This window comes from Eubalaena glacialis, chromosome 1 (genome assembly GCF_028564815.1).
Source record: "Eubalaena glacialis isolate mEubGla1 chromosome 1, mEubGla1.1.hap2.+ XY, whole genome shotgun sequence".
Taxonomy (NCBI): Eukaryota; Metazoa; Chordata; class Mammalia; order Artiodactyla; family Balaenidae; genus Eubalaena; species Eubalaena glacialis.
Genome location: NC_083716.1, coordinates 85732423 through 85876601, shown reverse-complemented (window position 1 = coordinate 85876601; position 144179 = coordinate 85732423). Strand labels below are relative to the sequence as shown.

At 44.2% G+C, this 144179-nt stretch overlaps 1 protein-coding gene and 1 pseudogene across 2 annotated transcripts; one reads left to right on the top strand and one right to left on the bottom strand.

Annotated features, from left to right (window-relative positions):
* Nucleotides 1–31307: 31307 nt before the first annotated feature.
* On the bottom strand, nucleotides 31308–124686 carry NID1 (nidogen 1). 2 transcript variants are annotated; one of them, XM_061182142.1, is made up of 20 exons: nucleotides 124346–124686; nucleotides 100886–101185; nucleotides 98510–98736; nucleotides 95230–95603; nucleotides 92724–92876; nucleotides 88945–89196; nucleotides 86101–86301; nucleotides 83827–84072; nucleotides 82038–82181; nucleotides 75789–75914; nucleotides 69607–69756; nucleotides 68097–68219; nucleotides 50812–51030; nucleotides 48076–48248; nucleotides 42841–42967; nucleotides 39041–39212; nucleotides 37027–37184; nucleotides 34360–34483; nucleotides 33576–33688; nucleotides 31308–32571 (listed from the first exon to the last, which is right to left on the bottom strand). In XM_061182142.1, exons 1-20 carry the CDS (start codon nucleotides 124568–124570, stop codon nucleotides 32450–32452), a joined length of 3729 nt encoding a protein of 1242 aa, XP_061038125.1. In that variant the 5' UTR covers nucleotides 124571–124686; the 3' UTR covers nucleotides 31308–32449. The 2 variants fall into 2 exon arrangements, with proteins under 2 accessions (XP_061038125.1, XP_061038134.1); XM_061182151.1 differs by having other exon boundaries at nucleotides 92724–92873.
* On the top strand, nucleotides 115710–118110 carry LOC133085220 (charged multivesicular body protein 1B2-like; annotated as a pseudogene).
* Nucleotides 124687–144179: the final 19493 nt, after the last annotated feature.

Genomic DNA, 144179 nt, shown 5'->3' with positions numbered 1-144179 from the left:
CCGGGAGCTGTGCGAACAAAGAAGGGAAAGGGAAATCTCTCCCAGCAGCCTCAGGAGCAGCGGATTAAATCTCCACCATCAACTTGATGTACCCTGCCTCTCTGGAACACCTGAATACACAACGAATCATCCCAAAACTGAGGCGGTGGACTTTGAGAGCAACTGTAGATTTGGGGTTTACTTTCTGCATCTAATTTGTTTCTGGTTTTAGGTTTACCTTAGTTTACTATTTAGAGCTTATTATCACTAGTAGATTTGTTTACTGATTTGGTTGCTCTCTTCCTTTTTTTTAATATATAGATATATATTTTTTTCCTTTTTCCTTTTTTGTGAGTATGTATATGTATGCTTCTTTGTGTGATTTTGTCTATATAGTGTTGCTTTTACCATTTGTCCTAGGGTTCTGTCTGTCTGTTTGGTTTTTTTTTAATATAGTTTTTAGCTCTTGTTATCATTGGTGGATTTGTTTTTCGGTTTGGTTGCTCCCTTCTTTCCTTCTTTCTCTTTTATTACTTTTTAATATTTTTATTTTTAATAATTTAAAAAAATTTTTTTATAACTTAATTTCTTTTTATTATTTTTTCTATCTTCTTTCTTTCTTTCTTTTTTTCCCCCTTTTCTTCTCAGCCGTGTGGCTGGCAGGGTCTTGGTGCTCCAGCCGGGTGTCAGGCCTGTGCCTCTGAGGTGGGAGAGCCGAGTTCAGGACATTGGTCAACCAGAGACCTCCCAGCTCCACGTAATGTCAAATGGCAAAAGCTCTCCCAGAGATCTCCATCTCAACGCCAAGACCCAGCTCCACTCAATGACCAGCAAGCTACAGTGCTGGACACCCTATGCCAAACAACTAGCAAGATAGGAACACAACCCCACCCATTAGCAGAGAGGCTGCCTAAAATCATAATAAGGTCACAGACACCCCAAAACACACCACTGGATGCGGTCCTGCCCCCCAGAAAGACAAGATCCAGCCTCATCCACCAGAACACAGGCACCAGTCCCCTCCACCAGGAAGCCTACACAACCCACTGAACCAACCTTAGCCACTGGGGGCAGACACCAAAAACAACGGAAACTATGAAGATGCAGCCAGTGAAAAGGAGACCCCAAACACAGTAAGTTAAGCAAAACGAGAAGACAGAGGAACACACAGCAGATGAAGGAGCAAGGTAAAAACCCACCAGACCAAACAAATGAAGAGGAAATAGGCAGTCTACCTGAAAAATAATTCAGAATAATGATACTAAAGATGATCCAAAATCTTGGAAATAAAATGGAGAAAATACAAGAAACGTTTAACAAGGACCGAGAAGAACTAAAGAGCAAACAAACAATGATGAACAGCACAATAAATGAAACTAAAAATTTTCTAGAAGGAATCAATAGCGGAATAACTGAGGCAGAAGAATGGATAAGTGACCTGGAAGATAAAATAGTGGAAATAACTACTGCAGAGCAGAATAAAGAAAAAAGAATGAAAAGAATTGAGGACAGTCCCAAGCACCCCTGGGACAACATTAAATGCACCAACATTCGAATTATAGGGGTCCCAGAAGAAGAAGAGAAAAAGAAAGGGACTGAGAAAATATTTGAACAGATTAAAGTTGAAAACTTCCTTAATGTGGGAAAGGAAATAGTCAATCAAGTCCAGGAAGCACAGAGAGTCCCATACAGGATAAATCCAAGGAGAAACACGTCAAGACACATATTAATCAAACTATCAAAAATTAAATACAAAGAAAACATATTAAAAGCAGCAAGGGAAAAACAACAAATAACACACAAGGGAATCCCCATAAGGTTAACAGCTGATCTTTCAGCAGAAACTCTGCAAGCCAGAAGGGAGTGGCAAGACATATGTAAAGTGATGAAAGGGAAAACCCTACATCCAAGATTACTCTACCCAGCAAGGATCTCACTCAGATTCGACAGAGAACTTAAAACCTTTACAGACAAGCAAAAGCTAAGAGAATTCAGCACCACCAAACCAGCTTTACAATAAATGCTAAAGGAACTTCTCTAGGCAGGAAACACAATAGAAGGAAAACAACTACAATAACAAACCCAAAACAATTAAGAAAATGGTAATAGGAACATACATACTGATAATTACCTTAAATGTAAATGGATTAAATGCTCCCACCAAAAGACACAGACTGGCTGAATGGATACAAAAACAAGATCTGTATATATGCTGTCCACAAGAGACCCACTTCAGACCTAGGGACACATACAGACTGAAAGAGAGGGGATGGAAAAAGATATTCCATGCAAATGGAAATCAAAAGAAAGCTGGAGTAGCCATTCTCATATCAGACAAAATAGACTTTAAAATAAAGACTATTACAAGAGACAGAGAAGGACACTACATAATGATCAAGGGATCAATCCAAGAAGATATAACAATTGTAAATATTTATGCACCCAACATAGGAGCACCTCAATACATAAGGCAAATACTAACAGCCATAAAAGGGGAAATCGACAGTAACACAATGATAGACGGGGACTTTAACACCCCACTTTCACCAATGGACAGATCATCCAAAATGAAAATAAATAAGGAAACACAAGCTTTAAATGATACATTAAACAAGATGGACTTAATTGATATTTATAGGACATTCCATCCAAAAACAACAGAATACACTTTCTTCTCAAGTGCTCATGGAACATTCTCCAGGACAGATCATATCTTGGGTCACAAATCAAGCCTTGGTAAATTTAAGAAAATTGAAATCATATCAAGTATCTTTTCCGACCACAATGCTATGATACTAGATATCAACTAGAGGGGAAAATCTGTAAAAAATACAAACACATGGAAGCTAGACAATATACTACTAAATAACCAAGAGATCACTGAGGAAATAAAAAAATACACAGAAACAAATGACAATGAAAACAGGATGACCCAAAACCTATGGGATTCAGAAAAAGCAGTTCTAAGAGGGAAGTTTATAGCAAGACAATCCTACTTCAAGAAACAAGAAACATATCAAGTAAACAACCTAACCTTACACCTAAAGCAATTAGGGAAAGAAGAACAAAAAACCCCCAGAGTTAGCCGAAGGAGAGAAATCATAAAGATCAGATCAGAAATAAATGAAAAACAAATGAAGGAAACGATAGCAAAGATCAATAACACTAAAAGCTGGTTCTTTGAGAAGATAAACAAAATTAGCCGGACTCATCAAGAAAAAAAGGGAGAAGACTCAAACCAATAGAATTAGAAATGAAAAAGGAGAAGTAACAACTGACACTGCAGAAGTACAAAGGATCATGAGAGATTACTACAAGAAACTCTATGCCAATAAAATGGACAACCTGGAAGAAATGGACAAATTCTTAGAAATGCACAACCTTCCAAGACTGAACCAGGAAGAAATAGAAAATATAAACAGACCAATCACAAGTACTGAAATTGAGACTGTGATTAAAAATCTTCCAACAAACAAAAGCCTAGGACCAGATGGCTTCACAGAAGAATTCTATCAAACATTTAGAGAAGAGCTAACACCTATCCTTCTCAAACTCTTCCAAAATATAGCAGAGGGAGGAACACTCCCCAACTCATTCTACGAGGCCACCATCACCCTGATACCAAAACCAGACAAAGATGTCACTAAGAAAGAAAACTACAGGCCAATATCACTGATGAACGTAGATGCAAAAATCCTCAACAAAATACTAGCAAAGGGCTTCCCTGGCGGCGTAGTGGTTAAGAATCTGCCTGCCAATGCAGAGGACACGGGTTTGAGCCCCTGGTCCGGGAAGATTCCACATGCCGCAGAGCAACTAAGCCCGTGCGTCACAACTACTGAGCCTGCGCTCTAGAGCCTGTGAGCCACAGCTGCTGAGCCCGTGTGCCACAACTACTGAAGCCCACGTGCCTAGAGCCCACGCTCCACAACAAGAGAAGCCACCGCAGTGAGAAGCCCGCGCACCGCAACAAAGAGTAGCCCCTGCTCTCCGCAACTAGAGAAAGGCCGCGCACAGCAATGAAGACCGAATGTAGCCAAAAATAAATAAATAAAATAAATTAAAAAAAAAACAACTAGCAAACAGAATCCAACAGCACACTGAAAGGATCATACACCATGATCAAGTGGGGTTTATCCCAGGAATGCAAGGATTCTTCAGTATATGCAAATCAATCAATGTGATACACCATATTAACAAATTGAAGGAGAAAAACCATATGATCATCTCAATAGATGCAGAAAAAGCTTCTGACAAAATTCAACACCCATTTATGATAAAAACCCTCCAGAAAGTAGGCATAGAAGGAACTTACCTCAACATAATGAAGGCCATATATGACAAACTCACAGCCAACATCGTTCTCAGTGGTGAAAAATTGAAAGCATTTCCTCCAAGAACAGGAACAAGACAAGGTTGTCCACTCTCACCACTATTATTCAACATAGTTTTGGAATTTTTAGCCACAGCAATCAGAGAAGAAAAAGAAATAAATGGAATCCAAATCGGAAAAGAAGAAGTAAAGCTGTCACTGTTTGCAGATGACATGATACTATACATAGAGAATCCTAAAGATGCTACCAGAAAACTACTAGAGCTAATCAATGAATTTGGTAAAGTAGCAGGATACAAAATTAATGCACAGTAATCTCTTGCATTCCTATACACTAATGATGAAAAATCTGAAAGAGAAATTAAGGAAACACTCCCATTTACCACTGTGACAAAAAGAACAAAACACCTAGGAATAAACCTACCTAAGGAGACAAAAGACCTGTATGCAGAAAACTATAAGACACTGATGAAAGAAATTAAAGATGATACAAATAGATGGAGAGATATACCATGTTCTTGGATTGGAAGAATCAACACTGTGAAAATGACTATACTACCCAAAGCAATCTACAGATTCAATGCAATCCCTATCAAACTACCACTGGCATTTTTCACAGAACTAGAACAAAAAAGTTCACAATTTGTATGGAAACACAAAAGACCCCGAATAGCCAAAGCAGTCTTGAGAAAGAAAAATGGAGCTGGAGGAATCAGACTCCTCGACTTCAGACTATACTACAAAGCTACAGTAATCAAGACAGTATGGTACTGGCACAAAAACAGAAATATAGTTCAATGGAACAGGATAGAAAGCCCAGAGATAAACCCACACACATATGGTCACCTTATTTTTGATAAAGGAGGCAACAGTATACAATGGAGAAAAGACAGCCTCTTCAATAAGTGGTGCTGGGAAAACTGGACAGCTACATGTAAAAGAATGAAATTAGAACACCACTCCCTAACACTATACACAAAAATAAACTCAAAATGGATTAAAAACCTAAATGTAAGGCCAGACACTATAAAACTCTTAGAGGAAAACATAGGCAGAACACTCTATGACATAAATCACAGCAAGATCCTTTTCGACCCACCTCCTAGAGAAATGGAAATAAAAACAAAAATAAACAAATGGGACCTAAGGAAACTTAAAAGCTTTTGCACAGCAAAGGAAACCATAAACAAGACCAAAAGACAACCCTCAGAATGGGACAAAATATTTGCAAATGAAGCAACTGACAAAGGATTAATCTCCAAAATTTACAAGCAGCTCAATATCAAAAAAATGAACAACCCAATCCGAAAATGGGCAGAAGACATAAATAGACATTTCTCCAAAGAAGATATACAGATTGCCAACAAACACGTGAAAGGATGCTCAACATCACTAATCATTAGAGAAATGCAAATCAAAACTGCAATGAAGTATCACCTCACACCAGTCAGAATGGCTATCATCAAAAAATGTACAGGGGCTTCCCTGGTGGCGCAGTGGTTGAGAATCTGCCTGCCAATGCAGGGGACACGGGTTCGAGCCCTGGTCTGGGAAGATCCCACATTCCACAGACCAACTGGGCCCGTGAGTCACAACTGTTGAGCCTGCGCGTCTGGAGCCTGTGCTCCGCAACAAGAGAGGCCGCGACAGTGAGAGGCCCGTGCATCGTGATGAAGAGTGGCCCCCGCACTGCGATGGAGAGTGGCCCCCGCTTGGCACAACTGGAGAAAGCCCTTGCACAGAAACGAAGACCCAACACAGCCAAAAATAAATAAATAAATTTATTAAAAAAAAAAAATCTACAAACAATAAATGCTGGAGAGGGTGTGGAGAAAAGGGAACCCTCTTGCACTGTTGGTGGGAATGTAAATTGATACAGCCACTATGGAGAACAGTATGGAAGTGCCTTAAAAAACTAAACATAGAACTACCATACAACCCAGCAATCCCACTACTGGGCATACACCCTGAGAAAACCATAATTCAAAAAGAGACATGTACCACAATGTTCACTGCAGCACTATTTACAATAGCCAGGACATGGAAGCAACCTAAGTGTCCATCGACAGATGAATGGATAAAGAAGATGTGGCACATATATACAATGGAATATTACTCAGCCATAAAAAGAAACGAAATTGGGTTATTTGTAGTGAGGTGGATGGACCTAGCGTCTGTCATACAGAGTGAAGTAAGTCAGAAAGAGAAAAACAAATACCGTATGCTAACACATATATATGGAATCTTAAAAAAAAAAAAAAAAAAGGTCATGAAAAACCTAGGGGCAGGATGGGAATAAAGACTCAGACCTACTAGAGAATGGACTTGAGGACACAGGGAGGGGGAAGGGTAAGCTGGGACAAAGTGAGAGAGTGGCATGGACATATATACACTACCAAATGTAAAACCGATAGCTAGTGGGAAGCAGCCGCATAGCACAGGGAGATCAGCTCGGTGCTTTGTGTCCATCTAGAGGGGTGGGATAGGGAGGGTGGGAGGGAGACACAAGAGGGAGGGGATATGGGGATATATGTATACGTATAGCTGATTCACTTTGTTATACAGCAGAAACTAACACACCATTGTAAAGCAATTATATTCCAATAAAGATGTTAGAAAAAAACAAAAAACAAAAGAACAGAAAAACTGAGCTGAGGCTAAAGGAAAAGAATCACAAATTGGAAATTGGGCCTGAGACCTGATCATGCTTGAGGTCTGCTTACAAAAATGATCATTTGTGTTGAGTACAGAAAGGTCACTGATGAGACCAGAGATGGTCCCACGCCTGTGAACTTTGCTGACAGTCTGGACTCATACCCAGCCGTCGGGCTGCCTTGTGGGCAGGGCTAATCTGGCGGGATCTAGAGGTGCACCGAGAGGGGTTTTGTGGGCTGGACTTTCACCCTAAGTGACTCTAGGTTTGGTCTCACTTACCGTTTGTGGACGAAGCTTTTCATTCAGGGAAACATTCTGCATAATCTTACACCCGGGGTGTCTTGCACAAGATGTCCTTGCAACGTGGCCAGGCTGGGGACCCCACGCCTTCTAAGTCCAGGTTAAGACCAAGTCCTGCTACCCCCAACTCCTTCTCTTCCCCTGGGCTTGGTGCCTCCGTCTCGATGAATCATCTGGTGAACCCGGGTAATTCCAGGACCCGAGGCCCAGCCCTCAGCTGAATGGGCCTGGCTCGTCTGTTTCCCTGCAGCCACTGTAGTCTTCTTGGACGGTCTAGAACTTGGAATAGGTGGGCCACTGCTGCCTTCTAGGACCTGGAAACGGCTACAGAGAGCACCTCCCAGACAGACGGGCACTGCACACAAAGCCGAGCAGCTCCTTTGCAGCACTCACCTCGTGTGTGAGGTCGACGAGTGGACACACCACAGGCCATCATGCCACCATGGGCAGGTCCCTCAGGGCCTGTCAGGAGGAGACTGAGGCTCGGAAAGGTGGAGCGACACAGCCACCAAGAGGGAAAGCCAGGGCTCCAGCCTGTGTCCTGTGGCTCCAGATCTGTGTTCCTTTTACCCTGCCATAAAGCCCCGGTTATAAATGACGAGCATGGTTCCCGGACAAACTGCTTCACTGGAATTCAATCCTGGAGAAGACAAATGGCCCCTGCGATGGGTTTACTCGGTCCTGGAAGGTGCATGTCCTGTGTGATCCAGCCTGTGAGCAACTCTCCCGCTCGTGTTGTGTTCCTGGATTAGGGGTGATGGATGCCAGCTGAGGTTCCCACTGAGGCTCTTGCATAGCAGTAAAATCACAGGTGTTGGGTTCCTCCCGCTCAGCACAGCCAGGCAGATTCCTTCTTACATCCTTGTAAAGCAAACAACACATTTTATTGTGACAGTACCTTTACTGTGAAGGGGTGAAGGGGGTCAAAAGGTACAAGCTGCCAGTTATAAGATAAATAAGTCCTGGCACTGTAACATACAGCATAGTGACTATAGTTAATAATACTGTATTGTGTATTTGAAAGTTGCCAAGTAGACCTTAAAAGTCCTCATCACAAGAGAAAACAAAATTTGTAACAACGTGTGGCGACAGATGTTAACTAGACTTATTGTGGTGATCATTTTGCAATATATGCAAATACTGAATCATCATGTTGTACATCTGAAACCAATACAATGTTATATGTCAATTATATCTCAATAAAATTTTTAAAAGATAGCTGTGAAGTTTTGTCAGTAATAATATACAAGCACTGGGTGGGTCTTTGAGCAGTAAATGAAGAAAATAATACGGCAAAGGGCGTCTAATCACTAATAAAACCCCTGCTAAAATTCCTAAATCCCTTACATTTTTGAAGGACTTGTTATAATGAGCTGGTGATACATTGCCCCAGGGCAAGAGGTCAGTTTCATCTCTGCTGAAACTCGGGATGAGAAAGTAAATTCTTTAAAAACTAAATGAGTGACCAACAACCTCTAGCTTTTCAAAAGAGGAATTATTCCTCAGTTTAACACTGGAGTTTATCAGCAGCAGGCAGAGCTCAGGAAATCAAAATATTAAAGTACTAAGCTCAGAGCTGGGATGATCATAAAACCCAGGTGAAAACTGCTAAAATACAGACTTAAACAGGAGGGCCAGCTTCTGGCCTTTGAAGGGGGCAAGCCGATGATCTGACCTTCCCTGCAGAGCCATAGGGCTGCTGGTGAGAGAGGCCCAAGGTGGCCCCTTCCTCAGACACCCCAGAGTCCTCCCTGAGACAGTTTGCTTTGTTCAAGCCTATTTTGTTTCATTTTCCACTTTCCCTTTCAGGTCAGGGTCAAGGGAACCCAATATGAAAATTGTTACAAAGCCTTTCAGTGAATTCCAGAACGCAGAACTCACACCATACAAAATATCAATTTCCCTTAAGATAAGGGCAGCTGTCTCAAATTCTTTTTGGAATAAGGTGAGGTATAAAATATTCATATTCCCTAAATAGAATTATTTGTCCTAAAATAACGTAAGTCGATCGACTTAGCTCTGGGCAGAAAGCCTCATGTGCAGACAGGCACGCCCACCTGTTTACACTTAGGCCCACCGTGTCTGCCAAGAAAAATAACCCCCTCGGTGAACAAGCAGGAGTCACGCTGTTCCCTCACTAGGTCCCGTCACCAGAGGAAAGTTCTTAACTCCCAAGGGCCTCCCCAGGCTTGCTTTTAGGTCTCCTGTTGCACTGACTCTCTAGCTCTGTTGGGTGAAGATTGGATGTGGTCCAGGAGGCGGCCGGCACCACGGGGGATCAACCGCGCAAGTCGCATCCAGCCTAGACCTGTGGCCCGTGTGTTTTCCATCTAGTGACACCCATGCTACCAGCACAGCGGCCAATAGCGCTCACGGCAGCGGTCCAGCCTCCACGCTGCATCCGCAAAGCAGCCCTTGGCGGGACTGGGCAGGCCGTTCCCTCCGGGTTTGCACGGTCAGCACCCACTGCAGAGGCAGGGGCAGGGGTCTTCTCCGAGACCTGCTCCTGGCCTACAAGGGCAAAGTGGCCTCTCTTACGATGCCCTTGGGTGGCAGGTGTGGGTCCAGAGAGTGACCCTTGCACCTATTCCGCTCATCTAAACAATTAAATCCGTGCATTCATATGCTCCAACAAGTCCCACCCAGGTACAACTCAGTTAACTACTTCAAACAACTCACTTACAGTGGTCACACCGATTACTGGACTCCCCAGAGCTGCCACCGGGAGAAGCTTCAGAGAGCTGTCAGGGACACGGCCATGCCAGCCGATCGTTCGGCCACCCGTCATGGCCTCGGTGCCCAGAGCTGCCGTATTTTGTTACACTGGACCGTCCTGCTTCGTTCCCAACCCCAGCCATTCTGATCAGAGCAGGGGTGGGGGACAGCTGGCCCAAGGGAATAAGACAGAAATGATGGGGAAAGCAACCAAGTGGGAGCCACAGCAGCAGCTGTAAGAGAGGAGAAGGGAGAGCCAAGTGGCAGGAGACACAGCAAGCTCGGCAAAGAGCCAAGGGCTTTCTGAGCCCATCCGCTCTGGGCCCTGCTGACCTAGCTTCCCTGAAGCGCCTGCACTGGTAGCCATTTTCCCGAGGAGACTGAAGCATCTCTGCATCCTTTGCGTCTCCCAGGACACTGGGGACCTGGCAATTCATTACTGTAAGAATCTCCTCCGTAGCTCCTGGATGCTCTGGTGTTAAGGGCTGAATTGTGTCCCCCTAAAATCGTCTGTTGAAGTCCTAACCCTCAGTACCTCAGAATGGGACCTTATTTGAAGGTATGGTCTTTATAGAGGCCATCAAGTCAAAATGAGGTCATTAGGGTGGATCCTAATCCAGTTTGACTGGTGTCCTTATAAAAAGGGGGAATGTGGACACACACACAGAAAGAATGCCATGTGAACGTGAAGACGGCCGTCTACAAGCCAGAGAGGGAGGCCTGGAATGGACTCTTCCCCACAGCCCTCAGAAGGGACCAGCCCTGCCCACACCCCTCCATCTCAGACTTCTAGACTCCAGAACTGCGAGACAATAAATATCTGTGGTTTAAACCAACCATTCTGTGTGCTCCGCTCTGGCAGCCCCGGGACACTGACACAGCCGGTAGGGTCCTCTGCCTGGCCCAGGGGCCCTAAAACCAGCACAATCCCCCATCTGCAACCACTTCAATTCCAGCCCTTTAATCTCTGGTCCCAAAATGAAACCTTCGATTTCGTGTTTTATTTTATTTTGTTTTAAACATTTTGGGAGGACTGTATGTGCAGTTTTAAAAGTCAGCTCATAAAAACAGTTTTCTATTAAAAGGCAGCGGCTCCTGGCCTCTTGCCTTCCCAGATCTGCTCCACTGCCCAGAGTCAAAGGGCTCTAATTGTTCCAGTATTTAGCTGTCGGGGGCCGGCATGTCTGAGCAGAGTGCTGACTTGTTCTCTGTTCCAGGAGTTCCCTCACTGAGAGCATCCCTTGGAAGACGCCAGAGAAGGTGAAAGGAGATGTCTTCGTGCGGAAGCAGGACTGCTGTAAATAGCCTGCTGGCTTGCTAATGGGAGTCAGGTACTTCAGAATGGGATGCTCAGTCCCCAGAGTTCCTGTGGCTCCTGTCACAGAGCAAGGACAGGACCCAGAGCAGACCCTGAGCTGGCCAGACTGGAGATCGTGACCATCTGTCCTACCAGCACCTCTGTGCCCCTCCCCCAGCACAGTCCCTGGCTCAGAGAAGACCCTTGACTTGTAAATATCTGATGCTAATGGTTGTTGCAGGGAGAAGTTATCTGACGCTTCTATGTGTCTAATAATTAGTTGGCAGGGGCTGCTCTTGCTCTTTTTTTTAAAATAAATTTATTTATTTTATTTATTTTATTTTTGGCAGCGTTGGGTCTTCGTTGCTGCGCACGGGCTTTCTCTAGTTGTGGTGAGCGGGGGCTACTCTTCGTTGTGGTGCACGGGCTTCTCATTGCAGTGGCTTCTCTTGTTGCGGAGCACAGGCTCTAGGTGCGCGGGTTTCAGTAGTTGTGGCACGCGGGCTTCAGTCGTTGTGGCACGCGGGCTTCAGTCGTTGTGGCTCGCCAGCTCTAGAGTGCAGGCGCAGTAGTTGTGGCGCACGGGCTTAGTTACTCCGTGGCATGTGGGATCTTCCCGGACCAGGGCTCGAACCCATGTCCCCTGCATTGGCAGGCGGATTCTTAACCACTGTGCCACCAGGGAAGCTCTCTTGCTCTTTTTTTTAAACAGACTTTATTTTTTTAGCTATTTTGCATTTACAGGAAAAACTGAGCAGAAAGTGCATAATTCCCATATACCCTTCACACACACACACACACACACACAGTTTCCCCTGTTATTAACATCTTGCATTCATAAGTGTGGTACACTTGTTACAATGGATGAACCAATATTGACACACTGTTCTCAAATAAAGTCCATAATTTACGTTAATGTTCACTCTTGGTGCTGTACATTCTATGGGTTTTGTCCAGTGTATAAAGACATGTATTCACCAACACAATATCATACACAATAGTTTCATAGCTCTAAAACCCCTCTGCACTCTACCTATTTAGTCATCCTTCCCTCTCTCCCCACCCTGAAACCACTGATCTTTCTACTGCTCCATATTTTTTCCTTTTCCAGAATGTCATATAGTTGGAATCATATAGTATGTAGCCTGTCACATGGGCTTCTTTTACTTAGTAACATGCATTTAAGTTTCCTTCATGTCTTTTCCTGGCTCAATAGCTCATATCTTTTTAGCACTAATATTCCATTGTCTGGATATACCAAAGTTATTGATCCATTCACCCACTGAAGGACATCTTCGTTGTTCCCAAGTTTTGTCAGTTATAAATAAAGCTGCTATAAACATTCATGTGCAGGTTTTTGGGTGGACATAAGTTTTCAACTTCTTTGGATAAATACCAAGGAGCATGATTGCTGGATCGTATGGTAAGAGCACATTTAGTTGTGTAAGAAATGACCAAGCTGTCTTCCAAGGTCTCTGTTCCATTTTCGCATTCCCACAGCAACTAATAAGAGTTCCTCTTGCTCCACCTCTTTGCCACCATTTGGTGCTGTCCGTGTTCTGGGTTTTGGCCATTCTAACAGATATATAGTGGTGTCTCATCTTTTTTTAATTAATAATTCCCTAATTATATATAATGCTGAGCATCTTTTCACATGATGTTTGCCACCTGTATATCTTCTTTGGTGAGGTATCTGTTTAGATCATTCACTTCCTTACTGTTGAGTTTTAAGAGTTCTCTGTGTATTTCAGATACCGGTTCTTCATCAGATATGTGTTTTGCAAATATCTTCTCCCAGTCTGTGACTTGTCTTCTCATTCTTGTGAGTCTGTTCTCTTTTCAGACGCTCAGGAGGGCCAGTGAGGACAGACACCCAGTATCTCCAGGATGCGTTGTGTGTGCCCACACTCACTGGACAGCAGGCTGATGTATGGGGCCACATCTAGGCAGTGGGAGAGAGTTTGGGCTGGAGGAACGTGTGTTTTGGGTGGGAGTATGTCAGATTCCACTGCACTAGCTCCGTCCATCCATCCGCCATCCGCCTGATATGTAAGGTGTTGGGTGGGAGTATGTCAGATTCCACTGCACTAGCTCCGTCCACCCATCCGCCATCCGCCTGATATGTACGCTGTACGCTGTCATACCCTGCATGACTCTAGGCGTTAGGAAAGCAAAGATGAGTAAAACAGGGTCCTCGCCTTCAAAAACCACACAGGCTGGTCTGGAAAGTGGACAAAGAAATCGGTCACTTCAGTGCAGGATGAGAAGCGCCCCGTAGAGGGAAGGGTGGGTGCAGTGGAGGTGGAGAAGGCTGTTGGGGGGCGGCAATGACAGAGGGAGAAGGAGAATCAGGGTGAAGGTCTCGCCTACTCTGCTGTCTCCAGGGACCCCCAGAGCAGCACGGGGGAGCATCCCCTGCCAGCTGAGCCTTTTGCAGGCGTGTCCGGGAGCTTTCCATCCCCAAAGGGCAAAGAGCAGGCCTCTCCACCCTGCACTCTCACTGTCACCGCCGCAGCTTCCTCTTTGTCACTTTCACGTGGTCCCCAAATAGGAACTGCTGCAAAGCCCTGAGTAGCTGCGGGTGAAGCTGCCCTGGAGATGGGTAAGGGGCTTTCACACCCCAGCGGGGACAACCGACAGCTCAAGCTTTAGGGCAGCAGCTATGGCTACTCTCATGGTCAGTCGAGCAGAGGACCCTGGGGCGGGGAGGGACAGATGTGTTCCCTCAGGTGGGTGCATATTCCTCCCCCACCCCCTCCCCACAAGGTGATCCTCGGGAGGGTGAAATTACTGCACAGTCAGTACAGTTGTGAAGGGGAACCAAGGAACTTCCCATTTTCAAGGTTCTGCAATCAGCAATATGGGGGAAATCTTTCCCCATCTCTCTCTCAACTAGAAGTTCTTTTAGTTGTAAAGGCAATGCATGCTTCTGGTAAAACATTCAGTGACAGTAGAGCATAGTCTATGCTGAAAAGTTAAAACCATTCTCACTAACCCACCACATCACTCGCCCCAGAGAGGACCATGGTTATCAATTTCTTGTCTCCTTTCAGACCTTCCCTAAGTGCAAAACACACGTCTCTAGTTGTAGGGAAATAGGCAGTCGGATACAGAGTGTTCTGTGACCTCCTTATTCACTTATCTCTACATTTTGGACATTTTTCCATGTTACTACAGATAACCCGATTCACCTTTTGTTTTTATCAATCCCTTGTCTGTTTTTTAAGGCAACTGCTATGCCAATGAAAGGCCGTAAAGTAGAACTGGCTGGGGGCTGTCAGCCACCTTAGTAGCAAGAAGAGACCACAGAGTGAAGTGGAAAGAGCATTAGACAGATCCAGCCAGGAATTCCAGCAGGCTTGCTGTGTTGCCTTTGTAGATTTCTTTACCTCTCTGGGCTCCCATGCCACAGCAATAAAATGCAGATTATGCTTGATTTAGGCTAAAGGTCAGAGAGTAATAGTTGCTCAAGAATTGTAGCTCTTCTCAGGGCTTCCCTGGTGGCACAGTGGTTGAGAATCCACCTGCCAATGCAGGGGACATGGGCTCAAGCCCTGGTCCAGGAAGATCCCATATGCCGTGGAGCAACTAAGCCCGCGAGCCACAACTACTGAAGCCCATGTGCCCTAGGGCCCACGTGCACCCTAGAGCCCGTGCTCCGCAACAAGCCACCGCAACGAGAAACCCGTGCACCAAAACGAAGAGAACCCCCGCTCGCCGCAACTAGAGAAAGTCCACGCGCAGCATCGAAGACCCAACGCAGCCAAAAATTAATTAATTAATTAATTTAAAAAGAAAAGAATTGTAGCTGTTCTTAACTACATGGAGAGACATCCCATGTTGATAGACTGGAAGCCTCAACGCTATTAAGAATTAAGCAATTCTCGGGAATTCCCTGGTGGTCCAGTGGTTGGGACTCCATTTCAGTGCCAAGGGCCAGGGTTCAGTCCCTGGTCCGGGAACTAGTCTCCTGCAAGCTGCATGGAGGAACCAAAAAAAAAAAAAGAATTAAGCAATTCTCCCCAAATTGATCTACAGATGCAACTCCATCCCCATCAAAATCCCATTAGGGCTTTTTGTTTTTCCCCAGAAAATTTGCAATGGTTCTCACCCTGCAAACTGGAATCACTGAGTTCTGAAAGAGCTGAGGTATGTGGAGGCTCCTAGCTGGGGGCCCTGCGTATTTGCAGCTGGTGTTGGTGGCCTTTCTGGACCTCACGTGCCCTTTGGCTCCCAGGAACTCTCACACTGGTAGGAATCGAGGTGGACCATCTCACACATGTATTAGTTTCCTAGGGCTGCTGCAACAAAGTAAACGGGATTTATGGTCTCACAGTTCTGGAGGCCAGAAGTCCACGGTCAGGGTGTTGACAGGGTTGGTTCCTTCTGAGGTCAGAGGAGGAATCTGCTTCTAGCTTCTGGTGCCTTGGTGGACATCTTCGGTGTTTTCTTGAAGATGTATCACCTCAGTAGATACCTCACTCCAGTGTTGGCCTCCCTTTCACGTGGCGTTCTCCCTGTATGTGTGTCTATCTCTGTGTCCAAATTTCTCTTTTTAATAAAGACACCTGCTCATACTGGATTAAGGCCCACCCTAATGACCTTATCTGAACCTAATTACCTCTGTAAAGACCCTATCTCCAAATAAGATCACATTCTGAGGTCCTTGGGGCTAAGACTTCAACATTTCTTTTTGAGGGGACAGAATTCAACCCATAACAAGTGGTAAAGGAATTAAAATGGTGCTTTACATTTAAAAATGGATATCCTACTGAGTTTAATGCAAAACTTGTATGGATTTTTAAAGATCAGTCTTGAAGTGTCTCAAGGATATCTAGCTTTTGGTAAACACCCCCTTCCCCAGGCACCTTCCTACACCTCCTCACCAGTATCCCCTCCCCTGGGGGTGCAGCTCAGCCCTTTCGTCCTAAAGAGCATTTTGATTGGAAAGCTGGGTGCTCCTTTATGTCTGTTTCACAGGTGAGGATGCTGAGGCTGGAGAAGGGGCCAGATGGTGCCTACCCCATGGTGGGCCCTCAAAAGACATTTATTCTCCTTTATTTTGCTTGACCAAAGTCATGAACAGAACGTAACTTTAGGTTTCTAAGAGCCGATCTTGCTTAAAACCTCATTAAAATCCCTCCCCATTCCCTCCACACTCCATCAAGTATTAAGAAAACTTATTTATATTATATATATAATTATATAATATATATAATATATATTATATATATTATATAATTATATATTATGGTATTATATATTATATATATTATAATCTATTATATATTTATATATTATTATATATTTTATATATTATATATAATATATAATATTATATATATTATATACTATATAATATATACTATATTATATTAATCAGGTGACATCAAAGGCCTGTAACCCTTCTATCTTTTTGACCCTTGGCTCTTTGCCCTGTTTGGAAAAGCAAAGTTGTAGTTATCTGATGCTACCAAGTGTGTCTGGTGCTGCGTCCCCAAAGACTCCTGTGCAGTTGGGTCCTTTGTGTCCCTCAGTGACGGCTTTGTGGAGGGTCCAGTGGACACTGCTGCCCTGGTTAATCACACGGGGAAAAGCCCGATGATTTAGACGTAACTTCACTGCTAACAAACTGTTTCCCCCGCACAATTCTTGTTCACTGTCAAAAGTGAACACTGCAATCGTGTTCAACTGGGAAAAACTCACTGAGCTGGACCCTTCTGATCTGCACGTTTTTGGTACATATGTTATTTCTCGAGAGAACGTTTACTTAAAAAACAACTTTATAAAGACAGATAAACCATGATTACCACTGAAGACCAAAGGATGGTCATTATTTTAGAATACCGGGGTCAGTGGTAACTTTTTTCTTGTGTCTATTCTTCAAGTGTTCTGTAATATCATGAAATAACTTGTATTAAAAATTGGAATAACTTATCTTAGATGGAAATACCAATTTCCACCTCTGTCCACAGCTTGTCACAGATGTGGCATGTATTTGAAAATCAGGGGAAAGGTCTTACTTTAAGATATTATCTAATGATACACAGACACACCTCTTTTATTGCCCTTCATTTTATTGCACTTCAAAGATACTGTCTTGCTTTGTTTTTTTACAAATTGAAGGTGTGGGGCAACCCTGCATCAAGCAAGTCTATCAGTGCCATTTTTCCAAAACCATTTGTTCTTTGAGTCTCTGTGTCACATTTTGGTAGTTCTCACAGTATTTCAAGATTTTTCATTATTATTATATTTGTTATGATCTGTGATTAGTGATCTTTGATGTTGCTATAACTCACTGAAGGCTCAGATGATGGGTAGCATTTTTTAGCAGTAAAGGTTTTTTTTTTTTTTTTTAATTTATTTATTTTTGGCTGCATTGGGTCTTCGTTGCTGCGCGTGGGCTTTCTCTAGCTGTGGTGAGCGGGGGCTACTCTTCGTTGAGGAGCATGGGCATCTCATTGCGGTGGCTTCTCTTCCGGCAGCGCATGGGCTCTTGGACCGCAGGCTTCAGTAGTTGTGGCCCACGGGCTTAGTTGCTCCAAGGCACATGGGATCTTCCCGGACCAGGGATCGAACCCGTGTCCCCTGCATCGGCAGGCGGACTCTTAACAACTGTACCAGTTGGGTGCAGGGAAGCCCAGTATTTTTTAATTAAGGTATGTACATTGTTTTTTAGACATATATGATTGCACACTTGATAGACTACAGCATAGTGTAAACACGACTTTATATGCACTGGGAAACCAAAAAATTCATGTGACTGCTTTAGTGTGATATTCGCTTTATTGGGGTGGTCTGGAACCGAACCCACAGTATCTCTGAGGTATGCCTGTATAAATCTTTCTACTCCAATTGGCTGATATGATTTCATAGTCCAAGATTTACAATGACTTAAGAAAACGAATGTGTTTTATTTTACTTTCCACGAATCCTTGCTAGCATGCAGATTTCAGTTGATATCTATGGAAACAGGACTTAGAATTCTTTGTCTCTATTTTCAGTTTTCAAAAAGGCTCTGGCATCATTGATGGTAATGGGGGTGATGATACATTTCAGAACCTGCCTGTCACTTCAGTTTTACTTTTGTTTTTTTTTTCTCCTGGACCTTTGAGGCAGGAGCCAGACTACACACCTGGGCATGGGGACAAGGAAAGGAGGGTAGGAACTCAAGAAAGCCAAGAGAGGCTACTAGCTCCATGCTGAGAATGTCTCAGAGCTGTGCCCTCCAAGGGCAGGAGAGGGCAGGATGAGAGCCGTGAGTGGGTACCAGTCATTCTGGGAGGGAATCATGGGCCAGTCCTGCCCTTTAGCCTTCCTGCAGGGTAGGCAGGGGTACAATTCATAATTAATGCTCATTCAAGGCCTCAGGGATGGAGTTCTAGGAGTCCCACGCTTTCCTGTCCCCCTTAAAGAGTGGCCCATTGTTGACAACCCTGTCTGAGATTCCTGAGTCCCCTGACCTTTGCACATCCTCTTCTTGTTGTCTAGAATGCCCTCTCTTCCTTTATCTGCTTCGCAAACTCCTCTTTCCCTTCAAGACTCAGCTCAGGCCTGGCCCTCCCAATCCTCCTGTTTATCTCTGAATCCTGCTTCTATCCCCAACATCTGGCACAAAGTAGGTGCTCAAGGAATGCACAGGATGAATGAACTTTCAGGTAAGACGGTTGGAGTATGGAGACAGCATGGGTTCTGGCACTGGAGAGAGGTCCATTTGCATGTCATACCTGAAATGCACTAATGGTGAGACCTTAAACAAGAGACTTTACCTTCCTGTGCTGCAGTGCAATCACACAGGAAGCAGGACAGAAGTATTTACACTGCATTTCCCACAGCTTAGCAAAGGTGAAAGCATTACGTGAATTTTTAAAGTGCCTTGCCAAGGTCAGAAATAGCCAACACTTCCTGTGTTCTTGCTGCGCACCAGGCACTCTCACCTCCCATCCCAGGGAGCCCCACAGTGACGATGAGATGGATATTCATACCCTAATTTCAGACAGGTGCAGGGACTTGTCCCAACACGTGGCGGACCCAGGCTTCACCCAGACCCCGCCCACTCCTGGAACGCACGTCTGCTTGATGTACTGGGGGAAGGGGCACATCCACCAACAAGGACCCCAAAGAGCTCACCTCCAACTGGCTGTAGCCGAAGGGCCAGCAAACCATCCCTCACTTATGAATTATTCAAGCCCAAACCCGAAACCCCAGTGAACCTCTAAACACACCAAACGCTGCTGTTTATCTCAAACTTCACGATCAGTTCATTTTTTTCCTCTCCCAAAGGATCCCACTTGCATCTCAATGGCACAGAGGTGTTTCCCACTCAAATCAGGTTATTTCCCGGTAGGACCGAGTGAACCAGGACACAAAGCAGTTTCAAATCTGATCATCTGCTAAGATGTATTCCATGACCGGCAGAGACGAGGCAGCCGCTCTTCCTCTTCTTGTTTTTCCCTTTGAGTGGAAGGAACCAGTTGTTTCTCGAGAGAAGAGAGCCTGCCTGCTGCTTACAGGTTGTGCTGAAGAGCCACTCTGTGTGTCAGCCATGCACGGCAGGGTCAATCAAGGGTTCAATTTCTGCAGCTGTGATGTGCTCCCCAGAGAGCGGGATCCTGCTTGCTTTGTGACAATTCACATTTTCCAAATAACAAAACTGGGTAAGGGCCAGGGCAGTGCATGGTTTCAGGGCTTTCACTATCAGTCATCCCCAGCAAATGCCAGTTATCCATTGCTCTGTAACGACTTCTCCCCAACACTGGGCTGAAAACAACAATCATTTTATTATCATCTCTCGTGGTCATGGGTGTGGACTGGGGTCACCTGGGCTGTGCTCGTGGGATTGCTGTCAGCCAGTGGCTTGGGCTGCACTCGTCTGGGGGGTCTTCTTACCTGCATGTCTGGTAGCTGATGCCTGCTGTCGGCTGGGACCTCAGGATGGGTTGCCGGCCCAGACGCGTGGCCGCCCCGTGTGGCCTGGGCTTCCTCGCATCATGGAGGCTGGGTTCCTAGAGAGAGAATCCAAGAGGACCAGATGGAAGCTGTCCCACCTTGCAGGCCTGGCCTCAGAAATCACACCGTAGCCCCTCTGTAGTCACAGACACCCCCCCCCCCCCAATTCAGAGAGGGAACGTGGTCCTGCTTCTCAAAGGGAGGAATGTCAACATCACATCAACACAACGTCACATCAACACAACTCTTTAAGAACATGTGGGATGGGAGACGGTGCTAGGCCGTCTCGGAAAATATTATCTACAGGGTAGAACCTGGACACGCTTGGCCTCATGACTTCTAGGTCAGTGCTTTAACTCTAGTTCACTCTGCTTTGGGAGGTATGTGGGGTAGTAAAATTGACTACCTATAGATTAAACCCTTCTATATGGTAAAGAAACCACAAAAACAAAATCCGAAAATCCCTGGGATATATTATTTGCAATATCTATGACAAAAGGCTAATTAACTTTAAAATATATAGGGCCCTTATAAATCAGTAAGATTGTCCCAATTTTTTAAAAAACTAAGGACTTGAAGACTCAATTTACAAAAGAAATTAAAATAGCAGTATACATTTAAAAAGTTCAACTCAACTAAAAGAATTAGGTTTTAATAAACAACACCCCCGTGGGTATCTTCTAATTGTCAAAGATTAGAAAAAAAAAAGAAGAAGAAAAAAGAACTACCCAAAGGCAAAAATATAGGGAATGGGCCCTTCCAAACACTCCTGCTGGTGGGTGTAAGTTGGTACAAACTTTCTGAGGGGCAGCTGGGCAGTATTTATTAAAAGCCATAAAATTTCAAATAATAGTGAGTTGGAATTTATCCTAGAGAAATGAATAAGGACACTTTGGTACACCTGAAACTAATACAACATTGTAAATCAACTATACTTCAATAAAAAAAAGGTTAAAAAAAAAGTGCTGTTCACGTGCACATTTAAGTGGAAAACAAAAATACCTAGAAGTATATTTAGCAGGATCCCACTTTTCTTATGTAATTTTTACAAAATATATATAACAATTTTTAGAACATTTCTGGGATAAGATACCAATGTATGAATGAGATGATTGCTGAATAATGAGATTTCTGGTGATTTCTTTTTCTTGTACCTTACGTTTATTTTCCAGTTTTCTAAATGAGAATGCGTTAAATACAAAGAAATAATAAACTAAGATAAAGTAAAAATAAATTTCCACTTAAAATATTTTGTAAGGGAAAGGTGGGAAGGATGTGAAAGCATGGCCTTTAGAGCAAACCAGATCTGGAGTTGGACTCTGCTCTGATACAAAGTGCATGATCTTTGCCGCGTTTACTTCACTTTGGGCCTCAGTTTCCTGAGCTGACCAATGGGCACAGTAAATTCTACTTCACAAGGTTCTAATGAGGAGGGACCCCACTTCCCATTACATTCAGCAAAGGAAATCTTCTCACTCTGGGATCCCTGCTGAGCCCTCTCCTTTCTTTCATCTCTTAAAGGTCTGAATGTTGGAACTCATCACTCAGGACCACTTGGTACCCATGTTGACTAAGCAACGAGACACACTTGTGAGTGAGGACAACGTCTTGTTTGCAAGGGGCCTGCACTGTCTGGAATTAGCCTTGTATTCTGTGTCATTCTCCACTGAGGTACACCGGGAACCTGGTCCCTAAAGAGAAGGGTACACTCACGTGTACACAGAGGCACACTTAGGAATACTTCTGTGTGTTCCTCATGTCACTGTGTGTTCCTCATGTCATGTATAGATGTCTATAAATGCTTACTGAATAGAGATGACAGACTCACAGACACAGAGAACAGACTTGTGGTTGCCAAGGGGGGGTAGGGAGGGAGAGGGACGGACTGGACGTTGGGATTAGTAGATGCAAACTATTATCTATAGGATGGATAGATAACAAGGTCCTACTGTAGAGCTTGTACAAGGAACAATATCCAATCTCCTGGGATAAACCATAATGGAAAAGAATATAAAAAAAGGATGTCTGTATGTATATAACTGAGTCACTTTGCTGTACAGCAGAAATTAGCACAACATTGTAAATCAACTCTACTTCAATTGAAAAAAAAATAAAAAAGACTCTGGGAGGAAATGCTGGGCAGTTTGGGGGAAATCTGCAATAAAATGTAGAGGCTTGAACACATTTGGGACACTAACATTTAGACTTCCTTTGGTAGCAGGTTAGGCAACTGACTTTTAAGAAACTTCGTTAGCAGGACGATGGGAAAGCTTGAACCCCTCTTCTTTCGGGGAAGTTACGTGGGCGGCCAGGCCTGGGAGCCTCAACACCCTGCCCCCCATGCCCAGCAGGCATTGAGAGGTGTATCCTGCCCTCTAGTGGTCTCTTCTGGAATTGCCTCCAAAGAGAAACGACGCAATGGGGCTGGAGAGCTCTCACGCTGTTGTCTGGGCCAGTCTACCTTCGCCTGCGCTTCAAGCAACCAGGGCGTCAGTCTCAGAGCCTGTTTTTCAAGGCTTTTTGGCCCTTCCATCTCTTAATTGTGTCTTGTTTTAACAAGGGCCCCTTGTAAGGGTTCTTCTCGAAAGTAAGGGACTCTGCTTTAGGCATCCTGGCTCAAGAGGTGAGGGAGCAGGCAGTGCTGGACCTCAGAGCCATAGCTGGGCAGTGACCGTTCCCCCAGGGGGGCTGGGGCCCTGCCTCCACCTCCTTCCAGCCCTCCTCAACCTGCTTGCTCCAGGATCTGTGCAAAGAATTTTGCAAAACCATGTTTCCTCTACATTTTTATTCAGAACATTTTTCATCATAGGTTCACTCAGTTGTAAAGAGATGTAACTTCAGGTGTATTGTCCATGTTGGTATTAAAAAAAATAAAACTGTTACAATCACTCTACAAATGTATCCAGTGAACCCCAATACAAGAGCATTTCCGATCTACCATCAGCTGTCGAAAAGAGCTGTGAATAAGCCCTTTAGGACGTCCTTTCTCTCTTTGCACTTGTATTCCCATTCCCCATAAAATGTTATTGTAACGTGATGTGTTTTTGTCCTGCAAAGTCTTTTATTGACTACCTTGAACTGAACAACCCAGACTCGAGGGAAAGGAAAGGATGCCGGAGTGAGGCACCCCACGGGGAAGGGCAGGGCAGCCTGTCAGGTGGTGCGGACCCGCACAGCAGGGAGCAGACAGGGCTCCAGGGCCCAGGAGCAAGGCTGAGAGATGTGCAGGGCTGCATCCTCCTCGGACTATTTTCTATTGTCCTCAATTCCCTTGCTTGCTTCCGGAGGGTCTGTCACCCTCAGTGCGGTAGCTGGGGCGGTACTGTGGAAGGAGCTGAGGGGCATGGGGAGAGCGGGGTCTGCTCCGTGCACCGCCCTCTCCTCGGAGGCCTTTGAGGAGGAAGACTGCAGTAATGGGCCTGGGAGGCTGCAGGGGGCACATGGGCATCAGCGCCAAGTACACCAGAGGCCCCCATGGAGCAGAGAGGAACACAGACCCACAGGCTCAGCAGCCGGAGGGCAAAAGACATAAAACAGCTGGAAATGCCAGAGGCAGGAGGTATAGGTCCTGATTGCACCTCTTTCCCAGTACCACCCCTGGCCCCAGAGAGCTCAGTTCCTGAGGGAATGTGCCTGAAAGCCCCTCACCTACTTCTGTTACGAGACCATTCATTTCATGCCTTCTGTAGTGTCAGAAATTCTAAATGTTGGGACTTCCCTTGCTGGTCCAGTGGTTAGGACTCTGCACTTCCAGTGCAGGGGGCACGAGTTCGATCCCTGGTCGGGGAACTAAGGTTCCGTATGCCATAAGGTGCAGCCAGAAAAAGAAAAAAAAGAAAAAAGAAAGAAAGAAATTCTAAATGTTAACATTTATATTATCTGAGGCCCAACACCATATGTGCACCTAACAGATACTCAATGCGTGGTGGTAGTTTTTAAACTAAATCCGTGAGCGGATAAATGAAATAGTGGAAGCCCTCTTGGGCTTAGTAATCAGACCCCCATCATTTATTCCTCAGGTAAGAAAAGTTAGCTGCTGTAAGTATTAAAATGAAATGGCTTAATAGAGAAGGAGATTCAATTGGCTTTGAGGATTGCTGATCAAAGCAACTATATTTGCACAGTGTGCCTGTCTTTTAAGACCCAACAGCTTATTCCCTCTGAAAAGCCTTTCTGGATCAGTTTTACCCTTATTATTTCTTTTTTTTTTTTTTCTGGCCGCACCGTGCTGCATGTGGGATCTCAGTTCCCTGACCAGGGATTGAACCCGTGCCCCCCTGCAGTGAAAGCACAGTCTTAACCACTGGACCACCAGGGAAGTCCGATTTTTATTGGCCTCTTAAACTGTGTGTGTGTGTGTGTGTGTGTGTGTGTGTGTGTACGCATGCAGGTAAATCAATCATTGGAAGCATCAACCTATGGGGTGTCCTTTCTCTCTACACCCCGACCCTCTGGGACTACACCACTGGGACTACATTGGTCCCAGGAGGGCTGTTGTTGGAATGATGGTGAACAAGGTGTGAGACCGAAAAGACTGGCAAGGCCATGCCTGAGGGCAGAGGAGTCCCCACTCTCACCGCCCCCAGAAGAACTCAGAGCAGGGGGTGGGGGAAGGGAGGAGGTCAGGGCACTCCTGACCCGGTAGCCGAGCCTGCGGGAGTAGGGGAGTGGCCCCCGAGAAAGGGCAGTGAGGGAGGAGGGCAGCCCACCAACTGCCTTGTCTCCCTCGGGGAGGGGAGAACAGCGCAACTTACCCCGTCTGCAGAAGGGCCGGGGAGCCGCAGTGGTCCAGGCAGTCAGGATGAGGAGGCTGCAGAGTGACCCCCGAGGATCAGGGGACCAAAGACACCCACGGAGGGAGACCCTGGGGCAAGAGAGCCTCAGAGCACAGCAGCACCCCCGGAGGGCCACTCGGAGGGAAAGGCTGGAGGCCTCCTAAAGTAGCACATCCACAAGCTCCAGGTGTTACCAGACACAAGTTCGTGTGCCCCATGCATAGTGAGGCTAAATAAACCGAACCCTCGAAGTGAAACAGGAGGGAAGGGGGTCAGGGCACAACCTTTAAAAGGATGACATAGCCATTGAGGATACGACGATAACTGGTTAGAACCGATTCGGCCCAAGATGGTGGAAGATTCGACTTCCGGTAGACCTCGAGCCTCATTATGCACTCATTGTAATATATTAGCATATGATAATCCCCCACCCACCCACCCACACAGGCGCCATGACAGTTCCGAGGCTGACCATAAAAAGCCAAAAAATGGGCAGTGGCCCAATTCCCGGAAATCCCTGCCCCTTTGCCCAAAATAATTGGAATAATCCTCCCACTTGTCAGCCTATGAAATTACCCAGCCCATGAAAACAAACCACTCCGTATTTCGGAGCCGCTCTCTTCTTTTGAGATGGACCGCGTTCTGTCTATGGAATGTGTATCTCTCTAAATAAATCCACTTCTTACGTCTCACTTTGCCTCTTGCTGAATTCCTTCTGAGCTGAGACATAAAGAACCTGAGCTTCATTAAGTCCTGACACCAGGTGTGAGATCTCAATTAAAAGACAGTGGGGGGCTTCCCTGGTGGTGCAGTGGTTGAGAGTCCGCCTGCCAATGCAGGGGACACGGGTTCGAGCCCTGGTCCGGGAAGATCCCACATGCCACGGAGCAGCTAGGCCCATGCGCCATAGCTGCTGAGCCTGCGCTCTGGAGCCCGCGAGCCACAACTACTGAGCCCATGTGCCACAGCTACTGAAGCCCGCGCGCCTAGAGCCTGTGCTCCTCAACAAGAGAAGCCACTGCAATGAGAGGCCCTTGCACTGCAGCGAGGAGTGGCCCCTGCTCGCTGCAACTAGAGAAGGCCCGCGAGCAGCAGCGAAGACCCAGCGCAGCCAAAAATAAAATAAATAAAAAAAAAAAAAGACAGTGGGTTAGAATCCCATCTGAGTTGTGAGGTTTCAGGAGTTTGGAGCAGAGAAAGGTTTATTGTAGGGCCAAGGAAGGAGAACAAACGGCTTGTGCTCAAAAACCCCGAAACTCCCCGATGGTTTTGGGGGTGAAGTTTTTACAGGCAAAATTTGGGGTGAGGGCTGCAGGGTGTGTTGTTTCTTCTGATTGGTTGGTGGTGAGGTAACAGGGTAATGTTCCAGGAATCTTGTGCTCAGCCTGAAGTTACCATCCTCCACCTGGATGGGGGCCTTAATTCCCGCAGAAGAACTCAAAGATATTATGTATATTCCTTGAGGAGGAACCAGGATCCTGCTTTAATGGCTACACTATAGTTTCTTGACTGGTCCTCTTCTGATTCTGCATTCCTTCCCTTCCCTGATTAGTAATTGTTTGAATCTGCCCTGTGGTACTCAGGAAGGTCTAGGCGGCTGAAGTCTTTATCCTGTAAATAAGAAACTGGGGACACAAAGGTTTTTGTGCCCAAGAGGACCCCATGGGGTCCTGCTCAGTTTCACAGGGAGCTTAGATTTGGCTCTGGGGGAGAACCTGAGGAAGGACGGGGCAACGATGCTCCTTAATATAACTGAGTTTGACCCCAGAGTGGCTGAGCAATTACTGTATTGAACTAGAATTCCCCAGAGTGACGAAATTAAGTTTTCTGCCTGTTGCAGGCTCTGCGCCTGAAAATCAAAATGAGCTACAAAATAAATAGGACTTTTTGGTACGTTTTTCTGTACATCTGTATAATTCATACCTGCTAGTTACACTGTAACTAACATGTATCCTAATTGGACACAAGTACATGTGAGGTGTGGTTATAAAAAAGCTTTTTAAATTTTTTTTTTTTTAACTAAACTACAAACATTTAAAAACATACTCAAAAGGAGATCATAGATTTATAAACTTACGTGTCAGTTAGGGTTTGTGCTCGAAGAATGTCACCTGCCATATCAGTAAACAAAGGATGTTGCTGCCATCAGCCACTGCAGTCACCCTGGACCATGCACCCTGAGGGGATTCAGGATGGAGAAAACCAGAACACTGGCCCTAAATACTAAGGTGCATATCAAATGAACAATTTCAAGAAGCCCAGATTCTTGCATCTTCCCATATATAGAAAAGCGCTCAATTCATTAACTTGGGATGTCTGGTTTTCTTTAATTAACAGTAATCTTTTGATGTTCTGGCTCCCTGGGGTTTTTTTGTTTGTTTTTGGTTTTTGTTTTTGCAAAAACTCCTGTTTATCCGGCTCCTCCCTTGCCTCTTTGGAGCCGAGCCTCAGAGTGATCTGAGAGGCTGTGAAGTCCTCAGTAAGTCGGCTGAATAGGACATAAATCTCAGCTTTTAGGCTGTGCAATTTTTTTTCAGTCGCAGTCTCAACAAAAGCCAGATGTACCCATGTTAGGATAATATGAGGGAGGTTTAAAGTTACGGCTGGGGTGTGAGGAACCTCAGAGGGAACAGAGCAGTCCTAGGGGAAAGTGCCAGGGGGCTGTTACCTCCCTGAGGTCCAGAGACCAGGGAAGGGAGTGGTTCCTGGGACCCTAGCAGACAGCGTGGGAAGGGGGACACCTGGAGAGGGGCAGTGACCTTCGGTGGTCAAGGGGTAGAGATAGCCTTCAGCAACTCGGCAGGGAGAGGGGAATAAACACTTAGATTCACTCTCCTCTCTCCCTCCCTCCCTGCTAGGAAACCAGGGGGCAAGGGAGACAGATATTCTTAGATGGATTGGCCTCTCGGGGTCCAGCTAACCAATAATCTTAATTCCATCTGCAAAGCACCTAGATTAGAATCTTGGAATATTTAGAATTCAGCCAACTACAACAATGATCAGCATTTTGCCAATCTTAGGTAACTCGCCTTTCTTTAAATTACAGTGTATTTTTAGAAAGCAGGTTTATAGAGATTATAATTCATATGCCATACAATTCACCCATGTAAAGTGTACATTCAATTTTTTTTGGTATATTACATTAATAATTTCAAAAATTGTGCTAGAATATATATTACATAAAATTTGCCATTTTTAAGTGTACATGTGGCATTAAGTACATTCACAATATTGTGTAACCATCACCACTATTTATATCCAAAACTTTTTCATTACCCTAAGTAAAAACTCTGAAACCATAAAGCAATAACCCCCATTCCTCTTGCCCCTAGCACCTGGTAAACTCTAATCTACTTTGAGTCTCTATGAATTTGTCTATCCTAGGTACCTCACATAAGTAGAATATTTGTTCCTTTGTGACTGGCTTATTTCATTTAGTAGAGTGACTCCAAGGTTCATCCATGTTGTAGCATGTGTCAGAACTCCATTACTTTTTATGGCTGGATATTATTCCCTTGTATGTGTACACAGGATTTTGTTTATCCTTTCATCTATTGATGGAATCTTGGGTTATTTTCATGTTTTGGCTATTGTGAATAATGCTGCTATGAACATTGGTGTACAAGTATCTGTTCGAGCTCCTGCTTTCAATTTCTTTGGGTGTATACCTAGGAGTGGAATTGCTGGATCATATGGTAATTGTTTTCAACTGTTTGAGGAACCACAAAATGGACTTCCATGGTGGCTGCACCATTTTACATTCCCACTGGAAATGCACAAGGGTTCCAATTCTCCACATCCCCCTCAACACTGTTATTTTCTGTTTTTGTTTTTGATAGCCATCTGCCACCCTAATGGGTGTGAAGTGATATCTAATTGTGGTTTTGATTGGCTTTCCCCTAAAGATTAATGATGTTGACCATCTTTTCATGTGCTTATTGGCCATTTGTATATCTTCTTTGAAAAAATGTGTATTCAAATCCTTTGTCCATTTTTGATTGGGTTGTTTTTGCTGTTGTTATTGTTGAGTTATAGTTCTTTACATATTCTGGATATTAACCCTTATCAGATATAGAATTCATAAATACTTTCTACCCTTTCATGGGTTGGTTGTCATTTCACTTCTTTTTTAAAAAAATATTTATTTGTTTATTTATTTATTTGGCTGTGTCAGTTCTTAGTTGCGGCACGCGGGATCTTCGTTGCCGCGTGCAGTATCTTTTTAGTTGCAGCATGCGAACTCTTAGTTGTGGCATGTGGGATCTAGTTCCCTGACCAGTGATGGAACCTGGGCCCCCTGCATTGGGAGCGCAGAGTCCTAGCCACTGGACCACCAGGGAAGTCCCTCATTTCACTCCTTTGATGCACAAAAGTTTTGAATTTTGATGAAGACCAATTCGTCTTTTTCTTTTGTTGCTTGTGCATTTGGTGTCATATACAAGAAATCATTGCCAAATCCAACATCAGGAAGAGGTTTCCCTCTGTGCTGGCCTCCCAACAATTAAAAGCAGCAATCAGAACCCACACATCTGATTTTTGGAGAGCAGTGTTGTTCTTATCGCTCACCCTGGCCCTAACAAGCTGCACTAGGAACGTGGGCTGCTGTCCCCACAGCTGAGAGTCTTGGGGCTGAGGGGTGGGTGATGGTTGCCACTATTAAGAGGAAATTGACCAAAATTTATCAGCCTTTCATCAAGCTCTCTCCTGGGTGCTGCAAGCATTCTACTAGACACAGAGTTCCAAAGTACTTTATTCAGACATCTCCTGCCAGTTCAACTGCTGTTTTGACAGATGGATAGATTCCTAAACCTTCCTACTCCACCATCTTCCCTGACATCACCTTTACGATTTTATGACCAGAATAAAACACTGGAAGTTTTAGCCCTAACGAAAGTTGTCCCTGTCAATAAATCCACATTGGCAGGCTGTAACTGATTCCACTATGGTGCCATTTTACAAGCAGGCCCTGAAGTACCAGGTCCCTTCTCTACAACTTCAGCTCTGAGCACCTTGTTCCTGCTATTTCTGAGCCCCCTTCACTCTGTCCAAGTCAACGGTCCATTCTCATCCCCCCAGGGGTCAGCACGGGTGGCACTTCCCATTGGTGGCAGCTTAGAACAGAACGGGGGTCTCACTCAGTGGCCAAGGTCAGGAAGGTATCTTTGTTCCGGAGGGGAAAAAAGCACAGCTTATCTTCAGAACTGAATCAGGAAACCCTATTGCCTGTAGCTACAATTTTTCTAAAAAATGAAAACAATGTTTAAAAGGGTGATTTGAAGTCCACAACAGAATTAATTTTTAAGTCAAATATCAGCCCCTAAGTTCAGGGACTCACTTGGGAAACAAACCACCCCTTATAACACTGGGGACTAAATAGGTTTTGCAGATTATTAAATGGCTATCTTTCCATTGTGAATCCGCCTCCCGAGATTAAATATCTTCATTCATACAAGATAGAGGGAGATTTTTTAACAAAAAAAAAAAATTTATTTTCTGCACTAATATTTATACAGCTGTAAACTCAAAGAATCATCCAATACTTGTACAAATCTGGGGAACAGTTAATAAGCACCTTCAATGGTTTCCACAGTTAAAGAATTTATCATTTACAAAATTTTAGAATGAGTCTAGTAAAATGAATAAGATAGTTATAAACATTATACAAAGTCATGACAAAACATTTGATATAGAGGGCTCAATATGGAATGATAAATGTAAAATTAAACTAATTTATGGGGTTGGGCTATATAAAAGACCCATGTGTTCCCCAAACCGTGTGATTCTTGGGGATATATGTGCCTCTCAAAACAAACTCCAATTATTCAAGGAAAGGCTCTCTTGATTCAGGTCTCATGTACTGCAGAAAAGGGGGTGGGAGGGGCTGAGTGTCCTGAGGTTTGCAGATAAGAAGAGGGGTCTCTTCCTTAAGGAGAAAAACAGGCATATTCTTCCATGTCAAGTGTATAAGTGTTCTCTGGCAAGGAACATACCATTTTTTTCTTTGGCGTTATTTAAGAGTTTTTCTCATTGCTATTGTTAAATCCCCTCCTCCACCCTTTCTCTTGGGCTTTCCGTTCCTGCTCTTGGTCAATCTCTTTGAGATACTTCTGAGTCTTCTCTACTCCCTTACCCCGATCTTTACTGACTCAAATTCTTTATTCTCAGCTTTCAATCCAAAATTTCTATCATTTTAGGACTCTGGGAAGCAGTTGACAAAAAGAACAAGCAAACAAACAAAAAAACCCACTAGCTATATATAGTCAGGAGTTTTTTCTAAACAAACTGTAGAAACATACACATGAAATGTGGCAATGGTCCTTTTAATTACACCAATGAGCAATAAACGGTCTGGATCACTAGTATAAATATTCAGTTTGGCCCTCCTGGATTGTGATTTTGCATGAGAATACAGCCAGCAAGGGCCATGGATAGAGGGAGAAACAAAGGAGAAGAAAGCTTAGGGTTGATTGTAGATTGGATCTCATGGGTGGAGGCCAGAGGTGAGGGACTATAGGGGGTGTCATCACTGGTACCAGCCCCATCCTGTGTCTCACATGGGTCTCCATTAGGAGGCTGGACACAGGTGCCAGCAGTGGGGCTGTGCCGCCCCAGAGACCAGATGCTAGGATCCAAGTGCTCTGGTAATCTTTGGTATAATTTAAGGCACATCAATAGAATCCCCATCCTCAAACATCTGACTCTACACATTGAAATTCCTACTACTGGACACTCCTTTGATTTGAGCCTTTGACTACCAAAGACTACTGCTGAAATGCCAATAACTTTTCTGGGAGAGGCTGCTCAGTATCATCCACCAAATACCCACGTATCCTTCGGACAGGATGGGTTTTGACCAAAAAGCGGGGCTTGCTCTCTATAATGTGGGCCTTGGGCAGGATGCAGGTGGTACAGAACTCAGGGGTTAAAAGCCAGGAGTACAAAGAGGGAAATCAGAGCACCAAGACGAAAGTGTGGGAGGGCTAACTCCCTCCTTTGCTCACAGCCTTGCCTAGACAATCCTGGCTGGTGTGTTCAGCAGCTGACGGGATGATGGGTATCTCAGAGTGAGGCTGAGCTCGTAAGGCCACAGGGAAGGGGCGGCTCAGGCCTGGGGAGGTTCTGCTCACCACTGGGGTGTTAAGGTTGGGGAAAATTTCCAGCACCAGGATGGGGCATATAATCCTCACTCAGGGCTGTATAAGCTTGTCTGAGGGTTGGGGTCAGAGAGGTTTTCTGTCTTTGCGTAGGAGTAGAGGCTTTCCCATTCCAGAATTGCAGGGCATATGTTTTGGGGAACAGTGAGGGCAATGCTGTTGGGGCTCAGGCTGGGTTGGCCCTGGACCTGGTGGCCACTTAGCCACCAGGTCAGACAGTTTTCAGTCTGGACCCTTTCAAGTAGGGTGTTGCTGTGAAATATTTTAGAGAGGGAACGAGGCACTCTTGTCTTCATTTCCGCTCGATACAGTCAACGCCCAGGGTATTGTCAGGGCAACGGCAGGTCCTGCTTCCTGGGGTGGCCAAGCAGAGGTGGGTGCAGCCACCATTGTTCACTGAGCAGTAGTTGTGACCTGGAAAAGGCAGAAGTCAGCTCAACAGCTAGGAGAGTGGCCTCCATACTAGACCCCTTTTTGGTCTCTGGGAGGCCAAGCTTATGGGGGCTCCTGGGGAACAGGGAAGGCTGCACAGGGCACTCAGCTCAGCTTATCTATTGACTGTTTCCTCATCATTAAGGATTTGCCAGATGTGCAAAAACCTTGATTCCTGATCTGGGGGCTATGCAGATTTACCACTGAAGCTATTAAACAGATCTCAGGGAGGGTTTTCCAGCTCTGATCAGAACATGGAGTTGGAATTTTAAAGCACAATGTACTCTTTATCTAGCTTGGCTACTTGACTGCGGGACAGGAGGGAAGCCAGGAAGGAGGCTGGGTTAGGGGAGAGAATTTGGAGAGGCAGCCTAGCACAGACTCAAGCCAGGCTGCATAGCTCATCCCCAGTTCTGCCATCGTGAGCACCATAAGTGACCGTGTGACTCTGGGCAAGTGGCTTCAGTTTCCTTATTTATAAGGTGAGCATAATAATAGTACCTACCCTCGTAGGGTTGCTACAAGGATTAAGTGAATTAGTAGATACAAAGCACTTAGTATGCTAAGTGACTTAATATATGTGATGTACCTAGCTCACAGTAAGTATCACATCCATGTTTGCCTGGCAATTATTATTATCATGAATTATTGTTGTTGCTATCAGGCCAAATGGATGGATTTTAAAGCAGCAGAGATCCTAACACTGATGTTCCTCCTTGGAACCTGAAGACCGCATACTTTTAGACCCAGCCCAAGAGTCGATACTTTTCCTCACCCTTATCCTCTATCCACTTCATTCCTTAACATTTTCTATTGATTCATCTTGGCTCACCTACTCAATAATGAAGACCCTTGACGGAAGGGACTGTGTCTCACCTGCCATGTGATAAGGGCTACGAGAGGCCACATAGGTAGCAGCCAGAGTGTGGGCTCTGAGCCCCAGAGTGCCCCCAGCCCCCTGACCAGTTAGAGCACAGGTGAATTACCTTCGGGACACTGAGACAGGGCGGTGGTGATGCCATACAGCCGGGTCTGTTTGTGGGGATGGAAGGAATCCGTCTCTTTGGAAATAGCAAGATCCACAGCGACCACGGAATTCCTACAGAGCACCAAAGGATGGGAGGTTAAAATACATCTAATGTCTTGAACTTTTCTCTAGGGGGCAGCCTCTTTTGTTGTTTGGGGGATAATTTGGAGGCCATAAACAGATTCACTGGCCTTGCTTCCTAGCCATCCCTCCCTCTTCCTGGGAAGAGACAAGCGTGCAGTTCTCTGGCTTCTTAAAAAAAAAGAAATGGACAAAGGTCAGCTAGCTCTTCCCTCCAGCTCTAAATTCCAAGCTGGGAAATCGGCTTTCTATACAGATGCCCTTGCCACATCTGCTTGCTTGGTTTAACCCCACCTTCCTGCAGGAAGAGCTGGTCAAGAAGGGGCTTTGGGAATACTGCAGTTTAAGAATTAAAATAAAATAGGGGCATGGAGCCCACCAGCCAAGTGACCGAGGTCAGCTCCTAGGGAGAGAACAGACATGCTCAGGAAGTCCAAGTCTGCACTTGAAGCTGCATCCAGATGATACATGGCATCCCCTGCTCCCCTAGAGGCCCTGCCTCCCATTCCTCGCCCTCCTCTCTGACAACCAGAGGGCGAGGCAGAGGGGGCACCTCTGGAGGCGGGAAGGTCAAGCCAAGAGGCCACTTGGGAAGGGCGTGGCCTCCAGAGAGGGCGGCAGGGCAGGCCCCCCCGCCCCCCGCGCTCCAGCTGCTGACGTACGTCTTCCAGTCTGTGTAATACAGATTCTTCCCGAAGCTTGTAACGGCGAAAGGATACTGGAGCCCTTCAAGAACCTTACGTCTGCTGGGCTGATCGGGCTTCAGGCATTCGGCCTGATGGGTGCCTGTGTGGGGCAAACACAAGTCGTCCATTGTTCATACAAGAAATGGCCCCTTTGTGTCCAAAAACGAGAGTAATGAGGGCAAGGGTGAGAGTGAGCGTTACAGGCTCATATCCTAGAGAACACAAGACTTGCTCTTCTAAACAGCAAAGTTGTCTGTTCATCCTCCCTGGCCCCTCATTGGTCAACACCCCCTCCATCCAGTACCCATACCCGGTTCGGATGGGGAGACAGAAGCTGGAGCAGAAGAAGAGCACCCCGTCTCACCAGTTCCCGGGGACCTAGGAACGATGCCATCTTCCAGCTCCTGCTCAAGTCCCTTCTCCCTGAAGCCTCTCCAAACCTCCCCTCCCTGCATTCAGAGCCCTTAGAATTGCCAAGCTGCACAGCCTCGCGTCAATACCCGCATCATGACCAACTTAAGGCCTGGGCTTTCACTTAACTGTGCACGCTTTACTCCCTGCATCCCCCGTGGCTTTACTCCCTGCATCCCCCGTGGCACCTGACAGTGTCTAGAACAAAGCAGGAACACAAGGGAGACTTGATGGATGACTGACATTCCTCCCCAACCGAGCATCCTGCCCACATCCCTCGCCCGAGGGACACCCCAAATCTGCCCGGGCAGGAGCACACATCAGGGCTGCATTACTTTATCTTCCTTGGCCTCAAGTCCTGCCTAAGCCCTTGGGGACAAGCGGGAGCTACAAGAATGTTAAGTTGTGACTTGCTTAATAGGTATCAGGATGAGGACAGGCTCTGGGGGTCAGCAAACTTTTTCTTAAAGGGCCAGTTAGTAACTAGTTTAGGTTTTGTGAGCCAAGAGGCAAAATCCAGGACATTATATAAGCATTTATATAACGTTTTATTTATTTATTTATTTATTTTACAGTATCAATCTATTTTATTAATGTAAACAAATATTTTACTGAAAATGCCAAGGTTTAGTTTGTCCCCAGTATGAAAGGTGGAGTATTTATATCAAATTATTTGGTCTTTGGGAGAAGACTTGACTGTACTGAAAATGAATATGACTAGGCTGAATGTGTGATTTGTACTGACATTTCTGAGATGTTCAGATTCTTGCATGTGAAATATAAAATGAGCCTCAGCAGGAGTGTGAGACTAATACATTTGAGCCAACTAGTTTGTTTGCAAAAAAGTCTATGGATTAAAAAAAATTTTAGATAGCTCTAATGCCAACTGAATTAAGTTGTCATTGTCTTAAATCTGAAACTCTGAAGTATCCTATAATAAGAAATTTTGCATTACCACTTGAGCTTGCCCAAATAGTCTTATGAAAATGCAAATTAAAATACACAGTGTTTTGGAGGCCTCGGTGAAATCGTATTATGGTGTAGCACTCAGTTAGAAATGACTACATAGATTATACACTCAGTAAAAATGGGTAGAGTCCAGAGCACACGATGGCATTGGTAACTGCAGGCAGGCCCATCAAACTTTGCGTCCATCTTTTAAAGCATTGTACACAAGTACTATTGGATGTGGAGGAATGAGACACCTTCTTTATATCTTTGAAAGTTCTTTTCCCTTTATTTGGCCCTTCTCTTCCTATGTGAGGTGGGAACTCGCCATGCAGGCTTCCCTGTTTTCCAAGAGGCAAAGAGAATGCATGATCCTGGGCTGCTTCTTTAAGGCTCTTCACTGGGGCGTCTTAAAATGCTTGAGGGAAATGAGTAGGAGAGAGGGAGGGATCCATAGCGCATGGTTGATGGAAGATGCTGATAATTTTGTTGGTGGCAAATAGGAAGCTGAAGCTCCAGCTACATTTTTCTCTCTCCAAACTCCAGAACTCCCCACTCCAGAGGCCCTCCTTTCCACGTGCTGTATATAACCTTTTAAAATGTAACATTTAAAAATGCGAAAACCGGGGCTTCCCTGGTGGTGCCGTGGTTAAGAATCTGGCTGCCAATGCAGGGGGCACGGGTTCGAGCCCTGCAGGGTCCGGGAAGATCCCACATGCCACGGAGCAACTAGGCCTGTGTACCAAAACTACTGATCCTGCGCTCTAGAGCCCATGAGCCATAACTACTGAAGCCACAACTACCAAAGCCCACGCGCCTAGAGCCCATGCTCTGCAACAAGAGAAGCCACCGCAATGAGAAGCCCACGCACCGCAGCAAAGAGTAGCCCCTGCTCGCCGCAACTAGAGAAAACCTGTGCGCAGCAATGGAGACCCAACACAGCCAAAAATAAAAACAAATAAATAAATTAATTTTTTTAAAAATGTGAAAACCGTTTATAGCTCCTGGGTTATACCAAGGAGGTTGGATTTGGCCCAAGGCTGTAGTTTGCTGATCCCTGACCTGGAAGATTAAGACCTCTCCCTAGACTGTGTCAAGCCTAGAGAAACAATAAATTTCAGAGCAAAGATATGCAGCTATTGTTTGTGCAGGAAAAAAGCAGTTATCTTATGCTCTCTTCCCCATAACAGATAATCTTGATAGTACAGGGGGTAACAATAATTGTTTGGTAAAAAACAAAGCACTGTTCCAACCCCAGGAGCCAGGCCTGGGGCTTTCCATCACCTGCATCCACCCAGCAGAGTTGAGATGAGTAGGCATCAAAGGTCAGCCCGTTGGGCAAACCCAGGTCATCCTGCACAAGGATCCTCCGGTTTGTGCCATCCATGTAGGAAGTTTCGATTTTGGGGCTATCTCTGTTCCAGTCTGTCCAATAAAGATTCCTGGAGGAGGAAAAGGAGGAGAAAGAGGAAGAAAAATATGAAGATGCATGAGAAAAATTTCACTTAGAAAACACTTAAGACTCACAGACTTGGAGAATGAACTTATGGTTACCAGAGGGGAAGGGTTGGGGGGAGGGATAGTTAGGGAATTTGGGATTGACATGTACACACTACTGGTGGCGCAGTGGTTAAGAATCTGCCTGCCAATGCAGGGGACATGGGTTCGAGCCCTGGTCCTGGAGGATCCCACACGCCGCAGAGCAACTAAGCCCGTGCGCCACAACTACTGAGCCTGCACTCTAGAGCCCAGGAGCCACAACTACTGAGCCTGTGCTCTAGTGCCCGTGAGCCACAACTATTGAGCCTGTGCTCTAGAGCCCATGCGCCACAACTCCTGAGCCTGCATGCCACAACTACTGAAGCCCGGGTGCCTAGAGCCCATGCTCTGCAACAAGAGAAGCCACTGCAATGAGAAGCCCGCGCACCACAACAAAGAATAGCCCCCGCTTGACACAACTAGAGAAAGCCTGTGTGCAGCAATGAAAATGCAACACGGCCAAAAAATTAATTAATTAATTAATTAATTTAAAAACAATGGATAACCAACAAGACCTACTATATGGCACAGGGAACTCTGTTCAATATTATCTAACAACCTAAATGGGAAAAGAATTTGAAAAAGAATAGATACATGTATATGTATAACTGAATCACTTTGCTGTACACCTGAAACTGACACAACACTATAAATCAACTCGACTCTAACATAAAATAAAAAGTTAAAAAAATAACAACAACAACAAAAAAAACACTTTAAAAGAGGGGAATTCCTTGGCGGTCCAGGGGTTATGACTCCGCGCCTTCACTGCTGAGGGCCTGGGTTCCAACCCTGGTCGGGGAACTAAGATCCTGCAAGCTGCAAGGTGTGGCCAAAAAAAATTAAAATTTAAAAAATAAGTTCATTAAGAAAAAAAAACACTTAAAAAGAACCCATGGTGAAGACATTAGCAGACACTGAGACACAGAATGGCTAAAAAGGATCTGCAGGCGTCAAGACATACTTTCCTTTGCAAAGACCCTTGGATTTGGCTCTTCACTTGAATCTTTCTGTTACTCACAATTTCACTCCCTTTAAACATAAGTTACATATTATATCTCAGTAAAACTGTTTAAAAAAAAACCAGAACACCATAACTGACATAAACACATGGGAATAATTCCCATATGCTGTCACCAAACAGGAAGGCACAGCAGACCCAGGAGATGAGGCCCAGAAGCAAGGCTGGCAGAGGCAGTGGTCAAGGCACCTGCTGTCAGGGAGGTGGCTGAGTGGCCACAGAACAAGAGATGTGGTCTCAAAGGGAAGGAGTCAAAGCGTCAAGGAGACACGGGCCTGGGGTGTAAGATGTAGAGCTTGCAGTAAGGGAAAGGGAGAAAAAGCACTGATATGCTGACAAAACCCATAGGGAGGGACTCCAAGGTGTTCATGCTGGGTTGGCCCCCAGGAAGGAGCCCCAGGGGGACATTTATGCTACCTTGATACTCTTCTGGGGTCGATACAAGTCAGGTGTTGATTCACATTCAACCCAAGTGGAAATACCCAATTTCTGAGCTGTCAACTTACAAAGGCTCTTGGTAAAAGATTGGAAAGTGGAACATGGTATCAAGTCCATGATCACACGTAAACATACTGCCATTTCACCATGGATATCTGTAAGCCACCAACTGTAGACTCACTCATCCTAAACTCATTCACTTCAGGAGAGCAATGCTGGAGTTACAGCCTAACATTTGAGAAAATCCAAAAGGGCAGATACAAATAGAAGAGACGCACACACAGATTTACGCAAAGATACCCTCTCACGGAATCCGTTACGATGCCTCTGGGATTCACCAAATCAGTCTCAAACAGCACCCGGCGCTGGGTCCCATCCAGCTTTGCAACTTCTATCCGATCCAGGTGAGAATCCGTCCAGAAGATGTTGCGGCCAAGATGGTCAAGAGCAATGCCTTCTGGGCTTCCAAGATCTAGAAGCAAACACCAAACACTCCTGATTTTTTTTAAAGCAAGTAAGATGAGGTTTTTGTGATTACTCAGTGCTATTTCACCTGGCATCCAATCCTTGCACTTTGAAAAAACAAATGAGAGTGTTAAATGCTTGTTGTTTAAGATAAGTAACACTTAGTGACAAATTGAAAAATGCTACTCATTCCCTCGATGGACATCCACATTGGGAGCCAGGCCCATAAAGATGCTGAAGCTGTGGCCCTGCCTTCAAGAAGCCCACAGCCAATCACAGTTCAGACTGAGTTCCAGGTTCTGTGGGAACATGAAGGAGGGACACTGGACTCAACCTGGGGAGACCAGGGAAGGATTCCTGGGGGAGATAACACCTCCTAAAGCTGGCTCCTGCAGAAACAACAGGACTTTGTCAGGCAAAGATCCTGGATAAAGGTTTTCCAGGTAGTAGGACCAGCACATAAGTCTAAAGGAAGAAAGACATGGCCTGAAGTAAACCGTATGTGATTTTGCATGGCTGGAGACCCCGAGGGTGGAGGGTGGCCAGAGATGAAGTTAGGATGCCCGTGTTAATGAGCTTAGCGCTTATCCCTTATGCAAAGGGGAGGCACAGGAAGATCTGAAGATGGGAACAGGACAGATTTACCTTATTCATCAATGGGGGGAAAAGGTCATTTCAGAGAACTAATATATGCAAGAAATCACAGCTGTTATTACTTTTATACAAGTATTAGGATTACAAAGAAGGGGTGTCAGGAATTGTGAATAGCACCCAGAAGTCCTTACTAGGCTATAAGCAACTGATTTCCAAGCCAGGGGTTGCCACAGCATCAGCTGACTGCAATGGGAACCTTCAGCACCCACCTAACCTAATCAGGAGGTCAAGATTGCAATGGTTTCCTGACTAGAAATACAATCAAGCTAAAAGCTAAAACCCCACCAGCGTTTTACTGGTGTCATCTGGGATTCTTTCCCCTCTGCTGATTATAGAATCGAAGGTCATTAGTACAGCTGGAAGTGGAAACAGGAAGGGGGAGAGCCGAGGATGGAGCCACCCTGCCCCAGGGGCCTGGTACGAGGAAACCATCCCAGCACTGTTTTTTTTTTCTTCTTTCTTTCTTTCTTTCTTTATTTGGTTGCATCGGGTCTTATTTGTGGCAGGCGGGCTCCTTAGTTGCGGCTCGCTGGCTCCTTAGTTGTGGCAGGTGCAGCACTGTGTTCTTTCATCAATAGAGAAGCAATCCCAACCTTCAGCCCCCTCCATATCGGCTTTCACTAGACCCCTAATACGATCATGATTGTGAATGCCGGCAATATCTAAGCCCCCTCAAAGGACCCCCACCAGAGGAAGTTTATTAAGAATTAAAAACAGCAGTTTCTAATTTTAAACAAGTTCTTTATTGTTCTAACCAAAAGTAAAGATTTATAAAGTATTAAAATATTTTCCATGTCCCTAGAGGCAAAGGGATGGTGAGACTGGACTCCAAAGGCCCCTTTCAACTTTCAGACAATATCAGAAGAAATCATTCTGGGGTATATTTGGAATGAGTACATCCTGTCTGAGAGGCATGAGCTATTCAGACACACACAGAACAGCGGGACCAGCGAAGGCTGTTCAATGAGCGTCTCTTTACAAGTTCCAGGAAGGAACTCCATGTCATGTTGTCTCTTTATAAACAGCCCTGCTCTTGACGTCAAACCCAAGAGCAACCATACCTCCTTCCCCAACCAGGAAAATACTTCTTTATGGGATAAGGAGCCAAAGGACATGCCTGGAAAACCTCATCCTTTGCTGTGAGTCAGGGCAAGATGGGAAGATGTCAGGGCAATATATTCCACACTGATTATGTTGAAAGGAAACAGATGACGATACAAATATCAAAGATATTTGGCTAGGACTTTAACTCAAGGAAAGACAGAGAAACCCAGGATTCAGACGTTATGAAATTAGGAAGAAAAGAAAAAGAAAAGATACACACTGCCATTTTCACTCACTAGGAATGTACCAACACATACCATGATGAAGATGTAAGTGGAAGTTTCTTTCTCTCTTTTTGAAATTAAAAAAAAAATGTATCCCTAGGGATCTTTCTTCTACAAAGATCACATTCTGATTTAATTCTATGTTTTCACAGTGGGCTTTTGTCTGGAATGTTTCTTACTGTGCTTATAGCTTTCTTGGATGATTATCAGTTCCAAAAGCAACAGGAAATAGCAAAAGATGACCTACTCCCCTCTTCCACTGGGTTTTGAAGTCAAATCACAGACAATAGCAACAACATTTTTAACAGTGATAAGATACAAAAAGGCATTTTCAAACTTCTGTTCATTAAAGCAAGCCATGAAAACTAGCAGACATTATTTAAATAGCATACTGGATTCCAGAAAAGGATTTGAGGTCTATGTCCAAAGTCAGACATATTTAACTCAACCTCAGTTTAATTCCTGCTACATCATCTCTCGTGAAGGAGTCAAGGAAGGAAAAACATGCCCCAGGGGCTACTCCGCAGGCACAGGGACCCTTCCAGAGTACCAATTTCTAGGGAAATGTTAAATTGGAAATCAGAAAATCTACACTTGGCCCCAAGTAAAAAGAAATACCAAAGAGGCTCATATATTTTAAGGATGTATCTTTGATTTGAGTGTTTTGCAGAGGAAACAAGATGATTTTACACAGCAAATATCATTGGCATGACAATGCCTTTTGATTGAAAATATCTGCAAGTCAGCTGATGAGTCACAGACTTAGTAATGTGTAATATTAGACCTTTTCAGTACAGGAGAATTTTTACAGGCCCTTGGCTTTTTGTCATAATGGACCTGAATCTTGATAAAACATATCCACCTAAAATAGCCTTGACTTGTTGAAGGTAGGCATTAACATAATAGAGTCCTTGGCTTAAATCAGCATCCATGAGTTAAGGAATTGAGGTTAAATGTTGAGGGGTAAGCTGTGCCAAAGTGCCATGTGCTTTATCATCAGTGATGCAACAAAAACAGAAATGTCTGTAAGAGTTCAGCCTGATTTTCTGTACTCTTCTGGCAATCTGAGCAAGGTCCAGTGGGGGTGAGGTAGAAGAGAGGAGACCCACCCCACCATGAGGTTACAGGTTGAAGTGACAACCCTTCAACTGGAAAACTGTCTTGGGAATAGACTCACTTCTCAGGGACAATATTTGCCAATATGCTTGTGATCCTCCCATCTTTACGATTCATCTGCGTATTGCCTGATGGACCACCCACCCTGGGGCAGACAGTCTGAGAATCGGTTCTAGGCTCAGCAGCCAGAGGGTGAAATGTATATCCAAACTGGATGGTTGAGTTTGGCCTTTATTATTCTTTAAAACTGGCTACAGAAGCTTGCAGAGACAGGCATGGACACTTACCCTGTTTTAATTTTATTCTCCTCAGGCTAGCAACAAATCCCAGCTAAGATGTTCATGATTTAGTGATGAGTCCTCAGAGGACTCTTCAGAGAAGGCTGGAAAAGGCGATGTTTGAGGTTGAGAACCCAGCCCCTCTCAGATTACCATATCCTGTAAGCAACCATACACTGCACCTCTCCCCTCTCTCCCAAGAGCCACGTGGGCTGCTAGAAGCAAAACCGAAAAGGAAGAATGACATTTGCTTGCCCACCTTGTCGGATGATGGTGCTTGGCTCTCCACCATGCAGACTGGCTCTCCCAATGGAAGGCTGACTGATGTCGGTCCAGTAAACAATCTTGTCCACACAGTCGAAGGCCAGTCCAATGATGACTTTATCCTGGAAGTGCAGACCAGTGGTGAGAGTGGTCCACCTACTAGTGAATGATGATGGTGGGACTCTCTCCCATGCTTAGAGGCACTTAGATACCTTTTGAAATGAATTGTCTTCAAGTCTTGGTCTTTTTTTTTTTTTTGGCTGTGCCACGCAGCATACAAGGTCTTAGTTCCCCGACCAGGGATCGAACCCATGCCCCCTGCAGTGGAAGTGTGGAGTCCTAACCACTGGACCGCCAGGGAAGTCCCTCTTTTGTCCATTTTAAAAATTAAATTATTGAGTTGAAGGATTTCTTTATATATTTCAGATAAAAATCTGTTGTCGGGGCTTCCCTGGTGGCGCAGTGGTTGAGAGTCTGCCTGCCAATGCAGGGGACGGGTTCGAGCCCTGGTCTGGGACGATCCCACATGCCGCAGAGCGACTAGGCCCGTGAGCCACAATTACTGAACCTGTGCGTCTGGAGCCTGTGCTCCGCAACAGGAAAGGCCGCAATAGTGAGAGGCCCGCGCACCGTGATGAAGAGTGGCCCCCGCTTGCCACAACTGGAGAGAGCTCTCGCACAGAAACGAAGACCCAACACAGCCATAAATAAATAAATAAATAAATAAATAAATAAATAAATAAATATATTTTTAAAAAAAATCTGTTGTCATACACATATATATATGTATGTATGTATATGTATATTTTTTCTCAGTAAATAGCACTTTTTCATTTTCTTAATGATGTTTTTGGAGAGCAAAAGTTTTAAATTTGTATTAAGTACAATTTTATTTTTCTTTATGGCTAATGCTTTTTGTATATCGTCTAAGAAATCTTTGCCCAACTGAAAATCATAAAAATTAAATAAAACATAAATATTGGAAAGGAAGAGGTAAAATCACTCTATTTTAAGACTATGATTTTTTTTTTTTTTTTTTGGCTGTGTTAGGTCTTCGTTTCTGTGCGAGGGCTTTCTCTAGTTGGCGGCGAGCGGGGGCCACTCTTCATCGCGGTGCGCGGGCCTCTCACTATCGTGGCCTCTCTTGTTGCGGAGCACAGGCTCCAGACGCGCAGGCTCAGTAGTTGTGGCTCACGGGCCCAGTTGCTCCGCGGCATGTGGGATCTTCCCAGACCAAGGCTCGAACCCGTGTCCCCTGCATTGGCAGGCAGATTCTCAACCACTGCGCCACCAGGGAAGCCCCAAGACTATGATTATTTATGTAGAAATTCCTGGGGAATCTATAATAATATTTTAACTAAAAATTGAATCTAGCAAGGTTGCAGGATCCAAGGTCAATGTAAAATTGTATTTCTACATACCAGCAAAAAGTAGAATTTTAAAATAATAATGTTTATAATAGCAGCAAAATATTTAAGAATAAGTATTTTAAAATGTGCAAGATTCTATATTGAATACTATAAAACACTGTAGAGTGAAATTAAAGAAGACCCAAATAAATGAAGAGATGCTAGTTTAATGGATCATAAGATTTAATATTGCTAAGATATCCTAAATAAAGTTTAGGATATCCCTAAATAGAGTTAAAGATCCAGTGCTATCCATATCAAAATCCCAGCAGGCTTTTCTTTTCTTTTCTTTCCTTTCCTTTTCTTTTCTTTTTGGTAGAAACTAACAAGCTTATTCTAAAGTGTGTATGGAAATGCAAAGTGAGGCCCTGGGGACCATAGAAGTGTAAGACCAGGATGCTCTTTTACTGGGAGAATCAGGGTTATCAGCAGACACTTGCCCTCCAAAAGTCACGTCATAAAGGAACAGAGATCCTTACCATACACCATATACGAAAATTAGCTCAAAATGAAGCAAAAGTCTAAATGTAAGAGCTAAAAATACAAAACTCTTAGAAGAAAACATAGTTGAAAGCCTCATAACATTGGATTTGGCAATGATTTCTTGGATATGACATCAAAAGCAAAAATAAATTGGATCTTATCAAAATTAAAAACTTTTGTTCAGTAAAAGACACAATCAACAAAGTGAAAAGGCAACCAACCCATAGAAGGTGATAAAATATTTGCAAATCATGTAACTGATAAGGGGCTGATAGAATACATAAAGAACTCCTACAACTCAGTAACAATAAGAACAAAACAACCCAATTACAAAATGGGCAAAGGATATGAATAGACATTTTTCCAAAGATATATAAATTGTCCATAAGTATATGACAAGATGCTAACATCACTAATCATTAGAGAAATACAAATCAAAACCACGAGATACCACTTCACACATATTAGGATGGCTACAATTAAAAAACAGAAAATAATAAGTGTTGACAAGGTAGTAGGGAAATTGGAACCTTTGTGCTCTGGCGGTGGGAATGCAAAATGGTGCAGTGCTAAGGAAAACCGTAGAGTGGTTCCTCAAAAAATTAAAAATAGAATTACCATGTAATTCCAGGTCTTGCAAAAGAAGTGAAAGCAAGGACTTGAACAGATGTTTGTAAATCCATGTACATAGCAACACTATTCACAATAGCCAAAAGGTGGAAGCAGCCCAAGTTCTCCACTGATGGATGAATGGATAAACAAAATGTGATACATCCATATAATGGAATATAATTCAGCCTTAAAAAGGAAGGAAGTTCTGACACATGCTACAACATGGATGAAATCTGAAGACATTATACTAAATAAAGTAAACCAGTTACGAAAGGGCAAATACTATATGATTCCACTTATAGGAGGTCCCTAGAACAGGCAAATTCATAGAGATAGAAAGTAGAAGGGGATGCAAAGGGCTGGCAGGGGAGGAGGGAGTTATTATTGAATGGATCCAGAGTTTCAGTTTGGGATGATGAAAAAGGTTCCGGAGATAGATGGTGATGATTGTTGTACTTAATGCCACAGTGGCATTAGCTACAGTTAAAATAGCTAAATGGTAAAGATAGATAGATAGACAGACACATACATACATACATACATAGAAGGACAGACAGATAGATGATACATAGATAGGAAGGACACAGTGAATATTTATAATGTTGTTTCAGCACTCTCCCTCCACTGATCCCATCTCAATTTCCTGCTTTTCATAGCCTCATTTGGCATTTAAGCCTCTCCCCTTGGTCTTGGGGGAAAACGACTTTCACACGGAATTTAACGCACTCCCACTACCCGGGAGTGTGTGCTAGTGGATACGGAGGAAGAATGATGATTACCCCTTGAGGGATGTGTGCTTCAGTGAGGCAACAGGAAATCACAAAGATCACTTACACATTTGTTCAGCAAATACTTTTCAAGTGCCAAGCACTGTTTGGGATCTGCGAATACCACTGTGAAACACCTCCATGAAATAGATGGACAATTTCTGCTCTTGCTGTGCTTATATTCTTGGTGGGAAGAGATACACCAGACATAGAACATGTACCCTGATATACAATGTTTCGAGTAGTGCTGGGTGCCTGATGAAAGACAAAGCAGGGTAGGTGGAGGCTGCAGTCTGGATAGGACAGCCAGGACAGGTTTCTCTAAGAGCTGATGTGCCAGCAGAAATTCAAGTGACATGCAGCAGTGAACCGTGCAAGTGTCTGGAATGAGAGAACTCCAGGCAGGGGGGACAGCAAGTGCAAAGGCCCTGAGGTGGGAGTGTGCGTGGTGAGTTGAGGACCAGCTAGAAGGCCAGAAGGCTGCAGCCGGTGAGTGAGGGGGCAGTGGTAGGGAATGGGGTGGGAGAGGTAGCCGGAGGCCATGGAAAGAACTGGATATTTTTCTGGGTTAAGGGAACCCATCAGAGGGTTTTGTGTTGGGGAAGAACATGAATCCAATGAAGGCTGCTTTGCAAGAGGCTTCTGAAAAGCATTTTTACCATGGATGGACCTAGAGATTATCATCTCTAGTAAGTTAGTAAGTCAGAAAGAGAAAGACAAATACCATATGACATCATTTATATGTGGAATCTAAAATATGACACAAATGAGCTTAACTATGAAACAGACTCAGACAGAGAACAGACTTGTGGTTGCCAAGGGGGAGGTGGTGGGGGTGAAGGAATGAGAGTTTGGGATGAGCAGATGCAAACAATTACATGGATAAACAAAAGGGATAAACAACAATGGATAAACAAGGTCCTACTGTAGAGCACAGGGAACTATATTCAATATCCTATGATAAAACATAATGGAAAAGAACATGAAAAAGAATGTATATATATATATGTATAACTGAATCACTTTGCTGTAGAGCAGAAATTAACACAACATTGTAAATCAACTATACTTCAATAACATAAATTTTTTAAAAAAGAAGCATTTTTATTTTGCAGACTTTTTTTGATGATGTTTCCTCCCTGGTCAAAAAGAAGAGGGTGTATGGCGGTGTGTAGCGATCCATGCAGGAAGAGAAAATAGGGCAGGTGGGAAAGACAGGGGAGTAGGGAAAGGAAGATGAGAAGAAAGTAACATTTCTACCCGGAATCTTCAAGCAGGCTCTGCAACCAGCACTGAGGGGTAAAGAGGATTCCTGCTGGACTTTCATCTCTAAGAGCCGGTAGCCCACTCGCTGCTACTTCTTCACTCCTTAGAGGACCCTGACGGCCCCCACTGCCCTGGCAACCCTGAGTCCAGAGCCAGAAGCTTCCACCAGGTCTCAGGTTTGGTTTCCTGGCAGGAGGTCAGGATCCCAGACAGAAAAGCTCCTCAAAAGTGTCTGACCTCTAACTAACGGACAAAAATTCCCCGACTCACAAAATGCATCTTTGAAGCTTTGAAAAGCTCTGGTTACTTACTGCCTCTGGGCAGACAGGAGCATCTTGAGCTGAGCGGCTGCCGAAAGATGAGTCACGTTGCTAATTTAGCAGGGATGGCAACATCAAACCTGGCAGATGCTCGCAGACAAGAGAGCAAACTCACATGACGCGCCCACCTGAGGGGTCAGATACCAAAGGGGTCTCTCTGGAAGCCCTCCTGTTTGTGCTCCCACCCTCGAGCCTCACGGGGGTGCTTAGGAATACAGTGGCCCCATTTAGAGGTGGACACCCAGGGTCACACAGAATGAAGAGGTCCTGGGTCCAGGGGTCCAGCCCTGGTCCCTGGGCTGACTGCACCCCGCTCGTTGCTCCAGGCCATTGAAGCAGAAATTGTCACCAAGTGCCATCGGCCAGCACTCACCGGGGCGTGAAGCAGCGCCTTGGCTTCCGTCTTGGTCATGGTGCTTCCCTCCAGGGGGAGGTGCTCTATCTTCCCGGTCTGGGCGAAGAGTAGGTGGGTCCCAGGTGGCAGGGGGATCACGGCGGTAGGAACTGAGGGTCCGTGGTGAACCGGGGGAGCCACTGTACTCAGACCTGGGTAGTGGGAGACGGCAATGAGTAAGGCCCGCGTGCAATAGGAGTGCACAAACGTACGCGTGTGGGCGCGTGCACGGACTCACACACATGCACCCACACCCGGTCACGTCACCTTCATGGCACCACAAACTGCACCGTCACACGTGCACATTTAATATCCGAAAGCACAAGGAGCAGAAAGACCTCAGTCAATCAAAGGGCATTTGTGATGAAGATGATGCAGGGCCAGAGTTTAACATCAAAGGTCGATTGGAAAAAAACAATGGCTCAGTCTCCCCCTTAATGGAACTAACCTGGCTATCGGTGCCCTGCTCTGCACACGGGCTGCAGCAGTGAATGAAAACAATGCAACAGCAGCAACCCTGAAACCCTGGCCACAGGGAGCTCGCACCCCAGCAGGAAGCTGCTGAGTATCTTCATGCTCGAGGAGACCGTCTGAGTGGACTAGCCCCACTCACCCCATCCCACGGGGGTGGGAGGGTCTCAGACGCCACAAACGGGAACACAGGCCTTCCGGGCCTTCCAGAACGAAATGATGGGCAGGGCTAATCCTCCCTCAGACTCGGCCTTGCCTCCTACCTGCTGACCTGGTGGCCCAGCACAGCTCCTGGCTCACCTGACAAGAGAATGTCCCAGGAGGGGACAGGCAGCCTGTGTTGTGGGTAAGGAACATGCAGTGGCTGTCGGGAAACCTGGGTCCCCAGACCTGGCCCTGTCACTCGCTGTGTGGACACGTCATGGACCTTCCTGGGCTCGTTTCCTGCTCTCTGAAGTGAGAGAATGGGACCAGGTCATCACCGAGCTCATTTTCAGTTCTTTTCTCTTGTCCATCTTGCCTGTTATACCCAATCAATGATATAAACCAATCTCGTGGACCTTTTTAATATCTCTGGAATCTATCCCTCCAAACTCACTGCCAGCACCTCAGGTCAGACCCTCGCCGTTTCTCACCTGGATTAATTAGAAATACTGCAATTAATTAATTGCACCTGCCTCCCCACCACCAGGGCCTCACTCCTCCCTCTCAGCTCTTCTAAAACTGAAACCTGGTCACATCAGCGCCTGCTCGAAACCCTTCCTGGGCTCCCCTCTGCCCTCAGGACCAATCCAGACCCCTCAGCGGGGCATCTGATGTCCTTACCTCCATTCTGCTCCCCTCCCACAGGACACAAACCCCTGGGGGTCTTTTTCCTGCCTCTCCGCCCATTCCTGCTGCCTGGACCATGGGCCTCCTCAACCCCTACTCCCCAGCGCAGCTGACTCTGGCCCTGCTCAAAACCTTGGTTCTCACGGTACTGCTCTGCAAAGCCTTCCTGGGCTAGCCCGCAACCCCCAAGCCACTGTGCTTCCTGGCCCACCTACTCTCTCTTAAGGTTTCTTTCCCTACCCTGCACCTGTTTACCTGTCCTCTGAGGTTCTGGGGCTGGCACTGGGGCTTCCCTCTGTGGGCTGCCAGCACTGACCACACCAGTCTGACACTCAGTTAATGCTGGCTGGCTGGCGTAATGAAGTTTGTGAGTGATCACTTCTCACTTCTTTTTATTTGGCCGCCCTTCGCAGCATGTGGGATCTTAGTTCCCTGACCAGGGATTGAACCCACGCCCCCCTGCATTGGAAGCGCGGAGTCTTAACCACTGGACCGCCAGGGAAGTCCCTGTGAGTGATCACTGCTTACTCAGCAGCCTCTTAGCAGCTTTGGGAAACTATCTGGTAGGGGATCAGTTTATGATTATTAGCTAAATGGAGAATGGAGAGGCAAGGACTGATTGTATTAGATTTTGGTAATTTGTGACAATTACCATTTTCTACGCCTGTGACAGAATTTTAGAGCTGAGAAGCATCCTAGAGATTATTTTGCTCAAATCCGATGTTGAGGCCGAGGATGCTGAGACTCAGGCAAGTATCTGTCCAGTGTCACACAGCCTGGCCCACAGCTCGGCACCTTCCCACCGTCACGGACTGTCGCAGAACTGTCTTGCAGAAACTTTTGCGGCTCTTTGCTCCTGCCGTTCTAAATGGGCCGAGTACTTAAAGGTCCAGGCGCAACTGTGAAAGAGGCAAGTGTACCAGGAGGAGAACAGTTCCACGCCTGAGTAAGCCCCTCCATGCCTGGGGAGGGGCTCCGGTTGGTCTCTCCCATCCCTGCGCTGTGTGCCAGCGCAGAGCCGCTGGAATGCTGGGCCACCCACGGCAAGGTTTACCTCGGGGACCCCTGAGCACACACCCTCTCTGCTACCAATTGCAGCCTCAATGCAGCGGGTCCTGCCCATCATTTGCACAGAACAGGTTTGCACAAAAAAAGAAGAGGAAAGGGTAAGAGGGAGGAGAGGGAAAGTGGGGAGAGAGATGGTGGGGGTGGGCAAGTGATGGGGAGATGGAAAAGGGGGCTGCAGAGGGGAGAAAGGGAGGGAGGGACGGGCTCCGAGCCAGTGGAGCAGGTCAGGATTTAGGGCAGGCAGAAAGTGCCAACTGCACCTTTGGCAAGGGTCCCTGGCAAGGGTCCCCAGCGATGCTTGCAGGTGCTGAGACTTCCTGTCTCCAGCACTGTCCTCTGACTTACACGGTGGCCTCATCCCGGGCGTGGTCCTGGTGCCCTCCACCTCGCGGCCGTCGCGGTCCACACACCAGCAGTAGCCCGTGCTGCCGTGGCACTGGGTGGGCGCGTAGCGTCCGTGCTCATCACACTCGGGAACAAACAGTCCCGGAGGCCGGGGGTGCTGGGGGTCCACCGCCCCGAGGATGTGTTCTCGTTCATGCTGGCATCGGGTTTTCTCCACTTCTATTAGAGAGGCGAGCAAAAGGAGGGTCATCAGCTCAAGTCCCCACATCCAACTCAGAACCTCAGGAGCTGCCGGTTCACTACTGAGTTTTGTTTCATTAATTTAAAAATTTTTTAAATTTATTTTTATTGAAGTATAGTTGATTTACAATATTATATTAGTTTCAGGTGTACAACATAGCAATTCAAAATTTTTATACATTATACTCCATTTAAAGTTATTATAAAATATTGGCTATACTCCCTATGCTGTACAATATATCCTTATAGCTTATTTAAAAAATTTTTTAATTTAATTTTTATTTTATATTGGCGAATAGTTGATTTACAATGTTGTCAGTTTCAGGTATACAGCTAAGTGATTCAATTATACATATACATATATCCGTTCTTTTTCAGATTCTTTTCCTATACAGGTTATTACAGAATATTGAGTAGAGTTCCCTGTGCTATACAGGTCCTTGTTGATTGTCTATTTTATATATAGTAATGTGTATATGTTAATCCCAAATGTTTTATTAATTAAAAAAAATTTAAACATCATTATTATTTAGTGAATTTAACGGTCAAGAAGAGTATACCTACATTTTCTTTTCCTTCCTAGGCCATGTTTTTTTTCAGTTTTGAAAAACTGAGGCAAACTGACATAACATAAAATCAACCTTTTTTTTTTTTCTTTCTGGCAGCGCCATGTGGCTTCTGGAATCTTAGTTCCCAGACCAGGGATCGACCCCAGGCCCTCGGCAGAGAAAGCACCGGGTCCTAACCACTGGACCGCCAGGGAATTCCCCAAATCAACCATTTTTACAGTGAACAATCCAGTGACATTAGTACCGTCACAATGCTGAGTGACCACCTCCTCCCTCTAGTACCAACGCATGTCCTCACCTCAAAAGGAAACCCCAGACCTATTAAATGGTTGTCTCCACTTCCTCCTTCTTCCCAGCCCCTGGCAACCATCAGTCTGCATCTGTCTCTATGGATTTACCTATTCTGGTCATTTCACATAAATGGAATCGTACAATACGCGACCTTTTGTGTCCGGCTGCGTTCACCCAGCAGAATGTTTTCAAGGTTCATCCGTGTTGTAGCCATGTAATAGTACTTCATTATTTTATTTTTTTAAGATTTTTTATTTATTTATTTTTGGCTGCACCACGCGGCATGTGGGATCTTAGTTCCCCGACCAGAGATCGAAGCCGCGGCCCCTGCAGTGGAAGCTCAGAGTCTTAACCACTGGGACCGCCAGGGAAGTCCCAGTACTTTGTTCTTTTTTGTCGCTGAATAATATAGTATTGCATGGCTACACCACATTTTGTTTATCCATTCATCACTCGATGGACAGCACTGACATTTGTTTTAAGAAATTTTAAGTGTTTCTTAAATTTGTCCTCTTTATCATCACCAGCTTCTTGATTACCCACACTGAGTCCGGGTCAAAGATTTGGGGGACCAAAGACCACAGGGCACATTTACCAACATTTGTATGTTTCCTTTTAATTACATGCTAGTGTTTGGCATGAAACATGGCCTTTTGACTGTGTAAGTCAGATCCCAAGGCTGGGAAATACTGCTCTATCTTTGGGAAATTGCTGATGAGAAGCTATGAACTGGAATAAACTCCCATGTTTATAGAGTTGTAAGTGGCAGAGTTGCAGCTGCTTCCACGCTGGCTAGACTCCAGCCACCACAGCATCCAGCCAGGCCAGCGCTGCCATCACCTCTGCGGCGTCCACCACCCAAAGCGATGCCCAGACACTGCCGAGAGCCACACTTCAGCCAAACTGAACCATGTCTGCTGCCCCTCTCCTGCAGGCCTTTCCATGTGCCGTTCATTGTGTGACTCCCCGCCCCCCGCTCCTCCTGCCCGGTGAATCCTTCAAGAATCAGTTCAGGCATGTGCTTCTCGGGCCCTCCAAGAGCTCCCAGGATGCTCTGGGCTCGCCCGCCCTGTGACTCTCATCACACTGATGCTGAGACTCTAAGGCTGTTCCTGGTCTGTTTCCCTGAGCACATTCTAGGCTCTGAGAAGGTAATGAGGGACTGCATCCCCTTAACCTTGACTTAGGAAGCCCCTCCTGGGCTGGAGTGGGGATGGACATGGGAATAAACCCCAGGACCTGCCCTCAAGGAGCTCCCTGTCTGGAGGGAAGGGAACAAGCAAACACACAGTAACCATCCAATGAGTCAGTGTCTTGACAGAGGAGCCCAGGACACAGCACATACACACAAGAGGTCCTCTCTGTAGGGCTTAGAGAGCAAAGGCATGCTGGAGTGCGTTTTTTTGATCTTTACTGGAAGATTGTGGTTATATAATCGAGGGCAGGGCTCCACTGACTTTTCCTGCTAAGGAGCAGAGAATAATTATTTTTGGTTATGTGGGCCATATGGTCTCTGTCACAACTCAACTCTGTGGATGTGGCATGAAAGCATCCAAGCTTAATACATATTGTAAATGAATGAGTGTGCCAATAAACCTTTATTTACAAACAGTGGGCCACATTTGACCTGTGGGTCTGTAGCTGTCAACCCTTGCTCTAGGGCATTGCTAGTTATGTTAGGGAGAAATCTTATATAAATACTCTAATTAATATATTAATGTATATTAATATATTGCTGTGTTCATAATATATATATTGTAATAATAGAGTATATAATAATATATTACATATTTCACAGAATTTTGTGTCTGAAAAATGTTTTTGATGCTCAGTTCCACCACTTCTGGCCCTGTCAGCAATGCTGGTTGACCAGCGATGGCAGGAGTAACTAATCCCACGGTATTATTTGAGGCATGAGTAGAATGTGATGAGACAATGTAAACGGCTGGAATTTTAAGTCCTGCACTCCAGCGTTCATCTGTGACTGTATCTACACCAGATGACAGAAGGAAAACAAGTCTGTGGGCCACAGATAATTTCGGGGAGTGAGTTAAACTAACGCATGTGTGTCACTGTTGCCATAACACATTCAGTGAGCAGGGGGCATCCTAGGCACTGGGCATGTGGGTGCAGAGGGCCCGGGGCTGGGCTAGGAATCCAGAGACCCGAGTTCTAGCGTTCATCTGTGACTGTATCACACAAGAGATCCTCTCTGTAGGGCTTGGAGAGCAAAAGCGTGCTGGAGTGCTTTTTCTGATATTTACTGGAAGCTTGTGGTTATACAATCGAGGGCAGGGCTCCACTGACTTTTCCTGCTAAGGGGCAGAGAATAAATATTTTTGGTTATGTGGGCCATATGGTCTCTGTCACAACTCAACTCTGTGGATGTGGCATGAAAGCATCCAAGTTCAATACATATAGTAAATGAATGAGAGTGCATTCATCCGTGACTGTATCTACACCAGGCCTTCACAGTGCATTCGGTGATGTGCTGCTGATGAATGTTTAAAGTGCCTTTGTGCTGCCAGCTCTCACATCAGCCTGCTGGACATGGCTGCCCCCTCGATTAGAAACAGCGAGCCTGCCAGGAAAGTGTGTGTTGAACCTGGGAGGGGAAACTGGGTCTGCTTTCTCTTTTGTCCCAGAGGCTAATATAAAAAACAAAAAAACAAAAGGCCCTACTGTATAGCACAGGGAACTATATACAGTATCCCGTGATAAACCATAATGGAAAAGAATATAAAAAAGAATGTATATATGTGTGTAACTGAGCCACTTTGCTGCACAGCAGAAATTAACACATTGTAAATCAACTACACTTCAATTAAAAAAATAAAATTAAAAACAAAACAAAAACAACAACAACCACCACAAAACGTATTTGATGTAGGAAGAGCCAAACAAAGACACAAATAATACCATCTGGTTGATGATAAAAATGTTGGTTTTCTTCACTCTTGGATGTAGGGCTTGTTTACTTCCTCAGTATCTTACATTTGTACAGGGCTTTAGTTTCTGTACAAGCTGTCTCTGCTCACACATCGTTCACTTAATTCTCACTATAATCCTATGCAACAGGCAACTACGGTTTTTACATCAAATGAGAGAACGGAAGCTCAGATTGGCTTCCCCAGGCCACGGCACTAGCAAGTGGCTCAGCTCAACCTAGAACCCGGGTCTCTGGATTCCTAGCCCAGCCCCGGGCCCTCTGCACCCACATGCCCAGTGCCTAGGATGCCCCCCGCACACTGAATGTGTTATGTCAACGGTGACACACACAAGTTAGCTTAACTCACTCCCTGAAATTGTATGTGGCCCACAGACTTGTTTCCCTTCCATCAACATATGTATATATATAGTGCTGCCTTTCCAACTAGAAAACAGGCCTGGTATTCTGTGTACTGTCAACCAAATCAAACTTTTAAGGGAGGAAGGGGTACCTCCCTTGTACGTGGCTGACAGTTTTGGGTTAGCCAATACACAAAATCTCAAGTGATCTAGAATTTCCAGTGGAGCTGTATCTCAACTGTATCTTAAGTGCTGTTATCTTGAACTTATATTAAGGTCGGGGAGACCTCAGTTGTGACTCAGGAAACAGAATTTCAAGTGTGTGTTTTTTTTGTTTTTTGTTTTTTGGCCGCGCTGCGTGGCTTGTGGGATCTCAGTTCCCCGACCAGGGATTGAACCTGCGCCCTCGGCAGCGAAAGCGCCGAGTCCTAACCACTGGCCCGCCAGGGAATTCCCCAAGTGTGTTTATGGAAAGCTGTGATATCACTGTGTTCCCTGGGATGGCTTCTCAGCCTGGCCCACAGCAGCCCCTGTGGGCGCCTCCCCTGAGGGCTCCAGGCTCCCACAGGGAATGTCCCACTGTGGGTGGGGTGGGGAAGGGATAATAAGGACATGTCGGCCTTGCTTCTGGTTGATAAAATAACTGAGGCAAGATTCTCTTTACTCACCTAGTTTAATCTGCTCGGGGGAGGAAGCATTCGAGACCTGATACTTATCCAGGGAACAGCAGGGAGTCTGGGGTGACTTTTCTCAAATTGGGGACAAAGAGAATGAGAGGAAAAGGAAATAGATGGAGAAGAAAAAAAGCACATGTTTTTGTCTCTTGATTTGCATCCCATTCCCTTGCCTGATTAAACTTCTTCCTAGGTGTTAATTCAAATAAATAACTCTTGTAGCCTCTGATATACTCAGTGGGATGGAGGAACTTGTTGGGGGGTTCCGTTTATTCAACCTCTTCCTGCACGGTCCACACCCCTCCGTAAGGGGCCACCTGCTCCCAGTGGCACTGCCACACACACGCATCTTGGGATGAGCTAACATGGGCGTGGTGAAACCATGCCTGGTCTCTGCTGGGTTTGAGATTTTTGGCTCCTGGCCTCATCTCCTGAGCTGCCAAATGGACCCTTGTTAGCCCAAGATTGCCAAATTTCCAAGAATGGGAATTTACAAGTAAGAGAACAATACCCATCTGATGTGAGGTTTACTAAGGACACCACCACAATCTCCACCACCGATGATGATGATGGTGGTAAAAATCTCTCTACTTATGAACTCTCTTCAGGTCCCTTCCCAACATTTGCCCCCAATTCTTACAGGACTGGTGAGGAAGGAGAATGCCCAGAAAGGGGGAAATAAACTAGCAATTAGCAAAGGGCAAAAGGGGAGGGGAAAGCAGAAAGGTCATAAAGCATCAGGAAGAGAAAATGCACCTCTACCTGTGTGCCGTCTCATCGTGTGAAACTGCGTCTTTGGGTTTTACTCCCGTCTCCTCGGTCCACCCCCTGCATCCTTCCTCTCCTGACACCCTATTAGTGTGGGCCTTTTTTTGAGGGGGCGCCCTACTGTGCGACTTGCAGGATCTTAGTTCCCCGACCCGGGATCAAACCCGGATACCCTGCAGTGGAAGCACAGAGTCCTAAAAACTGGACTGCCAGGGAATTCCCTAGTGTGGGCTTTTTAAATTGGTGTACCTCTCAGATCAGGAATCCCATGGACCCTTGAATCATTTATGTATTTGTGATAAGCATTTACTGAAACCTCTGCGAGCCAGGTGCCCTGCAGGTTGTGGGCATTGTCGCTAGATACGAGGGCCCTGGGAGTTCACAGGACCCCACCAGGGTAACGCATTGTGAGAAGTGGCTGGTAGTGGTCCAACAGGCTGCTTGGGAGCCGAGAGGAGGACCACCTCGGTCAAGGGGTCACCTGACACCGAGGGCAATCAATCTGCAGTGTTCCTAATACACCCCTAATACTCCGTGTGGCTGAACCCAGTGGCCTGGGTGTAGGACTCCCCTCAGGCTGGAGGTTTTCAGGCCATGCATGGAGGAGGATAAAGAAGCCAAGAAATTCAGGATATTGGTGAGGGTGGTTGACATGATGCTCCTTGGGGTTACGGTGAGAGGACTTCGAGAAAAAGAAGGGATGGAGAAGCTGACTTGGAAATGAGGCTGTGTGAGGCTACAAGGCAGGGAGGTGGTGGCCAGAGGGGGCCACGGGCCTCAAGACCATAGGAGTTCTCCAGCCTCTGGGGGCCTCGTTTTCGGGATCCTCTATGCCCTGACCTCACCTGAGCTGCTTAACCGTATCTCGTCCCCACTATTCCTCCCCATCTCCTGTTCAAATCCTACCCATCTTCCAAGGCCAAATCCTATTTCTCACGCTTTCCCTCACTTCCCTAGCCCGCCTGGATCTCCTCTCCCAGCCACTGGTTACCACTTACAGACTCGCTATAGTTTCAAGCGCTCTCTTCTCCTGCCCAGGGGCAGTGTGAGCTCCTCCCGAGCGCAGACATTACTGTTCATGTGCCGAGTACAGTGACAGGCATATCACAGATGCTTAAGAAATATTTAGCAATTGATCCTGGCTAGTTAGCCAGGTGCCTTGGGCAAGTTAGGTGGCTTCCCTAACCCTCATCCATTCAATGAGGTTATTCGTACCCCCAATGACACATACCAGCCAATGATGGAGAAAACTAAGAGGTGTGGTATCCTGGACACCAAAAGAAGAAAGTGTTTTAGGCGGGAAGGTGAGGTCAACTGTACCAAGTGTTACTAAGAAACGGGGGCAGGGCTGAGATCTAACAAAAAGTTAAGGTCATTGCTGACTTTTACAGGAGCAGTTCCAGGGTGGGGAGGGGGGTTGGGGGATGGTAGGGCAAAGCTGACTGCAGTAGTGAAACCGAGCAGGACCCTGTGTGGCTCCTGGGCACAAAAGCCTTCCTGTGTCCCCCCATTTCTTGATTACAGGAAATAGGCTTCATTCAGCCTCCAAGACCTTCCCTGAGTCCCAAGGGGTAGGTTCAAACAGATGCTAATCAGGGAAGGGACGGGATGCAGAGACAAGGGAGGAGTAGTCAAGAAACAATAGCTCAGCCTTGGGGCAGGGTCCTGGTTCCCCCTCAAGGGATACACAGAGCAGTATCTTTGAGTTGTTTTGCAGACACTGAAACCCTCACCAGGTGGAAGAAGTTGACTGTTTGCTGCCCACAAGCACGTAGACCCCAGACTGGCTGGAACCAGAAGGCTGATGATGCAGACTCCCACTTACCTCACCACCAACTAATCGGAAGAATGTCCAAGAGCTGATCACACCCTCTTTGAATCATTGCTATAAAACTCCTCACTACTCCCTCCAGGTCGGGACACACAGTTTTGAGGGCATTAGCCCACTGTGTCCCCTTTTGCCTGGCAAAGAAATAAAGCTCTTCTTTTCTACTTCACCCAAAACTCTGTCTCCGAGATATAATTGGGTATCGGGGTACAGAGGCTGGATTTGGCTTCAGTAGTTCAAGAGGGAATGGGAGGCTCTGGGAAGAGGGTAACAGCCTAGTTTTAGAATCTAATTACAGACAGAATAGCTACAAAAGCCATGGGCAACATTTACAATGAAATGAGGTGACCAGGTTGTCCTATGAACCCCCAAACATAAGCAGGGGTCACAAAGCCCCCCTGGTGTCAGTGTCTGTGTAGAGAAAGGAGAGGGAAGCGGCAGCAGGGCATCTAACAGTTCTGGGAACAGGAGAACCCCAAGAGCTAACAGGTACTCCGCTGGAAAGCAGGCCAATTTGAAAATGGCAGCTGAAACTTTGGAGGGATTTTTCTACTCCGAGGTGGAATGTAAAGCCAACAGCGGCTGGAAGATCTAGCCCCTACTGGGGAGAAAGTGCTGGGAATGGAATCAAAACTAAGGAGGATGAAGATGACACGTACAAGGAAAGAGAAGGTCCAGCGGGGGAGGGGAGCAGAGCCAGGAAATCGTAATGTAAGCTGAAATATTTTTAAACACGTCACCAAAAGAGCAGAAGAGGAAGCTCTGTGTCGCTAGAAAAAAGCTATCTGCACCAAGCTTCTTTCAGAAAGTTCAGGAAAACTAAAACTCTCATAAAAATTAGCAACAGAAAAGTATGGAGGGCAAATCCAACACAAAGTTACTATAAGGAAAAAGGATATAAAAGGATAGTCAGGAGTACAACAACCCTACAGATAGTGAAAGCTTGCCAAAAAGATGTGCTAACGGATCAAAACTGTAATCGTCTATTGGGTTGGCCAAAAAGTTCGTTAGGGTTTTTCTGTAAGATATTATGAAAAAACCCAAACGAAGCTTTGGCCAACCCAATATTTCAACTTAAGCAAAAAGACAGTAGAAAATGATAAAAAACAGGAAAGAACAAAACGAATCAGCATTTGAAAAACTCAAAAATGAGGCAACAGAATTCAGGAAAGAAGTAGAAACTTTTAAAAAAGAATCATTTCAGAAATGAAGACTCAACTAGATGGAACACAAAGTGAATAAACATAACAGAGTATGCCTTAAGAGAAACAGAAGGCGGAAGTGAGGAAAATGTTTAAAGACAAAAAGAAAGGATATCAAACAAATTTAGGAGATTCGGGAAAATACTGGAGATAGGCAAAGAAGATTCAATATGCAAAATGGAATTCCCTAAAAAATAACCCAAAGCAAGGAATGAGAACAAATACTAAAACTAAAATTCCAGAGAACTTTCCTGAAATTAAAAGATGTGAAATGACAAATTGAAAAAGCACACCGTGTAACTAAGACCCAGAAAAACCAACACCAAGTCATATTCTAGTAAAACTGTTGAACTTTTGAAGGGAACTATGGAAGAGAAAGAAAAAAATCCTTTGGGCATCCAGGTAAAAAGGGGAAAATTATCTTCCGATTATCATTTGCCCTTTGGAGAGCCATGCTTTATGTCAGAGGAATATTTGAGATAGTCAAGGAAAGAAAATGAACCAAGGAACACTGTTTTCATGAGCCCTTCCTGCGAAATTTACTAGAGAACAAGCTTCTGACAACCAAATAACTAAAGAGGCATTGACATAAGGACTGGGAACAAGCAATAAATAGTGACTTGCTGAACTAAGACCAAATGAGGGTTCAAAGTGAGAGAACATAGGGACTTCCCTGTCGGTCCAGTGGTTAAGACTCCATGCTTCCACTGCAGGGGGCGTGGGTTTGATCCCTAGTCGGTTAACTAAGATCCCACGTGCTGCAGAGCACAGCCAAAAAACAAAAACAAACAAACAAACAAACTGAGAGACTATAGTAGGTGTTGGTTACATGTACATGCCCAGGCAATGTAGATACAACTATAAAAATAGGAGGGCGCTTGCAAAAAATTTTAATTGTTCTAAGAAATTGTATTGGTGGTATGTAGTATTTGAATTCTCAGCCTATGTGTGTAATGTGGAATAAAGTAAATACAGACTTATGGTCTATTCTAATTCTTACATCCACTGTGCCCTTGAGAACCAGGATTCTCAGTGTGGAAGTAAGGAGATATGGATATAATCTAGACGGGGTAAAGGAAAAACCCTGTGGTCATGTATCTGAATTGGAACTATCAACACGGACTCATGAATTCCTAGCTCTGTCTGAACATTTCTACTACTTAGATTGTGGTCCTGCAATGCTATTTCCCACTAAAAGAAACCAGAGCTTCATGGAAAAAAGGCTGGTTCTAGTTCAGAGAGCAAGGGAGATATTAAAGACCACAGTGGACCCTCTGTATCTGCAAGGTTCCACATCCTCGGATTCAACCAACTACAGATCGAATATATTAGAAAAAAAAATCCCAGAAAGTTCCTAAAAGCAAAATTTGAATTTGCCACACAATTTACATAGCATTTTCATTGTATTTACAACTATTTACATAGCATTTACATTATTTTTACAATTTTTTACATACCACTTACATTGTATTTATAATTATTTACATAGCATTTACATTGCATTAGGTATTGTAAGTAATCTAGAGATGATTTAAAGTATCTGGGAGGATGTGGATAGGTTATATGAAAATACTACACCATTTTATACAAGAGATTTGAGCATCCATGGATTTTACTATCCTCGGGGGTTCTGGAACCAGACCCCCATGGATACGGAGGGATGACTATACTAGGATCATGTCAAAAGGACCAGGGGCCAACTTGAAGAGGTTCCCATGGGCCAAAGATGGGACTCTGAACCACAATGAGAATAATGATTGCAACCAATAGATACCCATGAGTCTATAATGCTGTTAAAAAACTAACAATTAATTAGCAAACTTCAGTGGCTAATAAGGGATCAATCTGTTATCTTGTCAACCAGTAAAAAAAAAAAAAAAAAAGGGAAAGATCCAAGCATTTATCCTGCCTTGTCTTTATGAAATGTACCACTGGGCATCAAAAGAGTAGATGAGGGGAAGCATTTCTTTATAAGTATTCCAACTAATAAATGAAGAAAAAAAACCAAAAACCCACCATGATGATAGAATTGGACTACTGCCATTTTGTTACCCACTAAACATTAATGGACCTAAGCAATGAGCATCAATTCCAACGAATAAAGGAGAAAGAAATGATAGAATTAACATCTCACCATTTGCCACTCCCTGGAAATTAATGGATCTAGGACATAATCATTAATGGCTCCTAACATCACCTGGAGTGAGACAAGCAGACTTTATGCACTTCTGATGGAAGGTAAGACCACCACTTGTCTTGCCGAAGGGACTGAACCCAAGTCTGATCAAGCCTCTGGACTCAGCTGCCAGTTTGCAGACGATATGGAGAACAGAGGAGCGTGTTGAACTGCCCCAGACTGTGCGAAACTACAGCTCAAAAGTCTTGGGTTCTTCAGTAGATAAACGTCAAGGACAAGAAAGGGATGGCAGAGGGAACTAGAGATAGAAAAACGAGCAACTCTCAATCTATAGTGTCTAGGAATGTACATGCATGATAAAACAAGAAATGCAAGGAAGTGATTTCTGTGAAGGTGATGTTGGTGGTTACTTTTGGAGAGAAGGAGAAGGCAATGACTGGAACAGAGCACCTGCAGCAGCTTCTGGGGCCGCTGGTAAAGTTCTACTTCTTGACCTGAGTGGTAGCTACAGGGGGGTTCACCTTAGCTATCCATCCTTGAGCTATCCATCTGTTCTATATGACTTTCTGTATCTATGTTTTATCTTACAATAAAACGGTAGAAAAAAGGAGAGAAAATGGGAGAAGAGGAAGCGGAAGTAGAACTCCAGACAACCCTCATGAGGAATTAAACACTATAAAAGGGAGGAGGAATGGGACGGCAGTTGGGGAGGGTTGGAGGCTCAAGGGAAGTCCTCATTTGTGTCTTTTAGATGAGAAATGGCTTCTCTGCAGGCTGATTGGAATTATCCAGTAGAGATGGAAAGAATAACCATCCAGGATGGGGGAGGCTACCGCAGGAATGGCAATTTCATCTCAGACAAACAATAATCTGGCACATTAAATGAATGTTGATTGGAAATTTATGATTTGACATTTGGTTGGTATTTAATTTGTAAATGTGTTTTGCTTTTATAGTTATAAAAGAAGTTAATACCGAGATTTCTCCATAATAATCTAAGCCAACCCTGAAGATCTTAAAAATGTTTTTCTTTCAAAAAGAGTCTTACTCAATTTTGAGAAAAGTTGCTTTAGAAAATTCTTTTCTATAAAGAGTTCAAGAAACCTTTTTGTAAACTAAGAAATTATTCGGGCCTCATGTTCCTTTTTTACAAAATAAAGGAGATGAATTACAGAATTTCTGGAGCCCTTTCCAGCTCTCAGTGGGAAATTCAAGTTTTCTAACAGCGGGTTTGTTTGAAACAAAGTGCAAACTGTAACACAAACAACAGACACACGGCAAACAAAAAGTGCATGTTAAATTGTTCCTCAGTTTTCCTCCCTTTACATTGTATTATCCTAAATGTTTTGTTTTCCTCTTTCCATGCAGCCCTACTTTCTGAACTCTTTAATTATCTGCCTTGTGGATCTGTGGATCTGGAAGCAGTAAGCTGGTAAGCGTGCCTGGTGCCAAGCGTAAGGAAAAGTGATCAAGCATCCCCAGGTTTGGTACTTGTCCTTAAAAATTTGGGCTTTACATCTCTAGCCCAGGATTCTTCATACTCCTCTTTCATCCTCTAATAAGCTCTCCTGTATTCCAAACCTCTACCCATTTCCATTCCCCCAGACCTGTCACCTCCTCATATTCCCACACTTAGGTAGTTCCTTTTCACACTGTAGGAGGGTTGGCCTATGACTAATAGTATCAGCAGAAGTGATAGCATTGTAATTTCCAAGGTTAGGTTACAAAAGACTGCGGCTTCCATAAAAAAAGAATGAAATCATGCCATTTGCGGCAACATGGAGGGACCTAGAGATTATCATACTAAGTGAAATAAGTCAGAGAAAGACAAACATATGATATCACTTATATGTGGAATCTAAAAAAAAAAATGATACAAATGAACTTATTTACAAAATAGACTCACAGACACAGAAAACAAATTTATGGTTACCAAAGGGGAAGGGGGTGGAGGAGGGATAAATTAGGAGTTTGGTATTAACAGATACACACCACTACATATAAAATAGGGAAACAATAAGGACCTACTGTATAGCACAGGGAACTATGTTCAGTATCTTGTAATAACCTATAATAGGAAAGAATCTGAAAAAGAATATATATATACATATACATAATATATAACTGAATCACTTTGCTCTACACTTGAAACTAACACAACATTGTAAATTAACTATACTTCAATTAAAAAGTGCAAAAAAAAAAAAAATCTTAAGAAAAATTTTTTTGAAAAAGACTGTGGCTTCCATCTTGGGCACGCTCCCCTTCCTTGCTTGCTCTGGAGGGAGCCAGCTGCCAGGTCTTGAAGACACTTAGGCAGCCCCGTAGGGAGACCCGTGCTATGAGGAACTGAGGTCCTCTGTCCAACAGCCCATAAGGCCTGCCAACCACCATAGGGATCCTTCAGCCCCAGATGAATCTCAGAAAAGATGGTAGCCCGGCTAAGGTCTTGACAACAAACTCTTGAGAGACCTTGAACCCAGACCACCCAGCTAAGCTCCTGAATCCCTGCCCCACAGAAACTGTGAGATAATATACATTTACTGCTTTAAGCTGCTAACGTTGGGGGATAATTTGTTACACAGAAATAGATGACTAACATGGCAGCTTTCAAACTTCCTGACCACAACCCATAGAAATGCTTCCCACGCTGCAACTCAGGACACACACGCGTGCTTACACATACACACACTCAGCCATGCACTGGACAAGCATCTACAACTATTATTTCATGAAACAATACTTATTCCTACTGCATATACTCGGCATACTCTATTTTCTTGATTATTGTTTTCTTTTTCGTTCCATTCCATTTAAAAGAAAATGGTAATAGTGCCCCGCTGAGCTGATTTCACAATCCACACATGCATCTTGGGCAAAGAGTGCAGAAGGACAGTGGGGAACAAATCATCATTTTTTTTGTTTTGCTTATCATTGGCTGATACTGCAGTAGCCATGACCTTAACTGACTCACCCCTAAAGCTAGTTTAGTTGTTTATTTTTTAAACTAGCCCCTCTGTATAGAGTAGGTACCCCAAACTGCTCAATGTCTAATCCCTACACTTCATTATGTTTGGTAATAGGAGTCCAGATGACACTATACTTAATGTTTCATTAATATTTCATTAACTATTTAGTCACACAAAATTTAGAAAAATATGATGAAAACCTCAGTGTTCATATTCCAGCTGGGAAAAAAAAAAAAACATTAGAAATACAAATGCAGCCCTTGTGCAGCCCTTCCCAACCCCAATTCCCTCTCCTACCATAGAAGTAACCTTTATCCTGAAGTTTTTGTTTCTCATTCCCATGCATGCATTTTATAGTTTTACTGTATATGTTTATACATATGCAGGCTTCTTTTCATACAGGCTTTTATTTCATATAAATGGGATCATACTGCATATATCCTTTTATGACTATTTTTTTTAAAACGTAAGAAGTAAATTTATTGAGAGAGAGACACACTCCATAGACAGAGTGTGAGCCATCTCAGAAAGTGAGAGTCTTTTATGACTTTTTTTTGCCCAACATGCTGTGGAGATGTATCCATTAACTCTAGTTCACTCAGATTTATTTACTTATTTACTTATTTATTATTTAATGTGTCCATTCATTCATTTATTTGCTGCACCTCACGGCTCGCGGAATGTTAGTTCCCCGACCAGGGATTCAACCAGGGCCCTTGGCAGTGAAAGCGTGGAGTCCTAACCATGGACTGCTAGGCGATTCCCTCTAGTTCACTCATTTTAACTCCTGTATATTATTTCATGGTATGAATTGTACCCAAACTCATTTGTCCATTCCTCCTGTTGGTAGTCACTTAGATTTTTTTTTCTGTTATGAACAATACTCGATGGACACATATATTTCTAGTGTATATTCTCTTGAGCATATAAATAGATGTTGAATTTCTTAAGAAAACAGGATTAAATACCTAAATAATCCTAGCAAAGAACTCTGATTGGTTTTATCCTTGTCCCAGTTTTGTATCCCAGACTATAGGTCTGGATTTGTTTCTGTTTAGTCGATAGAGCCTCGAAAATGGGGCAAGGAGTCAGGTTAAAAGAACAAAAATAAAAAATGAAACATCTGCTTCCTTTTGAACTGGAGATGTGAAGGAAGCCTAAGGAGATAATGCCTTAGTCATTTTTAATAGCTGCTGGAATGTCTTAACTCAAATGATCATGAACTTTTCTCTATGTAACCTGCCTAACAGAATCTGTGGGGAACAAAAGGTTGATCCTGCCTGGGTTCATCTAGGCTGGGGATCAGCAAACTTTTTCTGTCAAGGGCCAGGTAGTAATATTTCAGGCTTTACAGTCTCTACCACAACTACTGACCTCTGTCTTTGCAGAATGAAAGCAGCCATAGGCTATTCATAAACTAAAGAGTATGAGTGTCCCAATAAAACTTTATTTACAAAAACAGGCAGTGGACCAGATTTGACCTGCAAGTCATAGTTTGTTGAGTCCTGTCTTAAGCAGAAGAAAACAATTTAGACCAGCAATATGTAGTATTGTATATCGAAATTTAAACTTTAATCTGATATTTTTCTCCTTTTAGATGGTCAATTATCCTAAAAACTGGTCACACCCAGTCCTGTTGAGAGTGCAAATAAATAATTATCAATACTATTATACACTGCCGGTAGGAGAGGTGCATTCATTTATTTCCTCAACAACTATAAAGAGCTATGAGCCCCAACATAGGCCACGTACTCCACAGGATACTGGGGACATGAAAATAAAGTGCACAGGCACCCTATGCTCAAGGCACTCAAGGCTAGTGAAGGGAGGCAGACATTGAAATAGCTTGTAATTGCTCAAAAAAGTGATGAAATGGAAATTTCCATGTATCTCTTATTGAATCATTGACAGTGGCATAAATATGTTTGGCCAACAACAGCAGCAGCAATTAAAATAAGTAACAACTCAACTGGCTAACTGCAGTCGGAGGCATCAGATACATCCTTAATCTCATGACAGGATACCATGTGGTTTCGGGAACTGAATCCAGGTTGGGAGTCCATCGGGCAGACCTGGGTTTGAGTCTTAGTTCTAGTACTTACTACCCCTGGGACCTTGATTGTGCTTTTATCTCTGCGTTTTAGCATCCTCTATGTAAATGGCAATAGTAATAGTACTTACTTTAAAGAGATGATTATGAACATTACATGAAATAGTGTCGGTAAAGCACCCAGCACACAGTAGGCTTCCTGCAAATGGCAGCTAATTATATGTATTCATTCAACAGCATTTGTTGAGTGCCTCCTAAGTTCCAGGATCATTCCAGGTACTGAACTAGGGCTATCATTATCCTCATGATCTCATGAGATACCACAAAAGTCTCAACTTTAGAAGCTGCACGGTCCAGGTGTAATAGGTGGTACGCGCAATTCTGCGGGGTCCTCAGCCTGACTCTTCCCACAACTGGTGGCCCTTCACCTTCCCCACCCTCACCCCAGCGCTACCCAGCGCTATTCCCCGTGACTCTTAGGAATCTGTGATGGTTAATTTTAGGTGTCAACTTGACTGGGCCACAGGGTGCCCAGATATTTGGTCAAACATTATTCTGGGTGTTTCTCTGAGGGTGTTTCTGGCTGAGATTAACCTTTCACTCTGTAGACTGAGTAAAGCAGATGGCCTTCCCTTAGGTGGGTGGGCCTCATCCAATCAGTGGAGGGCCAGAACTGAACATAAAGGTGGACCCTTCCCCGAGTCAGAAGGAATTCTCCCTTCCTGATGACCTATGAATGGAACATGAGCTTTTTCCTGCCTTTGGATTCAGACACTGGCTATTCCTGGGTCTCCAGCTTGCCGACTACAAGCCTTGGGACTTGCCAACATCTATAATTGTGTGGGTCAGTTCCTTCTGATAAATCTCTTTATATATAAATAAATAGATTTCTCTCTCTCTCTCTCTCTCTCTCTCTCTCTATATATATATATATATACACACATACACACACACACACATATACACACATCCATTAGTTCTGTTTCTCTGCAGAACCCTAATACAGATCAGTTCTTACCCTGTATCGCTCAAGGCACAGGGATGACCAGCCTCCAGGCTGCCAGCACAGTTCTGGTCCAGGTGTGGGACCCCCGGAGTCGTGCAGTGTGCAACCCGCATGCTCAACACCGCAGCTGTGCTCTGATCGCCCACCTCAACTCTCCACGGAGCCTCCCACGTCCCCGCCTCGCCTTCTCTCCCAGGGCCATGTACTCAGTACTCATGGACAGGGCACTGACCCACCAACTCCAAACGTCCCCGACACCTTACCTCCAGGCATGCAACGGAAGCCGTCTCCCTGATAACCAGGTTTGCACTGGCACGTGAAGGACCCTGGAGTGTTGTAGCAGATGGCATCAGGGTGACATTGGCTCAGCTGGCATTCATCCACATCTGCAAGACAGCCACCAAGCCCGGGGATAGTGAGATTTCTTCTAGAATTCCTAGTTTACACAATAATATAAGCCACTTGCTCAACTTCTGGGGACTCAGTTTCTGATCTGGGAACAGTGATTTAAGAACTCACCAAACATTCATTACCAAAACACTAACTCCTCAATTTCTATCTAGTGTATTTACAAATGTGTTTCACTTTGATGTTTTCATGAAAAATCAAGCATGCAAAAGGAAAAACGAGAGGATTTTTTTTCATTATTCCCTTCTCATCATAAACGAGAGCTTCAAAAATGTCTGAGTTTGGAGACAGATGATTAACTGCTTGACAGAAAAATCTCAAAGACCAGAGAAAATTCACATGTTCAGTAACAAAGAGAAAGTATGTCAGAAATTATAATCTCTTAGAGAAGCTTGGACTTTCCAGAAATACTCCATGGTATAACGTTAAGTAATTTTGCAAACCAGGGGACCGGGGAACGGTGTTCAGAGTTATTTCACTTGAAATTATCAGTAAGAGCACCCTGGCTGCCAACAATGGACTGATCTGAGGTCTGAGAGAATTTTGTGGAACCATTTATTCTCTGCATCTGAAGTCATTTATTCAAAAAGGGGACTTCACTTTTTTTGGAACACAAGATTAGAGCAGGCCAGGTGAACGACTGTATATATCTTATTAAATAAAAGGCTGGACTTTAAGCTCCATATGTGTAAGGATTGTTTGTCTTTTCATGAAAGACAAACAATCTCCTCAGTCCCTAGCAGACAGCAGGTGTTTAATTATTGCCTGAACGAGCAAGTGACATGGAACAAAATGGTACGGGGAGGACAAGTGTCTTCCCCAATGAGAACAGCCCCCCAAAGAAAACACATAATTCAAATTACTAGAGATACAAAATCCAGCCCATCTACTCAACAGAGTTGAGAGAAGAATTCTCTCTTTTTTTTTTTTTTTAATTTTATTTTATTATTTATTTTTGGCTGCGTTGGGTCTTCGTTGCTGTGCACGGGCTTTCTCTAGCTGGGGCGAGCGGGGGCTACTCTTCGTTGCGGTGCGTGGGCTTCTCATTGCGGTGGCTTCTCTTGTTGCCGAGCACGGGCTCTAGGCGCACGGGCTCAGTAGTTGTGGCTCACGGGCTCTAGAGCGCAGGCTCAGTAGTTGTGGCGCACGGGCTTAGTTGCTCTGTGGCATGTGGGATCTTCCTGGACCAGGGCTTGAACCCGTGTCCCCTGCATTGGCAGGCGGATTCTTAACCATTGCGCCACCAGGGAAGCCAGAGAAGAATTCTCTTGAATTCGGAGTTGAGTCAGTAATTAGCATATGAAAAGTATCACCCAGGGAATTTTTTCAGGTTACACAGGGAGGAAAGTCAGAGTGACCACGTACCTTGGCAGGCTCTGCCATCCCCAGAGAAGCCTGGCAGACAGGAGCAGGTGTAGGAGGAGCCTCCCAAATAGATGCACTGGGCCCGCTGAGAGATGTCACAGTCATGAAGGCCAGCCTCACAGTAGTTGATGGGGCGCTGGTCCACGACAGCTTCAGACAAAAGGTTGACACGCAATGTTTGGAAGAGTGCCCTGAGCAGTCCCAGGGCCCTTCCAAGCAGTGCAGTCCACTGAGGTGGCCTATGTCTGGACCCCGGACCTCCAGACATCTCTTCAGGTTCACCCCTGCTCCCCGCTGGGTGGTACCCCAGCTCTCCTCCTGTTTCCTCCCACCTGGATCCCACCTCTGATAAGTCTTCGCAGCCTGCCGCTGCAGGGGGTCCATCGGCCTGACTCTCGACCTCAGCTTCGCCCCAGGGTTCTGTCTCAGGCCACTCTCCACACCTGGTCCCCAAAACCCAACTTTCCCTTCATCTGGATGTGGAGGTGGAATCTGCAGGTAGACACGCTTCCTGTGGCACCTCTGTTGGTGGAGCGTTTGGAGCTGAGGATCTGAGACTTCCACGGTATCTTTGCCCTCGGCTCACTGGGCGGGTGGAATATTCACTATGAATGCCAAAGTCACCCACTTCCCACCAAGGAAGATGAAATAAATTTTCCCAGGGAAGTGAGACGGGGATGGTAGAATGACTGTGGGCCTCTGGGGTGGGCAGCCCTGGGTTTCTACTAGGTGCATATGAGTCCACCATATGGCTTTGGGTAAATCATATAACTTCTCGGAGCCACAATTTTTTCCTCTGTAGAATAGGAATGACTTCCAGCTTGCCAAGCATGGGGAGGCCCAATAGATGGGACTATTATTTTCTAAAGGGTCCTGATGACAAGACTCACAGAATGAGGTCGTAGGAAGTAGGCATGTGACATAGAGGCTAGAAAATCATACCCCATCTTGTGCTGTTGCCTCAAGATGAAAGTCAAGGACTAAGGTCTAGGGGGTGATTTCCAACAGCTGGTTCAGATACTCTGGGGTTTGTAAGGCACTTTAACTTCTGGTCTTAAAGCTCTAAGGCCCAGGTCAGAGTCCTGGCCCTCGCAATGTCAGAACAGAACACTTTCTTCCTGCAAGGAGGCCCTCAGGGTTTCGATTATCCTGGATACAGGAGGACTCCTCATCTTTATCCTCAATGAGTCTTCCCAAGATTAATTCCAGTTCATCCTGCCTCAAGTGCTTCGGCAGAGAGAGTTCCAAGCACCATCAGGGGACACGTAAAGAAGAGGATCCTCTTCAAAGGTCTGCGCCCATGAGAGGTTAGCAAAGTACCGTGTTGGCGGATGGAGGCCCAGCCTGTGGACTCAGCAGTTTAGACTCCTGAAGTTGGACTGTTAACCAACTCCCATGGGACAGGGACCATGGAACCAAGTCTGTGGGCCAAAGGGTTACTGGATTTTAAATTGCTACAAGTGGTCCAAATTTCTTTCTAGAAAACAGTAGCCCAGATTACACTGAACCAGCCCAAGGACACACTCTGTTTCCTTGGACCACTCCTGTTTTCTCTCACTTTTCATCGTTTCTAACATTCTTCTTCTCTCCAGGGTCCTCCTTCCCCCAACTCCTTCAGCTCACAAAGTGTGAAAGGGACACTCTCGGAGAATTGGGACCAAAAAAAGGTAGGGGAAATATACCCAGACAGAACAACCAGGAAAGGAGTCTCACTTCTCTTCCATCAAATATTCATGTCATTAGAGTGCGTAAGTGATCATTTTACACATTGTGTTTGCTCCAGCCTCATTGTGCCCCACCCTTGGTAACAGGCGAGGACCTCGCTGCAACATGGGTAGGTCCTAATGTCCCCTGCCCTGCCATCACCTTCACCTTTGCTTCTACTTTTATTTTATTTTTTTGGCCAAGCTGCTTGGCTTACAGGATCTCAGTTCCCCGACCAGGAATTGAACCCCGGGCCCACGGCGGTGAAAGTGCAGAGTCCTAACCACTGGACCGCCAGGGAATTCCCACACCTATGCTTCTATAATTCTCAAATCCTTTCTAGAAAAAGGCAGTTTATAATTTAATTTTTTAAATCATGTTTTCCTTTATGTAAGACCACTTTTCACACCAGAGCAATTTTCTTCTGAAGGAAGCTTTAGAACTTTACAACTCCAAATAATTTAGTTCTACCTTTTTCATTTTCAAAGTATACAAAGCATTTTTTTTCCTTTTTTCTTTTTCTTTTTTCTTTCTTTATTTTTTTAAACATCTTTACTGGAGTATAATTGCTTTACAAAGGTGTGTTAGTTTCTGCTGTAAAACAAAGTGAATCAGCTATACGTATACATATATCTCCATATCCCCTCCCTCTTGCGTCTCCCTCCCACCCTCCCTATCCCACCCCTCTAGGTGGACACAAAGCACTGAGCTGATCTCCCTGTGCTATGCAGCTGCTTCCCACTAGCTATCTATTTTACATTTGGCAGTATATATTTTTAAGCAAAATATACAACAACCCAAAGGAGACCTTTTCACTAATTTATACAAGAGGGGCCACCAGCACATCCAGCTGTGCTTCCCTCAAAGGCTCCTAACCCCGCAGGCTGGCAATTTCCTACAATTCTCACCCTGCCTGTCAACTAGCAGGGGGTGCAGGGTGGGAGGGAGGGGAAAGTTTTGGAAAGGACAGAAAATCAGGCTCAAAATGGGATTTAAAAGCAGTATGGAGGTTCCTTAAAAAACTAAAAATAGAATTCCCACATGACCCAGCAATCCCATTACTGGGCATATACCCAGAGAAAACCATAATTCAAAAAGACACATGCACCCCAATGTTCATTGCAACACTATTTACAATAGCCAGGTCATGGAAGCAACCAAAATGCCCATCAACAGACGAATGGATAAAGAAGATGTGGCACATATATACAATGGAATATTACCCAGCCATAAAAAGGAATGAAATTGGGTCATTTGTGGAGACGTGGATGGATCTAGAGACTGTCATACAGAGTGAAGTAAGTCAGAAAGAGGAAAACAAATATCGTATATTAACGCATATATGTGGAACCTAGAAAAATGGTACAGATGAACCGGTTTGCAGGGCAGAAATTGAGACACAGATGTAGAGAACAAACATATGGACACCAAGGGGGGAAGTGGTGGGGTGTGTGGGTGGTGGTATGATGAATTGGGAGATTGGGATTGACATGTATACACTGATGTGTATAAAATGAATGACTAATAAGAATTTTAAAAAAAATTACAAGGTGAGGTGGTGGGATGAATTGGGAGATTGGGACTGACATATATATACTACTATGTATAAAACAGATAACTAGTGAAAACCTACTGTATAGCACAGGGAATTCTACTCAGTGCTCTGTGGTGACCTAAATGGGAAGGAAATCCAAAAAAGAGGGGATATATGTATACGTATAGCTGATTCACTTTGCTGTACAGCAAAAACTAACACATTGTAAAGCAACTATACTCCAATAAAAATTAACTTTAAAAAATTAATTACAATTACATGGTCAGTTGTGGTTTTACTTTTCTAGCTCTTGCATTTCTGAAGAGAACCCTGAACTGTGACCTGGCATGGGCAGAGCCGAGGAACTGCCCTGAGATGCTGCCACCCAACGTGACATTGGTCCCCGAGAGACACCTGCAAGGCTGGCTGGGGCCAGGAAATGAGACAACGCGGAGAAGGGAGGTGATGCCAAGAAGGAAGGACAAAACGAGGGAAAGAAGCCACGTGTTACAAGGAGAGAAAAGGGCGGGGAATGAAGAGCCTTTAGGAGAGTGGTTTCACAGCCTCTAGTTACTTTAAGTTCTGAGAATAAGATCACAAAGATGAATGAGTCACAATAATTTTTCCTAACAACATGACAGGAGAGGGAGGGAGAACAGGAACGCTGGGTGAGCGAGGCTGAGCCTTCAGCCTAAGCCCAGCCCTGTTCGCCCTGACCGATGGGCAGGTGCATGGTGCCGTGCACTGTACAACTCGGGGTCCCAACCTGCCCATGCTCCGCACAGGCCACGTATCACAGGGGGCAATTGTATCTACACATAAAGGTGATTTGCAGGCCAGCTGAGGCTCTTTTCCTTTGTGTCAGCATACTTTGCACATTCCAATTAACTAAAAGTTTGCACCCAGCGGAAAAGAGAAAGTCACAGGCTTGCAGAAAATGACAAAGATGGAAATCCACAAAGCAGCCCCTCCCCTAATGGATACCCATCCTCATGGAAAGACAGTCACCTCTGGCCATCCACACACCCTGCATGAGCGCCCAGCCCCTCACAGTTGTCAGGACACAGAGCCGGCCTCCTAAACCATCCAGATTCTTTCCTCACCCTTCCCTGCTCTGACCTGACAGACATCATCATCCCAGCCTGGGCTTCAACCCAGGATGTAGTTTTAACAAGGAATTCCGGGAGAGTGAAACTGACCACTAAATTATCCAGTGACGAGCCAGAGTCTTTGTGTGAATGCGTTCAGGCAGACTTGGTTTCACCCAGTGCGCCATCTCTCTATGAGGTGAGCCTCAAAGGAGCCAATTAAAAGAGGCGAAAGGCCAAGTGGGATGGAATTGCACAGGGGGCCACAGGCAGGGGGAGAATCAGGAAACCTCGATGCCAGGTCTTGGTGGAACTCAATGATCTTCAGGTGGTTTTCACACTTGCTTCTGAGAGGGGGGAATCCATTATTCAAACAAAATCTTACTCAGAAATTGATACACAGAAAAATGAAATAGTCCTTGTATACCCATTGGTAGATCCTGGGGCATCTCCAAGGGCTCCACGGGACACAGGAAGCCCATGATGCAGTCTAATCACCTCATTTTACAGGTGAGGAACTGAGGCCCAGAGAGGTTGTCTTCCTCAAAATCAAATGCCTAGGAGTAGACGTTTGCCCACCACCTGTCTTGCACCCCACCCTAGCCCTTCCGTGAGGGTGGATCCCAGGAATGGCTGGAGACAGAAACTGAGGACACAACGTGCCTCACACACGTCTGCCCCAGGACTGTCCACGTCACCACCCAAGGGGTAAAGGATCCACCACCAAAGCTTGAGCCGAAATGTAATGTAGATGGTGTTGCCACAAAAAATAGACCTTTGAATCTCCTTCATCTCAAAAAGCAGAGAAGGAAGTCAGGCCAAATTCACAGAAATTGTTGTCCTCTATGGAAAAAAAAAAAAAAAAAAACGATGGAAGTAACTTTAGCAGAGCTGAAATCTCAGCTCTGTGCAAAGGGGACTGGCTGCCTCTCAGTTCACAGATGTTTGGGTCACACTCAAAATATGAGAACGGCCTGTTCCCTCCGCCCTCAAGACACCATCTCACCCCGGGACCTTGGCGGCCTCATCTGAGTTTCAAGACAGAGCAAACAGAAAGCATGCTAGGGTTTAGTAAACAGCAAGGAAAGCACAAGGAGATGGTTCACTGATGCAGTAAAAGGAATCTGTTTTAAATTGGGAAGAGATGTTGAGTTCAGACGGCCCCTTTAGCATGCTGCCCTCCAGACTTGGAAATCTCCAAGAACCTTTGAACTTGAAATTCTTGGAAACAACAGGTCAAAGTGCAGCAGTCGGAAAAAGTGGGGAAATTTAAACAATCTGGCTCTTTGGAGTTGGCCCGTCACCATCATCACCAAAATCATCAGCAACCTAAAGCATAATTAGCCTAATTAATAGCCTTAACTTCTAACTTGGATAGGCTATGAAGTTATGCTAGTACTTGTGGCTTGTAAAATGGAAATCCATAAATAGAAAGGCCCCGAATGGAGTTTTAGATGTGAATCAGGAAGAATTCAATCTAAGGCAGGTAATGACACAAATGCCTATAAGGTGTTCCCTCCACATGAATCCCAAGGCCACTAATTATAAGGAGAAACATGTCTAATTGTTTGAATAGCTATTAAAAGAATAATGAAAAGAGTTAAAAGGAATTTTATAAGAAGGGAACGGTATTACCAGTGTAGACAGACAACACTGCTTATTTCTTGTACCTGTGACTCTCCAGGCAGTCGGAGGGAAGGAATGAAGTCTGATTCACCTTTGTAAGCTGTCCTCCCCAACAGAACAGGGAACCTTCCATCTCAGCCAGGATAACTACCTGGGGCAATACCATTCACACAGGTGCTGACATACGTCATGTGAATTACTCGTTTTGAAAAGTCACCCACAGAACTTACCCACACATGTTCCCTCCTCTGAAAACCGGTAACCCTCTACACACTCGCATCGGAAGGTTCCTGGGTGGTTATTGCAGATTGCATGGCTCCCACACACCGAGGGCTGCTCTGAACATTCGTCGATATCTACAGCAAAAAAAATGTTTTTAAGATTTATTTATTGATTTATTTATTTTTGGCCTCGCCGCTCGGCTTGGGGGATCTTAGTTCCCCGACCAGGGATTGAACCCAGGCCCCCTGCAGTGTAAGCGCCAAGTCTTACCCACTGGACTGTCAGGGAATTCCTCCCAAATTTTTGTTTGAATGCAGACTTTAAAAAAAAAAAACCTCTTCAAACACCACTAAACATAATAAAATAGAAAGCATTTTGGCATGCAAATGGATCCACTTTAAAACACACATTTTTATATTCTAAAAATGATGTTAAAGAAATCTTTTTTTCTGTGCATAATTTGAGAGTGATCCCAAGGCCCTCCTCCTAAATAAATGTGTACTCCCCACTCCCCGCCCAGCCTGGCGCCCACTAACATCAGATGGGCAAATACGTGTTAGAGAGATGTGCAGACAAGTCTCCAGACTCTGAATAAGGTTCCTAAACTACAAAACGTAATTAAATATGCTCTTGTTCAAAAATATTTCCTTTCTCCAACGATAGTGACAAAGCAAAGTTGGACCGTTTAAAGCCTGATTGTGAATCTTGGAATGTTATCCTGAGCTTAATGCACTAACAGAGAAAACCATTAACTCATAAGATTGTGAGTGATGCTCTCCCACAGGACAATACTGTGGCCATCACGTGGGGTGACTGGAACAAAGGAACGTATGCTCTGGAGCTGGACACAGCTAGGTTCAAATCCTGCCTCCTTTCCTTACCAGCTTGTGTGGTCCTGGGCAAGTTGCCTCACTACTCTGCCTCAGTTTCCCCATTGGTGAGTACTCACGCTACTATTCATCTTGAGGGGTTCTACTGAAGATTACAGAAAATGGATGTAAGCCTAGCCTGCTCAAGAAACGTACCTATTGGGACTTCCCAGGCCGTCCAGTGGTTAAGACTCTGCGCTCCCAATTCAGGGGGCACGGGTTTGATCCCTGGTTGGGGAACTAAGCTCCTGCATGCCGTGGGGTGCGGACAAAAAATAGAAATAAATTAAAAAAAAAAAAAGAAATGTACCGATTATTATTATCCTACACTACCAGCCACAGGGATGTTCCGGTTCTAGGAACACAGCCGTCAGATGGCCACTGGCATTGGGGGCCAGTCTGTGGCTACCACTACAGGAAGGCTGGTTGGCCCAGATAAGAAATCAAGCTACTCTGTCATCACCTGGGTTACCTGTCCACTGATGGATTGAAATAAATACAGTCACACAAGATCCTTCTGTGCCAACCTCACTCTCAGAGTGCACAGGTACTTCTGGCATTTTTAGAACTCCTGGAGACGCATGTGAGGAAGATTTCATAGTGGCTGAGACCACACAACTCTCCTCCCCCTCTCAGCTGCCCCTCCTCAATTCCATCATGTGAATCTTCCTCGTGCTCTGCCTCCGATGGCCAGTCCAGCCGGTCTCTTCACTGCTGAGGCAAAAGCCCTGCTGGCTTTCTGGACTACATTGCACAAGACAGGCATTTTTGCCACTTCAGCCCCATAGTTGGACCTATACTCAGAAAAAACCCCAAACCAAATGGCATTCAGCTTTTGAAACTACACTGCAATGTAAGTTTCTGTGACGTGTTTAAGATACAAGATCTCATATCACTTATATGTGGAATCTAAAATTTGGCACAAATGAACCTATCTACAAAACAGAAACAGACTCACAGACATAGAGAACAGACTTGTGGTTGCCAAGGGGCGGGGGAGGGGGAGGGACGGAGTGGGAGTTTGGGGTTAGTAGATGCAAACTATTACATTTAGAATGGATAAACAACAAGGTCCTACTGTATAGCACAGGGAACTAGATTCAGTATCCTGTGATAAACCATAATGAAAAAGAATATAAAAAAAGAACGTATATATGTGTATAACTGAGTCACTTTGCTGTACAGCAGAACTTAACACAACACTGCAAATCAACTATACTGCAATTAAAAAAAAAAAAAAGCTACAAGATCTCAGACCAGAGGATGGCTCCAGGCACAGCTGGAAGGTTACAGAACAAAGCCCCTCCCAAGGCAGCCTCTAATGAGCTGGAGCTGGGATGGGGGGTGGAGGGATATTCAGCAAGTGTGGACTTTCCAGCTCCATCCACCAGCTGCTGCTTCAACAACATGGGAGAAAAAGATCATTCTGCTTCACTGTGTCTGCACTACAGCTCTCAGAGGACACAACAGGCCCAGATGTCTGGACACACTGTGCAAACTGAAGGGATCCACGGCTGAGACTCAACTGCCAAAGCACAAGAGCACAGAGCAGCAGTTTTCAATCAAAGGGACAGAACACAATCACCAGGGGAAATTTGCCAAGCTTCATTCCACCCCTAGAAGGTTTATGGAAAGGGAAACTGCGTGTTTCAAGAAAGCTTCTTAGGTGATTGGAAGGGGGCTCATCCTGCACACCTTACCTGGAGAACCACGGCAAATAGGATCTGGGGGCCCGTGGGATGAGGGAGGGGATGATGCCCTAGCACTACCCCACCTCCATGCAGGTCTACACATAAAATCCAAGCTGGGCGACTCCTTTTCTTTTAGAGCAAAACCCTAGCCATTTCCCTGCTATTATTTCACGGTCCTTACAGTTTGGAAGTTCTTCCTAATGCCTAATTTAAACCCTCCCTCCTGTAATTGGAGGCTAGGGCTCTAATCCATTCTTTAGTAGAAACAGTGAACTAGTAGTGATAACTGTTCCTTATAAAAGATCACAATATCTGCTTGAAGATTATTGTTCTTATTAGTCATGATCTGGTCAACGTCTTCACTGGGAAGAGGTTTCCTTTCACATAAATCATTCCCTAACCCAACAGGAAAATCCTGGATTATTCTTGTAATCACTGCTTCCTTTTTGACTTTTTTTCAGAGTGGCTACTTTTCAACAACTCTAAGTTCCTCTAAAATGTGTCCTTTTCATAAACACCAGGCTCTTATTGGAGAAGAGTCTCAGGATTTATTTGTTAAATGCCTTGTGCGCACTCAAAATTACTCAATGAGAGATTGTGCAAAACCCTCTCTTACAGCCTCCCAACTGAGAAATATAGGGAAGCCATTCTGTCAGGCACCAGAGCTCTTGCGATTCAACTGGAAATCTCCAAATTAGCTCGCAGGGTCACTCTGCAGTGTCTAATCAAGCCCAGCCTTATTTTGAATGTCATCTATCATTAGATCAATGCTACACACACTGAATGACAAAGGCTCACCCTCATTCTCTTCAGAGGCACTTTCCAGGTCAAAATAATATGTGAAGTGATCTGCTTAATGCAATTTCCTATCAACAGCCCGGTGTCTCAATGCATTAACACTACGAGGCTTATTCTCGTGACCCAGAACAGAAAGTAGCCTGACTAGGAATATACCCACATTCCATAGTGCAAATCTGCCAGGATGAGGACTAATCACAGGGCAAAAGCAAGTGCGCACAAACACCTGTCTTCCTGGGCCAACACATCAGAGGGGTTTCCACGATAGCAACGGATTCCATCCATAAGCATGGCTGTTGTGCCTTGGGAAAGTGAAGCAAGCAGTCCCACCACAAGCTCAGGCACCAAAAGCAGAATTAGCCAGAGGTTATGGGTCAGCAGGTTGGGGTAGCTCCATGTTTTACTAATACAGTAATTCCCCTACATACGAATGAGTTCCATTCCGAGAGTGCGTCTGTAAGTCCAATCTGTTCGTAAGTCCAACAAACTTAGCCTAGGTACCCAAATGACACAATCATCTATATACCGCTGATTTTACGCATGCTTCCGGACATCTGGGCTTGAAATAAAGATACTGTACTACTGTACTCTATACAGTACTGTAAAGTACACAAAAGTACAAACACTTATAGAGGATGAATGCACACGACAATGTACACCAGACACGTGAACTAACTTACATGACTGGACATGCGAATGCACATTTGCAGCTTTGAAGGTTCGCAAATTGAAGGCTTGTATGTAGGGGACTTACTGCATTCAGTTGGCTTATGAAGCTGAAGCAGAGCTACATAAAGACTAAGGAGGTATAGGCTTCTGCTGGAGAAATGGGGGCACCTCATCCCTTCGTGGTGTCCATCACCATCACCATGGCCTGGGAGGTCTCTGCTCACACACACACAGTATCACAGTTTCAAAGTGGCCTGAGCCAATTTAGCCATTCAAGACTGTTGGGCTCTTTGGGGAAACACAGGGGAACTCTGATGATCAGAGGTGAGTAGGAACTACGTCCCCTGCCCAGTGGTATGTTACAAGGGAAGTGAGTCTCAGATTGAATTCTACCACACGGACAAAGTCATCAGCAAGCTGGCTAAACAGTTGTACAAGCTGTTCCTGTAAGCCCAGTCCCTGCTCTCCATCCTTTCAGACGTTCCAATGAGCACCTCACATAAATTTCACTCTGAAGTAAATGCAGCAATACCCCAGCAGCAGGATCTGCTAACCTTCACATGAAATCAGCACACTAAAGCTGCCATTCATTGGAGGCATCCAATGGATTCAATTCAATGGATTCCGGACCCAAGGCATCGTTCCCAAATTACAAGGCTGCTGGGCTCCCCAGATTCTTATGCCCCTTATGTCACTCAAGGGGGCTGCTCATCATTCTGGCCAAACAGACATGTGCACACCACCCATTTCACTAGGGAAGCTTACTTCTAGCACTCCTTACATTTGTTGGTGAGCCCCTGTGGCGGGTTTAGGAAGCTTTGACATTCTTACCCTAGTTGCCTCCGCTGTATGGACTCTTCATTGAGTCAGGAGTCAACTAACTGCCTTTTGGTGGTGGATTAAAATTTAGTAACAAACATAAATATCAAGCTGTCTACGTGAAAGTATTTAAAGTGAAATTATAAGTAATAAAATAAGTACAATGAAGACAGTATAATATACGCACTTGAGTCAGAGACTCAAGGTCCAACGTTCCAATGTCCCCGACTCATCTGTAAAAACAGGAATAGACCTCCCACCCATTAGGATGGCCGCTATCCAAAAAACAAAACAAGTGTTGGCAAGAATGCGGAGAAATTGCAGCCCTTGTGCACTGGTGATGGGATATAAAATGGTGCAGCTGCTGGGGAAGACAATATGACGGTTCTTCAAAAAAAATCACACACAGAATTGATGTGACCCAGCAATTCCACTTCTGGGTATATCCCCAAAAGAGTTGAAGGCAGGGTCTCAAACAGATATTTGTACCCCATGTTCATAGCAGCATAATTCACAACAGAAAAAGAATTGAAGCAACCCAAGTGCCTATAGACAAATGGATTAAAAAGAAAAAGGAGTATGTGTATACAATGGAATATTTCGCAGCCTTCAAAAGAAAGGAAATTCTGACCCAGGCTACAACATGGATGAACCTTGGGGCAACTATGCTAAGTGAAATAAGCCAGATACACAAAAGGACAAATACTGTATGATTCCACTTACATGAGTTACCTAGAATCATCAGATTTGTAGAAAGTATTATAGAATGGTGGTTGCCAGGGGCTGGTGGTGGAGGGGAGGGATGGGAAGTTGTTATTTAATGGGAATAGAGTTTCAGTTTTGCAAATGAAAAGAGTTCTGGAGATGGATGGTGGTGATGGTCACACAACAATGTAAATGTACTTAATGCTGCTGAACCGTACACTTAAAAATAGTTAGAATGATCAATTTTATATTATGTGCATTTTACCACAATTAAAAATAATTTTTAAAAGACAGAAATGAAAGAATCTATCTCGTTAGAGTTGCTGAATTAAATCAGTTAGTGTTTGTGAAGCACCTAACACAACAATGCCTGGGTACGTCGCAGTTGTAGTCATATTATGTGTGTTATAAACAGCGCTGACTTTCCCTTCCTTTAAGCCCATGTATTCTCGACGTGAAGTGGAGTGTGGCCTTATAAATTCTACTCTGCTGCTTAGAGTCAGGGCATCTGACCAGATGAAGGAAGGGCCAGGACCCCTAACATCACGGAGGGAACACTGAGTGTGGGGCTTCAACAACTCAGCGTGACCATCAGTGTTTATCTCACCGGTGCTGCCTCTCCCTCGCCCCTCTGCTGTACAGGATCTGTTTCCGCAGCCCCCCACCCCACTGCCCACCACCACCAAGTCAGAGTGGACGGCTGTACCGTAGCAGGTCTGTCCGTCTCCCCGGAAGCCGATGGAGCACTCGCAGGTGAACTGGGTCCCGGGGCCGGGGCGACAGGCTGCATTGGTGTCACACCCATGAGTGCCGATGTAGCAAGGATTCTGAAGGGCATCAGGGGAGCCGTCTGTGAAGGCAGAGACATTGAAACCCAGTGAGGATTCAGAAACCCTTATTCCTCCAGAAACTCCAGAAAGTAAGGCAGGACTGATAACCAGGAAACCCATCGACTCCTGAGTCACCTGGGGGTCACCTGAGGTGGGACCAGCAAACTACATCCCTTTGGACTTTTGTCTGTTTTTGTAAATAAAGTTTTACTGGAAACCAGCCACACCCATTCACTTGCATACGGTTTATGGCTGCTTTTGTGCTACAGTCACAGAACTGAGAGAGACTGCACGGCTGGCAAAGCCTGAAATATTTACTGATACTGTCTGGCCTTTTAAGAAAAAATACGCCAACCCCTGATGCCTGGAGCTACAGCTGTCAAAGGAGGGAGACAGACACCTGCCCTCCTTCTGCTTTATGGAACTGAGGACAAACCCGACTAGCTGGAGAAGTGACCTGGGTACAGAGGGAGAATCAAAAATAACTGAAAAAGAGAAAGACCTTCACACCTAGACCTCAAATATACAGAACCCCTAGGGCTTAAAGATTTGGATGATGTGAGACCTGACACTGGGCTGTCCCACTAGCTCCAGCTCCTTCCACGCAGCCAGAAGCACCCCCAGACTAGATCCCACCTCTTGCAATGTGCCGTTCCCAGGCAGAAAGCTCGTTGTAGGCTCCGTGCCTGACTTTTAGCACATTTGATTTGGATTTCCCCAGGCCCTGAGCACACAGTGAGTATCAGAGTGTTTTAAATGCCTGGCCATCAAAAGGCACATGAAAAGATGCTCAACATCGCTAATTATTAGAGAAATGCAAATCAAAACTACAATGAGGTACCACCTCACCCTGGTCAGAAGGGCCATCATTAAAATATCTACAAATAACAAATGCTGGAGAGGGTGTGGAGAAAAGGGAACCCTCTTACACTGTTGGTGGGAAGGTAAATTGATACAGCCACTATGCAGAACAGTATGGAGGTTCCTCAAAAAGCTAAAAGTAGAACTACCATATGGTCCAGCAATCCTACTCCTGGGCATATATCCAGACAATTCAAAAAGATACATGCACCCCTAGCAGCACTATTCACAATGGCCAAGACATGGAAACAACCTATGACATGGAAACAACAACAAATGAACTTATCTAGGAAACAGAAATAGACTCACAGACATAGAGAACAGACTTGTCGTTGCCAAGGGTGTGGGGGAAGGACAGGGATGGATTGGGAGTTTGGGGTTCGAAGATGCAAACTGTTATATATAGAATGGATAAAGAACAAGGTCCTGTTGTATAGCACAGGGAACTATCGTCAATATCCTGCAATAAATCATAATGGAAAAGACTAAAAAATAAAATAAAAATAAATGCCCGGCCATAGGCAGCTGCAGCCCTTGGATGGTCTACTCTTTAAGGTAACTCAAGGATTATCATTCTTCTCTACCCCAAATGGAATAATGAGGAGGCCTCAGGTTAGCAGAACAGAGACGGGTAGGTTTTCTAAGAATCATAAATGACAAGACGTTTATTTCTGTCGGGAGCTATTTCAGCGTAACTTTCTTCTTCTTACTGAGAGTAAGAGACGAAAAAGAACACGTCAAAAGCACCGAGAGAGCCGTGCAGGCAGACACACACAGCGCCCAGTCTGAGCTGCCACCTCTTACCCCTCACGGGACCGATAGAGTTGCTCAGAGCATAGCGCAAGATCCTCTCCTCCTGGTTGTACAGGACAAACACGCTGTCCACCGAGAGCTGCTGGGTTCTGGGCAGGGCTGGCCGGGAGTCGTCGTGGACGCACTCCTGGAAGGTGATGGTCTGGCGCCACTGGTAAGTGTGGACGTGAGAAGGGGCAGCGCCATCCCGCTCAGGTTCCGTCACTGTGTACTCCCGGGTAGAGGATGATGTGATCACTGGATGCGGGAGGGAAGCAGGGAGACAAAGGAGAGATCTTGAGGATACAAGAGGCTTAGTCAAGGGCTCTAAAACCATCAGCAGTATTCTCTGCCCACACTGCTACCAGATGAGAGATCGGATGGAACTGGATAAATAAAACTATTTATTTCAGCATTGGGACTCATTCTGCCACCTCGATTTCCCATACTATTATTGATGTTATTTGCATTAGGAATAGTTACTGCTTTTTCTCATCAAGTGCTTCTCTATAAGTTCCTAAGTCACCCAGAACCAACCCAGAGTTTAAGGTCTGATGGAAAGAGCACGGGCTTGGAGGGAGAGACACCTGAATTCACATCTTGCCCCTTCGCTCACAAGGTGTGTGCTCATAGACCAGTTACTAACTTCTTTATCCTCTGTTTCCTTTCCGACATGGGTTAGGGTGAGGATGAGATAATGTATGTAAAATTTCTGGAATCAAGCAGGCTAAGACTCTTATTAAGACACACTACCATTTATGGAGCATTTATCACGCGACTAGCAGAGTGCTAACTGCTTTTTATGGGTTATCTCACTTCGGATTCAATAAATAGAGGCTGCTATAAATAACCCTAGATTAAACGGTTCTCTGATATATAAAAATGAGACACTAATAGGTTTCAGTAGCCAATTTCTATAGAGCTGTGAGCAAATCTCAATAGAGAATGGAAACAGTCTTCCCCACTTAGAAGACAGCTCGCTTTTCACCCATACAATGAAAATCTCAACTTCCTATTTTAAAAAAAGTATAAAAGACTCTTCACATCTGTGTGCTCTGCTGTAGTTCATAATCAAAGCCAGAGGATACATAAAAGATTAGTGTAAGCTGCCTTCTGTCCAGCTCCCACGTGCCGGGCTGTCAGAAACACCATCTGGTCGTAGCCTGACTTGCAGACCGGGGTGCCGTGGCTCCTTGCACCTCCTACTCACCCACTCGTTTTCCCCAGGAGAGCCGGAGCAAGCCACAGAGCCATGGTAATGGGTACAACCTTTCTGGACGGCCATTTAATAAGAGCCTTTAAAGAGTCTCCATTGTTTGACTTGGCACTTCTATTTCTAGGAATTCGGTCAGAAAAGAATCAGGAATGTGGTCAAGATTTATGATGAAGATGATTATTTCAACTCATTATGAGAAGGAAAAATTGGAAATAATCTAAGCTTTAGAAAAGAGAATGGTTTACATTGATAGCCATACAACAGAATGGTAGAGATTCATTAAAAAGTGTTTGCAAAGCCTATTTAATGAAACTATCAAGTATTCATAATTTGATGCTAACTGGAAAAGTGAAGATACAATAATGTGGTATGACTGAAATTATGTAAATAGAAACTATATACTTGACTGTAGAGTATACAGTAGTATTGCATCAATGTTAAATTTCCTGATTTTGATGAGTGTACTGGGACCGTGTGAGAGGATGTGCTTGTCCTTAGGAAGAACACATGAAATATTTAGGGAATGAAGGATCATGGTGCCTACAGCTTACTCTCCAAAAAACCCCATATATATATGTATGTATGTGAGAGAGAATGATAAAGTAAATGTAGCAAAATGTTAACAACTGGTGAGGCTGGGTAAATGATATGTGGAAACTGCTATTTTCAACTTTTCTGTAAATTTGAAATTTAAAAAGTACATACAGATGTATATTATAATAAAATTATATTATTTTGAAATTATATAATATGATGAGATTTTATGTTGGGATATTATTTGTGTTGGTATATATACATATGTTGGGATATTTTTTATATGGAAGGAAAAGGCTGAAAGGAAATACACTTAATCTAATAATAACTGTGTCCTGGTTTTACATCTGTAAGTTATGCTTATTTTCTTTTCTGCCCTAAATTCTCTCCAATGAGTGTGCACGATATCTATTAGAGAAAAGGTGATTTGTATAAGGTACCCCCTGCACTTCCCTCTCCGAAGGCCAGGAGATAGCATGAGCTCAGGGCTGGAGCCTGTGGGTGGCGCTGCCCCGGGACGCGGCGCTGAGGCTCACCCTGGTGGGAGTAGTGGTAGAGCTCCGTGTAGGGCTCGATGTGCACCGAGGAGCCGAAGGTGATCTGCGGCACTCGGCCCTCCAGCTCCGTGTCGATGGTCAGGTGTCCATGCTCATCAATACCGCTGAACTGCTGCTTAATGAACAACTTGCCCGGGTGCCCCACAAAGGTCACCTCAGCCTGGCGGGTGAATTCGCCCCCTGCAAAGCAAGGTCAGTCTGTCACGTTGCTGTCAAGGAAGCCACCCTCATGCCCACCCTGGGCTCACTGTAGGGACAGGCTCACACCTCCTCTGCAGATGCTTTAGTTTGGTTAGTACAAATGGGGCTGTTGACACCAAGGACAGAGCTGGGACATCCATATGGCCCAACTGAGTCACGTACAAGAAACAGAAGCTGCTTGCCAGCTGCAGACCAGCATCTGAGACGGGTGGGCTCATGGCTTGGGCTGGAAAAAGCAGGGGATAGGAGTTGGACTCCCAGCTGTGCTGGGTACTGGTTGGGTGAGCTTGAACAAGTTACTTAACCCCACGGAGCCTCCATTTCCTGATGATGAAAAAGGGATACAATCTGTCTTGTGGAAATTAGACAAGTACGTTAAAACGTCCTCTGCCAAACATCAAGCGCTCCAGGACGTCGGCTGTGGGAATGACTACTGTAACAGCTAAACCCTGGTCAGGACGGGCCAGTTGTTCAGGGCAAACTATCACCAGGCCCAGAAACCATCCTAGGAGCACATACTAAGGTGCTGGCTCAGGACCTCCCCTTGCTCTGGGCAGGGAAGCAGCCCCCGACAAGCAGGAAAAAATACCCCCCTTTCTTCCAGCTTCCTCCCTTTGCCACCTTTGCAGACTCCCGATAGCACGGCTGGCAGCTATTTCATGATATGTGAAAAGTATATGAAATTTACATTTCAGTGCCGATGAATAATTTCATTCATAATTTCAGACATGATCATTCATTTGCATATTATCTTTGGTGCTTTCGCTCGACGACGACAAAGTTGAAGACAGTTAGTCCCCTACATACGGATGAGTTCTGTTCCGAGAGCGCATGCGTAAGTCCAATTTGTTCGTAAGTCCAACAAAGTTAGCCCAGGTACCCAACTAACACAGTCGGCTATCTAGGACTGTACTGTAATAGGTTTACAATACTTTTCACACAAATAATATATGAAAAACAAACAAACACAAAAATAAAGAAAACATTTTTAATCTTACAGTACAGTACCTTTAAAAGTACAGTAGTACCAGCTACATCACCGCTGCTTTTACGCTTGCTTCCAGACATCCTGGGCTTGAAATGAAGATACTGTACTACCGTACGCTATACAGTACTGTACAGTGAAGTACACAAAAGCACAACCACTTGTAGAGGATGCACTCACGTGACAATGTACGCCAGACATGTGAACTAACTGATGTGATTGGACATGCAAACGTAGGTTCGCATCTTTGAAAGTTCGCGACTTGAAGGTTCGTATGTAGGGGACTTACTGTAGCTGCAACAGAGCCCGAATAGCCTAAAACATTTAGGCAAAGCTTAAAATATTTACTAACTGGCCCTTAGCAGAAAAAGTTGGACAACTCCTGCTTTATAGCCCCCAGGTCCCAGGCAGATATCCAGCTGATAACACAGGGGCAGTTAAGAAGGACCATTGTAGTAACAAAGATTTGCTGTTGTAGGGAATTTGTAAAGACTCCCTCAGCCTCCCTGAAGTTGATGTAAGTTACAAAGGACCATCCATTTAAGTCAACCCATATTCAAGGCAACACCAATATGAAATGCTGTGCAGCCAAGGAGTAGAACCTGTGGATCTGGCCGCAAAGCTCAACTACGTCTGCAAAGGGAAGAGCATGTGTTTGCAAGAGAGCCTGAACATCGTTATGATACTCAGGGTACACATGCCTGTGGGAAAGGGAGAAAAAACACTGGGCCATAAATAAGGTATCTTATACCCTTTTCAAATATATATCCTCTCCTTTCTTAAAACGTCCACATTTCAGGAAGTTAGGTATTTATGCTCTGTAACTTTGGGAGGGGTGTCTATGCAAAGCCCACAGACCCTGCTCTCAGCAGTGTTTTCACGATAAAGCTGTGGCTGAAGCTCCAGTGAGGCTAGGGGTATTGGAAAAGGCAGGTCTAGGTAGTCAGAGGCAGCGGCTATGTACCTGTGCCCCAGAACAGCAGGCTCCAGGTCCTGGGAGCGGCCAGAGATGAAGGATGCAGGCCCCTCCACCCAAGCAGTTCCAGGAAAGGGCCTCCAGCACAGGGGGGCCAGCCTCAGCACAGCATGGGAGAGGCCACCACTGCTCCAGGTAAGCATCTCCTCCGCTCCCACCCACCGACAATCTGCCCACATGTCCCCTAAAGACTGAACTTTCCCCGACGGGACACGGTCTCTAAGCAGCTCCAAGGAAACTCAGGTTTCCTAAGACTCATGAGGATTATGTTTATCAGGCTGAATTTACCAGCTAGAAATGACAGGTTCCTTTTCTCCAAGCAGATACTGAGGAAATGTCAAATATCAGTTTCAGATTAGTTGGGAATTTGGAGGCAGGCTGGATAAATAGAAGGAGCCCCATACTTTGGGTTGTGAGGATATAGGAGCAAGCATCATTTGCTCTGCCTAAATCTAAATCTCCACCCTGAAATCGCTCCCTGATCACAATGCAATTCTAGACAGTCTTAGTTAATGTATATTAATTGAAAAACTTCTTGATAATTTTACCTCAACACCTTATTTCCAGAGCCACAAAATGCTTATCGGTAAGTTATTTGCAGACATGGGTTTCCCTTTCCATTCACCCCAGCCCATTAATTTTAAGGTCTGATGTCAGTTACCTGTGATGCTGAACCCATTCTTGAATCCATCTTGCTCCACGGCAAACATCCATCCAATGATGCCTCCAATAGGGGCCAGAGGAAGCAGAGAGTACCCGATGGTCTCAGGAATGGTGCTGATGGCTGTGTAGGAGCGCCCATGGTTCATTACCACGTAAGAGTGGAGGTCGGTGTTCTCAAAGACAGTGGGAACTTGGCTGTTCCCCACAAAGACCTTCCCTTTCACCTTGCCGTTAACTCTCTGGGGGGTACCTGAGTGAGAAACAAAGAAAGCAGCCAGCCCTTCAGAATAGAATAGTATGTCTGGTAGGACCTGTACGTATAAAAGCAAAGAGCCAAACAGTGCTGGGGTAAAGGGCTTTGGGGTAAGTGAAAGCAGCTGTTCTTCCCAAAAAGGCAGTTCCTATGGCTGTGTCTATGAGCCTTACAAATTCCAATTTCGTCCTCTCTTCCACGCTGATGGATAACGGACAGCAGAAAAGTGAGACCCATTGTTTGATGGAGGAACGTCTGAGGCAAATAAAACGATCTCATAGAACAGTATCATGGGTGGTCTAGAACTAGGTGACATAAATGTCTCACTTTTGAGAGTATCAGGGACAGAATTAGTCATTTCACTGGGACAGCAGGGCTAAACTGGATGGGACATTTGGTTGCCTGATCTGTAACACATCTTAAAGAGCATCTCCGGCTCAAACATAGGACTGCCACTCTGAGTCCTGGACCTTCACTCAAGCCAAGCCAGACAGAAGTGGCCACAGCAGATATCGCTGGCCACACAAATACGCCCTCTGACCCAGAATCAGCTTGTGGGCTGTGGTGTGTTTGCTGTTGATCGTTCCATTTAGCCAGCTGGGAAAGATGTGAAACTTACTACGGCATATTTAAAAGCTTTCTTCATAAATTGCTAAATAGTATATGTATAGGACACCATTTTAAAAAATCACATTAATGATAAATGTTAGCATACACTTAGGGGCAAATATCTGAAGAGATGTACACAAAACTGCTACCAGTGGTTAACTCAGGGCGATATGGTGAACTTTCATTTTCTATACTAGATATCTCTATAATGTTCATATATTTATAACTTGCATATATTCATTATTGTTTAATCAGGAAAAGATAAGCTCTCAAGAAATTAAGTTGTTCTTGTATTTGAATAAGAAAACTGAAGGTTATCACATGACCCAGCAATTCCAACTCCTAGGTATATACCAAGAGAACAGAAAACATATGTCCACACAAAAACTTGTACACGAATGTTCTTAGCAGCATTATTCATGATAGCCAAAATAGGAAAGCACCCAAATGTCCATCAATTGATGAATGGATAAACAGAATGTGGTATATCCATGAAATGGATATTATTTCGCTAGAAAAAAGGAATGAGGTACCTGATACACGCTAAAACATGGATGCACCTTGAAAACATCATGCTAAGTGAAATAAGCCAAACACAAAGGTCCCATGTTGTAAGATTCCATTTATATGAAATATCCAGAACAGGAAAACCCGTGTTGACAGACAGTAGATTAGTTGTTGACAGAGACTGGGGATGAGGATAAATTGAGGGTGACTGCTAAGAGATCCAGGGTTTCCTTCTGGAGTGATGAAAATGCTCTAAAATTAGAGGTAATAGTTGCACAACTTAGTTAATATACTAAAAAGAACCAAATGGTATACTTTAAGTGAGTGTGTTACTTATATCTTTAAAAAAAAAAAAAAAACTGAAGGAAGAGGTAAATAAGTCACCTTGGACTGTTCAGGTTTGATGTAGAATTAAATTCTATCACTTACTGATTGTGCATATCGTGTTTCTCTTCCTAGATTATAAATGTCTAGAGACAAGACTTTCACACCCAACTCCCTGGCTCTGTCTTAGCAGAGGTATCTGTGCACAGTAAGTTCTCAGGAAAGTTTGTAGAATAACCTGAGACAAACGAGCCCTCATCTGAGCATGGTCACCAGTGTTCTGAAGACTTTCTGCTGTGTTCAATATGCCCTAGCTGCTAAACAGGGTCACTGAGGGACTTCCCTGGAGGTCCAGAAGTTAAGACTCCACGCTCCCACTGCAGCAGGCATGGGTTCCATCCCTGGCCGGGGAACTAAGACCCTGCATGCCGCGCGATGCGGCCCCCAAAAATAAAATAAAATAAAATAAAAAACAGGTTCACTGACAAGCCAAGGCAGACTCGACACAGCGTATTTCTGCAAAAAAACTATGTCATTACACTGGGGGATGCTGTGAAGTTAGAAGACTAATATCAAAAAATGCCTCCCCCAAACAATTACAGAAACAAGCAGGAAAGCCAGGGGAAGGAAACCAAATTTTTTCCACCAAACTTGGAGCTAGAAAACTATTTCAAAAGTAGCAAGACTCCAAAAAATATTTAAACCACAAAACTATGACGGGGCGTGTATAGAAGGTCAAAAAATGTAGCCGAGCAATCTGTCACATCTGAGCTTCCTGCCAAATGCAACCTATCAGCATTTCCAGTCTGATATTTGGCACAGAAAGAGCTAATGAGATTGCTCTTTGAGAAGAAAGGTTCACTGTAGATTTTGGAAGCTGCTCCCAGGGTGAGAGAAATATAAAAGCCAAGCCTAAAACAAAGCAGCAAAGGTACACCATCCCTGGGGCGGTGGGCTTTAGAAGAAAACAGACAACACATTTATAAACGTTAAAAACATCCCCCCAAATTAATATGCAACGTATACAAAATTTTCTTTCGTTGCTGCAGATAGTATTTAACTATCTAATTGTGACCTACGAGGGAACTTTTTTATTTTAGCAAATTAAAATAACTGATTTAACTTTAGCTATGGCAGGGGATCTGAAAAACAGAAAAGCATTCCTCCAACTGAGTTTTATTTAGTTGTATTGTGTGAAGCAGTTGAGGTTCCTCATTAAACACACGAGGAAAATGACAGGTGACAAGTGAGGTGACTTGGCATCTGAAGGAACAAATGTTCAGTATGGTTGGTTTTGGTTTTGTTTTAATTCTGGTTTATGGCCTCAGGTTCCCATAGGTCTCCCTCTCTAAGTAAACTCTTATCCGGACCCTCTAGACTTTTGCAGAGAAGATTCTTCTGACCATCTGAGAATGTCAAGACTGGTGGTCCTTTTCCGGGGTCAGAGCGCAGAACTGATGCCAACCCACTGACGCCAGCTGAGTCCATTTTGGAGTGGGCCCACAATGGGTCTGGACTCCAGAGTTAGCTGTGATGCACCCCTTATGCTCCTCCATCACCATGTTGGGATTCCAGGGGCATGAGGACAGGAAAGTCTTTACCCGCTACATACTTTGGTTTCCACCAGCCCACTGTGGCCTTGCTGGAGTTGAACCACCATTAGGATGGTGTGAGTGATGCCAAAAGAAAAGGTTTGAAAGAAACGGAGGAAAATGGGGGGCACTGACAATTCGTGGTCCAGGCTGCATAATTTCAACACTTCAGCCTTTGTCTCACGCTAGGGACGGTTGTGAAGATGGGCTCCCAATGGCCGTCATTTCAGAGATGGAGAAACAGCACAGGAAAGAAAGAGACCTCCCCTTATTAGAAAAAAAGGACACTCCCCAGGACCACACACCCCCCCCCCCAGTAGAAAAATACGGGCAAGAACGGGGAATGAGAGATTAACTATCATTGCCCGACTGAAAATACCACCCCCGTTTACAGATCTGGGTAAACGAAAGATTTCAAAACAAGCACCAAAACAAAAACTCCACTCCTCCCCCTTTCTCCCCCTTCAAAAGGAACAGACAGAAGCAAAGTACCTTCTGCAACACATTGCCGGCCGTTCCCCGTGTAGCCGGAAACACAGCTGCAACAGAAGCCGGTGGCAAAGTCCCTGCACTCTGCGTGCACGGAGCATTGGTGTCTGTTGTTGGCACACGTCTGGCGGGAATCTGTGTTGTAGCTGAAAACTGCTTGGAGAGAACACAGCACACCTGTAAGCGCTTCACAGTGCTCTGGACCAGGAGGCTTTCTGACCCTACGCCCTCAGCTGTGCAAGACTTGACATCTGCTCAGGCAATTCAGACCCAGGGCTCTCTACCTGTAGCCACTTAAACAGTATAGTGGTTCCATTATTCAAACCACCAAAGCAAATGGGTCTAAAGGGTGTTCGAGAAATCACAAGGGTGAATTCTTTAAAAATGCTATAATCCAATGTCCTCAGTATCACGGAATCAATATTAGGTGACTGCCACCCAATGTCAATCTTAATATGGCATCCATCTAATGTCATCAGATCCGCTTCACATTTTGGGCAGGAGGGACCTTAAAATATTTTAAAATTATCTTTTATTGTGGTAAAATATCTGTAACATAAAGTGCCATTTTAACAAGCTTAAAGTATTTTTAAAAATTTTTGACCCTTTCTTCTCACCAGGGGATAAATCAGAAGCTCTTGAGTCAAAAGCTGGTTAGAAATAATTCCTCAGTCATACCTGGTCTAAAAGCCTTTGACCCAAGAAATAAGAAGAATTTCTCCCTATTTTAAATGTCTCCCTCCCAGGTTCATTTTATTGGATGATGAACTAGCTCATTAAACTCAAAAATCCAGAGCAAATTAATTTGGTATGAAGTTCAAAAACACAAGAGGGGATGAACTTTTAGAGGGGATAATGACCCACTTTATAAATGACTGTTAATGAGTGAAGAGAAAAGTAAAGTTTAACTCCAGGTAGACTCCAAGAGTCCTATAAACCCAGAAGGGAACTTCCTGTATGTATAAAGATGGCGTTTGGAGCTGAGAATACTTGGGCCCTGAGCTGAACGCATGTGATGCTACTGATTGCTTAAGCCCAGCTCCCAGCGGGTCTGTTATGGTTGACGTATCTGTGGGTGACTATTCAAATCACACCAGGAATGCACTGCTGGCTACAGAAGACTGACCTTTCTAATAAAAACAGTGAAATAACTGGGATCGAGGGCAGAAAAACATCTCTTTTAAACACAGTTGGGGTTCAAATCTAGGCTTTTCTTTTTACTAGTACCAAGGAATATACTACCATAAGTTGCTGGGGCTAGCTACGCTCTCATTTAAGTGATGGCTTCACATATGAGAATTTCAGAGACACCTATGTGGGGTGAAAGCAGGAGGAGACTCAAAACTCACCCTGCAGGTAAACATATGTGCAGGTAAACATATGCAATCCATCTTGGGGCGACCACTCTGAGACCCAGCTATAAGAGCAGAGTGCAACGTGCTAGGTGTCAGCATTACCCCTGGAAATCCAGGGTGCTGTGTGTGTAAGGGGAGCCCTGAGACATGAACCACGTCTTCATCATGTCACTAAGGGCAGCTTCTCCATTTCTGTGCCTCAGAGGTAAGTAAGCACACTACCCCAGCCACCAGATCCTGTCCATGCTTTGGGATACTCGATAAGAACAAACATCCAACTATTGCTACGAGACAAATCACAAGTAAGGAGAAATAAAAATGGGTGAATAATGTGGAATTGAGTAGATGTTTTGAGGGCCTTATGATAACTTCATAGTTGAAGCAGTTGTGCGTCACAGTAAACATCATTTAAAGGCTTGGACCGTCCCCTTGATAGGAATCTTAATGGATTATAGGTCAACCTGAAGGGCAAAAAAATAATGAACACAGTCTAGTTCAAATGTCTTTTATAAGACAAATCAAAGCATGCTGGGGTTCCAGTGGTTTTCCCTGAAAATGTAGCAAAAATCTGATATAATACGGTTGACTAGAAGATATTGTACTTTAAAACCATCCTCAAAAAGGGGATCTACTTATTTTGTAGTTTTAAATGTTCACAAACTAACTCTGAAACTGATAGGACCTGGGAGGAAAAATAATCAACCATCCTCCTTCCAAAACCAAGAGGATATAAATTTCAAAGATAAACCGTGTCAATAGCCAAAGGAACTTCTAAAATGTTTGTTCAGGTGGGTGAATGTATTGCTGATCTCAGAAGTCACAAATAAGGAAGGAAATCTGACTATCAAAATAATTCTAAAGCACTTTTCTCTTTAAAACAGAAAAAAAAAGAAAGAATAATAGAAGACTTGAAAGAGGACATGTTCTACAGTCTCCATAACCCCAGCCCTAATGGCCAGATCCCTTGGAGTCTCTGAAGCCTTCGGGCCCATCGACCGATGCTCTGCAGCTGTGAGTTCCACCCCTCCTTCCCCAGACGCTCATCCTTACAAACCACCAAATAATGCACACAGCTGACACCCCGCCAGCAATGCTCCCCTGTCTGGAAACCCAAGTATCCAAGAAGGTACCACCTGCAACGGAAATGGCCTTACCAACTCCTGTTTCCTCAACTTCATCCACGTCTATGACCTGTGGTTGCTGCTGGGGAAACCTCTCCACTGGCAGCTGGAAAGATCTGGTCCTCTCCGTGGGAGGTCCAGGGGGTCTCTCAGTAGCCAGGCGGCGGGGGGAGAGGTCACTGGGCATGTTGTATGTGCCAGTGTCTCCCCTTCTCCGGGCCTCATAGGGGAAGGATGTGGTGCCCGTGTCCTCCAGGCTCAGAGGTGTCACCGAGTCATAATCTTCATCATCATACTCTGCTCCGTCGTCCAATCCCAGGTTCACGTCCGAGGGCACCACGCCACTGGCCGTGGCCGGACTCCCAATCTCAAACACCCAGATGCCCTGCTGCCCAGAGTTGCTGCTCCTAGGGGGAAGGACAGGCTTCTTGGAAACAGGCCAGCAACCCACAAACAGCCCCCAGCAACCAAGCAGGAGCCCTGGGGATCCGTGTCAATCTGAACCCCATCGCCTGCTCCTGCCCACAGCATCGGTGGAGGATGAGAGAGCAGAGGCAGTCCTGTCTGGTCATCACAGAGCTGAGACCATTCAGGGGGATACGGTGAGGCTGTATCCAATGGGCACAACCCTAGCAAAGGCTTAGTCTCGGCCATTCGAGAGGCACGCTTCAGGGACATTTTCAGGCCTTAAAATGCAACTTATAGGAATCACTGGTCATGTGCTTTACCATATAAGCAACCTGTTGACCGGAGTCATCCATTTTCTCAGTTATTCTCTTTCCAGGGCATGGTGTGATATGATAAGAAATGTGTATTTGGTCCTTGTCTCTGGTTCTGGCATATAACCCCTAAAATCCCTGTAATTTCTGGAGTGATAAGAGTGTCTTTTTGTATGCTAATGAGATGGCTGGTGGCTGGGGACCCTGGGTAGCTTCAGGATGGGGGCTGGTCACTAGGAAGAATAAAGCTTGATTACAGGGTTGGAATTTTCTTCCCCACGCCCTGACTTCCAGGGAGGGGGGTGAGGAGTGGGGTTGGAGAATAAGTTAATCACCAATGGCCAATGGTTTAATCAATCATGCCTATGTAATAAAAATTCCTAAGTGATGAGATTGACAGAGCTTTTGGGCTGGTGAACACATCAAGGGGCTAGGAGGGTGGTGAGCCCAGAGAGGACATGGAAGCCCCTCACCCACTCTTCCTCCCATACCTTGCCCTATGCATCTCTTCTATTTGGCTGTTCCTGAGTGTATCCTTTATAATACACTGGTAATAGTAAGGAAAGTGCTTTCCTGAGTTCTGTGAGCCATTCTAGCAAATTACCGAACTTGAGCAGGGGTTCATGGAGACCCCCGATTTATAGCTGGTTGATCAGAAGTGCAGGTGGCAACCTGGGACTTGCAAGGGATGTCTGAAGTGGGGGCAGTTTTGTGGGACTGAGCCCTTCACCTGTGAGGTATGTGCTGACTCCAAACAGTTAGTGTCAGAACTGAATCGAATTATAGGACACCTAGCTGGTGTCTGAAGAGTTGGAGAATTGGTTGGGGAAAAAACCCCACAAATTCGGTGTCAGAAGAGTTATGAGTGAAAATAGTACAGACTTGGTTTACTAGAAATCCCAACACTGTTAGCTGTGGAACCTTGGACAGGTCTCAGTTTACCTTTTTATGTTCAAAGGGTGTAGTGAAATGCAAATGATATTGAGAATCTAAAGGCATTTTATAGTTATAAAATACAATAGAATAACCCTAATCTCTACTTCTTGCACCACCATTTTTACTGTTCTTCTGTGTGTGATTGGAAGTGTTCCTATAAGAAATTATGTAAAATGACCAGCTCATACAATGGAAAGAAGGGACATACACTACTTGGTAGAGAATACTGAGCAAAAGATTGGGGTTGGACAGGGAATGAGGAATCAAGAAAGTCCTGCAGAAACTGGACGTCTAATCAATCTGTCTGCTTGGGACTCAAATAAAGGCAGTGATATGTCGGAGCTTGCTTGAACCAGCTTGTAAAAAATTAAATTATATAAACTTACAATTAAATAATCTATATTAAAAGCAGAGGCAATCAAAAAGATACATATACCCCAGTGTTCATTGCAGCACTATTTACAATAGCCAGGACATGGAAGCAACCTAAATGTCCATCGACAGATGAATGGATAAAGAAGACGTGGTACATATATAAAATGGAATATTACTCAGCCATAAAAAAGAACAAAATAATGCCATTTGCAGTGACATGGATGGACCTAGAGACTGTCATACTGAGTGAAGTAAGTCAGAGAAAGACAAATATCATATGATATCGCTTATATGTGGAATCTAAAAAGAAAAAAAGTAATAAATAAACCTATTTGCAAAACAGAAATAGAGTCACAGAGGTAGAAAACAAACTTATGGTTATCAAGGGGGAAGGGCGGGGATAAATTGGGAGATTGGGATTGACATATACACACTACTATATATAAAATAGACAACTAATAAGAACCTACTACATAGCGCAGGGAACTCTACTCAATACTCTGTAATGACCTATATAGGAATAGAATCTAAAAAAGAGTGGATATATATATGTATAATTGATTCACTTTGCTGTACAGCAGAAACTAACACAACATTGTAAATCAACTATACTCCAATAAAAATTTAAAGAAATAAAAGCAGAGGCAATAAATACTTGAAACTCATCCCATCTGTATTATGTTACTATTAGCTATGTTCTTCAAGTTATTTGAATCTACTGCACCTCTATGGTGAGAATACTATATAATGGTTCACCTTTTCTCAACCCCAGGTTGAGCGACATGATGTGAGCAGCTGGAAACTGGCCATGGTAGGAGTATTTACACCACGGAAAGAGGCAAATGCTATAAATGAGGGCTTCCCCAACCCGCCGAAAGCCAGTTGCTAAGCATTTACCAGCACACCATTAAAGTGTAGAGGAATTTTAGACTCAATTGGCAATATGAAATTGGGAGGGGTTTTCTCAGCCTTGGGGTCATAGCAGGAGATAGTTTTGAATAACTTGTATTTCTAACTTTATACGTATAGAAGAGATGGTAAAACTGTCTCAAATGAGAATGATATCTAAAAAACTTGGATACCTGTTCATTCTAAGAGTATATTCCCTTGAGTTCATCAGAAAAACAAAGTACTCCATAATATAAAAATTATATACAAAATTTAAATCCATGGGAACATTTTTAGGTAATGTTCTATATTGCCCATTACATTATTCTTAATATAACAGTAAAATGATAATCTTATTAAGGGGAGAATCTACTGAAGAACAAAAAAAAGCATACTTGGCCAAGTTTCCAATTGATTCTCTGTCATTAGCAAATACGTTATAAGCTCCGTCACTCTTCCATATTAATCCTACTAAACCTTGGCTGAAAGCAACCACTGCGGGAACTTGGTTCTCATCCTTCTTTGAGAATGTCGTACAGAACTGCAGACCATCTTCAGGATAAAGGAAAATGGCGTAGGTGCTGGAATCAGAAGAGGCCAGAACAGCCTGGAATGTGTTTCTCTGTGAAGATGAGTTAAAATTCAGTTACTCAGGAAAATATCTACAGATCTTAAAATGTGCTCTTCACCAGATCGTATCTAAAAAGTACAGAGATGGCAGTATTTACACCTTATTCTAAAGAAATACTTTTGTAACAAGGACCAAGTATTCCAGGATAATTCCACTTAAATATCTCTAAAGCTATGTCAACATGAAATTTTCTAATTAATCAATGAATACTTTCTGCATAACTGTGACCCTAAGGTTAATGAAAAATTACAGAGGTGGCACCTCCAGGTAGTGGCCTAAATCTCATGCAACTTAGCAAATTCTTACCCACAGAATTTGTTTCCACGGCCATTAAACATATTCAACCACATTTCATTATTTAGCTGATTGAGCCCAAGCACCGTGCAGTAAGAAAGAAAATGAGCTTTGAGAGAAAACAAATCTGGATCCAAATCCTGCTCTACTCCTCACTGACTGTGTGACCTTGGGCATGTTACCTAACCTCTCTGAACCTTGATCTGTGAATCTGTAAGATGGAGATGAAGCCACCTACCGCATAGAAATGTTAGGAGGACTACGTGAGCTGGCACATGAAGGGCCACAGAGAACATATTCCTAATGTTAGTACCTCTCCTACGCACCAGGCATTGTCCTGAGCACTGTGAAGACGAATAAAAAGTACGGGATCGCCGCACTTGAGAATTTACAGTCTAGGTGGGAAAATTGACATGTGAACAAAACATTGCCAAACTGGAGGACAGATTCTGTAATGGAGTTGTGTGCAGGCGAAGTGCCCGATGCTGGGAGGAGCGGGGGCAGAGGAGGCGGAAAGAACAAGCAGGAGCTGGACACGTGCAGTGAGGGTCACGGAGAGGCCATCGCAAGCAGAGAGCACAGCTAGTGCAAGAGATTGTGGGTAAAACAAACAAGCAAAAAGCCTCAGCAGGGAATTGCAAATAATCTGATACAGCTGCTGCAAGGGGGTGCAGAGAAGTAAGAGTGAGGGGAGATTTGGCCCGTGAAGCAGGCAAGAGCTCTGTACAAGGGGCTGGGCAGGTATCACTCAAGTGAAAGCGATGCACACTCGAGAAATTGAAGGTTTTAAACAGTTTTCAAGTACAGCACTCAGGCAGATACAGGTGGCAAAGCAAAACGTGTCAGACAGACTTCTCCCAAGTGTGCTCTATGGGATGCAATGTGTCTTATTTGGGAGGGAAAAGGGTATGGCCAAAAGGTTTCGGGATGGCTAAATTAAACAAAATTAAGCAGATTTCTGTACTATAGGACTTTCCAGAGTGAGTCACCATGAGGGAGATATAGTTTTAGCGCTTCCCAAACTTATTTGGTCCGAGGAGTCCTTTTCCTCAAGGAATGTCTGTGGGACCAGTGTTCTGTGGTACACACTTTGGGAACCACCAGCTGGGAACATCCCCCATTTAAAGGGAGTGCTTTTGGGCCTTTCAAGTTGCTCTCTACCCTGTAATGCTATCAAAATTAAACAATGGTGGAGCAAATTTATTTTTCCAAGGAGAAATCAAAGCATGTCCTAAAGAGTCACCTCAGATCTAGAGATGGCTTCTTCAAATATTCCCCTTCCTTCAAGGGCAAGTCCAAGCTCTACACACCCTAACACCTTTCCCAACCACTGCATCCACAGAGACTCCCATCCCTGGTTATGATGAAACTTGTCTCCTGAACCATCCACATGGTACAAATGGGTTTTGTCCCCCCCAACTAGAGTGTGGGTCTAGTCTTTATTTCTTCACATCTCTTGGGACTGCTTTATTAGTTTAACCTATCACTTCATATTAATAAATTCTCTATTTATCTAGAAGCCACCTCCCACTATCCACCACCCAAAGTAAGAGCAGCTAGGGCTGTAATTTATCAGCCCTGTTCTTGCCATGTGGCAATCTTCTCAGGAATTGGCTTTCTTTACATCTAATCATCATTACAGCATAGATTTATGTAGCCCTGCAGATAAGGTTTTGGAAGTTTCAGACCTGCAATAAACAGCTTACTAGATTTTGCTTTGGATGTCTGTCCAGTCTTTATCAATCACATGGGAGTGGTGTACATCAGAGTAGCACAAACCAGAAGACCAAAGTGTACAAAGCCAACATGTTAGACTATTTGCCCTTGTGCCTGGGTGGGTGCTTACCTTGCCTTCCTGGGCAGGGTCCTTGCTGGGCCCTTGGTAGGGAGCCACGGATTCCCAAGTGACAACCACCACGCTACTGGGCTTGAAAGAGACTTCCGGGAACCCTCTCTGGACACACTCCGCTGCCAGCTGAGTGACAGAGGGAGATAAGTCTTCCCGATAGTAAACCTTCCCAAGGCCGTCTGTCGTGTCCAAGTCCGCCAGGAAAGGGGCGACTGCTCCGAAGGTCGGTGGGAATAGCCCAGGATGGGATTCTTTGGCTGGGGGCTCACTCATGGCAATAATGCCGTTTGTGGTAATCTGTACAAAACCAAACATCATTAAAAGGAGTGCAGAAACTTACAATCAAAAATTGGGAGCAACCCAAATACCCATCAACAAAAGAACAGGTAAATAAATTCTGGCCATTTCATACAATGGAATACTATACAGTAATTTTTTAAAATACACAAAACAACATGAGTGAATCTCACAAATATTAAGCCAAGCAAAAGAATCCAGACACAACAATAGTACACAGTATATGATTTCATTTATGTGAGATTCAAGAGGAAAATGGTGTAGTCAGTTAACTGCAATTAATCTCAAATGTACACAAAAGTTGCACTTGTAGAGTACGTAAAGATAAAATTATCTCAGCTCTTTTTTCCTTGAAAAAAGAAAAAAAGGAAAGAAAAAAAAAAGATGTGCAGAAACGACGTCTTCTTCAGGGAGACTGAGCTCCCGTTCACAGAATGCTGTCATAGTGTATCAAACATGATGGTGTGTCAAATACAAAAAAACTGGAGAAAGACATGATCCAGAACTTGTAAAACTCAGCATTCTTTTCCTAGGGAGGAGGGCCTGGTAGAAGGAACAGGGGCAAGAATCACAGGACCTGACTCTGGCATAGTCACCAGACCTCGGGCAAGGGTCTTAAACTTCGCATCTTAGGCTTCCCATGTGTGTGGTTTGTGGCACACGAAGGACCATTCAAACATAAGTCATCATCAAAGACTGTGTTAATTTACTCAACAGAGTAATCATTACAAACCAGGGCTGTGCTAAGCACTGTGGGTCCACAAATAAGTAGAACCCAGGCTCTGCCTTCAAGGCACCCACAATCCAGAAGGACATGGAGATGGACTAACACAGATGATAAGACAATAAGCAAACAAGTGTCAAGGAGTAAACATGAATGGGCCACAATGGTGGTGTTATTTTGAACAGATTAATGAATTAGAGCAAGAGCTAACATTTATTGAATGTTTACCATGTTCCAGACCTCTTATTAACATCTAATCCTCAGAAGAACCCTGTAAAACTAGCTATTACTATTATCCACATTTTTCTGAGGTGGAAAATGAGGTAAGTTCATCAATTTGTCCAAAGTTACCAATAAGAGGCCTCACCGGGATTTGAACCCAGGGAGCCCGACTTCAAAGTCGGCCCTCTTAATCACTACATGTACAGCCTTCTTGAAACCAGTTATCAGTTATCACTTCTTGAAACCAGTTTATAGCCTATGAAAAGATTTCACTGTTCTTATCCGGCTAAAACCCACATCCCCTGGGAAAATGGGGAAGGGACTAGAGCCCCCTGGCGGTGCGCGTGCTTGGGCCTCCTGCAAAGCCATGCTTAGAATGAGGCTTTGAGCCCTTCCCACATCCTTGTTAGTGCACAGTTCTCTGGTGACAGAGAACACCACGCCAGTGATCTTTTTACTTCCGGAGTCCATGAATTAAAAACAAAAAAATCCCTAATCCAATGGGAGCGACTTTGCATATGGCCCTAGTTTGCACTTCAAGAGGCTACAGATTGGAAGAACACAGCAGCAAAGGGAGTTACAATTGCTCAGGAGTTCATTAGAAGGCCTGTGGGTTTTCCAGGTCCCTCCCTCCTCTTCCCTCGGCCTTATCCTTCAGTCACTTCAGACCTCATTCCTAGAGAAGGGGGCAGTGGCCGACAAGAAGGAAAGGAACTTAAGACCAAACTCTACAACATGCCAAGAACCAGGTAAAAAGCTTCGATGTGATGGAGCCAATTTGGGAAGGGAAAAGAACAACAGGTTTGAGAGTTAAGTGTGGACCTAGCAAGATCCTTCCTTTTCACCAAGTGTCACGGTCTGTTAACTGTTCGGGTGACATATTTTCCATCATCACCTGGCACCAGCAATGATTTTCTAGAATGCACGGACAGGCTGCAGAGAAGGGAGTCAGGGAAGGAGCCTCGTCCAGCTGGTCTCCTGCCCTCTTCGCCTCCACCCCATCCAAACATCTCCCAGCACAAACATCCTGATTGGGTTGCCGTGTGAGAGCGTGGGAAACGGCTCACTTTCTCAAGCCCCCAGAAGTTGGCAGTTACCAGCTGCCAGTGGGAAGTGATCACATGGAAGCCACATACAGACAACTTGGTTTTAAAAAGCTGTTTTCCAGTGAAATTTAAATCAGGCCAACAATTTTGAAAACGTTCCCGGTGCCTTACATTACTGAGAATCTGGGCACAGGAATTTCTGTTTTCACGTGGAATGCTTTAGGAATTGAGTTTTTAGACAAGAAGCATGACGCCCTGCCTGCAAATGCTTTGGACAAAGACCAGATAACCCTCATTAGTATTAGTAGGAAAATTATTTTTCAGGCAGTTTTATGGCACATTCAACTCACTTGTCTACGATAATGAAGAAAAGATGTCGTATACAGAACACCCGGAAGTTTCATTTGATTCTTAAACTTCTTAGTAAACGTTTTTTGTTTTGGGGTTTTTTTTTAAAATTAATTAATTTATTTATTTATTTTTGGCTGTGTTGGGTCTTCGTTTCTGTGTGAGGGCTTTCTCTAGTTGGGGCAAGCGGGGGCCACTCTTCATCACGGTGCCAGGCTTATTTCACAAATCTGTCCAGCTCATGATACTGGCCTGGTTCCTTTTCTCCATCTTGTTCAAGTCGAGCAATTCAATAGAAGGGCAGGCGCACAAAGGGAAGGGCCTAAAAGGCACTTAGGAGGCCAGGAGGACAGACCTGGGTACCACTGAGACAGGCTGGGACTTGGGACCCTCTACCTGAGCGCTTGCACTTAGACCTGGACAGACGTCTCCTCCAGCAACAGAATACAAAGAAACTAGAGGGGACTGAAAATAACCGTGTGCATGCACAGTTGGGACAAATTATGAACAATAAGATACAAAAAGGCCACAAACCAATCGCCACTTCTGAGGTCCCTGGAGCAAAAGCAGGGTATTGCGCATGCCCCCTGCACACAGCACCACCAAGGGGGTGGGCAGGCCACCTAAGCCACCCCTCAGGCCCGACCCACCAATCCGCTCCCACCCTCACCCCATTTAAGGGACCAGCTCACCGCACCCCACCCCCAGGAGAACAAGCAAGGGCACCTGTTTCTTGTTTTTACCCCTCATGCTGCAGCACGAGTCCCAGTAAAGCCTTGCCTGAGTTTCTTGTCTGGATTCTTATCAATTTCTATTGATTAAAGAATCCAAGGACCCAGGTCGGTAACACCATCACCAAAGGGACTAGACTGGGGACCACAGAGAGAGTCACGCAGCCTGTCCAGCTGCCCAGGGCTGTCGCCATAACAGCTGTTCACCCAGTTGCTTAAGCCAGGAAACCTGGCACTCGGCCTTGATTCCTTGCTCTTTCTCATCCCATGTCCTGTGTGTCCGGCCTCCAAAGTATACGGCACTTTCTCCATCCCTGCGACCACCAGCACCCCTCTTCCCCACCTCCTGCACCCATATAACGGGCTCTTTCTCGCCTCTCCCAGGGCTCAGCTGAAATAACACCTTCGAAGGGAGCCTCCTCCATCCATCCAGTGTAGGCTCCCCTGGCTGGCCCCTCCTCCTCCCTTCCCTCACGCCTGGCCCCCATTTATATCTCCGCCTCCTATTTGTGTCCTTCCGGGCACAGACCACAGTGTGTAGGAATCTCACTGACTCACCTGCCAGCTCTGGCCGCTCTCCCCACCGCCACAGTACATCCCTCGTGGTCCAGGACCAGGTCCGTCTTGGTCTGTGCCATAGCTACAGAGCTTATCCCCTGCCTGGCACACGGAAGCTCCCTCCCTTCCCGACTCCCTCCAGGAAGTGCAGAGGGGAGGTTCATAGGGATAAAGCCTCCCACCAAGGCTGTTTGAGAAGTACTGCCCGGTGAGCTTCGAGAAGGGCCACAGCATTATGTGTCCGCGGTTCTTCCGCTGCAGTGCGACACGATTTACTACAACACTTTGCATAAATGTGAACCGATAACTCAAGTCTGAGCAAGTCTCTAGATCTAACTACCACTTTACAGGAAATACGGGGGACAGAAGCACACTTGGAAGATACCATAGGGATGTGACCAGCAACATCCAGAATATGGGACATCCTGAAGGACAAATACCCAGTTTCTTTAATAAATGCATGGAAAAAAGGTGAGGGGAACCTGTAGATTTCAGAAGTCGTGAGGTATATATCTACTAGACGTGATGTGTGGTCTTCAGCTGGATCCTGATTTAAACCAGTCAACTGAAAGGCAAATAAAATATTTTATGAACCTATGTGATATTGGATGACATTAAGGAAATATTGTTAACTTTTTAGGTGTGATCATGATTTTGCAGGGGGTTTTTTGTTTTTGTTTTTATTTTTGGCTGCGTTGGGTCTTCGTTGTTGTGTGCGAGCTTTCTCTAGCTGCCGCGAGCGGGGGCTCCTCTTCGCTGCGGTGCGCAGGCTTCTCATTGCAGTGGCTTCTCTCGTTGCGGAGCACGGGCTCTAGGTGCACAGGCTTCAGTAGTTGTGGCACGTGGGCTCAGTAGTTGTGGCACAGGGGCTTAGTTGCTCCGCGGCATGTGGGATCTTCCCGGACCAGGGCTCGAACCCATATCCCTGCATTGGTAGGCGGATTCTTAACCACTGCACCACCAGGGAAGTCCCCGTTTTGTTTTTAAAAAGTCATTTTTTTAGAGATACATTCTGAAATACTTACAATGAAATAAAATGTTTGGGATTTGTTTAAAAACAATTCAGTTTAGGTAAGAGGGGAGAATATTAAGAATAGGTGGGGATATAGGTGAAACTAGACACACCATAAATGGATACATGTTGAAGCTGAGTGATTCATGAGACTGCATCATAATATTCTATTTGTGCATATGTTTAAAATTTTCAAAATGAACTTTAAAAAATAGATAATGAAGTGATTAATCTGAAGTTTAAAGTTTCTAAAGAAAGGCAGTTAACTTTTATAGCTAAGCCCACATGAATGCTCTCTGTGAGTAGGAGGGCCCACATTCATTGTCTGAATTCCTCCTTCCCCAGACTGGTCCACCCCTTCCCTCACAACCCCTGCCTCTCCTCTACCAGAGATTTTCAGGAATGTTAGTTGCACTGGGCCCGCTAGATTGTGTTAATGAGTAGAAGGTGCTGGTGAAAGCAGGTTTAGTAATTAACATGAACCAAAAGTTGCAGACGCTTGAGGGACCAGGTGCAGGGCCCGGAGTCCAGAAAGAAACAATTATTAAACATAAGTATTATACAGCAGTCACCAATATTATTTTCTGTTCACCACTTTGTGCCAGCTGAAAAATTACGTGGATTATAGGACCAGGTTTTAGTTTTGATATGAATGTTGGTGAGGAAAAGTCTAGAGTAGAAATACATGTGCTGGAATTATTATTATTTTTTTTTTTGGCTGTGTTGGGTCTTCGCTTCTGTGCAAGGGCTTTCTCTAGTTGCGGCAAGCGGGGGCCACTCTTCATCGCGGTGCGCGGGCCTCTCACCATCGCGGCCTCTCTTGTTGCGGAGCACAGGCTCCAGACGCGCAGGCTCAGCAATTGTGGCTCACGGGCCCAGCCGCTCCGCGGCATGTGGGATCCTCCCAGACCAGGGCTCGAACCCGTGTCCCCTGCATTGGCAGGCAGACTCTCAACCACTGTGCCACCAGGGAAGCCCTGGAATTTTTTTTTTTTTAATTGCTTACACTTCTCCAAACTCACCATGGTGTTTCACCTACTTAACACTGCGTGGTTTTGCATTCATGGTCCCCTCGGCCTCGAAGACCCTCACTCAGCTCCTGTCCGTGGCGAAGTCCCATTTCTCCCTGTGAAGCCCTCCTGCCCTCCCCAAGCAGGGTTTACCACCAGCTCCTTTACATCTGCACCTCTCTCTATCTTTTGTTAAAAAACAGAACAGGCCCAAAATGGAGTCGCTTATGCTAAGCCCCACATCACCAAACTGAGACTTAATTATAGTTTCCACTCTATATGGAATCTTAAACCAGTCAATCAGAAACCACCTGATCAGCACTAGTGAGGTCATCTGCTGGGTAGACCCCTGCCCTCCCCTAAAGAAAAGTAACTTTGCAATACTAGGACCTGCTTTTTTTGGCCAGATAACTTCCCTGTTCCCACTCCCTCCTGCCTATAAAAGTCTTTCATTTTGCATAGCTCCTCGGAGCTCCTTTCTATCTGCTAGATTGGATGCTGCCCGATTCGAATCGATTTTTGCTCAAATAAATGCTTAAAAATTTTAATATGCCCCAGTTTATCTTTTAACAGTTCGCAATTAGCACCTTGGAGTCCTGACTCAGGAGCCCTGAGTCCCAGTGGCACCAGCACATTCCTTGCTGTGGATTATGTAATAGGGAAGAACAAATCTAACTCTACATTGGATCTGTTTCTTTTATTTTAACCTTGAAGCAATTATACTCCAATAAAGATCTATTATTAAAAAAAAAAAAAAAGAATGTTGCCTGTAGCCTGAAATATACAGGACAGCCCATTCTCAAGGCTTTGAACTTTAAAGGTATAACACTTCTCCATTCATATAGAGATAAAAAGTTGCAGAACAGAGAATAACATTTGTCCTGTTGGATGTTGGTAGGAACATGGTCACCAGACCTACATGGACAGCTACAAGAACAAAGGATTCTGGCACCAAGAAGTGTGCACCAACCAACCACACCCCCTCGCCTTTTGGTATAAAAGAAGCCTGAATCCTAACTCAGGGAAGATGGTTCTTTGGGACACTGGTCCCCCATCTTCTCGGTCTGCTGGCTTTCCAAATAGAGTCACTATTCCTTGTCCCAACACCTCTCTCGATTTATTGGCCTGTCATTCAGCAAGCAGTGTGAGCTTGGACTTGGTAACTAGAACATGGCAAAACTCTTGTGAATTTTTTTTTTTTTTTTTTTGACCACACTGCACGGCTTGCAGGGTCTTAGTTTCCCAACCAGAGAGCGAACCCACGCCCCCTGCAATGGAAGCTCGGAGTCCTAACCACGGCACCGCCAGGGAAGTCCCGAAACTCCTGTGAATTGAGTGCATTCCTGAGAAAGTCTGTCTGTATTATTGAGAGCTAAAGTAATAATAATGATGATGATGATGATGTTATATTATTGTCTTAAGGTAACTCTAACCAAATATTGCCTCGCTGAGGCTTTTGGTAGCGTAATAATACATTGCTTCTTTATTGAAAAACAGCTACATCCAGCACACTGACCAAGGTAAACACCGCCCTGAATCTTGCTGACAGTTCACACTGGGAAAAAGAAGTTCCTTCAGCAAAGTTAATGTTCAGCTCAGCGTGTTACTAGCGTAACTTAACACCCCTGTACAGAACACACCTATTCACTCACCCCAAGGAACCCACCAAACAATAGGCTCTTCATCCAGCTGCACCATCAGTTACATCACAAAATGCCCCTGGGTGAAAATGCAAGCCTCACAGGGCTCACAGTTGGAGCCACTTACTTAACAATTGCTTCAACTCAGCTGACAGTAAGAAGAGGCGGGACAGAGCACTAACTCATAATGAGGAAGTGGTCCCCATTTAAAAATAAAAGCACTTCCAATCGCCTGTGCATCTCTAAAGTGAACTTACAGGCAAATGAAGCCCTGGAGAAAGTCTAAATGCAGATACTCCATACATTAGAATTATGTGTTAGATTCCTTACATACAAGCAAATCTTTTTTGACTTCAATGAGCCTGGTAGCAGGCCCCAGGGCAGAATGCTTTTCCCCTGCAACCTTGAGGGGAAAGCCTTCTTTAAACCAGATGTGGTTAAGAATACTTGAGGTAGGCACAAATAAAAAACAAATGGGCTCCTTTTAGAAATGCAAAGAGCGGTACTGGGAAGACAGTGAAATTGCTTGCAGTTGCAAAAGCAAACTCCACGGGTGGGAGGAAGCAGGAACCTAAGGTAAAATAATTTAGGCCAAAGAAGGAAAGGGAAGCAAACGCTTACTGCTAGGTTTGAGGCCCTTTACTAAAGCTGTTTGCATTTTTTTTAAATTTAATACAACCACCCCTCTTTTCACGTGTATGAAACTGACAAGGAAATGACAAGAGACTTAATTTAGCTTCATGTCACACAGCCAGCAAGTGATGGGACCAAGATTTGAACCCACATCTGGTCGAGTCCATTACCGGTGCTCTTTCTGTTATACTCAGCCACCTAGTTTAGAGAAATGGGGAGCAAAAGTCCTAGAAGTTGCAAAGCTTCATGGGATGGCTCCATGGATAGAGACTGGGCAGCTAGAAAAACCTAGAAAATGAAAAGGGCCTAAGAAAAGAAAAACTTGAGAAAGAAGTCCCTGAAATAGCCTGAACTAATGATACAATCAACGTGGAGGTTAACTGATTCCAGCCTAGAGCCCAGAGGGGACCTGGGACCTGCCCCACTTGAGTGGTACTTGACAGTTTACAAAGCATTTTTACTCCAGTTATTGTAGTGAACCTAGTAAAGCATGCATTAATATCATCTTCATTCTTCATTTGAGAAAAAAATGAGTTTCCGTTTATAGGACTTGCCTAAGATCATACACCAGAAGTGCCAGAACGAAACTCTTGAGTCTAAATTGCAAATATTTTCTATTAAGTCCACAGAGCCAGAGAAATGACTCTGGCTTGAATTAGAAATAGAAACAAAAGGATTAGCAGATAAAAACAAGGGGCAACCTGGTAGTAATAGTTAAAAGATGAGTCAGTGTTTTAAACTTAATCCAGTTAATGTCTAATGAGAGACTCAGGATAAGTTACGCATCTCTTCTGCAGGAAATTTCTACCTGAGATTATCTGCCAACATTTAAAAATGGTTGGGAGTCTTTAAATTTTAAACTCTGGTGTGTCTATCAAAGAAGAGGTAGAAGTGTCCTTCAGCATTCCAGAACAGGAGGTGATCAGGAAAGGCAAGAGAAGGGCCTTGTCCAAACCCTCAGTCTCTGCGGAGAAGCGTGCCCCTCCTTAACACCTTGGATAGAGATATCAGAAGTTCACCTGTGCTGACTAGGGCACCAGGACTCCCTGAATTTGGATTATACCAATCCCTTAATTGGAACACCAGTCCCTTAATTTGAACATCAGAAATTATAGGGAAAGAATTAAGCACTTATCTGCCTTTCCAGAACAAACCATGTCAGTGTAACCCAAAAGCCCCATTTGATGAGGGAAAGCTCTTCTTTACAGGAGTATGAAAGCTAATAAACGTAGAAAGAATGCTAGAAACCAACAAGTAAACAACAAGACAACATAAGACACAATTTGGCAACTGTTAATTTAATAATTGATTCAGGCAAAGATCATCAATGGTTGCTATAGACATTAAGTGAAAGGTTGGTGGGCAAGGGGACAGCTGCATAAGGCCAAACAAAGTATCACCCCATAGCTTGCTCTCTGCTTACAAGGGGAAAAATGTAACACGTCAGACATGATCTAGCTGTCATCACCTTAACACGAGCAGCTAGCAGAGCAACAACTAGACATCACTTGCCTCCTGATATTATACACTATGACAAATATGGCTTCATTCATGAAGTATTCTTGTTAAATAATGTTTAACCTGCTCAACAATAAAAATACAGATAACCCAATTTAAAAATAAGCAAAGGATGTGAACAAACATTTCTCCAAAGAAGACATGCAAATAGCCAATAAGCACATGAAAAGATGCTCAACATCATTATCATCAGGGAAATGCAAATCAAAACCACAATGACATACCCCTTCACACCCACTAGGATGGCTAAAATCAAAAAGTCAGATGATAACAAGTGTTGATGATGACGTGGAGAAACTGGAACCATTATACATTGCTGGTGGGAATGTAAAATGGTGCAGCCCCTTTGAAAAACGATTTGATAGTTCCTCAAAATGTTAAACATAGAGTTACCATATGACCTAGCAATTCCACTCCTAGGTATATACCCAAGAGACCTGAAAGCTGATGTCCACACGAAAACTGGGACACAGACATTCATAGCAGCATTATTCATAATAGCCAGAAAGGAGAAACAACCTGAATATCCATGAACTTATGGAAGGAAAAATAAAGCCATGGAATATTATTCAGTCATAGAAGAACTAGGAACTGCTAAGTACTGCAAAGTGGAGGAGGCTTGAAAATGTTATGCTCAGTGAAAGAAGCCAGTCACAAAAGGTCACATGTTGTATGATTCTATTTACGTGAAACATCCAGAGCAGACAAGTCCATAGAGACAGACAGTAGATTAGTGGTTTCCAGGGACCGGGGCAGTGGGGAGGTGGGGGAGATGGGGAATGACTGCTGAAGGATACTGGGTTTGTTTGGGGGGTGAGCAAAATATTCTGGAGTTAGACAGTGGTGATGGTTGCACAAGTCCCTGGGTATACAAAAAACATTGAACTATACACTTTAAAGGGGTGAATTTTAGGGTATGTAAATTATATCTCATAACACTGTTATTTAGAAAATCAAGGAGGTGTAGAAAACAAGGGGGAATGTGTACATACATATGTTTGTACATTTGAGACTCTCTCTGCAAGGAGATAAAAAATTCATGAATAGTGATTGTCTCTGGGGAGAGAACGATGGGCCTGGAGGCCAGGGTAGGAAGGAAACTTCCCTTAACACTGTTTTTACAAGTTTTGTTAACCATTTGCATTGTCTTACTATTCCCCAAATAAATTTAAAAATAAAATTCTACGTGTTTTCTAAAGAAAACAATGTTTAACCTGAATATTTTCAAAGTTACCAGTTTTCAGAAAATACAGAGATGGAATAACAGGCTAGACTACATTACAAAGAAACAGTCAAATGCAGAAGGTGGGACATTCTACAGGACATTAAGCAGTGACTCTTAAATAAAGTGAGAAATAAAAAGGGGGAGCATATTGGTCAAAATTAAAAGAGACTAGCGACTTCCCTGGTGGTGCAGTGGATAAGACTCCGCGCTCCCAATGCAGGGGGCCTGGGTTTGATCCCTGGTCGGGGAACTAGATCCCACATGCGTGCTGCAACTAAGGAGCCCACGTGCTACAACTAAGGAGCCGACAAGCCGCAACTAAGGAGCCTGCCTCCTGCAACTAAGACCCAGTGCAACCAAATAAATAAATAAAATAAAATAAAGTAAAAAATTAAAAGAGACTAAAGAGCCAAATGTAATGCTCGTCATCCTTTGGGCCCCAGTCTGAATGAGTCTAGCTATAAAGGACAGCTTTGGGGATATTGGAGAGATTTGATATGGACTGGGCATAAATTGGTAACAGGAAATTATTATTGATTTCGTTTAGTTTGATAATAGTATGCTGGTTAGGTAGGGAAATGCTGTTACTGTCTTAGGAATGCATAGTAAAATATTTAGTGATGAAATGTCATGAGGACTGTAATTTATTGTTACTTTGGATACACGAGTAAAGAGAAATTAAACAAATAGGGAAAATGCTAACAACAGTTACCTTTATGTAGTGTGTCTATGGGTGTTCATGATACTAATTTCTCCCCTTTTGTGTGTGTGTGTGAAAACATTTCTAATTAAAAATTAAAGGGACTTCCCTGGTTGTCCAGTGGTTAAGACTCCGCACTTCCACTGCAGGGGGCATGGGTGCAATCCCTGGTTGAGGAATTAAGATCCCACATGCAGCGCGGCCAAAAAAAAAAAAAAAATTAAGAAAAAAATTTACCTGAGGACAAAGCAGTTAAGAAACCTGCTCCTTAAGGGATAAGAACCAACTTTTTTCACAAGCAGTGCAATGGCGAGTGATGTGATGCAGTGTGAGTTCCGTGAGAGCAGGGATCATGTGTGATATCACTCATCGTGTGATGTAGCCTCACACACCTGGCCCCAAAGTCTGTACATTACAGTGCTGATGAGAGACTGTCAAATGAATAAATGAATGAAGGAGGGGAAGAAGTCAGTATCCAAGGTGGCATAGTATAAAGACCGCAGAACTAGGAGTGGGAAGATCTGAGTTCAAGGTCTACCTCGACCCGAGCTGAGTGTATTTTGACAAGGCCCTTAGCTGCATGTGTCAGTGTTCTTCTCTATAATAGGGGACTCATCCTATCACCTGCCTGAGTGACCTCACAGGGCTGCTGCGTGTCTCAGATGAGATAACACATGAGCAAGCCTCAATGCACTCACCTCCAAATAGCTCTAGAACCCACAACCCGTGTCCACACACCATCGCCACCCTCCCCTGGACCCTGGCAACAGGTCTCTAGCTGTGGAATTCACTCTTCCTCCTCCACACCTCCCCTAAAAGTCCTTTACCCACAGGCAGCATAATTTTTTAAAAACTTTTTATAATTAGACTACTTTTAAGGGAGAATTTTCAAACACACACAGAAGAATCACCAAAATTATCCACACACTCTAGTTCTTGCTTTATCTATTCCTTCCACACATGTGCATATTTATTTTTTTCTTTTTTGAAGTATTTTAAATGAAATCCCAGGCATCAAATTATTTCACCTGTCCATATTTCCATATGTATCTCTCCTAGAAAAGCAGTTTGTCTCAAAGATGTGTTTTACGGCCACTTTGTTTCCATCAGGATCCAACAAAGTCCTTACCTTACATTTGGTTAGCTTGTCTCTTAAGCCTCTTTTAATCTATGCAGTTCTCCCTCCTTTTTCTCCCATGCCATTTATTTGTTGAGGAAATGGAAATCTTTTAAAAATAAATCATGTCGGGGTGGGGGGAGGGATAAATTAGGAGTTTGGGATTGACATATACACACTAATGTATTTAAAATAGATAACCGACAAGGACCTATTGTATAGCTCAGGGAACTCTACTCAATATTCTGTAATAACCTAAAATGGGAAAAGAATTTGAAAAAGAATAGATACATGTATGTATATAACTGAATCACCTTGCTGTACACCTGAAACTAACGCAACATTGTAAATCAACTATACTACAATATAAAATAAAAATTAAAAAAAAAATCATGTCACTCATCTAGCTAGAATCTCTAATGGCATCCCACTGCTTCATAGAATAAAGTAAGAAATACCTAGCGTTCATTCATACCTTCATTCATTCAACAGATCATAACAGAGCACCCACTATGTGCCCCAGACCCTACTCCTGGTGTGTACCTGGGAGACAGCGATGAATAAGGCAGGTCAGACCCTGTCCTCAAAGGGTTCAGACTCTAATGGGAAAGATGAGCAACACACAAGTAAACAAACTAGTTTTAGGTGGCTATACATGCTGGGATGAAATCAAGACGGAATGCAACAAAACAACACGCACGGGCGTCTGCATGTGAGCAGAGACCTGCGTGACGGGACGGTGCAGAGGGGAGAGGAGTGTCTACACCTGGGTGGGACAAGCTGGCTGTGGCCGAGGAATAGAAAGTGGCTAGTGAGGCTGGAGCCCAGCACGTGAGGACAGCAGGGTAATAAGGGATGAGGATGGAGAGCCAGCATGGCTGTACCATCACCACACGTGGTGAGAAGCTGGATGTCATTAAGTGCAAAGGGAAACACTAGGAGGGCTCTGAGCTGCAGTGTCTGGGTCTGACTTAGCTCCCCCAGTTCTTGCACCACCGCCCTCACTCACACTGGCTTTCATTCCGTCCTGAAGACATGCCAAGTTCCTCCTCTCTACCAGCTCCTGGTCTCACACTCAGTAACGAGGCACCCTTCTGCCCCTTCGCCTTTTCACATGGCTAACCCCCTACCCATGCTTTAGTTCCAGGTCGAGAAGGTCCTCCTGACCCTCCACCTAGCTCAGTTTCACCACAATATATGAACTTGTTCCTCACAGCACTTATCACAGTGTCATTACTAGTTTAATGTCTGTCTTCCTCACTAGACTGTAAAGATCAGAAACAACACTGGTCTGGTTTCAATCTCTATCTCCAAAGCCTAGCACTGGTCCTGGCATGTTAGGCAACAAATTAAATATTTGTTGAATGACTAGATGATGTATCTCAACATTGCACTGCATTATATGAGAAATAATAGCCAGTGTCCTGTACATAGTAAAGGTATATATTCAACACCTGGTCACTTGATCAGAGAATACCAAAGATCCACGATAAAATGAACCTTAGAGATAATCTTATCAAACCTCTTTGTTTTATAATAAAAGAGATCTGGAATAATAAGAGGGTGAGATATGAAGTGACTGGACCTCAATTATAAGTTGGTTAATCAACATGATTCATCAATTTCACTTTAGCCCCCATTAGAAATTAATATTTTATTAAGTATTCTGTGACTCAGCCAGGGCCCCTGTTAGACCACAGGGCGCCTTTGGGCAAATTAGAAGCAAGTACCCTTTCCTCTGAATGGCCCCAGGCCCATGCTGAGGTTCAGGGCTTGGTGAGTGGCCTGTGGGCTGGACTTCAGTCGGCTTGTCCCCTCAGTCAGAGCCTCGTGCTGCAAACCACCTGCATAACCATGGGTGGTGGCCCCGGGCTTAGCCATAAACTTCCTATGTGCCAGTAAGCGTGGCAGGTCCACGAGTGATGTCAAGAGGAATACGACACAATCTCAGGGAGCCAGGCCGGCCTGCAGCTCAGGACTAGGACGGGGCTGCATGAACCCTCCCATCAGACCTGCGCCTCCCCAAAAAGTCATGGGACCATGTCGAATATGGAGCAACACCTATTTAACTTGTAGTTTGCTGTCAAAGAACTTAATAGCAATGCCAAGAAATATGAGAGAGAAGAAAAGGCTGGAAAGGCCAAGATTAAAAAGGCCATTTAGAAGAGCAATCCTCATGTAGTAAGCACTCCATACATATTCAGTTTTTAATTTTTAATGATATCCTAATTATTATCAGTGAAGGTTAGTGATCTGGTAAATTGTGAAGACAGTTATCCCCTCACCAATCTGTTAGTGAGTGGAGACAAAACATTGTGTATTAAATGAATACTTTACGTGGTCACTGTTTAAACTTAATTTTTAAAGGATTAAAAATTCAAGGAAGGCAAACTATTATTTACAGATAACACAAACATCTAGATATCATGGTCATTATTGGGAAAATCTGAATCTGACTAAATATCATCTCACCTGGTATTATTAAATAATTTCTGTGGCTGTAACTTCATGGAAAAACTATATAAGCTATTATTAACTCCACAATCATTTCACCAAAGTATGTTGGACTTGATCACCTCATTTATACACTACTGACAATGTCATTTGTTATTATTCATTGATATGATTAGGCAATTTATAAAATAAGAAATAAAGGTGGCCAGTATACATCTGAAAAGGTGTTACATCACCAACAATCAGAGAATTGTAAATGAGAGATTATTTTGGACTATCTTGGCAAAGTTTCAAAAGATGGATAGGGTGCTATTGAGGGGCTGGTGACACTGGCATTCTCATACATACATTGTTAGTAGGAGCAGTGATTAGTACAACCTTTCTAGAGGCCAATTTGGCAATACAAGTAAAAACATTTAAAACTATGTTCTTTGATTCAGCAGTTCCACTTCTTGAATTTTATCTTAAAGGAATATAATCAGACAAATACACAAAAATGCTTGTATATGCATGCTCACTGCAGTGTTGTTTATGATGACAAAAAATTGGAAACCACCTAAATGCCTGCCAGTAGAGAAATGCTTAAATAAATGATGGTAGAGCTATACACTGGGACTCTATGCAGCTATTAAAAAGATAAGATCTATTTGTGTTGACATGAAAGATGTCCATGATCCATATCAGATACCATTTTTATATTAAAAAGGTATATGCATAGAAAAAAATTTGGTCATCTATAACTTTTTAAAAGCAGCTTTATTGTGGTATAATTTACATACCATACAATTCACCCATTGTAAGTCTACAATCCAATGACTTTTGGTAAATGCATACAGTTTTGCAAGCTTTACCACAATCCAGTTTTGGAACTTCTTTGTTACCATCCAAAGTTCCCACCTGCTCATTAAGGCTTAACTCTTAACAGTGGTTAGGTTGGGGGTGAAGTCTGGGAGGGTGAAGGCAGGAGGGGAGAATTATAGACAGCTTCCTAGTTTATCATTTCTGTCTTATTTGAATTAATTTACGACAAGGATATACTATCTTTTAATTGAGAAAACAGTAAAGGTTTTTCTATTTTGAGAAGAACAAAAAAAGGAAACAGACTTATACCCTTTGACCGAAATCTACTTCTGGTAATTTACCCTAAGGAAATAATCAAATATGTGGAAAAGGATCTGTCAACAAAGATATTTATCAATGTTTTATCTGAAACAGAGAAAAGTTGTTAAGCAATCTAAATATCTCATGATGGAAGAAAACAATTACTAATCACACTGAAATATGAAAGGTACAGGACGCAAACATTTATATGCAATCTTTATAATTTTATCCATGTAAAAAAAGTTAATGCACAGCCAGAAAGTCCTGTCTGGAAATATAATGAAATCTTGCCAATGGTTATCTCTGGATGGTGGAATTATAGCACTTTTAATTTTTTTGTGCATTTCTTCATTTTCCACAATGAGCATGTATTATCTTTACATCTAAAGCCAACTACATAAATGATACTAATTAAAAATAGATTAATTATGGTAAAAAAAAAAAAAAAAAAGAAGAGCAATCCAGAAGTGGCAAGAAAACACATTGAAAATGCAATCCACCAGAGGAACCAAGCAATTAATTTCTGGAGTGTGAGCAATGGGGCTCCTGCTGTGGCAGCAGGAGTTCAGACTACGGGCAAGGTGACAAAGTTCACGGCCGTTGGTTGGCTCTGCAGATGCTACGTGGAGGGCTATAAACCTCCATGAAAAGATGTTTGCCCCGATGGACACATGTAAATACCAACTGGAAATGCTGAAGGTTCAAACGCAACAAAGGGAAGACACGATGAGTCACTCCACAACCCTAACAATACCACAAAACCAAGTGGATATGTTGCTCCAAGAAATGGCAGATGAAGCTGGCCTTGATGTCAAATGCAACTACCACGGGGTCAGTAGGTTCTATAGGCACAAGTGTTGCTTCAATGGAACAGGATGAACTCTAAGAGACTTGCTTGTCGGCGTGATCAAGAGTTCAGTCACAGAACTGGTACTTCTGTTTACTTTACTTGCCTCTAAAATATTTTGTGTGTATATACAGATAAGTTGCACTCCAATTACACTAAGAACACTATGTATGCCAGAATGCTTAAACACTATTTGTATGTAGTGCTTTCTTTTGCTTTGCTGTACTTCCCAGTACATTAAGAAATTGCAGGGGGAAAAAAAAAAAGAAATTGCAGGGAGTTTCCATTTTGACATATTTTACGGTTCTGTATATTATGCGTAAAAGTACGAGGGACGTCTTTTTGTCCATGTCTTTGACAGAGTAGCACTAGCTTGTTGTGTATGAAACATCTTTCTCAAAAGTTAACATCGAAAATCTAGCACGAGGGACTTCCCTGGCGGTCTAGTGGTTAAGACTTCGCCTTCCAATGCAGGGGGTGCAGGTTCAATCCCTGGTCAGGGAACTAAGATCCCACATGCCGTGCAGCGCGGCCTAAATAAATAAATATTTTTTTGAAAAAGAATTCTTCCTTGGTAAGGTTGGTGGAATGAAGCAACATTTTCTTTCTTTTTTTTTTTTTGCCGCGCCTTCCCGATCAGGGATTGAACCCACGCCCCCTGCGATGGAAATGTGGAGCCTTAACCACTGGACCACAAGGGAAGTCCCTGAAGCAAGTTTTGAAGGAAGTCAGTGGCCTGTATTGGCAGAGAAGGTAGGGTAAAAATAGGAAGAACGTTAGAAGATCTTAAGAGTTAAATTTACCTTACTTAGGGAAAGATTCCTATATGTAAGTGGTATAATGAAAATCAGTTTGTGGAAGATGTATGTGGTGTGTGTGCGTGTGTGTGTGAGAGAGAGAGACAGACAGACAGACAGTCATGAGGAAGGGAGATGAGGAGATGAGTCAGGAGAGCAGTATACAATCTTTTTGCTTCCAAGGATATCCTTTTATTATTTTTCCATAGCCATAAAGAATTTTATTTCCCAAAATGAATTTATTAAACAATAACTAATTCATTTCTCCATGTTTATGAATCAAGACGTGAATAACATCATATGTAATCAAATCATGTACTAGATTTAAACACTGGCCCACTCCCCTCTCATTACTCAGGATGGGGTCCAAAGAATGACTGGCTTCATCACTGGGACTGTGCTGATTTAAAAATAAAGAGATTACTCCACGTGGAGAATCAGATCTTATCATGCAATGGCCCACAGGATCAAGTCAGGAAACCAAGATAGCCCCTCGCTCCACCATGGAATATTCTCCAGCAATACCCTCTGCCTTGGAACAGCTCTCAAATTAAGGCAGAAGCATATGATGTCTAGATACCATCAAATCAGCAGCTCTTGAACATTTTGGTCTCAGGACCCCTTTATATTCTTAAAAATTATTAAAGAACCCCCAGAATCTCATGTTTATATAGGTTATATTGATCAATACTTATCATATCAGAAATTAAAATTGAGAAAAATTTAAATATTTATAATAAATAATAATGAACTCATTATATGTTAACATAATTTTAAAGAAAATAAAACCCAAAAGTACCTAGGGAGAGAAGTGTCATTGTTGTACATTTGTGCAAATCAATTTGATGTCTGGCTTAATGGAAGATAGTTGGATTCTCCTATCTTCTACATTCAATCTGCTGTGATAAATATCACAACACATGTAGATATCACATATCCTATAGCCTCTAGTGAGCTCCACTATATACACATGAGAGCATAGGAGTATAAAAAGCAAACAACAGGGGCTTCCCTGGTGGCACAGTGGTTGACAATCTGCCTGCCAATGCAGGGGACACGGGTTCGAGCCCTGGTCTGGGAAGATCCCACATGCCGCGGAGCAACTGGGCCCGTGAGCCACAACTACTGAGCCTGCGCGTCTGGAGCCTGTGCTCCGCAACAAGAGAGGCCGCAACAGTGAGAGGCCCGCGCACCGCGATGAAGAGTGGCCCCTGCTCACCACAACTAGAGAAAGCCCTCGCACAGAAACGAAGACGCAACACAGCCAAAAATAAATAAATAAATAAATTTAAAATTAAAAAAAAAAAAAAGCAAACAACGTTTTCGTATTACCAGGAAGAGTTTTGACCTTGTGAATTTCTTGAAAAAGTCTCCAGGACGCCCAGGAGTCCGCAGACCGCACTGTTAGAACTGATGAGTGGGGTCATCACTAATGGTACCCTTTCCAAGGGCTCCAAACCCAGCTCTCAGCTTGTTCTCTGCTTTTCTACTTCCCCTTGTAAACCAGTGTCAAGGTTTCCATTCACCTTCCAACCTAACTGGTCGTTTGAAGGTCTACAAGCTCCAGGTCATCTCCATGTTCTGGTCCCCTTGTTGGTCTCTAACACCACCGAGTCAAACCTGGACTAATGCCTTTTCACTCAAGTCAGCTCTGCCAACCATCTCATCATTCTCTCACGCCTCAAGACCAAGAACCTCTCTCCCTCCCTGCCTTCTCCTCCGCGTTCCATATGTGACTGGTCAGAAATCTTGCTGATGCATCTTAGATCAACTCAGGTTCACCCACTCCTCTCCTTGCCCCATTCCTGTACACTCTAATTCCTGCATATCTGATAAATCAGTAACTTATGGGACTGGTTTTCCTGCTCCCAAACTCTTCTTGTCCGTTTGTTCATGCTGTCTTGCAAACCACTGCCAGACTTATCTTACTAAAGACAGGCATGCCTTGTGACCAGCTACAGACAGTATAACCCATCAACCACTAACCTTCCAGGAGCCATCTTTCATGACCCTCCATGTAATGTATTGCATCGTTTGGCTCCACATCTTCAGCTCTCCCTGTATCCATGCCTGTTACCACCACGGCGGGGGGGGCGGGGGGGCGGGGGGGGGGGCGGGGATGACCTGCCTCACCCATTGACTCTGGGCTCAGCCATGAGACTTGCTTTAGTCCCTGAGAAGTTAGGAGGCATGACCCAAGGGAAGGCTTGGAAAAGCACTATGCATTTCCACTTACTCTCTTATGCTTCTGACATCTCCATGTAAAAGGACATGCTTAAGCTGGCCCTCTGAAGCAGCACCATCCAATAGAATTTTTAGTGGTGATGGATACATTCAACAGCAGCATTGTCCAATCTAGTGGCCACTAGCCACTAGTGAGGGTGTTGAACATTTGAAATATGGTTAGTGTGACTCAAAAGCTGAAATTTTAATATTATTTCATTTTAATTAATTTAAAATAGCTATACATGGCTAATGACCATATTAGGCAAAACAGCTGTGGAGGTTGAGAGACACCCCCCCCCTCCCCCAGCACCTCCCAGAGCAGAACCAGATCATCCCAGTTACTCCTGCTGAAGCCACCCTAAATCAGCCCACCACCTGTGGAGTCCAGACACATGAGCAACAAGTGCTTATAGTTATATGCCACTTACGTTTTTGTGGTTGTTTGTTACACAGCAAGAGCTAACTGATACATTTATCCCCTGACCCCACCTGCCTATCCCAGACTGAACCCTCCTATTCCAACAAAAACACTCTGCTCCAGTGGGGTCATATTCCTCACTTTCCCAGCATATACCAAGCTTGTTCCCATCCTCATGCATTTGCCCCTGCAGTACCTCCCACCATGAATGGCCTCTCCATTTCCCCCTCCGCCTACTGAAAATGGACCTGTCTTTCAAGTCTTAAATGTAACCTCCTCTGTAAAATCTTTCCTCACTACTCTAACTCACAGCAATCCCTTGGGTCCATCACATGTTTTAGGTCCAATGCTTGAAAGCATTATGAGTCAGACACAGACTTGGGCTGAAATCCTAGTTTGGGTATTTTTAACTGATGCTATGGCCTTGGGTAATTACTAATTATTGTTATTATTTCTTCATCTGAAAAAAAGGGGGCACGTTGTCTTGAGGATTAAATAATGTAAAACTAGCAAGTCCCTGACACATGTAGATGTACTCATCCAATAATCATTTTCCTTCTCAGTGGGTTTCCTTTCATTTTCTTAATCTAATGTCCAGATCAGTACAGACCATCTAGTTCCTGCTCACACGTCCTGTCCATTCACCTTTTCACTCAGGGCCATGTGAGGGTTTCCATCAGCTCAAAAGAGCATCTACAAAACTACAGACACTGGTGGGTGCTGTGATGTGGCACCAGATCCTCATTCAGCTCCTAGGAATGCAGTCCTCTGCCCTCCTCTTCGATAACTGCCTCCGCGGAAAAAACTGCCTCACCCGAGGGTCACACCTCGGTCCAGGGCAGCCCTTATGGAATCACGGATCACTGTTAAGGACACGGAGGTCCATCCCTCTCAGGAGACTTGAGAGAGCTCTGAAGGGCCATCCCACCTCCAGAGCTCCCAGGGGACTGGCTGGATGCCCTTGCTGGCCTGCACTGCAGCTCCGCCACTCCGCTCAATCTTTCTTCACTGCCCTCCCTTCTACAAGTGTGGATCTGAGAAGCTCGCCCTAATGAAATAACCTACCTGCTAATCTCCATCTCAGAGTCCTTCCTGGGAACCCAACCTGAAGCACAGAAATAAGATGCAAAGAGACCTCTGGGAGTCTTTCTCACTGAAATGCAGATGAAAAACCCAAAGTGGCTCAGAAGGTGTGGACTGACGGGAATCACTTTTTAGCAATCGATTTTCTAGGTCTTTAGAACGTAATGTGGTTAGTCTGATGCCACAAGTAAAGAAGGGCAGGAGGGCCCTAATTTAACATAGGGGTTCATGAATAGAATTCAGTGGGTCTGTTAACCTAGAGAGAAAAAGAAATTTCATTTTAATTTTCAGTCACCCGTAACTGGTATTTAGCATTTCCTTCCATTATAAATGTAGGCAACAAAACACAGTAGTATTAGCACTTAATGACCTTGCCACGAACAGAAGTCACAGATATTCTATCACATTATAGTCACAGTAGGTGTCTCTGAATATTGTTTACAGTCCCCATGACCTTGAAAGTTCCGGCATTAACTGATCGTACACTGGATCCACTGCTACACCTTGCTATTTAACGGTTTAAAAAAAAAAAAAAACCACATATATTACTTAATACAATTTTTAAAAAATATTTTAACTCATTTTTCAACAGAATTGATCTCCTTGGCAATCCTGTGGATTTTATCTTATGCATTTAAAAACCTAAGGCAGGGTCTTACAGGCTACAGCAGACTGCGCAAGGAGGTCAGGGCAGTCAACCAACAAGGGGACACCCTCTGTCGGTGGAGACTTCAAGGACTCATTCTTTTTGGGCAAAGCCGACAAGCTCCACGTGGGTGTTGTCCCGGGCGAGGTCTGCCCCGGCCAGAAGACGAGCACAGCCATTTCACCGGCAGGACAAGCTCCAGCCGCTGCTGGCGTTGTTCCCTCCACTTCTGGAATGCACACAGCTTTATATGAAATCCACATGGTGCGCGGCGGTGGCAGTCGGCGGCACGAAAGGACTTTACCAAGTTGACAGCGTCCCCGAGGCCGGCCAGTTCAGAGAAGGATCCAGAGAGCGAAAGGTCCCTGTCCCGCTCCCCATCTGGCCGCCCTCCCCCCGCCCCCCATGGTGACAGTGCTCGGCTACAGGAAATTGGATCACCGGGGCGCCCTTTCCCAGCCCTTAACTCTGGACTGAGAGCAGAATCACTGCCAAGGCATATCCGGAGTCCACACACACAAATGCAGGGGCTGTCGGCTACATTCCCGGGGCGGAGAGCCGGGTTTGGCGGTCTTTTCCTGCCCCGGCACCTACGGCAGTCGCAGGGCCCGCGCGCCGGCTGCCTTTGCCCCGCGCCCGCGCCTGGTCCCAACCGCACCGGGTCCTGTCCCCAAAAGGCAGGGGACAATGGCGAGACGCGGACCGACTTCTCGGAGGCGATGCGGTCCACACAGCCGCCGGGGAGGAAACACCGCCCGGGTCCCGGGGTCCGGGGTCGCGGGGCCCCGGAGTCGGGCAGGGCGCGCGCGGGGCGGCGCAGACGGGACGAGCTCCCCAGACCCGAGTGCCCCTCGGGCGACAGTGACCAGGCGGCGGGGAGGCGTCGGCGGGCCGGGCGGAGGCGGGAGCCCCCTTGGGCTTGGAGACCGAGCGCCGCACCCCGCGCCCCGGCGGCCTGCGGGTCCGGGTCCCCGCCCACGACGCTCACGTCCGTCCGGCTCCGCGGGCGCCCCCGGCCCGCCCGGGCCTTTCTTCCGACGCCGCGTTAGCCCCCCGCGCCCTCCCAGACAACTGCCCCCATCTCCCGCCCGGGGTCGCACTCACGTAGACCGAGTTGAGGTCGGATTTGTCGAAGAAGCGGAGCGCAGTGCTCAGCTCCAGGGCTGGGGAGACGCGGTCGTCCCCGGCCTCCAGCTCCAGGTCGCCCTGCCCGGGGCCGAAGGGAAAGAGCTCCTGGCGGCTCAGGCAGCCCCCGGGCCCCGCCAGCAGCAGCTGCAGCAGCAGCGCCCGCGTCCACGCAGCTCCGCTCCGGCGGACCGCGGCCAACATGTTCCCGGACTGCCGTCCCGCAAACCGAAGGGCTCTGCGGCCGGAGGCTGAGGAAGGCGGAGATGTAACCGGACGCCCCTCGGCAGCCCCTCCGCGTCTCCCGCCTCCCGAGGTTCCCACCCCGGGAAGCAGGGGAGGGGAACCGAGGGGAGATGGGGAGGGCCCCGCCCCCGCCCCCGCCCCCGCCCCCGCCCCCGCCCCCGCCCCCGCGCCCCGTCCACAGGGCGCGCCGCGGAGGCTGCCCAATGGCCGCGAGGGGGAGGGCGAGGGGCGACACCTAATCCCCCAGCCGTTCTGCCCGCGTCGCCCTCCTTCCCCACGGGGTGATGGGCGCTGGTGGCCCCGATTCCCGAAACCAGCCCAGTTCCCACCGAACGGCCCCTCCGGGAGTAGGAGCAGAGGGCCGGGCTCTGCAGCATTATCCTCGGCCCAGGGCTAAGTCGTGGAGATCGGGCCACGCGGAAACGCTCAGGATTCGGGGACACAGTCCACCCCAACGCTGCTTGGTGGCGTCCGGAGGTCGGACATGGTCAGACTGGTAGGAAGAGGGGGTAGTAGGTGCTGAGGATCAGCAGGAAGGGATCGGGCCAGGAGCATGGCCATTTACTCATCCCTCCATTCTTTCGGCTTTATTGAGTGTGGGAGCCTATGCTTGGTAATGGGAACTTCGGCCAGAAGTCGGGTCCAACCCCCAAAGTCATGAGTGTATCACAGTGTTAGGCGGGGTGGAGCCCCCAAGTGATAAAGGACATCGGGAGTGGAATAACTGGTCAAGGATAGCATCTTTGGGGATATGGAAATCAAACCAGGTCTTCCGGAAGGGATAGAATTTCACCAGGGGGCTGCAGAAGGAACTTTCTAGAAGCTGGAGGGCTGAGCTGTGGGTGGATTCAAGGTGCCATCCCCCGGTGGAGAATTCGGGAAAGGAATTCCCGAATTCCAGTTCGAAGTAAGTTTAATACCAAACCTAGGAATTTGAACTCGCTCAAACCCTCACAGGAGAACTATTGAGAGTTCTTGACAAAGGGAGATAAGCGACGTAAGTGGTATCCGAAATAATCCGTTGGTCATTAATTTGGCACTGGGTTGAAAGAAGAGACACAGAGGTCATCAGAGGATCGCTGAAAGAAAAAAAAAAAAATAGGGATGAGGAAGGAAAAGTGGAAACCGAGAAGAAATGAATCTAAAAGGCATTACAGTGAAAGAAGGAATAAGACCTGATTATAAATTTGATATGGGAGATGGGGGGAGAGAAGAAAAGTTTAAATTGGGTGGAAGGTTTTGAGCCTGAAGGATTGCAAAACCTGTGTTGCCTTTTGAAATCAGGGCATGGGAGCTGGGAAGTTGGGAGTTGGGTATGTGTTTGATGTCAGACCTGTTAACCTGGAGGGGTCAACAGGGTATCCCCTGTTGCCTGTTGCCCACTAAAATTAAGGACCTGGGACCCAGTTTGGGAGAATTCTCCCAATAAACAGCAAGTTCTGTATAATGTTTAGGGAGCATGAGTCCAGTAGAAAATATGAAGAAAAAGCCAACGAAATACACCATCGTTTTGCAATCACAATAACCCTAGGAGACAGAAACCATCCCCACTTTACAGAAGAGAGACAGGAACCCAAAGAGGTTTAAATCACTTTGCTAAGGTCACACAGCTGCATGCCTGCCCGGGGCCCAGGGTGGTCTGGTTCCCCTTTCACCACTACACTAAGTGGAGTCATTATTGCTAAGTTTGTTTCTCTTGATGTTAAAGAGCAACTAACGCTGCCTGCCTGCAATCTGTTGCCAGATCCAGTGGCTTTTCTTTCAGTTCCCTCCCAGAATTGCAGCGCCCCGGAGCCTGGAGCCTCCGTCCTGCCCCAGAAGGACTTCCTACTCTACCCCATGCCATCCGTAGCCTCAGCTGCTGCACCGCCCATCTCTGGGCTTCTGGGCCCCAGCTCTGCCCGTTCCAACGGAGAGAACCCCATACAGAGGCTCTTCTTTCTTCCTCTGTGCTCACCTGCACAGGCTCCAGTTTTCCCAGTGTGCGCTCAGCCAGCCCCATCTGGCCCGTCCCTCAGACTCACCCCCTTCCAAACCCCCATCGCACCTTCTGTCTCACATCAGAGCTGGCTCTGAAGCCGCTGCCTGTCCCTGGAATGCTCTCACCCCCTCTCCCGAATTCTCTGCCTTTTTAGTACTCAGACAGCTTCTGAAACTCCTATTGGTCCGTGGAATTTTCCTCGGCTAATACAGAGCAAGAGCTGTTCTCCACTCAGCGGGTAGCTTGGAGTCCAGTCTGGCTGAGGCCTGGGCTCTGCCATTTACTAGCCCTATGAACTTGGGCAGGTTTCTATATCCTCATTTGCATGGGATGTTCATTCCCACAAACAAAGGATTGTTATGGGAATGAAATAAGATGATCCATGAAATGCTTCTAGCACAGAATCAGAGCATAAAGGAAGCACTCAGTTAATAGTAAGCCATCATTATTATCTAAATGTATGTTTTTCATGATTCTTATTATTTCCACAATTAATAAGAATCCACTTTGTGTCAGATACTGTAGTAGGAATTCGAAATACGAAGACCATTAACTCATAATCCCTTTTGTAAGCAGCTCATAGTCTACTGGGAAAGACAGGCACAACGTTAACACAGTGGGATGTTTAACAGATACACAGAGAACAGCAGCGAATGCTCCTTGTTGAATGCCTGCTTCTGCTAGATGCTTTATGGAGCATCGAATTTAATACTAATAACAATTGCACAAGCTAGTAGCTATATAGTAGATGTAGGGAAAATGAGGCCTGCAAAAGTTAATGCGCCCAGTTTCACACAGTTGAAGAGCCAGGATTTGAATCCCAGTGTATCTGAAACCAAAGTTGATATTCTTTCTACCACACCCTCCTACCTTTCTGTAGAAGGAGAGCTTTCTCCCTCAATTTCCATCCACAAAACCTATTTGCTCCCTTGTTTATACACAATGTTCACGCTCTATTTATGTATGCTTCTGTTCCCTAATTTCATTAGTATAGTCTTGCTTAAGTTAGTTTGGTATATACTGTAAACTATCTGTCATTTCCTATTTATAGCCCTGCCCTCACCACACGTTGCCTGGTGCTCGGGGGACATGACATCTATGCTGTGCCTCCCGTTAGGACAATGTGGGCCAGGTGACAGCCACTCCTTTAGAATTTATAGTTTCAACTACATTTAGCGTGTGATCATAATCTTCATCATAGAATATTTAATTTCATATTTTGCTCTGGTCATTTTCTAAGTGTATTTAATACCTAGATGTTTTTCTCTAGTTGTTTTATGCGGGGTCTTTTTCCCCAGATATAAGCTCTTTGGGGCGAGGATCATGTATTCTGTTTCTTTTCCAAAGTTCACAGAGCCTAGCACAATGCTGCATGCACGTTAATAAAAGTCAACAGTTTGAGAATTCAATAGTACTTTTAAGAATCATTTGAGGGACTTCCCTGGCGGTCCAGTGGTTAAGACTTCGCCTTCCAATGCAGGGGGTGCGGGGTTAGATCCCTGGTTGGGAAACTAAGATGCCACAGGGCAACTAAGCCTGCGCGCCACAACTACTGAGCCCGCGCACCTCAACTAGAGAGCCCGCGTGCAGCAAACTACAGAACCCACGCGCTCTGGAGCCCGCGCACCACAACCGGAAAAGAGAAAACCCACACGCCACAACTAGAGAGAAGCCAGCACACAGCAACGAAGATCCCAAGTGCCACAACTAAGACCTGACGCAGCAAAAAAAAAATCATTTGATATCTGCAGTAGCAATATGCACCCACAATCAAATGACTACGCCAGTGTTTTTTTTTTTCTTTAAGTTAAACCCTACTTTTGAGACATGTACTCTTTCATTGACTGCTGTGATGGGATAAGGCAAGAAGACAAAATTTAGGAAGCAGGCTATACCTATAAGAAGCCAAGGTAACTTTTCTATTTGACTTATTTCAGACAAATGTCCAGGCAACTGAGTGGAAAAATAGCTCAGTTGTCTATTTCACTGAAGGAGACATCTGTTATAATCTCACTCTCCTGTGAGGTTTGGCCACTGACCACATACGGCCATATTTATTCCTTTATTTACCAGATGTCATGCAGAGTTCAGCATATCAGTGTTTCAATTCCAGGGGAATTTCACTTAACTCATGAATAAGGTGATTGCTATTTTAAACAACTTAAGCTCAGTTGTTATAAGGTTATCCTAAATTAAGAGACCATCCCTACCAAAGGATGAGAATCAAGCAGGATTTGGTGCTCAATTTATTGTATTTTCAAAGGACATTTGGATAAAAAGTACTTGGGGGAAACACATTATGTCCTTCGATGTGTTTGGTTTGGAAGATACCACAGTGTTCAGGATAAAGTTTAATCCTTCTATTTCTACATCCTGTTTTCATCTGGACATTTTGCTGGTTCATTAACATCAGACCTCCAGCATAACCTGCCTTTTGTTGTTATTTTAATATTTTATTTTGATTTATGTAATTTGCAGACTTACATAAATGTTGCAAGAGAAATACAAAAAGTTTTCATATACCCTTCACCCAGATTTCTTCTTAAAGTTTTACCATAATTGGTTTAATTCTGTCTCCTTTCTCTCTCTCTCTCTCTCTCTCTCTCTCTCTCGAGATAAATAGATAGATAGATAGATATACACACACACGAATTTTATCTAGACTATTTGAGGATACGTTTTAAACATGATGTCTCTTTACCTCTGAATACTTTAGTGTATATTTCCTAAAAACTGGAACATTCTCTTACATAGCCACAATACAGTTGTCAAAATAAGGACATTAACACTGGAGTTAACTTTGATCAGTTGATTAAAGTGGTGTCTGCCACATTTCTCCACTTGGTTTTTTCCTAAAGTAAAATTAATTAGTAATGTTTCCTTAAGCACCAGAATTATTAATCTTATTATTAATAAAGACTTATTATCTTTCCCATTTTCAGGGTTTGTAAAGCATCTGTGTATATTGAATTCCATTTCCAATCACTGTTTTTCAAATTTTTCACTTCATACCATTTTTCTTCTATATTTTTTTCTCTCCAAAATAATTTGTGAGAGTATTTTTATAACTACGTCATGTTCCAAGACAATGTTCATCCCAAGACAGTACTACAGAAAACTTAGGAGATTAATCCAAAACGCTTATATTTATGGCTTCTCAGCTGCAGTTCACAATTTTCTTATTCCAATAATGGATTTTCATATGTTAATTTAATCACCTTTATGATTTTTTCTAGCTTTATTGAGATATAATTGACAAAATTGTATACATTTAAGCTGTACAATGTGATGATTTGATATACATACACATTGTGAAATAATTACCATAATCATGTAATAAACACATCTATCACAATTATCATAATTAACACACCTGCCATTTCACATAGTTACCATTTTGTGTGTGTGTGGTGAGAACACTTAAAATCAACTGTTTTAGCAAATTTCAGGTCTACAACACAGTATTGACTATAGATAGTCACCATGCTGTACATTACATCCCCAGAACTTACTCATAACTGAAAATGTGTACCCTTTGACCAACGTCTCCCCATTTCCTCCACTTTCCCGCCCCTGGCAACCACCATTCTACTCTCTGTTTCTATGAGAGAATAGCAAAGATTTTTAATATTGTATGTTTCATTGAAAACAGTAGTGACTTGTGATAGATCACACTCATGGCCTAAGATTGTTAAATATCACTCAGAGTCAAGTGCAAGTAAAGGTATTATTTCTTCTTAATTTTCTTTTGTTAATAAATCTTCATTAGGTCCCATTTCCATGTGGTAAACTTTATTGTAACAAAAATAAACAGATCAAATTTGCATAATTAACTAAATTCAGCATAAATTGTGACGACTGATGGATTATAATGTAGTTCACTGTAGCTGACTGTACTCAGTCACAGCAAGAAGGTCGTTAGACCACGATGACTCATTACTTTGTGTTAGCTAATTAGATGAAAAATAATTACAAAAGTATGTTTGTGAAAAATGTCCTTGTTGGAATGGGATTAAGCAATCATCACCATTCAGCCTCTGGTTCTACGTTTGATGCTGAGACAAGCTAACCACTGAACAAAGTGAGTGGGGTACAGATTTTCTAAAATAAAAAAAAAAAATTGTAACATGTTTCCATATGACATCAAGTATGCTGAGGGAAATAAAGTAAAAAAAAATACGTTGAACTAGAACTTCTTTGAACAATCTAGTTCTGTGGTATGGGCTACATGTCATTTCCTTAGTGCTTAGATGCTGTGCTTAGAATCTGTACCTCCTGGGCAATATTGCATTGTAATTTCTTCTCTGGATATTTTACCTTTCTACAAAATAGACTAGACAACTGCCTTCATGGAATTATTTTAGAGGGTACAAAAAACTCCTCCAATTCCTATTTACCCACTGGTTTTAATTTTGTTTGTTGAACTTGAGGTTTTCCTTCCAATTAAAATCAGAGGCCACTCAGGCTGGTGCAACGTCACGCCACGCCGGCCTCTGCCGCCGCAGGCTCGCCCCGCACTCCTTACCCTTCCCTCCCCCCGGCCTGAGTGACCAAGAGCCCCCGAAGCAGCTGCTCCTTTAACCCCGTCCTGTCTGAGGGAAGAACACATGCCCTCAGGCGACCTACATGCAGAGGCGGAGCCAAATCCAAAGCTGAATCCCAGGAGCTGTGCAAACAAAGAAGAGAAAGGGAAATCTCTCCCAGCAGCCTCAGGAGCAGCGGATTAAACCTCCACAGTCAACTTGATGTACCCTGCATCTCTGGAACACCTGAATACACAACGAATCATCCCAAATTGAGGAGGTGGACTTTTTCTCTTTTTCTCTTTTTGTGAGTGTGTATGCGTATGCTTCTGTGTGTGATTTTGTCTGTATAGCTTTGCTTTTACCATTTGTCCTAGGGTTCTGTCTGTCCGTTTTTTTTGTTTGTTTGTTTGGGTTTTTTAGTATACTTTTCAGCGCTTGTTATCATTGGTGGATTTGTTTTTTGGTTTGGTTGTTCTCTTCTTTCTTTCTTTTTTTTTAATTACTTTAAAATTTTTTTTAATAATTATTTCTTGTTTTTTATTTTAATAACTTTTTTATTTTATTTTATCTTTTTCTTTCTTTTCTTTCTTTTTCTTTCTTTCTTTCTTTCTTTCTTTCTTTCTTTCTTTCTTTCTTTCTTTCTCTCTCTCTCTCTCTCTCTCTCTCTCTCTCCCTCCCTCCCTCCCTCCCTCTCTCTCTCTCTCTTTCTTTCTTTCTTTCTTTCTCCCTTTTATTCTGAACCATGTGGAGGACAGGCTCTTGGTGCTCCAGCCAGGCATCAGGGCTGTGCCTCTGAGGTGGGAGAGCCAAGTTCAGGACATTGGTCCGCAAGAGACCTCCCAGCTCCACATAATATCAAACGATGAAAACCTCCCAGAGATCTCCATCTCAACGCCAAGACCCAGCTCCACTCAATGACCAGCAAGCTACAGTGCTGGACACCCTATGCCAAACAACTAGCAAGACACGAACACAACCCCACCCATTAGCACAGAGGCTGCCTAAAATCATAATAAGACCACAGACACCCAAAAACACACCACCAGACGTGGACCTGCCCACCAGAAAGACAAGATCCAGCCTCATCCACCAGAACACAGGCACTAGTCCCCTCCACCAGGAAGCCTACACAACCCACTGAACCAACCCCAGCCACTGGGGGCAGACACCAAAAACAATGGGAACTACGAACCTGCAGCCTGCAAAAAGGAGACTCCAAACACAGTAAGTTAAACAAAATGAGAAGACAGAGAAACACACAGCAGATGAAGGAGCAAGGTAAAAACCCACCAGACCTAACAAATGAAGAGGAAATAGGCAGTCTACCTGAAAAAGAATTCAGAATAATGATACTAAAGATGATCCAAAATCTTGGAAATAGAATGGAGAAAATACAAGAAATGTTTAACAAGGATCAAGAAGAACTAAAGAGCAAACAAACAATCATGAACAACACAATAAATGAAATTAAAAATACTCTAGACGGGATCAATAGCAGAATAACTGAGGCAGAAGAACGGATACGTGACCTGGGAGATAAAATAGTGGAAATAACTACTGCAGAGCAGAATAAAGAAAAAAGAATGAAAAGAATTGAGGACAGTCTCAGAGACCTCTGGGACAACATTCAACGCACCAACATTAGAATTATAGGGGTCCCAGAAGAAGAAGAGAAAAAGAAAGAGACTGAGAAAACATTTGAAGAGACTATAGTTGAAAACTTCCCTAATATGGGTAAGGAAATAATTAATCAAGTCCAGGAAGCACAGAGAGTCCCATTCAGGATAAGTCCAAGGAGAAACATGCCAAGACACATATTAATCGAACTATCAAAAATTAAAGACAAAGAAAAAATATTAAAAGCAGTAAGGGAAAAACAACAAATAACACACAAGGGAATCCCCATAAGGTTAACAGCTGATCTTTCAGCAGAAACTCTGCAAGCCAGAAGGGAGTGGCAGGACATATTTAAAGTGATGAAAGGGAAAAACCTACAACCAAGATTACTCTATCCAGCAAGGATCTCATTCAGATTTGATGGAGAAATTAAAACCTTTACAGACAAGCAAAAGCTGAGAGAATTCAGCACCACCAAACCAGCTTTACAACAAATGCTAAAGGAACTTCTCTAGGCAGGAAACACAAGAGATGGAAAAGACCTACAATAACAAACACAAAACAATTAAGAAAATGGTAATAGGAACATACATATCGATAATTACCTTAAACGTAAATGGATTAAATGCTCCCACCAAAAGACATAGACTGGCTGAATGGATACAAAAACAAGACCTGTATATATGCTGTCTACAAGAGACGCACTTCAGACCTAGGGACACATACAGACTAAAAGTGAGAGGATGGAAAAAGATATTCCATGCAAATGGAAATCAAAAGAAAGCTGGAGTAGCAATTCTCATATCAGACAAAATAGACTTTAAAACAAAGACTAGGGCTTCCCTGGTGGCGCAGTGGTTGAGAATCTGCCTGCTAATGCAGGGGACACGTGTTCGAGCCCTGGTCTGGGAAGATCCCACATGCCGCGGAGCAACTAGGCCCGTGAGCCACAACTACTGAGCCTGCGCGTCTGGAGCCTGTGCTCCGCAACAAGAGAGGCCGCGATAGTGAGAGGCCCGTGCACCGCGATGAAGAGTGGCCCCCGCTTGCCACAACTAGAGAAAGCCTTCTCACAGAAACGAAGACCCAACACAGCCATAAATAAAATTAATTAATTTAAAAAAACAAAAACAAAGACTATTACAAGAGACAAAGAAGGACACTACATAATGATGAAGGGATCAATCCAAGAAGAAGAGATAACAATTATAAATATTTATGCACCCAACATAGGAGCACCTCAATACATAAGGCAAATGCTAACAGCCATAAAAGGGGAAATCGACAGTAACACAATCATAGTAGGGGGACTTTAACACCCCACTTTCACCAATGGACAGATCATCCAAAATGAAAATAAATAAGGAAACACAAGCTTTAAATGATACATTAAACAAGATGGGCTTAATTGATATTTATAGGACATTCCATCCAAAAACAACAGAATACACTTTCTTCTCAAGTGCTCATGGAACACTCTCCAGGATAGATCATATCTTGGGTCACAAGTCAAGCCTTGGTAAATTTAAGAAATTGAAATCGTATCAAGTATCTTTTCTGACCACAATGCTATGAGACTAGATATCAATTACAGGAAAAATTCTGTAAAAAATACAAACACATGGAGGCTAAACAATACAATATTTAATAACCAAGAGATCACTGAAGAAATCAAAGAGGAAATCAAAAAATACCTAGAAACAAATGACAATGAAAACAGGATGACCCAAAACCTATGGGATGCAGCAAAAGCAGTACTAAGAGGGAAGTTTATAGCAATACAATCCTACTTTAAGAAACAAGAAACATCTCAAATAAACAACTTAACCTTACACCTAAAGCAATTAGATAAAGAAGACAAAAAAACCCCAAAGTTAGCAGAAGGAAAGAAATCACAAAGATCAGATCAGAAATAAATGAAAAAGAAATGAAGGAAACGATAGCAAAGATCAATAACGCTAAAACGTGGTTCTTTGAGAAGATAAACAAAATTGATAAACCATTAGCCAGACTCATCAAGAAAAAAAGGGAGAAGACTCAAATCAATAGAATTAGACATGAAAAAGGAGAAGTAACAACTGACACTGCAGAAATACAAAGGATCATGAGAGATTCTTACAAGCAACTCTATGCCAATAAAATGGACAACCTGGAAGAAATGGACAAATTCTTAGAAATGCACAACCTTCCAAGACTGAACCAGGAAGAAATAGAAAATATGAACAGACCAGTCACAAGCACTGAAATTGAAACTGTGATTAAAAATCTTCCAACAAACAAAAGCCCAGGACCAGATGGCTTCACAGGCAAATTCTATCAAACATTTAGAGAAGAGCTAACACCTATCCTTCTCAAATTCTTCCAAAATATAGCAGAGGGAGGAACACTCCCAAACTCCTTCTATGAGACCACCATCACCCTGATACGAAAACCAGACACAGATGTCACAAAGAGAGAAAACTACAGGCCAATATCACTGATGAACATAGATGCAAAAATCCTCAACAAAATACTAGCAAACAGAATCCAACAGCACATTAAGAGGATCATACACCATGATCAAGTGGGGTTTATCCCAGGAATGCAAGGATTCTTCAATATATGCAAATCAATCAACGTGATACACCATATTAACAAATTAAAGGAGAAAAACCATATGATCATCTCAATAGATGCAGAGAAAGCTTTCGACAAAATTCAACACCCATTTACGATAAAACCCTCCAGAGAGTAGGCATAGAGGGAACTTACCTCAACATAATAAAGGCCATATATGACAAACCCACAGCCAACATTGTCCTCAATGGTGAAAAACTGAAACCATTTCCACTGAGATCAGGAACAAGACAAGGTTGCCCACTCTCACCACTATTATTCAACATAGTTTTGGAATTTTTAGCCACAGCAATCAGAGAAGAAAAAGAAATAAATGGAATCCAAATCGGAAAAGAAGAAGTAAAGCTGTCACTGTTTGAAGATGACATGATACTATACATAGAGAATCCCACAGATGCTACCAGAAAACTACTAGAGCTAATCAATGAATTTGGTAAAGTAGCAGGATACAAAATTAATGCACAGAAATCTCTTGCATTCCTATACACTAATGATGAAAAATCTGAAAGTGAAATTAAGAAAACACTCCCATTTACCATTGCAACAAAAAAATAAAATACCTAGGAATAAACCTACCTCAGGAGACAAAAGACCTGTATGCAGAAAATTATAAGACACTGATGAAAGAAATTAAAGATGATACAAATACATGGAGAGATATACCATGTTCTTGGATTGGAAGAATCAACATTGTGAAAATGACTCTACTACCCAAAGCAATCTACAGATTCAGTGCAATCCCTATCAAACTACCACTGGCATTTTTCACAGAACTAGAACAAAAAAGTTCACAATTTGTATGGAAACACAAAAGATCCCGAATAGCCAAAGTAATCTTGAGAAGGAAAAACGGAGCTGGAGGAATCAGGCTCCTGGACTTCAGACTATACTACAAAGCTACAGAATTAAGACAGTATGGTACTGGCACAAAAACAGAAATATACATCAATGGAACAGGATAGAAAGCCCAGAGATAAACCTACACACATATGGTCACCTTATCTTTGATAAAGGAGGCAAGAATATACAAATGGAGAAAAGACAGCCTCTTCAATAAGTGGTGCTGGGAAAACTGGACAGCTACATGTAAAAGAATGAAATGAGAACACTCCCTAACACCATACACAAAAATAAACTCAAAATGGATTAAAGACCTAAATGTAAGGCCAGACACTATCAAACTCTTAGAGGAAAACATAGGCAGAACACTCTATGACATAAATCACAGCAAGATCCTTTTTGATCCTTTCTGACACCTCCTAGAGGAATGGAAATAAAAACAAAAATAAACAAATGGGACCTAATGAAACTTAAAAGCTTTTGCACAGCAAAGTAAACCATAAACAAGATGAAAAGACAACCCCCAGAATGGGAGAAAATATTTGCAAATGAAGCAACTGACAAAGGATTAATCTCCAAAATATACAAGCAGCTCATGCAGCTCAATATCTAAAAAACAAACAACCCAATCCAAAAATGGGCAGAAGACCTAAATAGACATTTCTCCAAAGAAGATATACAGATTGCCAACAAACACATGAAAGAATGCTCAACATCATGAATCATTAGAGAAACGCAAATCAAAACTACAATGCGATATCATCTCACACTGGTCAGAATGGCCATCATCAACAAATCTACAAACAATAAATGCTGGAAAGGGTGTGGAGAAAAGGGAACCCTCTTACACTATTGGTGGGAATGTAAATTGATACAGCCACTATGGAGAACAGTATGGAGGTTCCTTAGAAAACTAAAAACAGAACTACCATATGGTCCAGCAATCCCACTACTGGGCATACACCCTGAGAAAACCATAATTCAAAAAGAGTCATGTACCACAATGTTCCTTGCAGCTCTATTTACAATAGCCAGGACATGGAAGCAACCTAAATGTCCATCATCGGATGAATGGATAAAGAAGATGTGGCACATATATACAATGGAATATTACTCAGCCATAAAAAGAAACGAAATTGAGTTATTTGTAGTGAGGTGGATGGACCTAGAGTCTGTCATACAGAGTGAAGTATGTCAGAAAAGAAAAACAAATACCGTATGCTAACACATATATATGGAATCTAAAAAACAAAAAAAAAAAAGGTCATGAAGAACCTAGGGGCAAGACGGGAATAAAGACTCAGACCTACTAGAGAATGGACTTGAGGACACGGGGAGGGGGAAGGGTAAGCTGGGACAAAGTGAGAGAGTGGTAGTGTATATATGGACATATATACACTACCAAATGTAAAATTGATAGCTAGTGGGAAGCAGTCACATAGCACAGGGAGATCAGCTCGGTGCTTTGTGACCAGCTAGAAGGGTGGGATAGGGAGAGTGGGAGGGAGGGAGACGCAAGAGGGAAGAGATATGGAGATATATGTATATGTATAACTGATTCACTTTGTTATAAAGCAGAAACTAACACACCATTGTAAAGCAATTATACTCCAATAAAAACGTTAAAAAAAAAATCAGAGACCACCTACATTTGTGAGTTATGAAAATTATGTTTTGACATAACAGAGAATTTCAAGGGGCTAAAAGAGGTATGAGAGGGCACCATTGAGGACTGAAAAATAAGGGTCTGGAAGAACCAGAGTGCTTAAGACACAATTGGCCTATTTCACAGGCCCACTGGGGTCAGCCAGGTGTATCCATTCAAATACTGAGGACACGGCATACTTTTTGATGGGTTCATTGATGCCAAATAATTTTATCTAGCATTTATAGTTACACCTTTAATAAACTATACTGATCACTTATTCATCAATTAATATTTACTGAGCACCTACTATGTACCTGACACTGTTCTAACAGTGCTGTGAATAAAAATAAATTAGGAAAAAAATTAGGATAAGAATTTACATGGGTGGGTGTCAGAGGTAGTTTTATTTAGGGTGATCAGGGAAGTCCTCTTCAAGGAAATACCTTTGAAGCCGAGGCCTGAGGAAGTGAGGGAGTGAGCCACGTGTGTGCAGGGTGAAGGAGCATTCCAGGCGAATGTCTGGACAGGGTTGCGCTGCGGTGCAGGGGACCGCAGATTTAAAGTTCCTGAGCAAGAATGGGCCCCCTCTAGTCAAAGAATAGCGAGCGGCTACAGGTAGGTAGAGCTGGCCCTCCGCACCCACCGACACATCATGCTGTGGCCCCGCTTTACTGAGTCCGACAGGGTACTACACAACCCCACTCCTGCGGGATGCAGTCATCTCCTTTAGGTGACTGGGCCAAGAGTCACACTGCAGCCTGAGTGTCTTCCCACCCATCCTCCTGCTTCCTCCCTCTCCTTTCACAGGTGTGAGACCTGCACTGAGCTCGGTCCTCCTTGCCCCCTCCTGCTCCCTTTATCCTCCCCAGGCCGAAGAAAATGGATGAGGTTTGGGGACTGGCTCACTCACCACCTGGTGGGCAAAAAGGATGGTTACATCTGTGCCATTTACAAAGTATGTATCATATATGTGATGTCATCTAATCATTACAGCAGCCTTGTGTCTGTTCCACTTTACTCGTGAGGAAACTGGGATTCAGAGTATTTAAATGGTTTCCCAAGGTCTCAACAGCTAATAAATGTTATAGCTGAGGCTAACGTGCCTTCTTCTAGCTCCAAACACAATACTCTTTCCACCCATGTAATGATATTCAAGTGTTTGTGTAAACATTTTTAAGGCAACGTAAGACTTACTCAAATACAAGTATTTTTTTTGGACTCGAATCTGTTCAAATACGCCAATATTCTATACAGGGCTGCCATTAGAGTATACATACATCACTTTATTCCGCAGCATGTGGGATCTTAGTTCCCCGACCACGAATGAAGCCGTGCCCCCTGCAGTGGAAGCATGGAGTCTTAACCACTGGACTGCCAGGGAAGTCCCATACACTTAGATTCACTTTTTTTCAGTTAACATGATAATGTCATGACGTTCCATGTTGTGACATAGCTTTCATAATTATTACTTTGCAAACATTGCATTTATTTGAGCTTAATTAATCTGACCATTTCCCATCTGTTAGCATTTAGGCTGTTTCCTTTTTCTCTTTTTTTTTTTTTTTTTGGCTGCTATTAAAAAACATCTGCCATGAATATTGCTCTTTCTCTCTGGGGATTATTTCTTCAAATCTTTTACCCCAAATAGGATTACTGGGTCAAAGGATGAGAACATTTTTATGGCCCTTGATAATGTATTGCCGCTGTTGGGAGTGAGGGGTAAGGCGAGTTGAGAGGTAGAATGTGGACAAAATCACCACCAACACTGGAGAAACAAGACGTGTGCCTTTTAACCTTTCTACAGAATCAGCTCAAATCTACCTCCTGCAAAAATCCTTCCCAGACCCCTCCCCAAGAGAATCCATCTCTCCCTTTCCTGCACCCTATTAGATCAATGATTGTAGCAATATCTCATCTTGGCTGAGAACTCTTTAATTTACAAAGTATACCTACAGTCTCATGTATTCTGCAGGAGTATTTTAATCCTCATTTTACAGATGAGGAAACTGAGAGTCAGAGTAAATACCTTGCTCAAGGACACTCAATTAGCAAAAGGCAATGCTAGGTTTTCAAAGGCAGGCCTCTTCCCTTTACAGAGCTGTAAAAGAACAACTCAGATCAATAGTGAACTTTTTGTCTTTGTCCGAAGTGGTTGCCAGGTTGCCGTGGGACAGCAAGGTGTGGGGGGAAGGGGCTGGAGAGATGGAGAATCATTGATCAAAGCTGATGATCTGCTGACTGTCGGGATTGGGCTGTCTCTCCAGGCTCCATTCGGGATAATTCCCATCACTCCATTTAATTCTGATTACAAACAGTCCATTCCTTATGCACAAAGTTATAAGAAAAAAGAAAATTTAAACCCAGACAATGGAAACAGATCAAGAAGGGACATTTCAACCCTCTCTTCCTTCTTTTTTTTTTAAATTTATTTTATTGAAATATAGTTGATTTCTTTTTCATATTCTTTTCCATTATGGTTTATCACAGGATATTGAATATAGTTCCCTGTGCTATACAGTAGGACCTGGTTGTTTAACCCTCTCTTCATTCTAATGCTAGGAAGAAACATACAGCAGTTTGACCCATGTCCTACTAATGGCTGAGTGGCCCAGTGGGAAAAGACCTGGCCCAGAAACTGTGCATGCCAATGAACTTGAAAACCAACAGGTTCTGTGATATGAATAGTTTTGTTAAAAGTATCCTCCATATTTACCTTGTGAGAGGCTTCTGGGGAGTTCTTCTTCCTTCCTTCATCTGCTGCCTGGGATGCAGATGTGCGGACTGGAGCTCAGCAGTCAACTTGAATCACGAGGCACACCCAGGGAGGGGGCTGCAGTGAGCTGCAAGGGTCCCCGAGGATGCATGGAGCTGCCCCGCTGCCTGAACTGCTGGCCTCCGGACTTCTATTACGTGAGAAAGGATTCACAGAGAAGGGCCAAGTGCAACACCGTTAGGGGACCAGTCACAGAAAGAGAGGCCCTGTCTACAGGGTAGAAGAACCCCAACCTCTCATGGCGGATGGTGCAAGCTTCCCCTGCTGGGACCATTCTGATTCTCCGCTTTTCCAGTGCTTGCATGTTGAATCCGGACTTGGCTGTGACAGGAGCTCTTTACAGGATCTGGTCCAGAGTGAGGGCTGGGAGCCCCTGAGGAGAGAGGAATCCATACCCACACTGTGACTGATGATCTAGTGCAGGAGCCTGCCCGGAGGAGTGCTTCTGGGTCTGCCTGAGGTGAAGGAGCAGTCTGTAAATGTCCACTCTGTCGTGGACTGATACTTTTGTAAAACACAATTAAAATGAAAATTCTAAAAAGACAGATCTTACATTTGTAATGATTAGATTGGATGGACATAAAATTACTCTGTCAAATTGCTATAAAATTTCTAATCACAGTTGCTCTCAGGTTCTGTACTTGTCTCATTGGGGACTGGTAACAATCCACAGACCAGAGCTGGGTAGGATGGACCTTTTAACCTATACCCAAAAGGGATATTGTGTGCGTAATGTGTATATTAATAGAAATGTTTAGATAGAGTGAATAATTCTACATTAGGTAATTTTTATGCTGAACAGTCCTACAATATAGGTAAGTAAGTTGGAAATGTTACCACTGGTTAGTTTTCACTAATATGTTGGAGACAATGAAGTGAGTGGAAGGCACTTCACTGGAGGTCTTAGACCCCCATAGCTAACCACATTGTTGGGCCACTGAATCAACCAGCCCTGCCCCTGGATTTCTGGTCTTGTGAGATAATGTAAATTACCTTTGGGCTCAAGCCATATTGAGGGGTTTCAGTTACTTGTAGGCAAGAAGTCCTAAAAATTCCAGATGCAGGGACTTCCCTGGTGGTCCAGTGGTTAAGACTCTGAGCTTCCACTGCAGGGGGTTCGACCCCTGGTCAGGGAACTAAGATCCCACATGCTGCACAGCATGGCCAAAAAAAAAAAAAAGAATAAAAATTCCAGATGCTGACCCTCAATCCATAGGGTGATCCTTAAAGAATGTGGCTCTGCCCTTGATCTGTAGCACTCAATGCCTGCTTATGGTCGCTCCTGAAGACTGATTTGCTGTTTAACAGTCAGCAAAGCCTGGCTGAAAGTCAAAGTTTTAAGGCTGGTTGTTTGAAACATGTAGTCTACTCATCCTTCTGATGACCCTGGAACATTCTGGAACATCAGAAAGATGCACACCTTGATCAGGTTATTTGGCCCCATATAGTGTTGCTCACACTGTCTTGTGCCTTGGCTCATGTAAAGTTGCTCCTGGCTCACAAAGGGAGATCCTAGAAGAGACAGCTGCAGGAAATACTCTCATTTATCACCTGTAGATTGTTGAGGACCTTGCTTGTAATGTTATCCAGAGTCTTAGATTGTCTTCAAATCCAAGTGCCAGGAGAAACTTCACCCTCCCCAAGGGACTGCTATGAGTCTTCCCCTGAGAAGTTAACTGACTGATTTTCTCTTTTGGTTTGTCTGCTCATGGAACTCTCAGAGTAAAATGTAAGGTTCACCTTTAATAGCTGTGCAGACCCTATGGTCTCTATTAACTCCTTTATCATTTCCACAACTCTTTTTTTTTCTTTTTGGCCGCACTGTGTGGCATGTGGGATCTTAGTTCCCCGACAAGGGATTGAACCCGTGCCCCCTGCAGTGCAAGCACAGATTCTTAACCACTGGACCACCAGGGAAGTCCCTCATTTCCCCCATCTTGATCTTCTGCTTCCATCTATATTAATCTGTTCTTAATTTTTAAAATTTGTTGTCATTTTAATTGTACATCTCCTCAAATCCTTTATGGAAAGATACCAGAGGGTGTGAGATCAACACATACCAGCCGATCCACTTTTCAACATCTGACTACAGATTAAATCAGATAAATATGAAACTCAAGGGCAGGCGTGAAAGAAAAAGTAATTCATAAGCACAGGTCAGCCTGAAGGGTGTGTGCAAGGGCCAAGGAATGATTTTTGGTCATGGGAGGGGGATGGAAAATAGATGTCAGGTGACAACTTGAGCAGGTCCTCTATCAAAGGATTGGAGTCCATCTGATGTGCAAATAGATTTGTTGCCTTTAATGAAAGTTGCAGGTTTTCTCCACACCACTCCGGTGTTTTGAATCATTCCTCCCTGATGAGGAGATACAAGCCCAGTGGTTCTCAAAACGTGGGACCAGCAGTAGCATTTGGGAACTTGTTGAAGTGCACATTCTCAGGGTCCCACCAAGACCTACTGAGTCAGAAACCTGGGGGGTGGGCCCCATATCTGTGTTTTAACAAGCCCTCCAGGGGATTCTGATGCTGATAGTTTGAGACCCACTGCACAAGACCGTCAGATCCTGGTCAGCTGGCATTTATATGATCGTTTCTGAATTCTCATTAGGGAGCTTGGCGTAAGGCCTTGCATCCATTAGTTGGTCCATGAATATCTTTGGGCCAAATGGAACAGACACTTTTCTTCACTCTGGTTGTGCATCCAGACTCTGTGAGGAGCAGCGAGGTATGTACCACCCTTCTGTGGGTCCCTGGTCTCACATTCTCATTTTCTTCCCTTCTTCTCCCTCTCCTTCCACTTCTTTCCCTTTCTACTATTCCCTTTTTATTCTGCCTTTTACTTTGTCCTATATATACCTTCTGTCTCCTCTGACATCCTCTAACAAACAAGAGAGATACCCACGTTCTCCCCTTCGATCCATGTAATTCCGAAAATCAAATTCCTCCTAAATACAGCCACGTAGTTCCTATTTGAGTTCTTTATTCTTTTACTTTTTAGTTTTTTAATTGAAGTATAGTTGATTTACATTGTTGGGTTAATTTCTGCTATACAGCAAAGTGATTCTGTTATACATATATATATTCTTTAATTATTATTTATTTATTTATTTTTGGCTGTGTTGGGTCTTCGTTTCTGTGCGAGGGCTTTCTCTAGTTGTGGCGAGCGGGGGCCACTCTTCATCGCGGTGCGCGGGCCTCTCGCTATCGCGGCCTCTCCTGTTGCGGAGCACAGGCTCCAGACGTGCAGGCTCAGTAGTTGTGGCTCACGGGCCTAGTTGCTCCGCGGCATGTGGGATCTTCCCAGACCAGGGCACGAACCTGTGTCCCCTGCATTAGCAGGCAGACTCAACCACTGCGCCACCAGGGAAGCCCCCTATATATTCTTTTTTATATTCTTTCCCATTATGGTTTATCACAGGATATTGAATATAGTTCCCTGTGCTATACACTAGGACCTTGTTGTTTATCCATCCTATATATAATAGTTTGCACCTGCTAACCCCAAACTCCCAGTCCATCCCTCCCCCTCCCCAACTTGTGGCAACCACAAGTCTGTTCTCTATTCA

What these genes read in the sequence shown, in the direction of transcription:
- NID1 (XM_061182142.1), bottom strand. Translation starts at nt 124,570, where the DNA reads ATGTTGGCCGCGGTCCGCCGGAGCGGAGCTGCGTGGACGCGGGCGCTG. An exon ending in CCGGCAATGTGTTGCAGAAG is followed by an intron (nt 89,197 to 92,723) that starts GTACTTTGCTTC and finishes TTTCTCACTCAG; the next exon opens with GTACCCCCCAGAGAGTTAAC. An exon ending in GAATGGGTTCAGCATCACAG is followed by an intron (nt 86,302 to 88,944) that starts GTAACTGACATC and finishes CTTGCTTTGCAG; the next exon opens with GGGGCGAATTCACCCGCCAG.